This window comes from Filicampus tigris, chromosome 2 (genome assembly GCF_054856515.1).
Source record: "Filicampus tigris isolate MCC_2025a chromosome 2, RoL_Ftig_1.0, whole genome shotgun sequence".
NCBI lineage: Eukaryota > Metazoa > Chordata > Actinopteri > Syngnathiformes > Syngnathidae > Filicampus > Filicampus tigris.
The window spans coordinates 20495752-20639930 of record NC_141218.1 but is presented as its reverse complement, the minus strand read 5'-3'; the positions used below and the strand labels follow the sequence as shown (position 1 = coordinate 20639930).

The 144179-nt window shown below is 41.2% G+C and overlaps 2 protein-coding genes and 1 long non-coding RNA gene across 6 annotated transcripts; 2 read left to right on the top strand and 1 right to left on the bottom strand.

The window, feature by feature from the left end:
* The first annotated feature begins 4436 nt into the window (after positions 1-4436).
* On the top strand, positions 4437-5435 carry LOC147151725 (uncharacterized). The gene is made up of 2 exons (XM_086024669.1): positions 4437-4765; positions 4864-5435. The coding sequence occupies exons 1-2, from the start codon at positions 4437-4439 to the stop codon at positions 5279-5281; spliced, it is 747 nt and encodes a 248-aa protein (XP_085880795.1). The 3' UTR covers positions 5282-5435.
* Positions 5436-24452: 19017 nt separating this feature from the next.
* pcdh19 (protocadherin 19) lies at positions 24453-93591 on the top strand. Of its 3 annotated transcripts, none has more exons than XM_086024302.1 (5): positions 24453-27454; positions 29857-30184; positions 58731-58789; positions 62466-62638; positions 91052-93591. In XM_086024302.1, exons 1-5 carry the CDS (start codon positions 25323-25325, stop codon positions 91618-91620), a joined length of 3261 nt encoding a protein of 1086 aa, XP_085880428.1. In that variant the 5' UTR covers positions 24453-25322; the 3' UTR covers positions 91621-93591. The 3 variants fall into 3 exon arrangements, with proteins under 3 accessions (XP_085880428.1, XP_085880429.1, XP_085880427.1); XM_086024303.1 differs by having other exon boundaries at positions 29839-29971; XM_086024301.1 differs by having other exon boundaries at positions 29839-30184.
* A 31786-nt stretch (positions 93592-125377) lies between these two features.
* LOC147151723 (uncharacterized) lies at positions 125378-135686 on the bottom strand. 2 transcript variants are annotated; one of them, XR_015085825.1, is made up of 4 exons: positions 135671-135686; positions 134646-134700; positions 128946-129026; positions 125378-125623 (listed from the first exon to the last, which is right to left on the bottom strand). It is a non-coding gene; the product is annotated as an uncharacterized LOC147151723 (long non-coding RNA). The 2 variants fall into 2 exon arrangements; XR_015085826.1 differs by lacking the exon at positions 128946-129026.
* Positions 135687-144179: the final 8493 nt, after the last annotated feature.

The following is a 144179-nucleotide window of genomic DNA, read 5'->3' as shown; positions in this document are numbered from 1 at the left end:
ATATGGAAACCCTAACTGAAAACCCTAGCTGGAAACCCTAACCCTAGTTTGAAACCCTATATGGAAACCCTAACTGAAAACCCTAGCTGGAAACCCTAACCCTAGTTTGAAACCCTAACTGAAAACCCTAGCTGGAAACCCTAACCCTAGTTTGAAACCCTAACCCTAATTTTAAACCCTAGCTGGAAACCCTAACCCTAGTTTGAAACCCTATATGGAAACCCTAACCCTAGTTTGAAACCCTAGCTGGAAACCCTAACCCTAGTTTGAAACCCTAACTGAAAACCCTAGCTGGAAACCCTAACCCTAGTTTGAAACCCTAACTGAAAACCCTAGCTGGAAACCCTAACCCTAGTTTGAAACCCTAACTGAAAACCCTAGCTGGAAACCCTAACCCTAGTTTGAAACCCTAACTGAAAACCCTAGCTGGAAACCCTAACCCTAGTTTGAAACCCTATATGGAAACCCTAACCCTAGTTTGAAACCCTAACTGAAAACCCTAGCTGGAAACCCTAACCCTAGCTGGAAACCCTAACCCTAGTTTGAAACCCTAGCTGGAAACCCTAGCTGGAAACCCTAACCCTAGTTTGAAACCCTAACTGAAAACCCTAGCTGGAAACCCTAACCCTAGTTTGAAACCCTAACTGAAAACCCTAGCTGGAAACCCTAACCCTAGTTTGAAACCCTAACTGAAAACCCTAGCTGGAAACCCTAACCCTAGTTTGAAACCCTATATGGAAACCGTAACCCTAATTTTAAACCCTAGCTGGATACCCTAACCCTAGTTTGAAACCCTAACTGAAAACCCTAGCTGGAAACCCTAACCCTAGTTTGAAACCCTAACTGAAAACCCTAGCTAGAAACCCTAACCCTAGTTTGAAACCCTAACTGAAAACCCTAGCTGGAAACCCTAACCCTAGTTTGAAACCCTATATGGAAACCCTAACCCTAGTTTGAAACCCTAGCTGGAAACCCTAACTCTAGTTTGAAACCCTAACCCTAATTTTAAACCCTAGCTGGAAACCCTAACCCTAGTTTGAAACCCTAACTGAAAACCCTAGCTGGAAACCCTAACCCTAGTTTGAAACCCTAACTGAAAACCCTAGCTGGAAACCCTAACCCTAGTTTGAATCCCTATATGGAAACCCTAACTGAAAACCCTAGCTGGAAACCCTAACCCTAGTTTGAAACCCTAACTGAAAACCCTAGCTGGAAACCCTAACCCTAGTTTGAAACCCTAACTGAAAACCCTAGCTGGAAACCCTAACCCTAGTTTGAAACCCTAACTGAAAACCCTAGCTGGAAACCCTAACCCTAGTTTGAAACCCTAATTGAAAACCCTAGCTGGAAACCCTAACCCTAGTTTGAAACCCTATATGGAAACCCTAACCCTAGTTTGAAACCCTAACTGAAAACCCTAGCTGGAAACCCTAACCCTAGTTTGAAACCCTAACTGAAAACCATAGCTGGAAACCCTAACCCTAGTTTGAAACCCTAACTGAAAACCCTAGCTGGAAACCCTAACCCTAGTTTGAAACCCTATATGGAAACCCTAACCCTAGTTTGAAACCCTAACTGAAAACCCTAGCTGGAAACCCTAACCCTAGTTTGAAACCCTAACTGAAAACCCTAGCTGGAAACCCTAACCCTAGTTTGAAACCCTCTATGGAAACCCTAACCCTAGTTTGAAACCCTAACTGAAAACCCTAGCTGGAAACCCTAACCCTAGTTTGAATCCCTATATGGAAACCCTAACTGAAAACCCTAGCTGGAAACCCTAACCCTAGTTTGAAACCCTAACTGAAAACCCTAGCTGGAAACCCTAACCCTAGTTTGAAACCCTAACTGAAAACCCTAGCTGGAAACCCTAACCCTAGTTTGAAACCCTATATGGAAACCCTAACCCTAGTTTGAAACCCTAACTGAAAACCCTAGCTGGAAACCCTAACCCTAGTTTGAAACCCTAACTGAAAACCCTAGCTGGAAACCCTAACCCTAGTTTGAAACCCTAACTGAAAACCCTAGCTGGAAACCCTAACCCTAGTTTGAAACCCTAACTGAAAACCCTAGCTGGAAACCCTAACCCTAGTTTGAAACCCTATATGGAAACCCTAACTGAAAACCCTAGCTGGAAACCCTAACCCTAGTTTGAAACCCTATATGGAAACCCTAACTGAAAACCCTAGCTGGAAACCCTAACCCTAGTTTGAAACCCTAACTGAAAACCCTAGCTGGAAACCCTAACCCTAGTTTGAAACCCTAACCCTAATTTTAAACCCTAGCTGGAAACCCTAACCCTAGTTTGAAACCCTATATGGAAACCCTAACCCTAGTTTGAAACCCTAGCTGGAAACCCTAACCCTAGTTTGAAACCCTAACTGAAAACCCTAGCTGGAAACCCTAACCCTAGTTTGAAACCCTAACTGAAAACCCTAGCTGGAAACCCTAACCCTAGTTTGAAACCCTAACTGAAAACCCTAGCTGGAAACCCTAACCCTAGTTTGAAACCCTATATGGAAACCCTAGCTGGAAACCCTAACCCTAGTTTGAAACCCTAACTGAAAACCCTAGCTGGAAACCCTAACCCTAGTTTGAAACCCTAGCTGGAAACCCTAACCCTAGTTTGAAACCCTAACTGAAAACCCTAGCTGGAAACCCTAACCCTAGTTTGAAACCCTAACTGAAAACCCTAGCTGGAAACCCTAACCCTAGTTTGAAACCCTAACTGAAAACCCTAGCTGGAAACCCTAACCCTAGTTTGAAACCCTATATGGAAACCCTAACCCTAACTGAAAACCCTAGCTGGAAACCCTAACCCTAGTTTGAAACCCTAACTGAAAACCCTAGCTGGAAACCCTAACCCTAGTTTGAAACCCTAACTGAAAACCCTAGCTGGAAACCCTAACCCTAGTTTGAAACCCTAACTGAAAACCCTAGCTGGAAACCCTAACCCTAGTTTGAAACCCTATATGGAAACCCTAACCCTAGTTTGAAACCCTAACTGAAAACCCTAGCTGGAAACCCTAACCCTAGTTTGAAACCCTAACTGAAAACCCTAGCTGGAAACCCTAACCCTAGTTTGAAACCCTATATGGAAACCCTAACCCTAGTTTGAAACCCTAACTGAAAACCCTAGCTGGAAACCCTAACCCTAGTTTGAAACCCTAACTGGAAATGGAAATTTCCGGCGCGATGGAAATTTCCGGCGCGATGGAAATTTCCGGCGCCGCGCGAGTGGCAGCCCGCTACAGTAGCTCCGGCTCATCGGTGAGCCTTTTCGTGTGTTTTTGTTCTTTAATATTACTCTACCTCATACCTTTTTCGTATAATTGATTGTCGTAACTTGCGTAGCAATGGACACCCAAACTGCGGTATTCTTGCTGCTGCTGATTGCTATTTTTTGCGCGATCGTGTCCGGCGACTTGGCTCGGAGCCGAGCCCCCATTGTTTACAGCCGGAATCAGCTGTTAGCACTCCGTGCTAACCATGCGCCGGCTCCCGGGGCGAGACCCGATATCCCCCGTGAGCTGAGGAGGAAGAGACGGGGATCTCGTGCGGGGGTTAAACGCCGGGAAAGGAGGAGACGATACCATCCCGTCCTCCCGTCTGTTATCATGGGGAATGTTAGATCGCTCCCCAACAAGATGGACGAGCTAGCGGCGCTTACCCGGCACGAGAGGGACTTCCGGGAGGCTAGCCTGATGCTATTCACGGAGTCGTGGCTAACAACGCTAACGCCGAACGCGGTCGTAGAATTGGACGGCTTCCAAATCATACGCGCGGACAGGACGCTGGAGAGTGGAAAGAGGAAAGGAGGAGGGCTGGCTGTGTTTGTGAACGATAGATGGTGTAATCCTGGGCACATCACGATTAAGGAGCAGCTTTGCAGCAGGGATATTGAGCTGCTAGCTGTTGGCATGAGGCCATTCTACATCCCGCGAGAGTTTAGTCACGTGATCGCGGTGACCGTCTACGTCCCACCAGCTGCCAGCTGCGACACAGCCTGTGATGTCTTGACTGCAGCAGTGAGCAGGCTACAAACACAGCACCCAAATGCCCTGGTACTCATCTCTGGTGACTTCAATCATGCCTCCCCTTCCTCCTCTCTGCCTTCATTCACACAGTATGTCACCTGCCACACCAGAGACAATAAAACACTGGACCTTTTCTATGCCAACACCAAGGAGGCATACACATCACTGCCCCTCCCCCCGCTGGGCAAAGCTGATCACAACCTGGTGGCTCTCCAGTCTGTGTACAAACCTCTGGTCCGCAGGCAGCCAGCTGTGACCCGCACGGTTCAGAGATGGTCTGGAGAGGCCGAGGAGGCCTTAAAGGACTGCTTCAGCACAACTGTGTGGGAAGTATTCAGCGATGCTCACGGGGAAGACATTAGTAGTCTAACGGACACTGTTACAGACTATATAAATTTCTGCATGGAGAACACCATACCCACCAGGACAGTAAGGTGTTTCTCCAACAACAAACCCTGGATCACACCAGACATAAAAGCTCTCCTGAAGGAGAAGAGGAGGGCTTTTGCGTCAGGCAACATAGAGGAGCGGAGGACTGTGCAGCGCCAGCTGAGGAGGAGGATCAGAGAGGGGAAAAGGTCCTACAGGAAGAGGATGGAGGAGCAGCTGCTGCAGAATAACGCCAGGGGAGTCTGGAGGGGCCTGAAGACCATCTCAGGCCACGGACAACCCAAGACCCGGACTGAGGGGGACCTGCAGTGGGCAAATGAGCTGAATCTCTTTTTCAATAGGTTCGATCAGATGCCTGCCTCCACTCAGTCTCTCCTGCTGCAGTCTCCACCTACTCCTCCTGCTGGGCGTGTCACCCCCTCCCCTCTTTTCTCCACAGTCTCCAGCTCCCAGCTACACCAGATAGCCACCACTCCTTCCTGTCCAGCCTTGGCCTTCACAACATCTCAGGTGAGGAACCAGCTGAAGAAGATGAAGGCGAGGAAGGCAGCGGGTCCAGATGGCATCAGCCCCCAGCTCCTCAAATCCTGCGCAGACCAGCTGTGTGGAATTGTCCAGCACATGTTCAACCTGAGCCTGAAGCTGGGCAGGGTCCCCCAGCTATGGAAAACATCCTGCCTGGTTCCGGTGCCAAAGACCCCCCACCCGAAGGAGCTCAACAGCTTCAGACCGGTGGCGCTGACGTCTCACCTGATGAAGACCCTGGAGAGACTGGTCCTTGTCCACCTGCGCCCCCTGGTGAGCTCCTCAATGGACCCACTCCAGTTCGCATACCAGCCTGGCATCAGTGTGGATGATGCCATCATCTACCTCCTCCACACTTCACTCTCCCACCTGGAGAAGGCGGGGAGCACTGTGAGGATCATGTTCTTTGATTTCTCCAGTGCTTTCAACACCATCCAGCCCACCCTACTGGGAGACAAGCTGGAGCGGGCGGGGGTGGCGCACCACCTCACCACATGGATCCAGGACTACCTCACAAACCGGCCACAGTATGTGAGAACACAGGACTGTGTGTCTGACGTGCTCCTCTGCAGCACGGGGGCCCCACAGGGAACTGTCTTGGCTCCCTTCCTGTTCACCCTCTACACCTCGGACTTCAACTACAACACCCCTACCTGTCACCTGCAGAAGTTCTCTGACGACTCTGCGATTGTCGGCCTCATCACAGGCGGAGATGATCGGGAGTACAGAGAACTTACTCAGGGTTTTGTGGACTGGTGCCAGCAGAACCGCCTCCTGATCAATGCGGGGAAATCCAAAGAAATGGTGGTGGATTTCGGTAGGCGCCAGCACTCTTCACCTGCACCAGTGAATATCCGGGGAACAGATGTTGAGAGAGTCTCAACTTACAAGTACCTGGGTGTTCATCTGAACAATAAACTGGACTGGTGCGACAACACAGACGCCCTCTATAGGAAGAGTCAGAGCAGACTCTTCCTACTCAGGAGACTGAGGTCTTTTGGGGTTCAGGGGACACTCCTCAGGAACTTTTATGACTCGGTGGTTGCATCGGTCATCTTCCAGGGAGTGGTCACCTGGGCAGGCGGCGTCTCGGCCCGGGACAAGAAGCGGCTGGACAAACTGGTCAAGAGGGCCGGCTCTGTCCTGGGCTGCTCCCTGGACTCTGTGGACTCGGTGGGGGACAGGAGGATGTTGGCCAAGCTGTCATCAATGCTGGGCAACCCGGACCACCCCCTCCAGGGCACCCTAACAGCACTCCATAGCACCTTCAGTGACAGACTGTTACACCCTCGCTGTGCAAAGGAGAGATTCCGCCGTTCCTTCTTGCCTGCTGCTGTCAGACTCTTTAACAAGAACATTGTGTAGTCTCTACAAACTGGCGGTCATTAGTGCAATTGTGCAGTCCTGCACCTGAGCTCGTATCGTGCAATACCCAATATTCCCCACTACTGTAATACCGTGCAATACTCAACATTCCCCACTACTGTTAGTCTAGTTTTATTTTTATCCAATGCTGTTCCTTACATTTCACTACAGCACTGCAGCACTGTCACTTAGAGTATTTTTTCCTCTGTACTATGTACAGGCCGAAATGAGTGTTGCTCATATTTTTTATGTAGATGTAGGTTGGTGTGTATACACATGTGTATATACACATGTTACTGCGTATATCTACATAGGTTTGATTCTAAATGTTTGCCGTCAATGTTATACATTAATGGCGACATTATGCCGCCGCCCCTGTGTGACCTATATCTTTGCTACTGTAACAACGAAAATTTCCCCACTGTGGGATCAATAAAGGCATTCTTATCTTATCTTAACTGAAAACCCTAGCTGGAAACCCTAACCCTAGTTGGAAACCCTAACTGAAAACCCTAGCTGGAAACCCTAACCCTAGTTTGAAACCCTAACTGAAAACCCTAGCTGGAAACCCTAACCCTAGTTTGAAACCCTAACTGAAAACCCTAGCTGGAAACCCTAACCCTAGTTTGAAACCCTAACTGAAAACCCTAGCTGGAAACCCTAACCCTAGTTTGAAACCCTAACTGAAAACCCTAGCTGGAAACCCTAACCCTAGTTTGAAACCCTAACCCTAATTTTAAACCCTAGCTGGAAACCCTAACCCTAGTTTGAAACCCTAACCCTAATTTTAAACCCTAGCTGGAAACCCTAACCCTAGTTTGAAACCCTAACTGAAAACCCTAGCTAGAAACCCTAACCCTAGTTTGAAACCCTAACTGAAAACCCTAGCTGGAAACCCTAACCCTAGTTTGAAACCCTATATGGAAACCCTAACCCTAGTTTGAAACCCTATATGGAAACCCTAACCCTAGTTTGAAACCCTAACTGAAAACCCTAGCTGGAAACCCTAACCCTAGTTTGAAACCCTAACTGAAAACCCTAGCTGGAAACCCTAACCCTAGTTTGAAACCCTATATGGAAACCCTAGCAGGAAACCCTAACCCTAGTTTGAAACCCTATATGGAAACCCTAACCCTAGTTTGAAACCCTAACTGAAAACCCTAGCTTGAAACCCTAACCCTAGTTTGAAACCCTAACTGAAAACCCTAGCTGGAAACCCTAACCCTAGTTTGAAACCCTAACTGAAAACCCTAGCTGGAAACCCTAACCCTAGTTTGAAACCCTAACTGAAAACCCTAGCTGGAAACCCTAACCCTAGTTTGAAACCCTAACTGAAAACCCTAGCTGGAAACCCTAACCCTAGTTTGAAACCCTAACTGAAAACCCTAGCTGGAAACCCTTACCCTAGTTTGAAACCCTAACTGAAAACCCTAGCTGGAAACCCTAACCCTAGTTTGAAACCCTAACTGAAAACCCTAGCTGGAAACCCTAACCCTAGTTTGAAACCCTATATGGAAACCCTAACCCTAGTTTGAAACCCTAACTGAAAACCCTAGCTGGAAACCCTAACCCTAGTTGGAAACCCTAACTGAAAACCCTAGCTGGAAACCCTAACCCTAGTTTGAAACCCTAACTGAAAACCCTAGCTGGAAACCCTAACCCTAGTTTGAAACCCTAACTGAAAACCCTAGCTGGAAACCCTAACCCTAGTTTGAAACCCTAACTGAAAACCCTAGCTGGAAACCCTAACCCTAGTTTGAAACCCTATATGGAAACCCTAACCCTAGTTTGAAAACCTAACTGAAAACCCTAGCTGGAAACCCTAACCCTAGTTTGAAACCCTAACTGAAAACCCTAGCTGGAAACCCTAACCCTAGTTTGAAACCCTAACTGAAAACCCTAGCTGGAAACCCTAACCCTAGTTTGAAACCCTAACCCTAATTTTAAACCCTAGCTGGAAACCCTAACCCTAGTTTGAAACCCTAACTGAAAACCCTAGCTGGAAACCCTAACCCTAGTTGGAAACCCTAACTGAAAACCCTAGCTGGAAACCCTAACCCTAGTTTGAAACCCTAACTGAAAACCCTAGCTGGAAACCCTAACCCTAGTTTGAAACCCTAACTGAAAACCCTAGCTGGAAACCCTAACCCTAGTTTGAAACCCTAACTGAAAACCCTAGCTGGAAACCCTAACCCTAGTTTGAAACCCTAACTGAAAACCCTAGCTGGAAACCCTAACCCTAGTTTGAAACCCTATATGGAAACCCTAGCTGGAAACCCTAACCCTAGTTTGAAACCCTATATGGAAACCCTAACCCTAGTTTGAAACCCTAACTGAAAACCCTAGCTGGAAACCCTAACCCTAGTTTGAAACCCTAACTGAAAACCCTAGCTGGAAACCCTAACCCTAGTTTGAAACCCTAACCCTAATTTTAAACCCTAGCTGGAAACCCTAACCCTAGTTTGAAACCCTAACTGAAAACCCTAGCTGGAAACCCTAACCCTAGTTTGAAACCCTAACTGAAAACCCTAGCTGGAAACCCTAACCCTAGTTTGAAACCCTAACTGAAAACCCTAGCTGGAAACCCTAACCCTAGTTTGAAACCCTAATTTTAAACCCTAGCTGGAAACCCTAACCCTAGTTTGAAACCCTAACTGAAAACCCTAGCTGGAAACCCTAACCCTAGTTTGAAACCCTAACTGAAAACCCTAGCTGGAAACCCTAACCCTAGTTTGAAACCCTACATGGAAACCCTAACCCTAGTTTGAAACCCTAACTGAAAACCCTAGCTGGAAACCCTAACCCTAGTTTGAAACCCTAACCCTAATTTTAAACCCTAGCTGGAAACCCTAACCCTAGTTTGAAACCCTAACTGAAAACCCTAGCTGGAAACCCTAACCCTAGTTTGAAACCCTAACTGAAAACCCTAGCTGGAAACCCTAACCCTAATTTTAAACCCTAGCTGGAAACCCTAACCCTAGTTTGAAACCCTAACTGAAAACCCTAGCTGGAAACCCTAACCCTAGTTTGAAACCCTAACTGAAAACCCTAGCTGGAAACCCTTACCCTAGTTTGAAACCCTAACTGAAAACCCTAGCTGGAAACCCTAACCCTAGTTTGAAACCCTAACCCTAATTTTAAACCCTAGCTGGAAACCCTAACCCTAGTTTGAAACCCTATATGGAAACCCTAGCTGGAAACCCTAACCCTAGTTTGAAACCCTATATGGAAACCCTAACCCTAGTTTGAAACCCTAACTGAAAACCCTAGCTGGAAACCCTAACCCTAGTTTGAAACCCTAACTGAAAACCCTAGCTGGAAACCCTAACCCTAGTTTGAAACCCTAACCCTAATTTTAAACCCTAGCTGGAAACCCTAACCCTAGTTTGAAACCCTAACTGAAAACCCTAGCTGGAAACCCTAACCCTAGTTTGAAACCCTAACTGAAAACCCTAGCTGGAAACCCTAACCCTAGTTTGAAACCCTAACTGAAAACCCTAGCTGGAAACCCTAACCCTAGTTTGAAACCCTAATTTTAAACCCTAGCTGGAAACCCTAACCCTAGTTTGAAACCCTAACTGAAAACCCTAGCTGGAAACCCTAACCCTAGTTTGAAACCCTAACTGAAAACCCTAGCTGGAAACCCTAACCCTAGTTTGAAACCCTACATGGAAACCCTAACCCTAGTTTGAAACCCTAACTGAAAACCCTAGCTGGAAACCCTAACCCTAGTTTGAAACCCTATATGGAAACCCTAGCTGGAAACCCTAACCCTAGTTTGAAACCCTATATGGAAACCCTAACCCTAGTTTGAAACCCTAACTGAAAACCCTAGCTGGAAACCCTAACCCTAGTTTGAAACCCTAACTGAAAACCCTAGCTGGAAACCCTAACCCTAGTTTGAAACCCTAACCCTAATTTTAAACCCTAGCTGGAAACCCTAACCCTAGTTTGAAACCCTAACTGAAAACCCTAGCTGGAAACCCTAACCCTAGTTTGAAACCCTAACTGAAAACCCTAGCTGGAAACCCTAACCCTAGTTTGAAACCCTAACTGAAAACCCTAGCTGGAAACCCTAACCCTAGTTTGAAACCCTAATTTTAAACCCTAGCTGGAAACCCTAACCCTAGTTTGAAACCCTAACTGAAAACCCTAGCTGGAAACCCTAACCCTAGTTTGAAACCCTAACTGAAAACCCTAGCTGGAAACCCTAACCCTAGTTTGAAACCCTACATGGAAACCCTAACCCTAGTTTGAAACCCTAACTGAAAACCCTAGCTGGAAACCCTAACCCTAGTTTGAAACCCTAACCCTAATTTTAAACCCTAGCTGGAAACCCTAACCCTAGTTTGAAACCCTAACTGAAAACCCTAGCTGGAAACCCTAACCCTAGTTTGAAACCCTAACTGAAAACCCTAGCTGGAAACCCTAACCCTAATTTTAAACCCTAGCTGGAAACCCTAACCCTAGTTTGAAACCCTAACTGAAAACCCTAGCTGGAAACCCTAACCCTAGTTTGAAACCCTAACTGAAAACCCTAGCTGGAAACCCTTACCCTAGTTTGAAACCCTAACTGAAAACCCTAGCTGGAAACCCTAACCCTAGTTTGAAACCCTAACCCTAATTTTAAACCCTAGCTGGAAACCCTAACCCTAGTTTGAAACCCTATATGGAAACCCTAGCTGGAAACCCTAACCCTAGTTTGAAACCCTATATGGAAACCCTAACCCTAGTTTGAAACCCTAACTGAAAACCCTAGCTGGAAACCCTAACCCTAGTTTGAAACCCTAACTGAAAACCCTAGCTGGAAACCCTAACCCTAGTTTGAAACCCTAACCCTAATTTTAAACCCTAGCTGGAAACCCTAACCCTAGTTTGAAACCCTAACTGAAAACCCTAGCTGGAAACCCTAACCCTAGTTTGAAACCCTAACTGAAAACCCTAGCTGGAAACCCTAACCCTAGTTTGAAACCCTAACTGAAAACCCTAGCTGGAAACCCTAACCCTAGTTTGAAACCCTAATTTTAAACCCTAGCTGGAAACCCTAACCCTAGTTTGAAACCCTAACTGAAAACCCTAGCTGGAAACCCTAACCCTAGTTTGAAACCCTAACTGAAAACCCTAGCTGGAAACCCTAACCCTAGTTTGAAACCCTACATGGAAACCCTAACCCTAGTTTGAAACCCTAACTGAAAACCCTAGCTGGAAACCCTAACCCTAGTTTGAAACCCTAACCCTAATTTTAAACCCTAGCTGGAAACCCTAACCCTAGTTTGAAACCCTAACTGAAAACCCTAGCTGGAAACCCTAACCCTAGTTTGAAACCCTAACTGAAAACCCTAGCTGGAAACCCTAACCCTAATTTTAAACCCTAGCTGGAAACCCTAACCCTAGTTTGAAACCCTAACTGAAGACCCTAGCTGGAAACCCTAACCCTAGTTTGAAACCCTAACTGAAAACCCTAGCTGGAAACCCTTACCCTAGTTTGAAACCCTAACTGAAAACCCTAGCTGGAAACCCTAACCCTAGTTTGAAACCCTAACCCTAATTTTAAACCCTAGCTGGAAACCCTAACCCTAGTCTGAAACCCTAGCTGGAAACCCTAACCCTAGTTTGAAACCCTATCTGAAAACCCTAGCTGGAAACCCTAACCCTAGTTTGAAACCCTATTTGGAAACCCTAACCCTAGTTTGAAACCCTAACTGAAAACCCTAGCTGGAAACCCTAACCCTAGTTTGAAACCCTAACTGAAAACCCTAGCTGGAAACCCTAACCCTAGTTTGAAACCCTAACTGAAAACCCTAGCTGGAAACCCTAACCCTAGTTTGAAACCCTATATGGAAACCCTAACCCTAGTTTGAAACCCTAACTGAAAACCCTAGCTGGAAACCCTAACCCTAGTTTGAAACCCTAACTGAAAACCCTAGCTGGAAACCCTAACCCTAGTTTGAAACCCTAACTGAAAACCCTAGCTGGAAACCCTAACCCTAGTTTGAAACCCTATATGGAAACCCTAACCCTAGTTTGAAACCCTAACTGAAAACCCTAGCTGGAAACCCTAACCCTAGTTTGAAACCCTAACTGAAAACCCTAGCTGGAAACCCTAACCCTAGTTTGAAACCCTAACTGAAAACCCTAGCTGGAAACCCTAACCCTAGTTTGAAACCCTATATGGAAACCCTAACCCTATTTTGAAACCCTAGCTGGAAACCCTAACCCTAGTTTGAAACCCTAACCCTAATTTTAAACCCTAGCTGGAAACCCTAACCCTAGTTTGAAACCCTAACTGAAAACCCTAGCTGGAAACCCTAACCCTAGTTTGAAACCCTAACTGAAAACCCTAGCTGGAAACCCTAACCCTAGTTTGAAACCCTAACTGAAAACCCTAGCTGGAAACCCTAACCCTAGTTTGAAACCCTAACCCTAATTTTAAACCCTAGCTGGAAACCCTAACCCTAGTCTGAAACCCTAACTGAAAACCCTAGCTGGAAACCCTAACCCTAGTTTGAAACCCTATCTGAAAACCCTAGCTGGAAACCCTAACCCTAGTTTGAAACCCTATATGGAAACCCTAACCCTAGTTTGAAACCCTAACTGAAAACCCTAGCTGGAAACCCTAACCCTAGTTTGAAACCCTAACTGAAAACCCTAGCTGGAAACCCTAACCCTAGTTTGAAACCCTAACTGAAAACCCTAGCTGGAAACCCTAACCCTAGTTGGAAACCCTAGCTGGATACCCTAACCCTAGTTTGAAACCCTAACTGAAAACCCTAGCTGGAAACCCTAACCCTAGTTTGAAACCCTAACTGAAAACCCTAGCTGGAAACCCTAACCCTAGTTTGAAACCCTAACTGAAAACCCTAGCTGGAAACCCTAACCCTAGTTTGAAACCCTAACTGAAAACCCTAGCTGGAAACCCTAACCCTAGTTTGAAACCCTAACTGAAAACCCTAGCTGGAAACCCTAACCCTAGTTTGAAACCCTAACTGAAAACCCTAGCTGGAAACCCTAACCCTAGTTTGAAACCCTAACTGAAAACCCTAGCTGGAAACCCTAACCCTAGTTTGAAACCCTAACCCTAATTTTAAACCCTAGCTGGAAACCCTAACACTAGTTTGAAACCCTAACTGAAAACCCTAGCTGGAAACCCTAACCCTAGTTTGAAACCCTAACTGAAAACCCTAGCTGGAAACCCTAACCCTAGTTTGAAACCCTATATGGAAACCCTAACCCTAGTTTGAAACCCTAACTGAAAACCCTAGCTGGAAACCCTAACCCTAGTTTGAAACCCTAACTGAAAACCCTAGCTGGAAACCCTAACCCTAGTTTGAAACCCTAACTGAAAACCCTAGCTGGAAACCCTAACCCTAGTTTGAAACCCTAACTGAAAACCCTAGCTGGAAACCCTAACCCTAGTTTGAAACCCTATATGGAAACCCTAACCATAGTTTGAAACCCTAACTGAAAACCCTAGCTGGAAACCCTAACCCTAGTTTGAAACCCTAACTGAAAACCCTAGCTGGAAACCCTAACCCTAGTTTGAAACCCTAACTGAAAACCCTAGCTGGAAACCCTAACCCTAGTTTGAAACCCTAACTGAAAACCCTAGCTGGAAACCCTAACCCTAGTTTGAAACCCTAACTGAAAACCCTAGCTGGAAACCCTAACCCTAGTTTGAAACCCTAACTGAAAACCCTAGCTGGAAACCCTAACCCTAGTTTGAAACCCTAACTGAGAACCCTAGCTGGAAACCCTAACCCTAGTTTGAAACCCTATATGGAAACCCTAACCCTAGTTTGAAACCCTAACTGAAAACCCTAGCTGGAAACCCTAACCCTAGTTTGAAACCCTAACTGAAAACCCTAGCTGGAAACCCTAACCCTAGTTTGAAACCCTAACTGAAAACCCTAGCTGGAAACCCTACACATAACCATCCATCTTGTATTCACTCAAGCCCAGCAAAACTATCACAAAGTAAAAGAACCTGCGTTGAGTCATAGTGATATCGACTGAACAACACAAAGTTGAGCAAATATACTCAATTTATTTTCCAATGCAGCCAGTCCTATCAGGCTTGTGCTTTGGGGAGATTTGGATTAAAAACAGGACCAGATTAAAAGTGGCACATCAACAAGCACCAGCCCAATAATAATAAATAATTAAAAAGAAAGAAAGAAAAGATGCTGAAAAGCAGAAAAAAAAGAGGCCTATTTTGCTTGCAAGCCCTGAGGTGGTTGACACTGGAAATCCAAGTGGCTGTTATCGTTGATACTAACTGATGCATCATGGAAGGTGGTGGCATGGAATGGAGTGAAGGGCGTATCGTCATTGACGATTAAGCTTGTTGGTTCCCCTTTCCTTCATACGCCTCTGGCAAGATGCATGGGACGGATCCATTTTTGAGAAGTTGTACTGATAAGGATCTAAATAACAATGTCATCTCAGGTTAAAAGACGTGTGTCGCTGCCACTCGGTGGAGCGAAGACCTCAGACATCACTGCATATCCCAAAAAATGTCTGTCCAATTGTTTGATCAAATCGAATAATGATCTCGTCAATACAGTCCCACACCAACCTTGTAGAAGGCGATCATGCCCAATAGAAATGCTGTAACAGTCCAGACTAATTTTTTTCTTGCCTGAATTTGGGCCTGTTCAGGGGTGTCAAAGTCAAATGGACGGAGGGCCAAATAAAAATTTTTGCGTCAAGCCGAGGGCCGGACTGATAGAATGTTCATTGAAATTTTTTTAAAATGTCCAGATTGGATTGGATATTTCTGTAATATATTTCTTTGCCTCTATGTCACCCCCCTGGCTGTTGTGTTTTTATGTTCGGAGTTACTAAATAAAACATAAAATAAAGTACATTACTGTTACTTTTGCGAGGCAGCTCGTACATCACTTCCGCTTATGACCCGAAAAGAAGCCGCTGCCCGTCTTGTGAAACAAGATCAGTGGAATGTTTGCGTTTGTCCTGCCAAACTGGAAACAATTTTATAGTTGACTCGGGGTGCAAGATTGTATAAACTATACATAATGTGAAGTAAAACGGAGAGGATCATACGATTGGTATGATGTCTCCAGCTGACTCTATTTTAGAGTGGCAAGTGATGGCAATGGATGTGGGTACTCCTGTCAGAGAACACAGGCCCATGTTCCACTTGACACGTCTATTTATTGTGGTCTGCAATAACACAGACAAAGAATAACCTAGCAACATCATCTAATGCATATCCAATAGTTAACAATATGCCTAAACATTGCAATTCACTGTATTAAGCAATTAAACAGCCAAACAATACATACAATACACATTCACACGTTTCATCACAAGAATAGTAAGCATACTAGCCGAAATAACTAACTAGTGTTCATCAACGTGACATCACTCACGAGAACATATCCAGGCTATTATGTACAGCAGTTACCTGACACGAACTTCAATGATTAAACTCACCATTTAACATTTACACACAACAACAAATGTGGTGAAACACGGGAAATCTGCAACTACTGAGTTTGCTGGCACGAACAAACTACTAGCTAGCTGTGTCAAAAGAGGAGAAAGAAAAGAAACGAAGACCTCAGAAGCCCACAGTAGCCAGTTGGACTAATAAAATGTGATAATTAGACTACGTCTGTGTTCTTGGAAGACGCTAAAGTATATTTTACAGTGTGACATCATCAGCAGGCGCGAAGGACCCGATCACTTCTGCTACCCACAACGGCTTGCTGCGGGCCGGATCTAATAATAAAGCAATATCATCCCAGGGGCCGTAGAAAACCTTCTCGCGGGCCGGATGCGGGCCTTGACTTTGACATATGTGGGCTAGTTGCTTTTCCATATCAAACGTTTGTACTGCAATAAATTCATTACTCTGAATGAGACATGATAACTAACAACAACTGAGCAGAATGAAGATCACCTGGATTTACGTTGCTGTTTTGTACGATAGGAGACTGAGGGCAACAAGAAAACAAAGCTCTGCAGAAAAGTGGAGACTGAGATACCCCTCAACCTGACGTGTCCAGAGCTCAGCAAAGAGTAAATGGGCACAATTTTCCATTTAAGGTCCACATTTTATTTTCAAAACAGACAGATGGACCATTTTTGTTTTCAACCTGTCCTCACTAAAGTGGAAGTCAAGTCCAATTTTTCCTTCACAATAATATGTTTGATGTGGTCCCAAGAGTCTAAACGTGGTATTCTGATTAATATTGCATTATTGTGGATTCATGCATTATGAATTAAGCAGCAAAATCTACCTAGTTTTATCCATTTCGAGCGGCAGCCATTTTGCCACTTGCTGTCAACTGAAAATGACATCATAATGCCTAACATCACAAGATGAAACACAGAAAATAGGTGAGGCGTGATTGATTACCTGAGCCCTTAGGCATTGTGATGTTATTTTCAGTCAAGAGCAAGTGGCCAAATAGCCGCCCTCTGAGATGGATAAAAATGGGTGGAATTTGCTGCTAAATTCATATTCCAGAAATGCAATATTCATCAGATTGCCGTGTTTAGACTAATTGGGGTGCATCGAACAATATAGTGAAGAACATTTTGGACTTGTCTTTCTCTTTAAGGTAGAGGGTGAGTGTGTTCGATGCCCCTTGCCAAGGTGCCAAGTTCCATTGCCAGACGGGCCACACGGGTGATAACGCCAACATCTGTCACACAGGCTCAGCTATTCCATCCTGAGAAAGCTTTAGGGAAAAGACCACAGCTGTGTGTTCCATTCCTCGGCAGGAGAACAGACAAAAAATATGCGATATGAGATAAAATTCCGTGTGTACTTTCAGCTGCAACGGTTCAAGCTTTCTGCCACAAGTGCTTCAAATAGCTTCAAACACCATGCAAACTTGTGAAATTCCCATGGACTTCAATAGCCTTGCGGTGCCTGTTGCCTTCAAGTTAAAGAACAGACCTTGAAGTGCAAACAGCACCATGTAGAATGTGTGTCAGGAAATGCGCTTAATTTTTCACTTGCTGTTGTATCAGCCTGTGTTTTACTTGTACCCAGTCCACTGATGGACAATTTTGTGGATTTGTATTTTTCACTATAGGTCGCAATTCAACGCACATACCATGAATGCCACTTTTTCGATTATACCAAAAAAAGCGTCCGTGATTGTCGTCGCTGCGGGAGAGCTAACGGCAGAGGCTTTTTAAAGATCATTAGCTGGCTAATTTACTATTCGAACCCGCTGTGGACACGCTTCAAATGCGCCAGTAGTATTTACCCAACTGCGTGCTTCCTTGCATTGCGAGCCCCGGGGTTGAATTTGTTGTATTGTATAATTATTTGGGTCCAATAATTATAGAGAAGACTCCTAGAAGAAGTCGCAGAACTTATTTATTTTGCACACTTCCCCTCCTTTCCGGCCTTCAAAATAAAAGCATACCAGCAAACCACTATACACTGCAGGTTTGCCCAGCTCTGTAAATTTCATTGTCTAAAGTCAGAGAATATAATTTTTTTTTTAAATGTATGGATGAATATTCCCCATAGGAATATAATGAACATTGAACTGTGGCTACTGTAAAACATTTATTAACCCTCCAGGTAATGTAAAGGCACTTTTTTTCCAAACAACAACAGTATAACAAGAACATTAATGTTAAACTGAGTTTAGCACAAATGTTTATGGTGTGTGCCTGGAAGGCGAATCTCTTCACATAATGACAAAATGCATCCTACATTTCGGTGCACGTCACGTTCCTCTTTCCTCTTTGTGACTTACTCCCACTTCAGGTAGCAAGTGACATATCTATATTCTGGTAACCGCCATTAGAAATGCAATAATTGGGAGATAGTACTGTGAAAAGGAAAAGGGGCATACATGGATACCAACTGCCACACGCTACAAGCTTTTTAACCACAGTTCCTGCTGGATCTGGTTGTTCAGTTGTCCCCTTGGCCCCAATGCACACGGACTGTAACAGTGATGAAAAGTGAAAATAATGCCACAAATATTCATCTTAAACCAAAGTAATTGCTTCTTCTTCAGCTTGTGTGACACCCATCAACTTCGTCTTACTTTCTGATGTTTTTTCTGCTCTCCATCTTTTATTGTATAATTGACATGGCCATATGGCACCAAGCAGACTGGGCAGGCACTTCTGTAAAGCTTTCCCAGATGCCAGTAATGGTTCAATGGATGTTGCTGGCACACTCTTGTGGTGTGGTAGCATAATAATGTTTTTGGAATTTTGGAGGAAGCCTGAGTAACCAGGAGAAACCCCGCACCAGAACCAGGAGAACATCCAAACTCCACACAACTCAGAACTGTGAGGCAGATGCGCTAACTCCTCGTCCACTGTGCGTGGAATAGAAATGATTCATATGAATCATACAATATGGACATAAATTAGAAGATGAGCAAATGCTTTCAAGGATGGTATGGTGACTGAAAATCAAACGGTGGCGCTTGAGTCAGTGTGACACCACTCCCTCTCAGCATAACATTTCAGGACCTCAACTGTGCTCCAATCAATAAAGGCCACAAAAGGCACATCAACAGGAGGAACTATACCGAGCTAGATTGTAGCTCATAAATGAAATATGCCACTGCTCTCTCTGCGAGGGGAGAAACGTATTGTGGCTAAATTATTGCGCTAGTTTATGTTTGAGTCTGCCGCTCCGGGCAAGACTGCTGCCTTTTTTCTTTTTTTCTTTTTTCCAGACTGCACTCCACTGCGGGGGTAAATATATCTGCAACATTTTGATCCACCTCATGCATTGGAGCAGTTCAAATTGGGTAGAAACTTACAGACCACAGCTTGGCCCCGAGGGCAATGAACTCTCAGATATGTTGGTTAGCAACACTCAGCCTTTCACCCAGTCTTTGCCAGGAATGAAGTTCGGGCAAAACACCTTAGAAATATATTCGTACCATAGGGGAAAAAAACATCCCATGAGACGATGCAATGGCGTATAAGAAATTTGATTTTTACTTTTGAACTTAATGCGAATCTCAATGTTCTGTAGTTTGTATATTAAAACCAGATAAACAACTAGTGGAAACATGTTACATCCATCCATTTTCAATAGCTTTGATCCTCATCAGGGTCACTGGAGCCTATCTCAGCTGACTTTGGGAGAGAGACGGCGGGGTACACTCTGGACTGGTCATCAGCCAATCTCAGGGCATATTAACAAGTAACCATTCACACGCTCATATCACTGGCATTGGGCGGAAACCGTCTATCTCCAAAATCAGAAACCTATTTTCAACATTTAATATTGGCCAACAATTTGTAAAAAAAAAAAAAAAAAAAGCCAAGTGGGGGCTGACCAATAGTATTGATTTGTGAAAAAAATGTTAAATCGACCAAATTTGTACATGGGAGGTCCACCACCAGTGTTTATTCACACCTATGAACTTGGCTTTAGGAGCATTTTTTTAGTGAGCTACCATCAGTATTTCAGGCAGGCCCAGTCCGCCCAAATCGTCGATGACTGACTATTGAAAATGGAATTACTACGTAATGCTACGTGTGCTACGTCACACACGGCCCAGGTGCCGCACACCTGACACGGAGCCAAATACAGAAATAAATAAATAAATAAACCAGTGTTGTATACTTTTCAGTCCCACAGACCTCAGTGACATGTGTCCCATATTGTTGGTTTTTTTCACCAATGACTACGTGTGTGTGTGTGTGTGTGTGTGTGTGTGTGTTGTTTTTATTTTAATTGTTTTCTTTATTTGGCTGCGTGTTGGCTTACACGATGCCTTTGTGTGACGTGGAAATTACGGTCTCGACGCCCACGTGGATTGGCCTGAAATAAGGATGGAAACAATGACGGACTGACAAACCTTCCTGTCTTCTGATGAAATGCCCACCTCATGTTTTTGGATTGTTTGAGAAAGCTCTTGTACAACGAGAACATGCACACAAAGATTTGAAACCAGAGCTTCTCAACTGTAAGGCAGACATGCGATCCTTGTTACTTTAGTATTTACAGTATGTCAAAACATTTATTTCCACATGAGACAGAAATGATTGATGATGTTGAAATGAGAAGTCAATCCCCGCAACATTGTTTTAATCAACCAAGTAGCAACACCCTTGGATAATAAATGCACTGTTTCCAGCAGATGATTGAAAAATAAATGCAGAAGTAATCATTTTTAGTCAGACTGACGTATACACGTAAAAAACAATGCAACCGTTGCTTTCAGCCTTGAATTCTTACTTGACATATTGCTTCAATTTGTGAGGTGAATTGGTCACCCATCCATTCATCCATTGTTTATACCACTTGCGAAAGGCAGACTACACCCTCGACTGGTCGTCAGTCAATCGCAGGACACATGGAGAGACAAGCAAAGATTCACACCATCAGAGTGGGAACTGAACCCACGCTGCTCAGAATCGAGCGAGTGAATCCTTTGCCGCTAGAGATGAGATGTGATCATCTGAAATAATTACAGTTTGATAGTCAAAGACAAAGTCAGATCTTGGCCGCCATGCCACACCCACCATATGCGGTCAAAACTCACATGCTGTCAATTTGACATCATCCATCTGTGGATTATACACTGTCTGAATATGGAAGAGATCCCATACTCCCCCCACAAGAAGAGGAAGGTTAATATGTAACCCCGGTCAATTTTGGCAATTGGATGGACCTCTTGCGACAGGAACTTCATCATCCACAGATATTCTGGACATGATCGGGGCTTATGGTTGTGTTTTTCGAAGCGAGTCATCAAACTTGTAAGATACATGCTACACCCTAACTCTACGATGAAACTGTCGCGGTAAAGTGTCATCGATTTGTCTAGTGTACCCGGTTCAAATTTGACGGCAATTGGGTGAATTCCCTCAGATGAGCGCATTCATGTATGAACCCTGAAAATGGCCCCTGAAAAATGACAAATTTGGGGTTAATTGGATGCACCGATGGAGGGCCCAAATAATTCTTGTTAATGTTCGATCAATTTTCTCAAGGACCCTCATGTTCACAAAGTTATAGGTGATTTGTTAAAGTCTAAAGATTCCTCACACCTCCATGCTCAGTCTTTAAATATCAATCAAATTCTTTGATGTCCTTATACCTTACTAAGATTGAGCTTTCTGGTGTATAAGCTGTCTAATACCAATTGTTTGCTGTCTGTTTTTATGAAGCCCTAAAAGAAAACAAAATAATTTCTCATGGCATACAGGGCATGCTCAGTTTGTTTTTGACAGTTTAGACATGACGTTTGGAGGTTACTATTAGTTTGCGTAGGGGTGTAGGACAAATACAGTGTTGGGTGGCATGCAAAATTTCTGCCGTACTTATGTTTTTCATTTTTAGCTTTTATATATTCTGAGGTATGGAATTCAAACCTCGGTTCATAACCTCCTCTGCCATGTTTGCATATTCTCCCCATTCTTGCATTCCTACTCACTCCCACATTCCAAAAACATGGATGTTGAGTACGCGCAAAACTTTAAATTGATTGGACATTTTTACTGGACAGCACTTTGAGTTGCATTCTTTTTGTATGAAAAGTGCTATATAAATAAATTTGATTGATTGATTGTCCACAGGTGTGAATATGAATATGAAAGGTTATGTGACCTGTAGCAGGCTGGAGACCAGTCCAGGGTGTACCCTGCCTCTCATCAAAAAGCTGGGATAGGCTACAGGCTCCTCGACCCTAATGCGGCGAGGCATTATGGAAAATCGAGGAATGGATTTTTGACTTTACATAAGCAGTCCTCATAGAAGCGTAACTCCGTGGTCATCTCAGGCCTCCTGTAAATGGTTGTCATCAGATACCCACAATATTCACAGACAAAGGCAATATTATCACTAGTGCACGTTCTTACATGAATTAACTCAAAGCCACTAGGTCAGTGCCATAGATGGCCATCATCAACCATGCCACCGTGTTCAACACACATGAATTGCCCCCTAAAGAAACACTAACGTCCCCAACTGCCGCCTACGGTTGTTTAACTTGCTGACGTTAAGAATTTATGAGCTTCAAGATTCCTGCGGCATGCTCCCTTCTCTCTTGTGCGAAGGCAACACATCTCGAAAAGTGTTATGGAAAAGCAAACAAATTGCTTTTGATACCTGCTTGTTTGCTGAGGTGGCGCAAGAAATGAGACAAATACTGTATACAGCTGTGTGTTTTTTGGCAACAAGAGGATTTCAACAGTGTGTCTGCAGCACAGAGCCGGGCCATTCTTCATAAATCCTTCACATGAATTGTATTGTAAATAGGGCTACAACTAATGATTGTTTAATTAATTGATTGTTTGGTCATTTAATCAATGAATCAGATAAATAAACATGCATTAATTTCCATCCTTTTATTCCAGAATATGACATTATTTCAAATTGACAGTGCAGAAAATGCACAAACAGAAATTATGATTCAGTCACTGCTTTGGTCCGTAACATGTCAGAAAAAGGGCAAAAATGTTGATTATTGCTTTCCAAAGTAAAAGAAAATGTTTTATTTTGATTCAACACAAAGATAAATCAGTTGATTTTCATATTAGGGACTGCATAAATCATTTTTTTACTCTCTGAAATTCTGAGCATTTGGACAATTTTAAATTTAAAAAGGTATCGAAACGATTCATTGATAATTATTGATAATGCTTAACTTGATAATTAATTAATTATCAATTAATTATTGTACCACTAATGGTAAACATCATGCACTATTATCATTATATATTATATTATATTATACATCCCTTTTAAATATGTGTGTAAATCCACCACACTGAGGCTTAAGTTAAATAATAGCACATCTGTTTGCATTTTTACAATACCAGATTTCCTAGAACTTTTTTTCATTCTGTCACTACCATTTATGAACAATGATTGGCTGTGGCTCAGTCCTCGATCACCTCCTGGACAGCACATTAATTCTGCTCAAAATGTCCAATGCCATTTCAATATAAAGAGCAAATTGGTTGTGCTATTGTTATCTATTGGCTTAGAAGTCTCTCTCTCTCTCTCTCTCTCTCTCCCCCCTCTCTCTCTCACTCACTCACTATCTCTCTTTTACCTCTCCGCAGAGGGTGAAGTAGCAGTGCATGCAGCTGCGGACACTAGGTGTCACCCTTGTGACTTTGAAGATGGTCTGCCTCTGTATAGTGTGCGTGTGTGGCCTGAAGCGGAACTCCACATTAACCTCCTCAAAGTCAGACTGAAGACGAGACAGCGTTGGTATCGAAAGCACGTTAGTCTTTCTCTGAATTAGGATGTGTCATTTTTTACTTTGTAACATTTTACACACCTCAAAATTGCTAAAATCAAATTCATGACCAGAGACTTTATAACACAACACTGCTTTGTATTTTATATTTCACTATATCAGCCTATTGAATAGAAACTCAATGTTTTGAGTTTCTATTCAATATATATATATATATATATATATATATATATATATATATATATATATATATATATATATATATATATATATATATATATATATATATATACAGAAGAATTGAAATGTCGTTTCTCTCTCCCCCAATAAACACACATAGAAAATGGGATGTAGAAAATTAGACTGAGAAGGAATTAGTTTTATCTTATCTTTTTAGAGATAGAGTGGAGTACATGTTAAAAATATTTGTGTATACGTCCTAATACGTTGCTAAATAAGCACTTGAACAGCACGCGTATTGTTTTAGTTGCATGGTGCGGTGGTGCATCATACTGCAAACAGGAAACTCATTATTAAATATTGTAGTACATTAACGACTCCGTGTCAAAAACTGAGAATTATTAGACACTTTTGTTGTTGTTGTCTTTCATAACTCAGTGACTGCCATTGGACTGTGCAAGTGCACTTAATATTGTGTCCAGTGAGTGTTTACTTGACAAAGATTTTGTGTGTGCGCGTTTGTATGTATTCCACTTGGCTTTGTCTTGAGATAGACCCCCTTAGCTAGCTGTAAAGCTGTGCTGGAGCTGGCGTGTTGTAATTGCAAAGAGGAAAGGAGAGGTATAAGTATATCTGCTGGCCGTCGTGTGTGTGCGTGTGTTTGTGTGTGTTTTTGCCCCACCCACAAGCGATTCCAGCCCCGGCTGTGTAACCCCTGATTGGCTGAGGAGGGGAGTGGAAGAGAGAGGTGCGGGGTGGTGGTGGGGGTGGGGGAGACTGCGGGTCTGCACGCACTGAGCGGCCGGCTCTAGAGCAACCGCGCGTCTGCCAGTGTGCGTGGAGCGAGAGGAGCGCATGTTCGAGTCCGAGTTCTTTTCTTTTCGATGATAGGACCTGCTGGGTCCTCCAGTGTGCACTCGCTTCACATTTTAGGCGCTGTTTTTTTTTCTTTTTAATTTGTAACGGATTTCTGTAATGACGTGGATTTTTGGTGTTTTCACCCCCCACCCCCAAGCGCTTTGCAGGAGAAAGTGGCATCCGCAAGACTTAAGGAGGGGATGTAAGAGGGAAAAGATGTGCTGGAATTAAAACAGATCTTGGACTTTGCTGATGTGATGAGACATTCCAGGAGCAGGTGACCAAAATCGGACTTGAGCTGTCAATCTATTTTCAGATATTTGAGCAAGGACTTTGAATTGAAGTAGAATAGATGCAGGAATCTAGGGAGGACTTTTGAGCTTCATCACTTGGGAGATTTTTAACGTTTTTTTTTTTTTTTTTTTTTTTTTTAAATTTGGGAGGATTTGCCTCTCACTGGATCTTTCCTTCATTTTGGATCGATGATTCACTTTGCTTCTGTGAGACTGTTCTGCTCTGTAAGGACATACACAGCAGCACTTGGATGAAGACGTGCACGGTTAAATCACTGCAGCTTGCCCGGACACCGTGCGCGGTGCATATCCCCGCCGTCACCCTTCGCAGCGCTACACTGCAGGAAGGACTACTTCGATAAATGTCAAATGTTCATGCACACAAAAACATTTGTCTCAACACTTTTTTTTTTCTTTTTGTACGTGACATGTTTTTGGAGGTGCGTGAGTAATCCAGCTCTTTTATTAAGGTGAACTCAACAGGTCCAGGGAAAAAAATGGAATTAATACATTTAATTGTGCTGCTGCTCTTATTTTTGGTGGGCGCCGAGGCTGTCATTAACCTCAAATATGGAATAAACGAGGAGATGAAGCCCGGCTCTGTGATTGGGAACGTGACAAAGGACGCGCTCAAACAAGGATTCCAAATCGCGCCGCAGCCGCCCTACTTGCGAGTCATCTCCAATTCGGAGCCGCGCTGGGTGGAACTCAGCCCGGCCGGGATTCTTACCACGCAAATGAAGATCGACCGGGATGTAGTGTGCCGCCAGACCCCCAAGTGCATTATTTCTCTGGAGGTGATGTCCAACTCGATGGAGATCTGCGTCATCAAAGTTGAAATTGAGGATTTGAACGACAACGCGCCTAGGTTCCCGACGAGCCACATTGACATTGAGATTTCAGAAAACGCATCCCCCGGGACCAGGTTTCCCCTGGAGGGGGCAAGCGATCCAGACTCGGGTGTCTTCGGAGTGCAGTCCTACTCCATAACCCCCAACGAGCTTTTCGGACTGGAGATTAAAACAAGAGGGGACGGCTCCAAAATTGCAGAGCTTGTCGTGCAAAAATCATTAGACCGAGAGACCCAGTCCCACTACACTTACGAGATCAGCGCGGAGGATGGGGGAGACCCCCCCAAAATAGGCGCGGTTCAGTTAAACATCAAAGTCATCGATTCCAATGACAACAACCCTGTTTTTGACGAGCCTGTATACACAGTTAATGTCATGGAGAACTCCCCAGTCAACACTCTAGTCATAGATTTAAATGCAACAGATCCCGATGAGGGCACCAACGGAGAAGTGGTGTACTCCTTCAACAGTTACGTCAATGAGAAAACGAGGGATGCGTTCAAAATTGATCCCCGGACGGGTATCATCACCGTCAATGGTGTTCTGGATTATGAGACCGCCCAGATATACGAGATTGACGTGCAGGCCAAAGATTTGGGTCCCAACTCCATACCGGCGCACTGCAAAGTCACCGTGAACGTGATGGACACCAACGACAACCCGCCTGTCATTAACCTGCTTTCCCTCAACACGGAGATGGTGGAGGTGAGTGAGAACGCGCAGCGCGGGTACGTCATCGCCCTGGTGCGTGTCTCCGACAAGGATGCAGGGGCCAACGGCAAGGTTCAGTGCCGGCTCCAGGGCAACGTCCCCTTTCGGCTGCAGGAGTATGAGAGCTTCTCCACCATCCTGGTGGACGGTCGGCTGGACCGCGAGCAGAAGGACACGTATAACCTGACCATCCAGGCCGAAGACAGTGGCGTCCCTCCCCTGCGCGCCACAAAGTCACTGGTGGTCAAAGTGGCGGATGAGAACGACAACCCGCCGCACTTCCTCAAGCCACACTATCAGGAAATGGTCATGGAGAACAACCTGCCCGGCTCGTGCCTGCTGGCGGTTTCGGCAGAAGACCCTGATCTGGGCATGAACGGAACAGTGTCATATTCCATAGTCCCTGGTGAGATTAAGCACATGGACGTGAACACATATGTGAGCATAAACCCGTCGGGACGAATTTACTCCATGAGGTCCTTTGACCACGAGTACACGAGGACTTTTGACTTTAAAGTTCTCGCCAGAGACAACGGCAATCCGTCTTTGTCGAGCAACGCCACTGTACGAATCGTGGTGCTGGACGTCAACGACAACACGCCCGTCATGACCAACCCGCCTTTGGTGAACGGCTCCGCCGACGTGTCAATCCCCAGGAACGCCGGCGCTGGCTACATGGTGACCCAGGTCAAGGCGGACGACTACGATGAAGGCGAAAACGGCCGGCTTACCTACACCATCTCCGAGGGCGATCGTGCCTTCTTCGAGATCGACCAAGTGAACGGAGAGGTGCACTCCACCCGCATGTTCAGTGAGAACGCCAAGTCCACCTACGAGATCACTGTGGTGGCCCGGGATCACGGCAAGCCCTCGCTGTCTGCCTCGGCCTACATCACGGTGTACCTGTCGCCGGACTTGAATGCCCAAGAATCCATTGGACCTGTCAACCTGTCCCTCATCTTCATCATCGCCCTGGGCTCCATTGCCGCCATCCTCTTTGTCACAATGATCTTTGTGGCGGTTAAGTGCAAGAGGGACAACAAGGAAATCCGGACCTACAACTGCAGGTACTGACCCACTTGTGTGTGATGCGTGCGTGTGTGTGTGTATTGCAATCATTTGTGCAGCATCCTGGGCCTGCAGATTTTCCTTCTTTGTTTTAGTTTCAGGCTGCTTTTGAAATAGAATTAGTCCATCTGAGGAGCATTGCAGCTTGTGATTGACTGATTTAATCCTTCCTTTGTGACCAATTGGCTCATAAATACGAGTGTCATGTTCAATTTGTGGGCTTGCTGCCAGACAATTAACACGCCCTGCTGGTTTGATGACAGTCATTTCTTATATAACTGTGGCTGATTGCTGTTTATTAACTTTAATCTTCTATGATTATGGCGTTGGTCAGATTTAGCCCTCCTTTGATTTTGGTATCCATCTTTGACAGGTTGAACAAATCACAAATAGTTTCAAATGTGGTCTCGATGAGCTCAAATAAATAGCACTCAAGTCGCAATATTAATGAATTTCCTGGGAAGTGGCACATTATTAGTTTTTAGCACATCGAACGCTCTGTTTTTGTTCATCAATCTGCAATCAGCCCCGGTGCCACATTAACATTATACATTTACATATAGATTGGATTTGAGACTTCACCTGCAGCCGTAATCATATTTGACTAAATATTATTGGAAGTCAAGTTCGGATGTTTTTTCGAGCATCGGTCCCATCATCATTCTAAAAGAGTACATCACCAATTTTACTTGTTGCTGTGCATTAATTGTCTAGTTTAATATACTCACTGGACGCAACATGCACCATACGTTTACACAAATCTTGTAATGTATTGGCTGTCATTGGACTGTGCAAGTGTACCTTACGTGCACCTGTGGGGGTTTAATCACGCGAAGCATATTCAGATGTGTGTCTTTTCAAAGTTGATAATGCTCAGTTTTGATTGACACTGTCTAACAGATGTTTAGTGTTATCTATGCTGATGCATTGTAGATCACTAGATTGTATGTTGGAACTGCTGAGTGCATATAACCATCTCCCGAGAAGCTTTGAGGAGGTTAACATTAGACAAAGTGTTTTAAATTCAAGCCTGATTTACTGTAGATGATGGATGCATCTCTGGCAGAATCTAAATGGAAAGGGTTTTGCGGATTGAAATTGTCCCTTCTCCTGCTCATTTAGAAATCTTGCTCAAAGTTTAAACAATTACCAACTATAGATTCCAAAAGACAAGACCCATGAGCCCCCTCCCTCCCCATTCCTCACTGTGACTGGGTGCCATAGTCAGCAGTGATGGGATGTGTGCCCTTCTTACGGCTTTCCCCACCTTGACTATTAGGAGCAGTTATCTTCAATTGATTACTTATTTTCAGTCAGCCTGTCTGTCTCTACAAACCCCCCCACCACCCCGATTTGCATTTAGAAGCAACATAGAGCGGAAGGCAGCATGCTAAATGGTAAATGAAAACGATGTGGAGAATGTTCTGCTTTTTGTTTGCCAGCTGCCCATTTTCTTTCCTCTAAATCAACGGAGAGGGGGGGGCGGGGGACGGACGTAGAATGAGGGCGGTAGCTTTTTACGAGATGCAATCTGAGAGAAAAATCAAAGTGAGGGAAAAACAAGACTTCTTTTTAGCCTGCGCTATTGTACAAGTGTTGGAAGGATTGGAGCTGCGTTTTAGTGAAGATACAGAGGCCAGTGTCACATCAGAGGCTAGTATCACACAGATATTCCACATGCGACTGGAGAAGAATAACCGGCATTTGAACAATATAAACTACATGCTCCACACCGTGATGATAGAAATGTCTTAAAAGTAATGTATAGAAAAGAAAATATCACAAATTACTTGGAATAATTGTGTTGAGTGACATGTGGACATAACATCTGTTCTCCTGTGGAAATCCACAAGCCTGTGTGAAGAAGTTTCTATTTCCCACTCCCGGAGAGTCTTTGATGAAACATTTGCTTATTTGCTCTTATTTCTGTCAAAATTGCCTCACAGAGCCTGTGGAAAACACTGAGAGCAGAAAAACAAATTTCAATCTGCAGATCCCCCAACTCCATATTGCTTGTGTGCTTGCTTGATAGTCAAAAAATGTGGTTTCTGTACTTTGGGTATGATTGCATATACCGGTGGTGCTTTGTTGAACCAGTGTCGTTTGTATCTGTGGTTTTGGCATGTTTCCATACTGTTTGCCTGTTTGTGACATGTCCAATATTGAGCATGCAAATCCAAACATACAAAAAGAGGCCAGTTCCTTTGCTGTCTCAGGGTGGGGAGTCCCTTAAGTGGGTCACCCCTGCACACAAGGAATTAGCAATTGTTTGGCACTCATGGACTCAAACGTCATCCTAGCTGGCATGATGGTGGCAGCACGTTTTTGACTGTGTGCAAAGGAAAAAGCCAAGACAGAGCACTGCTTTATTGAGTCTGTTCAGTTTCTTCTACTTGCGCAGGGTGGCTGAGTACTCCTACGGCAATCAGAAGAAGTCGAGCAAGAAGAAGAAGCTGAGCAAGAACGACATCCGCCTGGTGCCGCGCGATGTCGAGGAGACTGACAAGATGAACGTGGTGAGTTGCTCATCACTCACCTCCTCGCTCAACTACTTCGACTACCACCAGCAGAGCCTGCCGCTGGGCTGCAGGCGCTCCGAGAGCACCTTCCTCAACGTGGAGAACCAGAATTCGCGCAATGCCGCACCCAACCACGGCTATCAGCACCCGTTCACCGGGCAGAGCCACCAACAGCCAGACCTCATCATCAACGGCATGCCACTGCCAGAGGTGAGAATCCGCGCATAGTAGCTCTGGACTATGTCGAGCGACGTAGTAGGAGGGCAAAGCTGATCGATGTGGGGTTAACGAACCCCAAAAGCGAAGTTGTTTTAGACTTCCGTCTTCACTCAAAATGTCTGAACGATCCATCTGATATCCGTTGATGGTCTGATTGGAATGGCAAGAAGCTATTTGACACATTTCAACACATCTCAAGTTGAGGTGATATTTAGCACTCCATCACAGCAAAGATGGTGCTGTCAGTGAAATGTCTGCTCGTCATTGATAGAAGGTTAAGCTATTTGAAATGGCATGTGTGACCAAATGTCAGTTTGTCTGAGTGAAATGTTCAAGGCATTTCAAGAGATATTGAAGTTGACCTGAGACTGAAAGCATTTTACCAGCACAACCTGGAGGCTGGATGAAAGGAAAGATTTGCCCTTCTTCTTACATCTTCTTTCTGTGCTTTAGTTGCTGCAAAAAGAGAACCTCTCTGAGCGATGATCTATCGATCCAGCTAATCAGCTCCATCACGTGTAATTTCAGGTGCTAGCGGAAAGAATAAACTTTGCCTAAATTGCCTGCCCACTGTCCATTTGGCAGAGCAAGCGTGCAGTGTGAGTGCATGGATGCTCTGTGCAGCCAGCCATTGAATTATCCTGACATACTATGCACGGCTCCAGCAGAGCAGAGAAGGTCTGACGAGAAAACCTATTTGAAATGACAGCGTATGCAGACCAGCTGATCTTTATTTCATACATTTTCCAATGTATGAATTGCTTCATTGGATTTCTTGTGCAACACACCTCCCTGTTGTCATGACCCACTTCTCCTGAATCCTGCGAGAGCAGGCAACTGTCCCGTGAGTGACTGCAAATAAACGTCTTTGCTTGGTCTGCGGACAACGTCGTGAGACGCTCACTCCTACAGGCAGCATCAGGAAAGGTTCTGCGTCCACACGCCCAACCAGACAGTCGTAATTGATGACTCCAATCTCTCTTCGACATTCATGGAGAGGAAGCTGTGGTGTTGGGCAACAAGAAACACAAGATGGATATTGATGTATTGAGCTGATAATCCAGAGATATTCAGGCACCAATGGATCCAGAGAGGTCAATGAGACCTACTTACAGGCATGGTGATTTACTCGGGCCTGTCTGAGTTGGTTCTGATGCGGGCCATGAATACAAATACGAAATGATGCATTGTGATGATTGGTTTACCCATTTACATTTGAAATAGTCGGTCTGATCCAGATTGGAAGATATCTGTGTTAGCTCTGTAAACAGGTTACATTTGTTAGATACCTACATTTCGCACATCAATGGTAGTGTGAGGCAGCTTGCAACTGATTCTAAGTTAGTATGCTGTTTTTCACAACACTGGTCAGTTTCCCATTTAAGGGTGCCTAAAACAATGTGATACAGATGAGTAACACCATTTTTAGGCAACATAAACTCTAAAAATGTTTACTGTATGGTACCTTATGATGAAACCGTTGCTTACGTAGTTATATGACAACTGCATATGTTGGGGCAAGATCAACAATGCTTCAGCAAAGCATTTCTCAAAAACGAATCAAGAAGGACAAATTATTCGACAGCTTTGCATTGGAAATGTAAACCCACTAACCATCACTTAATATATTTTGAGTGTGAACTTGGACATATGTGCACATGAAACTAAACCAACATTTTTGGTTCATGTTCGTCTTGGCTTGTAGCGACGGGTAACACGACGTGAGTGTTTTAGCAAGTGCAAGTACGTGAAGCAATGAGTGGAAATACTCTTAAAAATCAGTGTCATGTTTTCACCAACTCATTTAGCTATGTTGCAAGAGAACACGGATAGTGTCATAAATTAGTGATTCTTAATTACTGTGCCTTACGTGGTCAACTTAATTGGTCCGAAATGTTTTGTTTACCACAAATAATGCATCTACTTTGTTTATCTCTATTCATTTCTATTTATTTTTATCTCTCTCATTATGTTATTATACATAATTTACGTGACATTTTTGTTAGGCGTTTTGAAATAAAAAAAATATAAATAAAAGTAAAATATGTGCCTTGGCTGGATAAAAAAAACACTGTTATAAATGGCTGGCATCTGACTGTAACTCTAATCTTCATCCAAAAACAAAAACACATCAGCCAGGCTAGACATTTTGCACAAGCTCCTGAAGCATCCTTCCTCTGTGTCTTAATCATTCAATAAAAGCACATTTGCTAGCGGATTAGCCAAGCCTTGATTTGCCTGTGCTAATGAAAAAGTAAAGAGTTAGACAAATTAGGTTCGATTGATTCCGATAATCTTATATGCAAAGCTCTGAGCCGCCTTGATGGAGCTGTGCGAGGTCAAACAGAGACGAGCGAAAGAGTGAAGACTGGTGAATGAGCGCCAGTGCCAGGTGCCTGGGCCAATGTTGTCTTGGAGCCACTTGATTGGCTTGATGGAGGCCGAGCCTGCTTAGCACGCAGCCTCCATCGCCGGCCACTTCTCCTGAAATCGACAAGCATCTCTTTGAGCCAGCCAGCCCCCGTGTCTGGAGATGCCAGCGAGACCGCGCTTTAACCTCCCACCGCATTTACCTCGATGGCACAGTTCTGTTTTCTCTGCTTCCCGCCGTGACATCTGCCGTCGACAGAAGTCTTGCAGTACAAAACAAATGTCGCACTTAAATAAGAAATGCTGTAGGTCTAATTTTAGCGCCATTTGCAACGCTAGCAAACAGCATTCAAATGTATCAGAAATAATAATGAGACATCGTAACCTGAACACCACTTGAGTCGGCCTCTACCTTTGGGCACTCCTCCATGATTAGGATAGCTGCTTTCTGTAATGTTGATTCATTCACCCTGTGCTAAAGGCGCTTTAGTTTTGGCAACCATTCATTCAGTTACATCATAAAATGTTACTATTGAGCAACATTTGGAGACTACGGTAAATAACAGAATTCTTTTGAAATAATTTGAAAACTGGTAGCTGATTTTTTTGTTAACTAACATGTCGACATTTGACAACGTGTTAAGAAATTTTTTTGTGAACTGACTTGAAAACATTATGGAAACGTTTGGTGAATTAACTTAGAGAAGTATTTGGTTAATCAGAAAACATATGCATGAAGAACGGTAAATAAAAACATAATTATACGAACAAAGTCAACAGTGATTTCCAATAATTATGTTATTATTTTAATAAGAATGTTAAAGCAGTGGAAAAAATATTGTGAAGCATTGCGACCATTTTCATATTTTCCAATGTGTCTTTTTAATCACTTTTCACGTGGCTATGTGGTCCGATCTGTTTTTGCCAGTGGAGGCTAAAATCATTTGTTGCAACCTATGCTTGTGATCGTTGCACGTATACTCAAATGCTTCAAATGTTTGCTTATTTGAGCCGGTGAGCATCCTGCTCATAGTAGAGCAGCTGGTTACAAAGCTTTTCCTGCTTCAGACAAAAGGTTGCTGCATCACACAAATACACATCCTGTACTCAAACAACAGACCAGACCAAGATAGTGGCAGGTGACACTGACAGATCTCCCTGAAGGCCTCATATGTGCAGTTGTGTATATTGCAGTCTCCCTGGTGAGAACGTGAAGTGGTCTATACATCTCTTTACATCCCCTCTCGTCCATTGTTTTGAAGCATGTCATCTGTGAGATGTTTGTTTGAGGTGCCCATGTTGGATACAAATGCTCACAGGAACATAGAGCTGTCTTCCATGGCTTAATTATAGTTTATCACTTGCTCGGAGAGACAATTATACCGTAAAAGAATGGCCTTTGGCTACAATGTGTTTTTGAATATGTTATGAATAGGCTTCTTACACCTGTGATTCCAGATAATGAGCACGTAGTGGGAAGATAAGTTATTCTAACTGTATTGATTCATCTCAGCCAGGCGTTCTTCCCTCCTATTTTATACTGGTAATTAATGAGAGAGGGTGACAAATGAAGCAGAAAGTAGAACGCCTCTAGATGACTGATAATCAATGCAGGTCTCGCTCAATATGTACCATTTCATACTAGTTGCAATCCTTGCGTTGTCCATCAGCGGCCAGAGTAGCCATCTGTCATCCGTCAGTCCGTCATTTTTCTTGACGAATTCAATTGTAATTGTCAGTCCGTCAAAAGGCCTTTGGTCTGTAAGTCAGTTCCCTCCTAAAAATGTCGGCAAAATGGCCGTCCGTCAGTGATGAATAAAATAGTATATTATTATATAATTATATAGTACATATATAACTAAACATAATATATAAATGACTTTTGGTGAGCCGCAAGGTACGCTCTTCATTGGTGTCCAGACAGTCACAGGGCACATATTTAGAAAAACAACAATTCACAATCAAACTCACACCTGTGGGCAATTTGGTCTTCATTGAGCCTAACATGCATGTTTTGTAATATGGGAGGAAGCCAGAGAATTCAGACTAAAAAAAAAAACAAGCACAGAAATAACATGAAAACTGGAGCCTGGTTTCCAACGGCCAAACTCAAAATTAATGTATATAAAGCAAAGTCTATACAGGGATAGCGGTATTAATGAAAACACAAAGAGTATAGGTACAAGTACAGTCTATATTTCTATTGGTATCATTGCCTTTCTTCACTGATTGACTGTGATAAATCACAAGGTGATTACCTGCCTCATACTGTATATAGTGGCATTCATTATATGTTACCAAATCTGGTGAATAGATAACAATACCAGATTCTCAGCATCACACCAGGATGCATGGCTACAGCCAAACATGTCATCTCTCTGCCACGAGAGGCAGACGTGTTGCCGTCATTCACATCATTGCAGGTGGCCTTCTACAGTTGTGATGAATACGCATGCGTGCACACAAACAAATGCCATACACAAATCATCTCTCATGGATTGTCTCCTTTATTTGAAACATGAGCTGTGACATTATCATTTACATCCTAGAGGCTGACTCGGGAAGGAGAGGCATTGTCAATAATCAGACATCATAGTGATCTTGCATTTAGAGTGCCCTTTTAATGCTACTGTAGTTGTAATTTTGTGTTTAATATACGGTTAGCCATAAATGTTGCTGTTATCGCTGGGTTGTACAGTACTTTGGAGCAGTGTTATTGCGAATATATGGTTTATCTCAGCTGCAAATCACTTTAGGTATTATATTACTGTAAATTGAAATAAGGCCTATTTGCTAAATATTTTTGGCTTGAGTTTCAAAAAGCTAATGGCTTTGTTAGCTTGTTGAGATAATTCTTAGCCCATGAACATTACTGGATGGTTGTTTTAAAATGACAAAAGTTATCACATCAGATGTTTGTGATGCATTCTTTAAAGTCTCCTCCCACCTAAAGGATCATTTCATGCCCCGCACCCCTCAAAAAAAAGTCTGCCCTCCTGATTGAGTAGCGGATGATCCTGTTAATTATTTCAGTTAATTGTAAGGCAGAGAATTTAGAAAGGCAGCACTATTTTTCAAGTGTCAGTGTTTATAAGGCAAAGCCTCGGCCGTCAGTAATGAATGAACAGTGGGTGACAGCGATGCACTTAGTGCCCTTTCTAAATATGTTTGGCCGTGATTCCATACACACAAACTGAAACACACTCAGATGAGGAAGGCATCGTCCGGTCCATCGCCAGAGGTGCTCTGGCTTGTCCCAGCTGAGCGGGTACAGCCGTGCGGGGACGCGCGGCCTCGATGGAGGTCGCTCCGAAGCCAGTCGTATTCTAGTTTTGGGACCATTTTTGGTTACAATGATAACTACATTGATGTCCACTGATAGTGTAGTGGTACACACGCTTGAGTTGTGTGCGGGCAGCGTGGGATCGATTCCCGCTCAGTGACAGTGTCTGTGTGTGCCCTGCGACTGGCTGGCGACCAGTTCGGGGTGTAGTCTGCCTTCGCCCGTTGACGGCTGGGATAGGCTCCAGCAACTCCCCGCGACCCTGTATAGGATATGCGGTTTGGAAGATGACATGACATGATAACTACATTGGAAACATTTTTTTAACACATTTTTGTTAGTACATTTCTGTTAACACATTTTTCCTACGCACGCACACGCCCACACACCCCCCACACACACACCCATACACCCCCCCCCCCACACACACACGCACACACACACACGCACACACATACTTGCTGCTAATTTTGCTGTTGCGCCGCTTTGTCGCCCTTCATGTGTACTTTTTACTAACTTTTGGTAATTTGATAACTAATGTCTGGTAACATTTTGGTAACTGGTAACTAACTACAGTTAGCATTTTTGAAACTGTGGTAACATATCTATATCTATCTATCCGTCTATCTGTCCACCCATCAGTTAGTACTGATTCAGTTCATGACAGTTTGACCTTAGCAAAGGTCTGCACCCTGCTGAGTGCTTTTTATTTTCTTTCTATAAAACCTGGCCTTCAGATGAGGACACTTTTTTTATTACCCTACCATTTCCAACTACCATAATGGCAGAAAATGTCACATTTCTAATGTTAGAATGGATTATTTTGTACTTTGGAGATAAATATTACTTCACTGTATCCAACAACACAGATGGCGGCATTAAGCGAGGATAGTGGTTTAAGTGGATTTTACACTGTGTGTGACAATATACTTTATTCAGCGGACACAAAGTGGTGACCATAATCATCTACTTTTTATTCAGCTCAAAATCACCGAAAACTAGGAAATGTGGACATGTTTTGTATTATACTGTACATAATAAAAAAGGGATTTATTGCAAAGTCAAAGACACAGCAGCATAAATCTCTCTAAAGACTTTTAGTGGACGTGAACGCAGTAAGGCTACAGGAACTTTGGACCGAGGTTGATGGGTCCACATGTAAATTGGAGAAGGCTAAATGGAGTGAAGGAAAAGGACATCGTGATGATGTTTATCACTGGGGAACAGGACATCATTACGCACCTTGTTAAGCCCCGCAAGGAATGCTGCATGGACGTAATTACCCATTTAAATGAGTATCCAGTGGCGTTTTTTTTCACCCGCCCCACGCCCGCTTTTAATTTCTCAAATTAAACTCTCAGACATAAATATGCCACATTGTGTTTCCTTTCATGGAAATCATCGGACTGTCTCAAGTCCCATCAGAGCACATGAATATGCAAATGTTTACCATCAAGCGCATAATTATCAGCATTGTTTCCTGCAAAGGTTTATTAAGCTTCCAAGAAAACTTATGACTCGAGCAGGATATTACGGAAAAATAAATATATCATATTCATAATACCCCCAAGAATGGCCTACTTTTGTATAGAGGAGAAAAGGTCAGCTTGCATATTTTAAAACACAAATCCAAAGATTTGCTATAGCCAAGGGAGAAATGTGTTTGCAGTCCGTATAGAAGCTTTTTTGGGGGAGGTCTTTTTTTTTTTTTTTTTAATATGTGCACCAATTACATAATATTCTTTAATATTGCAGAATAAACTGGGTCTCCCTATAAAGGTTTTAAGAAACTCCAGACAAATACCCCCCAAAAAAGACGCACATAATATTAATAAATTACATCTTACAATTTTATATTACGTACATTACCATCCTAGATATTTATACAATCATCATAATCTAATGGTGATGCAGACAGTTTTTTTTTTTTTTTTAACATTGGTGGCTGAATTTTGGTAACTTTCTTGGGATCAGTGGTGAGTAAAATTTGCAATACTAACCATCTATGGTAACTAAGGTCTGTAAAAATATTTTTTAACTTTTGTGTGACTCATTGTGGTAATTTTTGGGCAATGAACACTTGAAAATGTTGGTCACATTTTTGTGAACCTTTGGTTAGAGATTTTTTTGGTTAGAGATTTGTGCAAATTGTGTTAACTAACAGCTAACTAACTGTGCTGATTTTTTTGATAACTTAAATGGAAGGCAGTGAATGAATTTGATTTGTCCTAGCCAATTAGCAGAAGGTTAATACAGAATGTAAAAAAACTACTGTATTTTCTGTACTATAAGCTGCACCTTTATATAAGACGCACCAACCATATTAAAAAAAATAAATAAATGAAAAAAAAACACATATAAGCCGCACCTATGTTGAAAAAAATAGATATTTACTGCATTTGCAGAATCATTTTTAACTGTAAATGTACATGTATGTACCTGAACAGATTCTTTCCCAACAGTGCCTTTCAACACGGCAGCAACTTTGCTGATTAAAACGGAACAGAACCAAGAGAAAATAAAGTACTTATCCTCATTTCACAGCCCTCTGCCACTCCAGTTAACGTCCACCTTTTATTGCTGTACTTCCACATACCACCTAATTGATAACCTAGTGCATAGCGCCCTCGCTTGTTGAACTCCTCCCCCTGCACACATCCTGTTAATGGCAATTTTATTGTATTGTATTGTAATTCCGGTTAGAGCGCCCCTAGTGGTGGAAGAAAAATCCACAGAATATCCACACCGTTACAAAAGCCGCATGGTTCAAAACCTAGGAAAAAAAGTAGTGGCTTACTGTCCGGAAAATACAGTGTTACATTATTGGCCAATGAAACGCTAGATATGCTATTGAAAACATAATGCAAGAGGTTGGATCATTAACATTTGTCGTTGTGTATGTCAAACATTTTAAGAAATTGACAGCTTGTGTTTTTCTGGCTACTTGGTTCATGTAGAATTACGACTGGTGTTACAATGGCAAAAAGTACCTGGCAAGTTAATGTTTTGTTTTTGCAATATTTTTTTTTTAAATGGTCGTATCACTTTTTTCCCACAAGGTAAAGGCACAGACACATTTATTTAATACTTGCTGTGAATGGAAAATTCCTCAAACAGCCAGCCCGACACCGGGGAAGAGTGACCTTTTTGCTGAGGCCTAAAACAAGGAGGTAGCGGGAAGACGTTAGTTAGCATTTCCCCCATCAGATTAAATGTCAACTTCTGCATGCATTATTGTAGAATAGTAAGTAGGAAGACTTGTCAAACAATTTGCCGGCACGGGTGGAAGAAACCCATCTGCATTGCAGCTCTGCCGATGCGCTTTGCCACGCCACTGCCACTGCATTTGGATGCGTGCTATAAAACTATTGTGGCTGGAAATAGCTTGAATTATTCTTGTGTCACATGCTTTTTAAAAGTGAGATGAAAGTATTAAAAGAGTGGCACTGAAGTAGTAAACAGGCAGACAAATGTTGCATTGTTATTTTGTTTTGCCCAGTGGTGCAGAGGCCTTTCTTTTCATTTGAGAAGATTCAAATGGTGTTTTTGTTTGAAGACATAAACCTGTGTTTGCATCAGGGACTAATATGTGGACGTTTCAACTACAGCAGTGGCAGAAATCAGCTGCTCCAGAGGCACAGGCCAACGTGGCCGTCAGAGCAGCGGGGTGGCGTAATTGTGCATTGTGCATCCACACAACAGAGGCAGAGCATGTAATGAGCTGCAGCACTTGCAGCCAGCCAGCCTAATGGGCTATGACCGAGTGTGGAGGCCTCACGTTCTCCCTGCCCTGTGTGGCTGCCATTTTTTCTCGCATGCTCACCCCTCGACGCCGCCACCCCTGTTATCCCTTTCCTTTATCACTTCTCCCTCAGCCGTTGTCGCCCCACCGCTCTGTGTGTTTAGCACCTATTCTCATTCATGATGTGTGCAAATCTCAGAGCAGTCGGTGAGATTGAGCCTGACATAAAGCAGAGGAGCTCTGAGATGACATTAAGAATTAAGCAGCACAATGAAGGCTTTGGGAGAGAATTTTGCTGATGTTTGGTGTCGGGGATTTGTTGTTTGAAAGTCCCACCTTTCCATTAAAGAGTGCTTTGCATTTTTGCATTCACACGCAGATATGCAGGTTTCTGCCCAGGCTAGTGTTCCTGGGATTATAGGTTTCCAGAAAAGGGCCTAGGCATATTATTTACACCCAATGGCGGCTTGAAGAGGGATGAAAATCCATTTCTTTGCTTGAGTAATACCAGGTCAAGTTGCTAAGACAGGAATGTGTGCCAGGAATAGATGATATCATCTTTTTCTGAGCTCAGGAAGATGCAGAGGATGAAAACACCACTAATGATAATAGTTATGACTGCCTTGCTTTGAAATTGATAATGACTCCACCTCCTCCTGCAGCTCGCTTTCGGCATTAGGAAATAATATTCAGGCAGTGGTGCACAATGGCCTGCCGCATTTTGCCTTTCCCCTCACGTCCGACGTTTGACATAGCACAGCCCAGACAGCCAACTTAATGAACGAAAAGCACTTGGCCTCACTAAGGTGGCTTTAAGTATCGTCTTTTTTCCACGCTAACTTCTTTAGTTCCACCTGAGAGCTGCTCCTTGCTCCAGTTAGAAAGGTAGAGCTGTGGTGCTCCTTAAAGAAAAAAAATTATAGGCTTTAATAATGTAGGCTGATGATTCCTTTGGCGACCAAACCAGGAAGGTCGCCACAGAGCTGTGTTCCAGAGCATTTTTCTGCATTTAAATGGTTAAAAGATATCCGTCAAAAAGTGTCACTTTTCGGTATGCATTCATTTTGGTACCAGCTGCAATCCAAATTCATTTAGTATGGTAATTTATTTAACTTCATTCATGAAGCCTGACCCTGTGACAATAGGAATGCTATGAATGCTATTCACATAGCAGACGGAAATGCAAGCTTAATTAGGTTTTACCCAACTGTGAACTAAACTGTACCACGTGTCAGAATCAGGGCTTTACAAGTGAACATTGCTTCATGAAAGGCAAGACTTAGCTCTAAGCTAACGTTAGGTGTCCCAAAATTGCTTAATTAATGTAACCATTTGAACTTAATAGACTGAAACTGTTGTGAAATGTTTGGCACGCCAGTTGTCCCACATTGTCAAAATCGCACGTTAAAATCTAATGTTTACTTCGTAATAGAGCCTTTTCAATTAATCATGTTCAACTAGCACTTGTGTTAGCATAGCATTATCCTGTTGAAGGTCATGGGTAATACAAATGCACAAATCCTCATTTTGCCTAATAAAGGAACCATATCAGAGCGAACCAAAATGAACTGAACAGATTATCTTGAAGCTAACATTAACTTCCCAAAATGTCTGACGGTCTTAAAAATATAAAAAAGGAAACATTCAACACATCAGTTGTATAGCATTGTCACATTTTCACAATGACACCTTAAAAACATATAGTTTGTAATATTAAGAAATTTCTTTCTGGAAGAACATTTGCTCTCATGATGCTAATATATCACAAGCGTTATATGATCATACATCTATTCTGTTTTTTTATACAGCTCCAGGGGAATTACAATGTGTCTGATGCATTTACACATAGTGTTGTCAAAAAAAAATCTCAACCGTGTATTATGGCAAACCAAATAAACTGTGTGGCTTTGTGAGAAAATCTTAGCTGCAAGCTGGCATTAGTTTCCCAAATTTGCTGAGTATATCCTTTAAAAGAAAGCAAAAACAAAGAAATAGTAAAACATTTAACAAATAAATAAATGTACTTCTGTTCTAGTTAGGTGCTGTGCTCTTCATAGCCTACTTTCGAACTGTTGGCACCGGTATTGGCCAGAAATCCCTATTAGAAGCGTGTGTTTTTGTCCAATATAAGGTAGAAATCCTAGTGTTGTCTAGTTGCCAACATCTGAATCTGTTATAATAAAAAAAATACCTCTTATTCATATTCATATGTGGTTGCCTACTTTGAGCGTACATAAAATGAATAACTAGAGCGATGGAGGAGAAATTACATGGTTGTGGTGTTGTTACTTTTGATTTGTACGCTATTCACTGATTATTATTTGAGCCTCTAAGCCGCAGATTTGGCCTTGTTTTTGCCATGGGAAGTCATGTCAATGGGGACAGGATGGCTCGGCTTGAGGATCTTGTGTGAGGCTAGGTTGGCAAAGAGAAACAGGTTTATACAGCATGCAACACATTTTGGGCATCGCTACTGATGGTCAGCTAAAGGGGCAGAATTTAAATATGGTGGCTGAACGAGAGCATTTTTCCAATTCTAGACCTCCATCAGTTGCCTTGTTAGCAGCACTGATAGGAAGCCAGTCACCCAGTTTGCATAAGCAACTGGGGGAAACGAGACTATTTTGGTTTAATTTGGGGGACTAGCTCTAATCCAGACTAAATCTCTCAAGGATGAAGCCCCCTCCCTCCTCCCACCACAGTCGGATTACGGGAGTGTCTTTAAAAGGATAAGGGCCTGCTTATCGGCGCTTCTCTCAACACTTGTTTGGGATTTAAAGAAGCGGGGGAAGGTGCTTCGGCGTCACCCGATGTGGCCGGGGTGGAGATGAGTCAGAGATTAGGCATCTGACAAATGAGATCAATGGTAATCACAATTTGCCGTTTTTATACCACCCCACCCACTCCTCGCAGCCCAACAGACACAAATGCATATGCTTCCACTCCCACCCACCCAAGTGGATTTCATTTAGTGATTTTTAACAGACTGGAAGAGGCTAAAATGAGATGTCCTGTTGAGCTTGGTGAATGCCTTTCACTCGTTTATTAACACCAAAGTGGAGTCTGTGGTGCAGAAAAACTGCAGAAATGATCAAAGCATGTGACAAACTAATCAGAGCTGCAATGAAAAGAACTGAACCAATTTGCTCACATTTAGCTTTGCACTCGATGAATTTACCATGGCCTGTATAAAAACTGGCCGTATTCTCGACTACATGACACTACTACTGTATACGGGGAAAAAAATGCATCAACTTGTTATGGTTAGTTTCTTGTCATGGGCAGCACATTGAATAGTGGTTGGCATGTATGCTTCAGACTCAGGGTTAGGCTTAGGGTTCAAGTCTGTTATTTTCATGGGTTTCCTCTGGTACTTCGGATTCCTCCCACATCCCTAAAACGTGTTTCTTTAGTTAACTGAAGATACACAGTTGTCCATAGGTATGATTGTGAGTGAATGGTTGTTTTGCCTATGTGCCCTGTGACTGACTGGTAACCAGTCCTCGCCCAAAGTCAGCTAAAATTGGCTGCAGCGACCAACTCTTTAGAAAATAGATGGATGGATGTCTTCAAATGCTCCTAATGAGATCTACTTTGTTGTTTTCTTCTGTAAGCTAACCTAATGGTCCCCTCACCAAAAACAGCGTTCATTTATCGTGCATCCCACCAAGGCAGCTAATGCAAATCCAGTGCTCCAAAGTTCAAAGACAAATTTCAAAGTTCATCTCGGTTGAACTTGGGTGCACTGAACCCAGCAGTGAGCACAGCATGAGCTCACATAGGGCTTTATTAGCACACAGTCGACACATTGATTGACACACATATAGACGACTGACTTACTGGATCCGTGTTACGTGGTCTCTGCTATACTGCCCCTGTCAGGAGATGACTGGCATGGACAGCAATTTATGGAAATCTGTTTAATGTTCAAAACTGATGCTTTTATGAACTGTGTAGGTGATATTTTCAGGTACACTTCAATAGTCTGAACTGTAAAAGTATAAAATTAAAATATACAAAATGTACTCCATGCCCTGTTCTATGGGCATCATTCTAATTTCCTGTTGGTGAATGAATTGCCATGTCGAAAAGGGTGACAAGTGCAACCGCCCCCCACCCCCCCAAAAAAAGAAAAAGACAAAGAAAAGAAGAAAACACACACACAAAATATTGGCAAATAACCTCATCTTATGATTATGCATCGGTGTTTGTCCCTGCATTCCTATGGTTTTATATATGTACACAATCTTCATTTTGAAATCAGCAGTCAGGGAAAGTAGTGATAACCAAATATCTAAGTACACACCTATTGAGTATTGTGGGAAAAAATGCTTTTCAGATCCATAATAAGTGAAGAAAAATTGCAAATTTAGCACACAATTTTCTGCCAAATCAGTAGGAAAGGAACCAATCCATTTAGCAATAAACATAACATAGCCGCATTTTCTTTTCTTTACTGGGCTACAAAAATTTGTAACTTGTAATATTTGCGGTTTGAAAACCTTAGTTTATGAGTTCAACTTAAGATTTTTCCAAAATACAACAGCAATTTGGCCTGGTGCTACTCAGTTTCATTTTGCATGGATGTTTTTGGGTCTAGCTTTATAATAATGTTCTCCATGTCCTCAAAGTTACATGGATTTACCAGCAGTAAGGTACAAAATCCATCCATTCTTCTTTTTCAATGGCGCTTGTCCTCATTAAGTTATTGGATGGGCCTATCACATCAGACAAGCAAATCGCAAGCACAGATACACAAATATTCACACGTAACTTTACATGCATGTTTTTGAAATGCGGGAGGAAGCTGGAGAAAATTCTAAATCAGTAAATAAAAATGTAGAAAAAAAAACATGTGATCGCACCACTTCAGGTGGTGTGCAAGAAATAGTTCACCCTCCCAGTTGCACTTGATGGTTACAAAAGTTGAGCATACCCCAATCTGGCACACATAAGCATATGTGTTGCTTGAGTGTAAGTGTGAAGCTGTTGCTTATTTTGTTGGGGGTGCGATGGTGACAAGGTGACTGAATTCCTTGCGGATCCCACACATAAAACCCTGAGCTCTTATCTCGGGAGGCAGCCTGGGAGTTAAGATGCTGCAAAAATCACATGGGGGAGAGTGAGGCTGGCGTCGAAATAGAAGCACCTCGGCGGAGGGACTTGTTTACCGCGGGTTCATCATTTTTGTCTCAGCTCATTAAGCCGTGCTCGCGGTTGGCGCAACAAACCTCCTCGCTTCTCCACAATTAATAATGGCACTTATAGGGTTAGCTCAAACACATTAGGCATCAGCTAATTAACAGATGCAACGACGAGGTGGGGGAGGGGGGGGGTCAGCGATCTCACCTCCAAAGGTACAAAGACACACCTTGTAGCTTTTGCGTCAAACGGAGTTCAGCGATGCACCGTGCAATTAAATCGATTTTAAAAGGAGCTCTTAAAGGTGTCAAAGAAGCAGAACGCCATCTTCTCCCTGCCCCTCACTCTCTTCCATTATCCATGCAGGCTGCATCCTCTCTAAATAGTTTTGCATGACCTTTGCTACAGTAGCTCTAATTATTAGCAGCACATAGGCCCTGTAAGGCACACGGCTAATTAGAGTGGATTTATCTGAGGGGACATTGGTGCAGTTCTTCATAGGCATGACTGGGCTGCCTTCAGATCAGGTGATATAAAGCCGCTACTAAGGTTAATCTGGGTAACACAGTAATAGTAATTAGAATCATAATCATGACAAACATAGGCTTGATAGCAGCACAGAGCAGATCAGTCACGGGGTTCATTGTTAACAAGCCGCCTTTATCGTCTCTATTGTTTTTTTTCTTCTTTCTACTCCTTTGACTGATGTTTGACTGTGCTTGTTGAAAGCTATATCTCCCTTTAAAAAAAGGCATTGCCCTTTAATATAGGACCTCTTGTCATTCAATCTCGTAAAGAGTTGTTACTGGAGAAAGCAGTATTTTTCAAAGCTTCGACATGAATGGAGAGGGGCAGCTGGAGCTATCTTTTGGCTGGCGGGCAACTTGTGTAATGAGCCTAAGAGGGTTCCAATTATTCCACTTGTGATCAAAAAGGAGATGGAGATTACTTCTCCTGCCTCTTTTTTCCCTCGCTCTCTCTCACTGACATTTTGCACGGTAACATCTTTTGATAGGGGCCGGGGGAGGGAAGGGAAAAAGATGATTACTAGAGAGCGTCTGATAGTCTTGAACAGGCAGTTCTGGCCTCTGCATTAAGACAAAATAAGATGTTATGACTCACATTTTCTTTTGTGCTTTCCTGTAGGGATGGACCATTGGAGACTACACCCAAAAAATGCGTTGAATGGTCTTTCTTTAACATCCATTTCCAATGGTGTGTGATCAGTGATGTACTGTACTGTAATTGCCTTGTTTAAAAGAGCAAATAGTGAAACAGAAAGGTCCTAGGGTTGGCGCTCAGGGCTAAAACTCTTTGCAGAACAAACCAACTAGCCAATTTGTGAACTCAGGAAGCGTGTTACATTTTGATGAATAGCAAATATGAAACATGCGCATACACCTAAAACGTGTTAACTTTGCCAGTGAATTCTTTAGTGTTTCCACAAGTGAATCAGAAAAATAACCCGAACCCATTTTTTTGGTTTTTCACACAATAACAACATGGAGGGAAAGTATAGTTGAGGATCAAAGCTACAGTAACAACTATAGTTAACTCAGTAATCCTCACTCCCTGTTACTTCTTGCAAAGTGTGTGCAAATAAACACCACTTATTGTAGACATCAATGTCTACTTTGGGGTAACTTTACTCTAACTTTGGGGCACTTTACTCAGTTTACGTATAGCCTCATTTATATAGTGTGATGAACGTGTGAATTTCGAAAATGTATTTAGCAAATGAACATAAAATGCCTTGAAAAAATAGCAAATCGGAAAGTCAGGAGGGTTGAAGCTTAACCAAAGATAATAAAAACCACAATAAAAAGCAGTATAATAGAGGCTCAGAGCTAAACCTCTTAGCATTCAAATGCACAATTGTAATCACTGTCTGTAATTCATACGACCTGTTACTTTTGCAGATATATTCACATGCTAACTTTACCAGCCTGTGGAACCTCAAATGGACTGCGAAATATACTAATTTATTTTTAGATTTTGTTTCTCCAGTAGCCCGCTTAGGCAAACCTCTTAGTTGACCCCGGATGATTTGTTTACGGCTGTTGTTGACTTCTGACACCTTGCATCATCCATTAAGGCCTCACTTTCTTTAGGCCGTGGCTATATTACCCCATTCCCTCATGGCCATGTTACGTGATGAAAAAATTGGAATTAATTGTTTGCTATGAACAGGACATTACTGCTAAGACTGCACACATTACAAAGGACGGCAGTCTTGGTCCTCGGGAGACTTTACAGCCGAGCCCTACACTATGTTTCTTTTAAAGCCGTCAGGAGGAAGGCGTGTTGTGTTTGTTGTGTACTTGCTCGCTGCAGCTGTTTCTCCTCCGCCTAATAGTGACAGCCATGCCTCCCCCTCACTGTATTACAAAAGGGAGTTGAAGCTTTCGATTGTGTACGGATTGTTTCCTCCCCCATTTGATTTATTAAATTCACAGATTACAAGTAAAAGTACATGAGACGCCTGGGGGTGACTAAAGGGATTTCTCTACCATCGACCATTAAACTATCGGGGTCTGGGAGAAATGGAATGATGAAAAACAAAAGATAATATTGTGTACTATGGCACTGGGACAAGGCGAACTCTTCCAATCAGCCCAGATAAACATCCAGCCCAGAGATATGTTCTTGCAAGATAACGGCTTAGCACACACGCTGACGTACAAACATGAGCGCACACGGAGCGGCGCTTTTGATAAGCACCGAAAATTACTACATGTTGTTTAGGGTGGCGGAACAAAAGGATTAAAAAGGACTTCATTTTAAGAAATCAAAGCTGTGGAAAGGTGGAAAGATGCATTTCAATGGGATAGATTACACTTCATAATGGAGACATAATTACAGGGAAACAAGATACATGTTTGTGTATGTGTGAGTGGTAATATAGCAGCACCTCGGCTTCCCCCTGTCGTTGCACCGCAGGGGGAAGGAGGCACAGATTCACCGTCTGTTGCTGTTTTCCGCAACCCCCGTAGATCCCCCCACGGTGAAAAACACTTTGCCCCCCAAAGTCGGGCAAAATACAAATTCAATTAAATGATGTCAGTTCAGATAATCCCCCCCCCCAACACACACATAAACACACACACGAACACGCACTTCCCCCACTAAGGGGTCAACCCCACTGCATCTGGCCCCTCTCTTTCTCTTCCAGCGGCCCCCTGCTTGCATGCTGCTAGGTTGTCGTTCCCTGATGGAGATGACTGCTCCAGTTTTCATTCCCACTGTGAGTGTGCGTGTGTGTGTGTGTGTGTGTGTGTGTGTGCGTGGGTCAACACATGTTTCACTGCAGATTCCTGTTGCGTTATTCCCCTCCTGACTCACCGGGAATGCACATTGTTTATCCTCTCCTCCTTTACTTGTTCTTTCACACACTGTAGTTTTTTCAATCGGTTATGGATTATAAACACAAGTATAGCACTGGATGTTATTCCCGTTAGAGAGTGCCTGATCCTGTTAAGAAGCCGGATTTACAGATGCAGTGATGATGAGCAAGCAGCTAATACTCTGCTGTCACTCTGACAGCTGCCTAGTAAAATCATCGCTGCAGATGACCAAACAGATGTGCATCTCATTGATTTAGTAACAAACAGGATCAAAATTATAACGCTGCACCCTTATCCTGATCACTGAGAGGCGTGGCCTTGTTTTGGTGTTATCTAAAACAGTGTAGATCTGCGAGCTGTAACTTGGGGCTCTGCAAAATAATTTGGAATGAACGATTATGTTGTGTCATTAAAAATACTGCATACACTGAAAAAAATGCATTATTTACTCAATTTTATTTTGTGAAGTGTTTGCACAAAAAAACCCCATCTGAGTCCAGTTAGGCTTTTTAAGGAGACTATACATGTACTTTGAAAATGTATCTGGATACAGATGCAAAATAAAATGGAGTAAATTCAACCATCATTTTTTGCAGTGTACAAATGAGGCAAAGGACGGCAACAAAATAAATACACGAAAGCAACTCATTCCTCCCATAACTTTGGGCTCTTTAAAAGCTCTGATGATTGGATGACAAAGCATTTCAAGCTCTCTCGTGCTCTTTTATCATGTAGATGTGTTTGCAAAAAAGAGACGGCTTGGAAGCACATTCCTAAGGTCAAAATGTTCCGACATGTTGATAAATTACTGCTTTTGCAACATGTATATGGAAACTGTGTCTTCGGCAATATTCAGAAAAAAAAATCCTGTTTTACGTCAAACAAAATAAAAATGATTCCATTTGTGTTGACTGCTTCTTAGCAGGAATTAAATATCGGTTTATTTAAAAAACAAAACAAAAAGACAGTCTTAAGAGTGGTCATAAAAATTGCCCAGTGTTCAAAACGCTAAGTTATCCACATTGACTGTGTCGTTGTTGATGAAAGCAGCGCTCGGCAGCTAGTGATGATATGAGGGGTTGAATTTCTCCCGTGCAATGAGTCCCATGACGCAAAAGGTTTGAGAACCTTTGATTTAAAGCATTGGTTTTAAAAAAAAAAAAATGCTGCGACACAAAGGTTGTTCCCAAATTTGATTTTTGATTTGTGAAACATGAACTGAGGTAAAGAGCTGGTACACACAGATATAGTAGCACATGCACCTGAACCACGTGCCCTTTAAAAGCTATGTCACCCCTTCACCCGAGCGCCATAATGTAAACACTATTTGTTTGCGAGAGTGGCCTGGGGTAGCGGGATTAATGAACACTGATGAAGTTCCACTTGTATCCCAGGCGGTGCCTCCCTATTTGCCGGAGTGGTTCGTGAAGCCGGAGTATGTCTAGAGGCGGTGACTAATTCCCTTTACCCAGTGTCAGATTAAGGCACGTCAATAAACAGACCAACTCAATCCATCTCTGAGCGACTGCATGTGCTGGCCGAGTCTTTGCTGTCTGTAATGAGCTGCTGCAAATCTCCATCGCACTGAAATGTCTGGAAAGATGCCTTGTCACAGTGCGTGAGGAGGGGCAATGTGAGGAGGGGCATTGCAGGGCAAAATGGGACAGCTGGCCGCCTTTAACACCAGATTCATACTATACATCTTTGACCGTTTTCTTTGTGATCTCAAGTGGCACAGTTGGGGTATGTGACTTCTAATCAGGCTTCTTCCTAATGGGGATAAAATCAGATATGAATCGGATATCTGTCAATGACACTGCAGCATAAACAAACAGATACATCTACCATGTCAATACAAACCTGTCATCGAAATATGTCAATCAGTGATGTAAACACAGAAGCAACTTCTCAAACAACCTGTATAATGTAGTCCAGTCATCAATCTGAAGAATAGTAAAAGTATAGACATGTCTAAATATGGTTTTGTACATGAGTCAAGGCAAGGCGGCTTTATTTATATAGCACATTTCAATAGATTTACGAATTAAAACTACAAGATTGAAAAGCTCTTACAAACAAAAAATAGAAAGACATTTAAAACAGTGCAGAAATAAAAGGTTGCTAACTAAAATTACTAAAAGAATGTACAATGCAAGAAAAATATTTTGGAAAAAATCTTTTAAAAAGACCACAATCATAGGTATGGGGGGGAAGGGCTAGTTAACCTGCATTTTAAAGCATTCACTCGTGGGGTTTTCTTCTTTTATTTCATCGTCGGAAACCAACTTCACTTAGCGACATGACATTTGGTCAGCGCGTCTTTCATGAGAAGACCCCACAAAAAGTCTCAATAACCCACATGCCCTAAAAGGCTTGCGACACTATGTTGATTTGAAAAAGGCATTCCTGGGTCATTTTTCCCATTTCCAGGGGTCTTCAAAGATGAACTTGTCCGAGAGATATTTAGCAGTTGCTCCCAAACGTGAACCTTGTATACTAGACAGACGGGTGATGAGGGAATCGCAAAATAAAATGAAGTTTTAGTCATTGCGGGTGGGCAGATCATGATAACTCCTCATAAAACTGATTAAATCAACTCTTCAAGTTAAGTCCAACCTTAATGTCCAGCCCTGAAGACATTCATATGGGCCCCATACAGGAAGAAATGTGTATACTCACATCTAGTCCTCTGAAGTCCTCTTGCCCACGTTAAAATTGAGTTGTGTCCCAGACGGACATGAGGGTCGTATTCATTGCTTAACGTCACTGTGTTTAGCGTATTGGGGGCAGCTGTATATGTGAGTGTTGTTCTGGTTATTGTTACGACCACAATACATACTATACTGTATACCTATATCAGTCATTTGACCTGTTCACTTCCGTATTGCTTGTTGACACCTGAATAGTTGCACATTGTGTTTTTTTTCAAGTGTTCCGTGAATGTCCCTAAATAGACTTCAGAACTGTGCACTTGTAAATTATACTACTAAGATACAACGAGAACATTTACAAAACGATGCGCCATCATGCGGGAAGGTTAATCAACTCTCATTTCGCTAATTTATCTCTTCCTGGTTTCCCGAGTTAATCAGACACAAATTTCTGTAGCGTTTCTGTAACCAAAAGTTACGCTGTTTATTTAATGTGTTTATGTAATGTACTCTCTTTCTGAATGTGTGTTTGTAAGGCCCGGCCCAAGGGAGGGAGGGTAAACCTTTGGGAATATCTCATGCTCTAAATTAGTGTGCCTCACTTCTCCCCACAACACTGTCTAATATAGGGCACAACTATAAGGAATCAACGCTATCTAGTAATTCTCACACCCAAAAATAAATAAGTGACTGTTAATTGTTTTATCTGTGTAGTGCTTGTTCCCAAGGGGTCATAAGCACAAATCCTTTCTGGAAAGGGCGCAAAACTCATCTTTTCCTTAATCCAAACCTCCCTCCGTCATGCCGATTTACACATTTTTTGGTAGGGATGAAATGACTGAAAATTTTTTGGCCCGAGATCCAAATGAAATGAAATCCCCAAAGGCTTGCCCTGAAGGGGGAGTTCTTAAGCTGATTTCTAATAGGAAACAGCGCAGATACATTTTTCCCCTACAACCTTCCCGCCTTATTATTATGTAAAACCATAGAACTTCTCACAGAGTCCTTTCTCACTCCGAGATGGATTGAGTCCATGGGCACGTGCGGCCATGAATGCTGAACAGGTGTTCAATGAGACCCGTACGCCGCTTTTAGAGTTTGATGACGCAATACCAAGATCGCTATTCAACTAACACCAACCAGCCTTGTCACTCGGGACAAAGGCAACACAAAACAACCACCGCAGGAAGTCACATGGCCACCAAAGTTTTTGAAAAAAATGTCAGAGGTGAGCGCCGACCCCCTCCCCAACCAGAAAGACAACAGACTTAAGCCGCTTCAGCGTCGCTCGACTACGTTGGAATGCAGATGTCTGCAGAGGGGGGCCTATTATTTAAGATCTTTTCATCACGCTGAAAGGGGGGGAAATGGCTCTAAAACACATGAATAATGAATGCCATTTCTATCAAAGTATGTATAATTAATCACATGTCTTCCAACTTGATGTCTATGGAGCCTCTAGGCCTGAGTGACATGGAGACAAGTCTGGACTATTGTCTGAGTCCGACAGTAAAAAGGACAGATATGCATCATAGACTTTTTTCTTACATAGATGGTACAGATCGGTGTAGTAACTGATTAATCAATTCAGTGATCGTAAAAATGTTGTTGATTGTGTGGAATTGAATTTTGATCTGTGGTGAAGCTGTAAAATGAAGTGCATAACTTGACTGTAAATAACGGGGGTGGTAATCTTAGGTCTGAAGGTGAATAACATCAAATTTGGGAAGTTGTGCTACTTGAAAACCGGCATGGAAACAGGAGTGCAGAACATTCACAGTTGATCTAGGAATTTCAGTTAAATACCCGTATCACAAGCCCCTTTCACGCTAGCCAGCTAAGGTACCAATGTGGTATGGATTCTGACAGTAACACAAGCTTAAATTGTGGGTAACCAACATAATGAGCGTTTGTGTCGAAAGCAATTGACACTTTCCCTGACGTTGCTGCGGCAACAGTTCGTGAATGAGCACTATGGACACCTCAATGTCCTTCTTCAAGTTCTGTCTGATAGACACGGGCGGATAAACGTCGCCTCTTGGTACAAGAATAAAATAAGGTTGACTTCTTCAGCCTTTCTTGTCCATTTTACGAGTTTCGCAATTGATTGTCTTTTTAGACAGTAGCGGGAAGTATTTGTTCTCCTTCACACGGGGAGGCTAAACGACAGAGACGGAAATGCAAGCAGGAAGTGGTGTTGTGTTTACGCGCCTGTGTCATTGTGTTTGAGAGGGGCCATTATTTGGCTTGCTCGGACAATACTCGACATGTACGGCACCATCAAGGACAAAGTGATGACCAGAGGTTTGTTTTTCTTTTTTGTTTCCAATTCGTCTTCAAAGCAAAGAAAAAGGGATGACTTTTAACACGTTCTCTCAGCCACAATAATTCACTTTGTGAGCGTGATTGATTCCTGGACGGGGCCGCTGGGTTTGGACTAAATTGACGGGTGATGGAGTGAAATGATGCGGAGAACGTGGCAGGTTGTTTGTCACATGTGTACCCCTCTGTCACAATTGATCGAATATAATTTGAGCGTGTAGGGGAGCCTGTTGATATTAAATGGTAATAACGCTCAGTATTCATCAGGGCCGACTCCCCGCAGCAAGCAGAAATAGAAAATGTAATCTCATCCGCAACTATGGCTATGGCCTAAAGCTCTCTTCCACGATTTTTCACCACTGATCCTCCCTGAGGGGTCCTGGCCTGTCTCAAGGAAGTGGGGAATCTATAATCCAGCAGATGGCGGAGGATCTATGGGAAATTCTGTTATCGGGAAGAAGGTGGAATAGTTGCCGGCGCCCGGGGCAGAGGGGCCAAGGGTTGCAGGGGGTTATGGTTGCTCAGCCGTATGGGGTAAACACAATATAAACCCTCTTCACTGAGTTGGAGGGGTCTTTGTCTTTCACGTCACCACAATGGGCCTCAGAGGCTCGGCGGAGGGCAGACCTACAGGTGAGCCGGGTGCCTCTTTAAATGCGCATTCCCGCCAAGTCGGGGGATTTTTGTACAAGAAAAGCTCAACAAGGGGGAGCGTCTGTGTGTGCAAAAATGTGCATTAAGACTCAAAAGTTAAGCTTGGTTGCAGTCACGGGGGAATGCAAACGTAGGCGTCTGCATCCTCATGTGAGCAGACTTAGGACAAAAACTTAGCCCAGGTTAACATTCCATTATTATATTGTGTTTTCAATTATTTAAAATAATCAAAAGCTATTCTATAGCTCATTTTGTTGGCAAATTCAGTATATGTTGATGTTACAGCTAAACAAAAACCAGTCTGCCAACATACAAACCCACAGCTACATTTTTTAAGGTGTTTCGATTGAATAAGTGTGGTTTGTCTTTTTTTATTTTTTATTTTTTTATGTGCGCCTTTTAGCTTGGAGGTTTTTTGTCCACCAAATTGATGACTAAATTGTTGCAGCTCTGAAAGTCATGAAAAACACTGGTGCCTGTAATTGATTTTTTTTACTTTTTCAAACACACGAACCCCAGCTCTATCTTATCCTTTACAAGAGAAGTAGAGCGTGTTGATACCCTCATTAAGGCTTTATAAATCGTTTATGCATAGGTTACTACAATATGTTTTTCTCAATAAGCCGTTAAATGAATTAGGTAAGAATTATTGAGAATAGAGTCGCCCCCTGATTTCCCAATTGTTTGGCATTTAGGCTGACCACTTTATGCCACATTTAAAATCTTAAGAACAACAATATCTTAGTTTAACACTTGCCAAATCGGGAGCCAATACTCACAGTTGGAAGGCATCTATGTTTCTTTGTCAAAGATTTACACTTGCCAAATAACGTAGGCATTTGTTTTATTCTGACAAGTGACAATGGGGAAATTGTGGAATATTCTATTATACTCGAGTCACTGATTGTTTGTATTAAAATGCTGTAAGCTATTTCATTGTCAACAACATATATTTTCTTGATTTCGTTTGTGGTTTTTAACAATGTTTGCATTCAATTCTTTATAAATAATTTGTTCACACAATACCCTTTTGGGGTATTTGCTGTTCTTCAGTTATGGAGAAATTACACTACACAGCAGACCCGCATTATTCGCAGGGGATGGGTACCGAGCTGGCCTAAAAATAGCAAAAATCCACATATAATTGACGGCCATTATAAATTCAAAAATTCACATATAATTGATGACCACTATGAATGCATTGATTTTTTTTTTAAGCTGGGTCCACATTGACATTTGCTAAATAGTGTGCAAGCCTGCTGTTGTATGGCAATTTGCCCTTATCTAAGGTATTTATGGTTCTTTATCAAAGAGACTCACCAAATAATGTGCAGATCTATGGTATTTGTTTTCATCCTGCAATAGGAACATTCTAGAAAAGTGCATAAATATAGGGTGATTTAGTGTTGTTTTTCATGAATACACTTGTAAGCTAGCGAGCCAATACTCCTCTTGTCAGGCATCACATTGATGTTTCAAATTATATGTGCCGAATAGTGAGCCATCATGTACAGTTGTTTATTGTTGTTCTTTAGTTTTCTTAAGGCTTCAGGTTTTAATAAAGCTTAGTAGTCTTCTCATAAACAACTGAGAGAGCCTTACGGATATAGTAGTCATACCTGTATTTTCAACAGGTACCCTTAATAGCAGTTTTATCTTAGCACAGGTTAATGGCGCTAATGTTATTTGAATGTTAGCATCCCATCCACGCAGAGATGCCATTTGCCAAATGATTGTTTATCAGCATCACAACGTCCCCTTTTATCGCCGCTTTATTTTTAAACTGTAAACTGTCACGGTCGGACAAAAGAGAACACGGCAGGAAAGTCTCTACCTATAAATTGAACAGATTGGCGGTGACACCTTTTATGCCTGCCTTTTTTTTTAGCAACTTATTAGTGCCTATTCCTCCATCTGCCAATGTTTGCTCCAACTTAAGCGCTGCAGTTTGCCACCACCGCTTTGGTAATTCATAGAGTGAAGCAGCTGTGACAAACTGTCATTTTTTTCTTTACTATCTTTTCGCAAAATCTGTCGGGTGATTACCGGTAGAAGAACTGGCACGGCCCACCCACCCTTACTCTTTTCCGACCGTGCGTCCAGCAAGGCAAGCCACATCTTAGAAGAGATTGCTTTTTCTCTCAACGGCAAAAGGCGAGTCCATTGTCCCGGTGACCCCACGTTTATTGAATAGAGAGATGCAAAGGCTAAAAAGTATTAAAAAAAAAAAAACAGGGAGGAGGTGGGGTGTAGAGGGTGAGGCTTCTGTGTCCCGCAGGTCAGCACTCACCCATTTCCTCCCTCCCTCGACTCCCTACTTGTCGTGACATAGTGATCAGTCACATTCCTCCCTGCAGTCCTCCAGATGAAACGGAACAATAATTATGGGAATAGAGTGGCTCTGGCCGCCAAACTGGGGCCGTTCAGATCACAACAACACATTGTCCAACCTGATTAAGGAGCCATTTGCGGCCTCCTCCTGCTCCTCGGCTGCTCTCGGCAGCAACTTGACCCTTCGCAGCAAGACGTATCGATACGCCTTCCAATTTGAGGTCGGTCACAGACATGGAAGGAGGCGTTGTGTTTCTGTGCTTAACACTTGTTGTTGCTCCTTCTTGTTTCGAGAAGAAGAAAAGTGTGGTCGTTTCCTGTTGAATTCTTTGATTCAACAAGCGTTGTTGCAAGTTTGCAGCAAGCGGGATGTTTTTAGTCGGGCAAATTAATGTGTAACCTGTGTAACAGACTTTTTTTAATTAGCGAGTGATTGAATAGGATGCACAATTACAGTAACTGTTCAAGTTGTGGAAAGTGAAAGTGAAAGTGCCATCATGCTGCAGTCTGGGTGATATCCACAAGATGTGTTCAGTCTGGCCTTTTAAATGATGTTTTGTCATGTCAGTCATGCTTTGTCTTTGTATTAGTCTCTAACTGGTATGCAGCCTTGTAAATTCGTATTGGTCTCCAACTTGCGTGCTTGCTTGTACATTGCAACATTAAGGAGAATAGAATATCTTTTATTGCCATGTGATGATATTCCACTATGAATAAATACATTCAATCTCATAGGAAATCATTTAAGTAAAATGTAACTTTTTATGTACTGAGCTTGAGTGAGGAATGCTGAACTGTTGCAGAATTTGCTTAAGATTTTTTTTTTTGTGTAACTCTTGTGGCATATTTTTCCTCGAAAATGTTAGTCTGCGTTGTACTGTCCATTTTCCTGTAATTTCCAAAGCAATTCAAGTCAATTCCTTGATGCTAGCTCATGAGCTCTAATGAAGAACACTAAAGTCTTGTAAGATTTGCGGAATTCACATACTATGTCACACATTATTGACCGCTATGGTTTTGCTTGTATTTTGATTCAAAGTCCTTTTTTAGTGTTCCACCTTAAAACCAGTAGTCAAACACAATCCGTGTTTATTCTTTGATGCACGCTGAATTGAGCTACAGAGTGGAACGCGGCACAACTGTGTTATCTATTGTTGCCCAAAGTTTTGTGTTACTTTCCAGGTAAACATATTTGGTTGCCAAATTGTGAGACCGTTCACCATACATTTACTTATAACTTGTAACACAATCTGAGTTAATAATTTGGTGCTATCTGACATGAGCTTGAGTGAGGAATGCTGGAGTCTCGCTGGATTTCTTTGGAGTCAAGCATGATCAACCTCCAAGTTTTTGTGTGACTTTTCAGGTTTATTTAATAGTTTACCCCCAAATTTAAGTTGTTTGCCTAATTGTACAGTATTTTGCATATCTCTTTGTTAAATGACACGTTGATTGCTTCTTTTATAGTGTGTCGATATCATGTGTTGTAATATATGCGGGAAAACAAATTGGGGGCAAACAATAAAACATTAATTCCCATTTTTTGTTTCTTCAAGGAATGACCTGCTCCTTATAGTGACGTGTTAAAGTTCAATTGGGGCTAAATAGCATAAAGGGAGTATGAATCATGATAACCTTCATAGCAAATGCTCTGATTCATAATGTAGTTCATGTCCTTGCATCCATCATTACAGTTTTTCCCTGCTAAAATAATCAAGATTAAAGGATGTGTTGAGGTTGTGTGAATGCCTGCATTGACTTGGCTTCATAGCGGTGATTCTTTTGTTTTGTTATTTCAACACAGCTTCAGTATCTGAACAGCTGCCTTCATACGGAAGTCACGGGGTCGACCCTCAGCGTCTTATCACCGCCTGCTATCTTCACTTTGGAATTTGAAGTGAAGCCTGTGCTTTCTCTCCCCGGAAAACACCTGCATCTGATCACACTTTGCGGGGAAGGGTCACATCCTGGCTTTTCACTGGACCGCCATGCTTTTTATGAGAAGCCTCCACTTTTTTAGTGGGAGTTGATACCACGCAAGGGAGCGGTGGGGGTTCACAGATCCTCACCAAATATAAACGCTGGGCGAAATATGAATGTGGCATGCCTTTGAACTTTACGCAGTAATGTGGGTCAGAGATCTATCGCATGCATATTCTGAAAAAGTCTTTTCATCTCCAATTGCGGCGTTAAGATTCCCCCCGGTACATTCTTAATTTCATCTCCTTCTCTCACTGTTATTTATTTAATTTTCTGCACATTAATGCGTAATCTTCTCAAATGTGTTAGAAGTGAGCCGTTCGCACGAGAGGAGGGAAGGGGAACATTTTCGGATGGGAGGGTGAACCTTTTCTACTTCCACCTCTCGCAAAAGAGAATGTCCATCCCTAATGATTCCGATTTAAAGATGTTGGGCTGACCAACAAAGGAGTGAATGAGGACCGGGGGTTGATGAAACTTGCTCCCCGCACCACTCAACTCCCAGTCAGCCTCAATGTGTTTGTGTGTGTATGTGCTTCAAAAGATGCAGAGGACGCTCTCCTTTGTGTAAAATAACATTCCTTCTGAAAACCAATTACTGCTAACATTGTTATAGTTTCTTCTCCTACTGAAAGTACCTCTCTCTCTGTTCCCCCCCTCCCCACACATATCCCCTACTCACCAACCCTCACCCCACCCCAACCCGCTTGTGTTACAGACGGAGAATTATTCAATTGACTCCAGTTACGTGAACAGCAGAGCCCACCTCATTAAAAGGTGTGTTTATTATTATTTTTGTTTCAAGCACCTTGTTACCATTGTTGTCTGTAATTGTTTTATCTAATGAGAGTGCTGGAATCGTTGCACTGGTTTGTATGAGTTTGTTTTGGAGCGGGGATAATAGGGATTGAAAGAGAACATGCATAAAAGAAGGGGGGGAAAAAGGAAAGCCTCTGAAGAAAGATGCATAGAGATTACTGAATTATACATCGCATCATAATCTACATTTATCTGATAGGAATCATCTTAAATTTCATACCTAAACAATACATAATGCAAAGCAGTTTTTAAGTGACAGAAAGTATTATTTTTGATCTCCCTATTGTTAGCAAGTATCATACAAGTCATAAGATAAAATGAATGATAGTTATCTTTTTAGCAAGATAACAGTGGTGCGACTCCTAGAAAAACATGCAAGGTGTCCAGGCAGGTCCACCAGATCATTGACCCTCCTAATAGTTGTGGAGTGTTACTCACTTTGGTACATTTGGTACAGTACAAGACATAACCTCTTAACATAAACTTATGAAAATCGTCTTATCACAATCTTTTTAGCAAACTGGTGTCAATGTAAGCACTAAAACGACATAGTAGGTGTCCAGGCAGGACTGACAAACTAAAGACACACTAGAGTTGGCGATGTAGGGATGCTATGGTAATGATATAGATTCTGTTATCCTCATTAGAATCTACTTTTACTTATGTGAATCATATGTTATATAATGCATGTGCAATATTTCATACAAATTCATTAAAGCGGAAGTCAACCCAAACATTTAACAACCCTTTAACGCAGAACTATTTCATATTTTCGTTGATGGTCTCTCCCTAGTTGTGAAGTCATTATTACTTGGGTTAATAAAAACCTCTACCATCAGGGTCTTGAAATCATGACATAGCAATCTATTTAGTAAGTAAGTAGGTAGGCTGATTCACCATAAGACCGACAGAAAAGGAGAGCCATTGTTGGTATGGTATTTAATTAACCACTGAAGCAACATAAAATGCAAATCAGATTATTTTTTTAAGAAGTGTATGTAATGTTTCCATCCTAGGCGTCCGCTCAAGTTATCAATCACCTTTGTAAATAAAAGCCATAAATCAAGCAACTATGCAATTTCTTGAAATCAGCATCATCATACAGTGATTTATTTAAGTAGCACTGATGCTAGCGCTAACACAACATGGTATTGTACAGGTAGGTCAGCAAAGTTAAATACCGTAAATAAAGTTAGATACAGAGTGGCTATGGCAATGATTTTACCTGGAATCTACATTTATCTGATAATTTCATTCTTACCATGTATGAAAATTATGTGAAAGAAAGCAAAAAAAGTATAAACAATTGCTTTAAAGACTATTGATCCTGTAAATACTACAGATAAGATTAATAATAGTTTTTGAATGTTGCAAAAACAGCCTAAAATCAAAATTTAAATCAAAATTTCAACATTATGTTTCTATAAGGTATTCACTTCTTGTTTAATACTGCATTTAACAACAGAATGTTCAATGACGTTGTTGTATATGGGTCATATCGTTTCAGTGACATATGAGCGCTGACTTTATTCACACTTTGAAAATGTTTTAGCATATTTATGTGCAAATATGAATATTATCTCTCCCTATACCACAGATTGGAGGTGTCAGAATATGTCAACCAGGCACTTGTTCATGCTTTTTTGAGACTTCTTGGTGGGGAAATAACAGCTGGCCAGTATTTTTTATGTGGAAGACTAGATATTTTTAAACTGTCATGCATGTGTGGACTCAAAAAGCAGAGATCTGTCTATTTACTTTTTCTAGCACTTTTCATTAGTGGGGTCACTTTGGGGTCACTTTCGGGGTCGCTAATCGATTGCAAGGCACTAAGGGACAAACAACTATTCACATTCGCACCCAGAGTACTTGTATACTATGTTGCATGGATGGGCAGCTGGCGGTCCATGAACCACACTCTGAGTGGCCTCTTGATTATTATTATTTGATATGTGAGTGTGTGTGTATATATATATATATATATATATATATATATATATATATATATATATATATATATATATATATATATATATATATATATATATATATATATATATATATATATATATATACATATATATATATAATTTTTTTTACACCTCCGCTCACACCCCCAAAAATATATTCCAAAAATGCTGATAAACATTGAATATATTTTTTCCATGAAAATGAAAAACGGAGGGGAAAGGTTGAAAAATCCTTCAAAAGAAAAATGGGAAAAATCCCAAAATGTATATATTTTTTTTAAATCTGACAATATGTGAATCCGAACTGCGAATATGCAGGGGTCAACCATAGCTTTAAGTTGTAATATCACCAATCACCATTAGATGGCAGACATGTCTTAGTTGCACTTACACTGGGTCTTATGTCCAATAGTACATACAACTTAAGTAGGCCTAATATTTTTTTGTGTAGGGAAGTTGCCCATCCCTGATCTATAGCTTGTATGCATGAATGTGGGAGGAAGCTGGAGTACCTGTAGGAAGCCCACTGAAGCACAGGAACAACTTGAAGCCTCCAGGCAGGAAGTACACCGAACATCTTTGAGCTGTGAGGCACATGCGCTACCTACAAGTCCACTACGCTGCCCTAAAAACGTGGGAAACAGGGTTAGGAAATTGGCATGGGGGTCAAAATAATTCCCTCCGGCTGTGGAATAGTTTTGCGGGGGAGGCTTCTTTTGATTCCACAATTGGCCTTTTGTTACCTGCAGTCTTGCAACAATGGAGGCTTTCTTTTGTTTGCCCCCAGATTTGCTCCCTCCCTCTAGTCCCATTATGACAATTTCCCCTCCAAAGATTTCCTGCATTTATGTAAACAAAGAACATTGAAGTGCAGATTCCCATAAAGCAAGCCCCTCAGGAGCCCAGTGAGCCCCCCTGGTCTGGTACAGGTGCAATTATAGTGATAGCATCAGAAGGTCAGCATTAGCCGCCAATGCAGCCCCGCAATGGGGAACATTCGGCCAGTGTTTAAGGATACAGCTACCTTGGAATGTCCTTTATTCCTACCTCACACTATCTCCCTGCTACTTCTTCCAAGAACACATGTTGATTTATTCCCCTGCTCTTTAGTGTTGTTTATAAAAGTGAATTTGTTCCAGTGGGATGGTACTCAAATGAGGGGAAATCACACTGTTACTGTGCAGCTGTTGATTGTTCCCCCATCCCCCCACCCATCCTGCTTTATTGACTGCGAGCCCCCAGTGCAAGGCAGATGCTCCGTTTGCATGCCTCCGGCGTTTCCGACATCCATCTTCCTCCCCGGAATTCCTGATTACTGCAGTATTTGTCTGATTGAAGTGAGCGAGCGCCTCCCTGTTTGTTCAAGATGCCCTTGAAGGCAACACGTCCATCCAAAATGCCGTCATCTGTCCCCCCCGGGAGATTCATACAACCCCTTTATATTAGGATTATTTCAAGTTGACTTTTTCGCTAAGATTTATTCTGAAGGAATTTTTTTATACATCCAGAATAGACAGAAACAGACCTCATATACAAAAAATGACAGGGGAAGAACACTTAAAAAATGTCCTAGCAGAGAAAAAGACGGACACCTCCAAGGCGAACATGTGAGCGAAGGTGATGTGACAGTTAATCAACATCTTTCTCGGTCCTCCCGTGTGTAGTACGTCGACATTCAAGGACCTGGAGGGGAACAGTCTGAAGGACAGCGGCCACGAGGAGAGCGACCAGACCGACAGCGAACACGACGTCCAGCGAGGACACTATGTTGACACGGCTGTCAATGACATGCTCAACATGACCGTGACTCCCAATGTTTGCCAGCTGCCAGACCAGGGTAAGACCACCTCTGTGTTGTTGTACTACAACATAACTGCCAATTTATCCTCAGTGCTTGAGTTCAGTTTAACTCGGAATGGGAAGTTCCGAACTGGCTTGTATTCCCACCATTGGGTGTGATGTAAAATAGTGTGACTTCATACGAGTTGGATCAGATTAAAATAGGGGGGAAATAAATCAACAACAATGACTACTGTGTTAACCAATCAATAGAACTCATTCTTTCGCATAGTGATTGGTGCCATAACATAAGAGGTACCTTAAAGTGTACTGATCAGTTTGGTACCATTCACAAATAAATAAACAGAAATTCTTTTGTGGCTTATCAAGTTGGTTTTGTTGAGTAAATGTGTGTTCATACAATAATGTGGAAGCAACAAAAATACCTCCAATCGATGTAAAATGACAGGGCTGTCATGTATGAAAAACCAAATTATTCAATAGTTCAATTCACCAAGTGAAACGTGAATAGTATAAAGATAAATGAAAAGAACAAAATATTTCATGATTTTATCCTTTTGATGATTAAAGCTAACAAAAACCCTCAATATACCAGCTCAAGAAATTAGACTATCATGTAAATACTATCAAAAAGATTTTTTTTCCCTCAAAATTGGCCTAGGAAGTATTTTCCTATATGTTTTTCAGTATAATGTATGAGTGTCGCTTTTTTTAATTGAACTATGCAAATAAATGAACGTTTCGTCCGAAACGATCGTACTGTATACAAACAAACACACAATTGCCATAGTGTGCTGTTTGTAAGCATTTCAGCAAAATGGTAGCTAGCCCAAGTAAAGAGACAGCTTGGTGTTATTGTCAGCCTGTTAGCTATTAGCCTTCCCTTTAGAATGACCTCCCGTTAAACATCAGGCAACCCCCCACTCTGTCCATCTTTAAAACGTGTCTTAAAACACATTTTTAAGCTTTGGCTTCCACCTCAGCTTGAGACTCGACATTGTTTTAATGTTTTATTTTGTTTACTGTTTTATGATAGTAATTTATTGTTTTAACTGCCTTTGTTTTTATATGTCCTATTTTTACTTCATGTAAAGCACTTTGTATGCAGCTGTGGTTGTTTTTAAAGTACTCTATAAATACATTTGTGTTGAGTTGAGCTGTAATTTACCTGTTGTGCGAAAGACAATGACAGAGTTTAGAGGTGTACCTAATATTGTGGCCAGGCATTGCAAATGTGGTCATCAATTTGTTGTGTGGCAGTTTTCAGAAACGGATCGGGACGGGTTGTCTTTTTTATGCTCATCAGGCTGGCCTCCTCTGCTTTAAATGACCCCAGGGGGCATGATAATGAAAGCTACTATTCTAGCCACTTACGTCTTACTAATTAATGATGTCAATCAGAAGCTGTTTAAATGGTTGCATGATGCTGTCGTTGTGCTAAAAATGAATTCTTGAGGTTAATTTAAGGTATAATTGTTGCTTCAAAGACTGGATGAAGAGAAGTCATTTGTGGATGTGAATGTATCTATTGGACATTGTAGCAATTCCCATCATTTATTCATCTGTGTTATTTTGGTACACTTAATCTACCCTCCCAACTTTTGAGAACTGGAAAGGAACAAAAACTGCATGGTACCCTTCTGACACAACCTCGGGCAACATGCATTGATTGACGGCAGCTATGTTTGCGTTTGAAGGCTTGTCGAATCCCCATGAGCTAGCGTGGCAGCAATTAGGCTCACAAAGGTGGACTTTTACATATCTCTACGAGCAATGATCCATTATTCAGAGGGATCATTTAGCCGGCGAGTTAATGCGGATGTTTCATATCTGACTGGAGCGTTTAAAAAGACATCCCGTCGTCTGGCAGGAGTCAGTTTAAAGGGTCATGTAGGTGCTTAACTGCTGCCACTCACACCGGTGAAGGAGGATGAAGAAATCTACAGTCGGCCCAGATGTTGCCGTGCAGCTGGGAGCTATTTTAGATTTGCAGGAAAACACCCCAGGTGCACAAAGCTTTGGGGAAAACTTTTAGGGTGACCCGCATTTCCCTTTTTTAGCTCGGCAAAATGGGTTTATTAATAGCTGTCTTCTCTCAGTGGTGTTATTTTAACTCCAACCATAATAAGCACCTCACTTTTTTTCTTCCCCTTGTTCACGTACAAAATCAATTTTTAATGAGCACGACAGAAGAAAAATACGCTTTTATGTCAAGGAATAATAAGGCTTCCTTAAAGTTGATGTAGCTGGGAGCAATTTTGGCTGAAGGTGTTGTGTAAGTGGGGAATAATAACATTAGGAGACACACTTAATGACAGCCATGCAAATGGACTCCGCCACCGACTCGCTGGCCGCTTGCCCGTCATTTGTAACAACTTGGCCGAGACATGCGCCTGACGTCAACGCTCAGTAGCATCACATGATATTCAACAATGAAAGCTAAATGTGCTGACTGTCCATTAATTTTTCAACTTACCACTCTAGCCTGATTTGATGTAATCATTGGACACAATTAGAGATGATGCACATAAGCAGTGTTTGAGTATTTGGAATGCATGGCCGCCTAAAAAGTGTCCTTTCATGTGTTGTTCGTCCTTTCAAGCAGAACAGAAAACTGCTAGTGAGGTAGCTGTTTTGAATTACAATCAGGTCATCTTGTTTTGGGATTTGTTTCCACATCGCTGCCCAAAAAATACAATATTTTGTCCTCACTCTTTGCCAATAAATGGTAGGAGTCACAAGAGAATTATGAGAAGTAGGATTATTAAATGGACGACAGTGGGGAACCACTGGTTTACATTGTAGTCTTAGCATTAGATCAGCTATTTCAGAAATGTTATAGTGACTGTATAAACATGTAGGCAAGCTTGTTGGTAGCCTTCCTGTAATGAAAGATTAAGCCCCAATGATCACTATATAGATCTAACTTGAAAATGACTAGTTGTCATTTTCTAAAATGCTTATTGACAAGCCTCCAAGCCGCAGGGAGAATATCCTTGCTACATCCAAAATCTCAAGCCCATGTAGGCTTTCCGGAGCAAAATGTGCTGCCCTATGTGAGAAAGATTGGTGTTAGGCACAGGTCATGGGTCGCTCAACAGGATAAAGACCCTCAAGTTAGTGCTAAAAGTCTGAAAAGTGCTAAAAGTACAACACCATACACATTTGAAGTGCCCTGGTCTAAATCCCATTGAACATCTGTGATCCTGCCTATTTCAAGTCATCAAAACAACCAAGCTGAGGATTAATTCTCTCCATACGCGTTTTATTGTCATGTTATCTTGTGTTGATGAGGGCCGTGAACAAAACAAGCAGGAAGGAGTGCAGGTTAAACTCCCGGGCTTTAACAAAGCAAATGTTTACCATTCCCAGTGCCTTGCAAAGGTGCTGTTTGCCCAGGAGACAAGACTTACCTTCACACAAAGACCCTGTGCAGCACCATAAAAATGCAGACTTTCTTTCATGAGGGAATTCCTTTGTGCTCAGTCAACCGCCACTGCTCTGCATCACAATGGACAATCATTCTCTCTCCATCACTTTTATTGTTTGGCACTACTGTTGCATATTTGTTCCCTTTTTGGAGGGTACAACTATGTTGATCCAGGCCACAATTGTCAAATCCAAGGCCCGGGGGGAAAATCCGGCTCGTCACATTATTTTATGTGGCCTGCGAGAGCAAATCCTGTGTGGGAACTTCCATGGCCTTTTTTCTCAAATCTGTATCAAAATTTTAAAATGTCACTTGCAATAAATAATAAAGTTGAGATTTTGCAAAATTTTGCAAACCTTTTTACAGTAACTTCAACAATAATTGAACAAGCTACTATCCTTGACTTCTGATTTTAAAACTCAACATCTATTAATTGTGTTGCCTATTATGTAATTATACGATGAGTTGATTAACCATTTATTGGTTTCATCGTCATAACGGCCATCTGAGGGAAGCCATAACTAGCGGCCTGAGTTGTCTTCATTTTTCTCCTTCTCTGTGGAGCTTCACGGTGGCTGGCAAGCTGACAGAGTGGTCTTCCTCTTCTTATCATCGTACATGAGTGTTGGTAATACGCATATGGTGCGCTGCTGCTCGGTGTGGGTTGTGGCAGAAAGGGGAACTACAGTACTGTATACATCATTCGCCCCTCGGGCCATGAGGTGTTCCGATAGTTTTACGTGAATTAGAAACGAGGAAAAGAAAAAAAGGAGAAAATCGTTTTTTCGTCCATACAAACAAAGCAAGAGATAATAGAAATGCATGAAATGAATATGACCGTCATTTTTATTCTTTACTCTATTCTTTGTTTTTACATTATGCACAACTCTCATTCATTGCACAATAATCTAATTGCAACATGTATTTATTAAATATTTTGATGCATCTTTATGCTTTATAAAACATTTATGTCTAAATATTGGGGGGCTTGGAACGTATTAGGGCATTTAATCACAAAACTTTCTACTTCCAGAACCAATTAATTTCACAAGTAGAGATACCACTGTGTGTATATATATATATATATATATATATATATATATATAGCTCCAGAAAACAGGTGAGCTGTGATTGGTCGTTACCTGAGCCCTGAACTATGATGTCATTTTCAGTCATTTATAAATGCTTTAACACTTATCCACACTGCCCCTTTCTATTGTCAATTTACACAAATATTTTGTGTATTTTTTATTTTTCATCAACTCAAAAAAACCTCAAAATATGTTGCGCTTTCCTAGTCTCATCCTTTCAAAGTAGAATGATTTTCCAACCAAAAGTCCAACATCAGATGCAGGTTATTATTTTAATTCATTTTTGACATGCTGTCAGTGTTCCACCAGCTGCGGATCAACGTTGTAGTGTGTCTTAATCGTTTGCTGAATCCCTGCCAAGAATCTTAAGAGGAGCTCTATATGAAAACCTCATTCTGGCCGATTAGGTTATTGAAGTATTTTCAGAACAAATCACATTAAATCTCTTAAAAATATATAAAGGAAGGGCTATCTTTAACACTGCAATATGAACGGATGATACAGCTAAAGCCGTAACCTCTGAACGTGGGACATATTAAATAAATTCTTTATTTTTCTAGTGAAATTGGAGGGATTTGGTTGAATGGAGCTTAAGCAGTGCCGAGCCATTACTGTCATGATAGAAGCCAGCTAACAGACAGCTAAATCTTTTTTTTTTTTTTTTTGGTCTTCTTCCTTTGATTGTCAGTGCTGTCACATAATTCCTGGCGGATGTGGTTGAGCCGCTATGTTTTTAGGGATTAACATCCATGTTTTGTCAAATTTCTCCATGTAGGAGTAAAGTGGGGAGTATGACGCTTGTTGGATTTTGTGGTTTTGCAGTTATTTCAAGTTCATTAGCGTGGAGGAATAAAAAAAAAAAAAAAATCAGTTTTACACACCGAGGAAAGTGAGACTGTGCAATTAGCTCGAGAAGGAACAGGTCTCTTTTATTTTTGACATATTCCTCACCCCCCTTCACCTCTGGAGATTTTCTCTCATCTATGTGCTTGTTCCCTGTGGGGGTGTGCCTGAAGCCCGGAGCCCAGGAATGGAAGTCCTCTCCGTGGGCCACAGATTTCTCCTTATTCCCATCTTCCATCAGTGGGATCCACTGGGTCTCACTGCTCCTAATTGAATCTAGCGTCTCCCCACTTCCTCTCTCATTGCAAATGTCTTTTTCTCTCTTCCCTTCAACTTTGTGCCACTCATGCACTTTCCTTTCCCTGTTGAATTTGAAGGGGGGAAAAAAGTAAAAGCACCTCATATGTTTCTGCTGCAAAACTTGCCCTAAATTCAACACGGGAACATTTCTAGTTTGCAGTTCTGTGATCTCCTAAGGAAAATGCTGACAGGTGTCAGAGTGTGCGCGGCGGCGGGGCCGTCCTGACAGCAGGGGGAGGAAGAGCAAGAGGAGGAGGAGGAGCAGGCAATGTGAGGCAGACAGAGATGGAGAGATGAGCAGAGAGTATAGTAAGCAGTCTTAGTGAGGGAAAATGAAAAAAAAGAAGAAACAATCAATCTGACAGGTAAGAGTGATTTTTTTCCCGGTGAATAAAACTTCGACAACATCGAATCAAGCGTGCCGACAACAACAAATCATGCATGATGATATTTTTATGATCACATCCACAATCCTAGCTCCATACAGGGACCATCCATTTTGATTTGCTTAATCTAATGTGGGAGCCATGGAGGTAAAATGGCCGACAGTGACAAAGAGCTGGAGGTGCAATACGAGTTAAGGAAGATGAAGTACACCACAGAGCGCGACTCCGACTTGAGGAAATTTGAAGGGGAATAAATTGGAATTTCAAGGTGTCCATCTGTGCTCCATTTTTCTCCATTGTAGGAAAAAACGAAGAGGAATAATTAGTGGAATTAAGATGATCATACACGATTTTTTAAAATTCCACACTGCATGCTTTAATCGCCAAGGTGACAGAAATTTCTCAAACTATAAATCCATGTCGGTGCTGTTCCACTCAAGTCCTGTAGAGGGCAGTAATGAAGGTTTCAATATGTTGTCAACCGCCAAAACAAATCGAGAAGAAGCCTTCATGTTAATGCTTAAAACAACATGTAACATGCCCCACTGTGAAGGACCCAACAAATTCCAAATTATCTGATGATTACTCGGGAGTTGCCAACTCACTCCTGATTTTAACGACCAATGACCCACTATGTGACTGAAATCAGGCCCAATTCCAAAGTGAGTCAGACGACTCGAAAATTGGCTTGAGAAAGCACATTTCGCACAGCATGTACCTATTTTACTTCTGCTAAGCGGGTAATGTTTGCGTCTGAGTGAAGGTTTGGCAAAATCTACTTGGCATCAAACCCACTGAATTTACTTTTGGATCATAGAAAAGGACAAACTTTTCTAGGCATTTTGAGTTTTTTTCTGAATTGGTTATCAAATAATTCACAAACCTTTTGACTGAATTTGAACCTTTGTATTCAGGCACATGCATTCTTGTTTGTTACTAAATACCTGAGGTGCACTTTCATACAGCCACTGCGTTTTCACACAACCGTTGCAGCTTAAACAGTTAAACTCTCATTTGGCACCGTTGCTCCTCTGATAGTCGACAAATTCACCAACTTAAACCCCGATCCCGCATGTATAGCAATTTTATTGGACAGAATTGCAAGAAACTGTGAACATAAGAATCCTGCTAATGCTAACAACACGAGGAGGTGTCTGAGCTACCTTTCTATCTATGTAAATAGTGTACTCCAACTCGTTGTTAAAAGAAAAGCTGACTGGCATTTATTTTACCCTGTGGAAAAGAGGCTGCCATCACTTTCTTTGTTTTTACACATCTGAATATGTTAAGCAAGCGTGTACACTGCTTTCATGTTTAAAAATAGCCACAGTCTCTTGATAGTAGTGTTTGTTTGCTGTACTTGCATAAGTAAATCAACAAATTCTTGAAAAAAAAAAAAATCCCTCTCCCACCCTTCCCTTTCCAGTTAGTTCTTTACTTAATTCCTAGCGGGAATAAATAGAGGATATGAGGACGGATTTAAACAAACTTGATGTGTTTTGATGCTGCGTTAAGTTTTACAAGCGTCTTTTGCTGCTGGGTTTTGCACACGGGGGCAACCAGAGTCTGTAGACTATCTCTCGGCCACAGAGTGTCGTAACACGGTGGGAGCATCACCTGATCCAAGCAAAGCTCCCCTGAATACAGCCGGTGTGTTTTAATCAGGTCAAGTACAAACTGCTTATTTCTATACACTTGTCATGGATAGCGTATTAAACATATCAGAGAGAGAAATGGGAATAGTTCATTATTTTCTAGGGCTCACAATGAGTCTGATGTATCTTATAGAGTGCCCTGTGCTGACAGCTCATTTTCCACACAATCCTGGTATTCAGCTCGCTGTGTGAGTGTGAGGAGGGAGCTAGAGAGAGGGAAAATAGGCTACCGGATCTCCATTGCTTATTCATGATGCGGTGGCATGCTAGGTGTGTTAATAATCCACACAGAAAGAGAGTGAATCACACTTGTTTGTCAAACACCTCATCAAGCCGGGCCCCGATGGACGGCAGGTGGGGAAACGAGTCTTGATCGGGGGATGCGAGGCGGATTAAAACAGGTAACGGGCTGGAGTTTGATGGGCAGGAGTGGATTGGATTAGGATCCGGGAGGGGAATGTTAAAATGGCCCGTGCACAAACACTGCCTGGAGTGTTGGGAGAGTCCGTTTTTAAAGGTTAATCAGACAAAGATAAGGAGATAGAGAAATGGTTGAGTAGTGGCAGCATTTCGAATGCGGCAAATGAATCACCTTTTGTGGGCCCGAACATGCCTGAAAACTCACCAATTCTTGTGTGTCCGCATGAACATGTGTTTTATTTTCTAATTAGCAACTTTTGGAAAAGTAGATAATAAAAAATAGTCCCATACACCAGTATCACCAATCGACGCCAACATGGGTATGCATCAATCATAAGACAAAAAAGTCTCAAGGATCCGATCGCAAAATCTAACCGGAAGTCCAGAATTAGTTAGCAGGCAAAGCTTAGGACTCACCCAAGGAACAAACTGGAGGTGCTAAATTACAAAGCTGAACATAAATCAAGTTCATGAACTAAAACATAAATGTTGAATTGAAATCATTATCTCTCCCTTTTGTAGATTCCCGTCAATCCCATGCAAAGTTTCCATGTTTAGTTTCCAGTTTTTGTGACTGTAGTAAGCTTTGGGGTTGATGTCAAGTTCTTCCACAACCCATCCGTCTGAGCATGCCTTATGGACCTAAGTGGACCCTATAAAGTAACAACCTTGCCATTTAAGATTTCCCCATTGTAGACATGCTCACAGTTACCCTCTCATCCGTGCGTGATGTGTCTTGTGCACATACAGTATGATTACATTAACCTGGGTCAATGCAGGAGCAGAGCAATGTTCGCCACTTCTGGGCAGTGATCTGCATGATCTGCGTGGTGCACATTCAGCATAAGGTTAAGATGACGGGCCGTGCCATGTTGCGCTTATTTACCAGCTTCCCGCCCACACACTTGTCACGGGGAGCTGTGAGCGCACTATTCAATTCTACCCTTTGTGGCACGGCTGTGGGCCCAAGCGCTTTGCAGACATAATGTTGTGACACTGACGTTAAAGTTACATTCCCAACAACGCTGCACACAATCATATCTAATATTTCTTAGATGAGACAGGAGTGTGGCCTCTGTTAGGGTAATGTCTCTGCGACTGACGAGCTGCTGTCAATCGTCATTTTCAGCTGGGCTATTTGTTTGCACACCACTCAAGTTGTCAAGAGCAGCAGTCCCCAACCACCAGGTCGCGGACTGGTACCAGTTGGACATGTGGCCACAATTGGAGACTGAAAAACAAGTAATTTATTTGAATATCAAGTGCACCCAACGGTAACTCTGTACACGTCAAAACGCTTGTCACATTATATGTTTGTTAAAACATAAACCCAAAACCAATGTTCCTTCTAAGCTAAACGCGTGAGGAATTGCACACTCACCCTCTCAACGCACTCTGGGACTCTGGCGAGCACCACGCGTACACATTACATTTCTACACTCATTCCTTCATTTCCACCCCAGTTTAATCAACAAAAAGGACACCACACCATTCCTACTTCCCTTAAACCCCTATCCCACTGACGGATGGGCATTTGCGAAATTCACGTCAGGGATCGTTCAAGGTCACAAATGTTTGCCAGACATTTGCCAACAGTTTAAGTGTTTTTTCTTGTAACAAGAATGCAAATGCTCGCAAATAGTGTGCAAGTAGTACGATCGTGGGTGCACATTCAGTGCTTCTGCTATAGCGGCCGTCCGTCAGCGAGTCCGACTAAACTTTCAATCGCACCACCACACCCGCTGGAGAATGTTTGAACAGAAATAGCAACTCACTGCTTGCTTTGAATGCCTGGTCCCTCACTCAAATCTGCCCCCCAAGCAACAACAACTCACTATTTTCCTCCCCGCGCTCGCCGTGACTATCGAAGCCTCGCTCCGACAAATAGACTAATGACGGATTGCTGACAAATGGCAAACTAAATAAAGGGGTCTCCGTCTATACTTAATCCGTCTATTTAAATTTTTTTCCCGTCATTCGTCAATCATCAGCAAAACGGTTGTCTGTCAGTGACGGATGGACGCACCGGTCCGTCACATAGATGGAATGCCCAGCTCTACTTATGATTACATACACACAACAAATTGACAGACAACTAGTTTTGAAATCAGAGGTAATGAATGACAGTTTGTCCTACTATTGTTCAAGTTACTGTAAAAAAGGGGTTTGTTAACAAAAACAAATTGCTTGCAATATCTAAATGTTATCATTCCATACGACAATTTGACATTTTGGTCCAGATTTTTGTAAGAATCATGGAAGTTGACTCACGATTTGCTTTCGTAGGCCACATAAAATTATGTGACGGGCTGGATCTGGCCCCTGGGTTTTGAGTTTGACACCTGTGAGAAAGAAGAAGAGTATACAACTTTCAGAAAGAAAGAATCATTTAAGAGATAAGATTGGCAGTCCTCCTTAAAATACAAATTTGTGTTACTGTAGGTGGTTCTGATGCATGAAATTATATCTAGTATGGCATCGCTTAACCCATAAGCGCATAACCGCATTTCTACCACTAAAGCCCGGACGGAGCGCTTTTGTGTGTTTCTCCCTTTAAAGCCATCTTTTTCTTTTTTTAATCCAATTCTTGGTCTTTTAACCAATGGAATGCATCAGAATATACATGTGACGGTGTCGTGAGTTGTTGGAGGATATCCGGAATTTTTTCGAGGATTAATGGCCGCACAGTCGATCGTGGGAGCTCTGATATAAGTCACGGCAGTGATATAGACGACACGCTTGCAGACTTTAAAGCTGAAAAACCATCCAAACGTGATGTATGGTTAAGATATATGTTCGTATATAATGATGATTTCAACGTCTCTGTAAGAGAATACAGCATGGTAATTACCACTCGATTTTTAAAAATTGAAATAGTGCTTCACTTGCATCTTCGATTGAAACAGTAAATACTATAAACTCGGGCCTGTGTGAAAGCCACATGTCTAAGCTCTCAAATTCTTTTAGAATTATGTTTCTATCTGTTACAGGGGCTGAGGTATTAATTATTTTGTAGGTTGTGAAAATGTCAGGTTTACAAGGGTGACTTCAAAGATGACCGTAGGTTTTAGAGCACACATGTCAAAGTCAAGGCCCGCGGGCCACATCCAGCCCGCCAGAAGGTTTTCTACGGCCCCTGGGATGATATTGCTTTATTTTTAGATCCGGCCCGCAGCCCGCAGCAAGCCGGTGTGGGTATTAGATATGATCGTGTCCTCTTCGCCTGCCGATGATGTCACACTTTAAAATATATTGTAGCGTCTTCCAAGAACACAGACGTAGTTTGATTATCATGTTTTTATGACTCCAACCGGCTACTGTGGACTGCAGCCGAAGCCAATACAGTACGACAACCGTTCAGTCAAAAAAGAGCAACGGCTCTCCTCTTCGTCCTCCGCTACTCTTGCTCGCATGCCCTCCCATCCAGCGAGCCACGCGATGCATTCATTAACCTCGGAAACAACACAACTTGGCAAGACACAAATTCCAGCACACACAGATAACCCAATTCGTTACACTATTTCTGTAATATATTTCTTTGCATCTATGTTTGCCACACCCTGGCTGTTGTTAGAACAAACATTACCGCTACTTTTGCGAGCATCGTCCTTCGGTCGTCTACGTACCGACTGAAGACTTCACGTCACTTTTCCTGGCTTCCAGAATCGGATTATGGTGAAAAGTTATTCGGAGTAAAAGCCGCTTTATTAAGAAATACTTCATGTTAGAAAATGTACAAGCTGCCTCGCAAAAGTAGCAGTAATGTACTTTCTTTCATTTTTTATTAGTAACTCCGAACATAAAAACACAACGGCCAGAGGGGTGACAAACATAGAGGCAAAGAAATATATTGCAGAAATATAAAACGTGACATCATCAGCAGGCGCGAAGGACCCGATCCAATCTGGACATTTTAAAAATTTCAATGAACATTCTAGCAGTCCAGCCCTCGGCTTGTCGCAAAAATTTTTATTTGGCCCTCCGTCCATTTGACTTTGACACCCCTGTTTTAGAGAGATATCTCACGAGGGGCTACGGGCTTAAATCGGTTAAAATATATAAAAAAGCACACAATACCGTACTTACATTTCCGATGTGATGCTAGATTTTCTGCAGAGATGGCAACCACAACAAAATTACAGAGTAGACAGGGCCTACAGTAACACACGACTGGTGTCATTGTCTTGCATTTGGGACCTCACTAATTGCAACTATTCAGCATAGTCGTGAGTTATATTTTTAATCCTTTGTTTATATGCTAAAATTTGCTTCACGTGAAACTGGTCCATGGCGCAAAAAAAGGTTAGGGATGGCTTTCCCCCCAAACACCTCCCCCGGGGACACACAATAGCAGTTAGTTTCACTTCGGAGCCAACTCTGGCTCTAAACAGAGTCACAATGGACTCGTGGCATCATTGTTACTGGCTGAGTAAACAAGCTGATATGAAGGCACACACATATACACACAGTCCAGAGGAGACCCGCGAGTGGGCAGGATAGCCTCCGAGAGACTGCCAAGCTGGGCTTGTATTACAGGGATCCCAAGATATGAGACACCGACCGGTCGGTCCACGCTCCCTCTAGGCAGCTGGCCCGCGGCCCAGCCGGCTATAATCAGCTCCATTACCTGTAGCACTGACTCACATTTAGGAGCTCTCATAGTGAAGTCGTGAGGCAGGGATGAAGCGGACACTATTAGAAACATGCGAGAAGCCAGTGCACATGCTTAGTTGCACTCTTCACGGGCACGTAAAAGACATGTGCTTTAGCTCCCAAGAATATAAATTAAACGCTATGTTGAAATCAGTGGGAATAATCAGCCGCGGACAAGTATAAGTACATTGTAGCTCACACTTTTCTGTCCAGAATACAAAGAGACAGTTATCATTGCAGCTGGGGTGATGAGGGAGGGGTAGAGGGTGATTGGGTGGGGTGGATCCTTAATGCATTTTTAACCCCTCTCACTTCCTTTCCTTTTCCGTGGGAAAAAGCTACACCCCTATCCTCATTAATCCATTTGACTTTTTTTCCATCTCATCTGTCCGTCACATTGATGCAGCGTAGCTTGACTGGAACATGGAGTAGCGAGTGCTGCGTTTTCTACTGTGCGTACTGTGTATTTGGGACGGAAAATGCAAAACATGCACCAGTCAAGACAGGCAACGGAGAATTTGTGTACTCTTCAGTATGGGGAGAAAAATGTTGTCTGAGAAGAGACACAGAGCAGCACTGCAGCAAAGTGGGCATTTTAGAGTATAAAATTGTGGCGCTAAGGCAAAAGGGCAAGATGACGACAAATCTGCACGACCATTGAGCAACCAACAGTTTACGTAACTCTAATATGGACTGCATGCTTGTACATCATCCGGCCAGTTAATTGAAATAGTTCCTTGTAGGCCCTGGTCAGTATTGATGAAGTATCACCCTACTCTAATGTATCAGTTTTTTACAGTAACGACTAATCTGACATGTTACTTTTCTCAGTTAAGTAATCCGACTATGGTTACTTTGAAAAATGTCAGATTGTCACTGTAAAGCAATTAATGACTGAAAGCAGTTCGAAATGATTGAAAGCTGACTATCACTTATCATTCATTCACTATATGGTTGTAGTGTTGTTAACTGCCTCTTTCGAAGCAGGAGTGAGAGACACACTTGAATAGGAATCACATATTTTTCAATCGTTTTCCCTCACGCGTGTATGTGGAACAAAACTGAGGAGGAGACCCTTCCAATTAAGCATTAACTAACTTTTAATCTAATGTTGTTACTTTTAAAAGTAATCAGGAATTTAAGTTACTTTTTCAAGGTAACTGTGGCGACATTCGTCCTGCTCATACCTTAATACCAAGTAGAGTGGCAAAAGTATGCTCTTCGAACATGCCGAAGGCCACCGGTAACCTACACTAATGCAATATGAAAATCATAGTTACAGTAAATATTTGCATGACAAAAACTAGCAGAGAACATATTATACACATGAAACAATCAAACAAAAAAATTGTAAGTGTGCCACATGACCAAATACAGTACTCTTATGCTAGTTTCTTTTGCGCTGTTCAGAACCTTGAAAAGATGTTGGGACCTGACTTGTTCCCTTCCTGTTTTTACAGTAATCCTTTTATTGCAATTTAGGCAACCTGATTTTCTCACTACCTAACTCTCCAAACTATTGAGCAGGGCCCTGCAGAGATAAACGGGAGGGTAAAGGCAATCCATACGATGCACGTCTACCATGACTATCTTTCATTCAGTGATCAGCGTCTGTGCTCTCTCCATGTCCCTCAAGTGACCTTGGCTAGCCGTGCTCTAATTCGACATTCGGTCTCAGCAGCAAGCGGCTCGGCGCGTGACTCGTGATATCAACTATTGATGAGGCTGGACCTTTTTTTCTTGGTCGAGACTCTTCAAGAAACCTTGAATGTTAACTCCAGTCACATACAGACACACACACTTTAGAAATGGCCCGTTTCACATTTTCCTCATAGGTGAACGACAAATTGCAGTTTACTCATAAAATTGTGGATGAAAAAGCCTTGAAACTCTCATGTTATAAAATAGCCAAACTTGAACATTTTACATGGGAATATCTATTTAAAAAATCTGACTTTAAACACATACTTTATTATTAGAAAATTAAATGTTGCTAAATTTCTTGAAACATTTCCTAGTTTTGCTGTTGAATTAGGGAACCTTACAAACGTGGATCATCATCACAATTTGATTGCTTCACTTTGGATTTTTGTGACTATTGCCTTAGTCACATTCTCTTCAACATGAATGTTGAATGAACATATTCCCTTCGTTCCACACCACACTCTTTCCACCTTGCATTTATGGACTTCACTTTACAATCAACCACTAACATGCAGGGGGAAAAAGCTCCCTACAGGCTGTAAGTAGCATAGGGGGGCAATATCAGTACAATCTGATTGGATGCTTAGTCTGTGCTGTGATCTTTTTTGCAATGCCATTTCATCCTTTTCTGTCGCGTTCCTGCAAAAAAAGTCCAATATCTTGAAAACAAATTGTATTTGGACTGATTTTGTTTCAGTCCATTGAAAAAGAACGTTGCTTTAATGTGTTGTTAGTGTTTTTGTTGGTGGTGTTGCAGCTTGCAAATGATACACATCTTAAGTGCAGCGTGCATGTTTGTAACACTGCCTGGATGAATACTACCAGTAGTTGCTGTGAAGTGTGTTATGCTATATGCTAGTTTCCGCTTGTTTTTCGCCTACTTGAGCGTGAAAAAAGGTCAGCAGCTGAGTGCGACGCATGGATGTTTTCTGCATCGTGGCCAGCGGTGGTGCATAAGCAAATTAAGTGAATTAATCAACATTAACGACATTATTCACAAAGAGCCATTTGTACAAAAAGGGATATTACCTTCAGGCAAATCTTTCTGGGCATTAGCATAATTATTGCATTAATGTAAAATCACGCAGATCAGTTGCTGGTTATTTACAGTCTTGGATTTAGAGTTAGTGTGGAGGGGGAGAGTGCACTGTAGTGGCTTTATTGTCCTTTCTTTCATATAACTAAGCCGGGGACTCAATCGATGGTGGCCAAATTTGACTTTTCAAAGCCCCTCTGTCCCCTGCCTCTTAAAGGGAAGGATAAAAGGTAATGGGAGAGGTCGGCTGTTAAGTTTAATGGCAGACAGGCAAGTCTCAGAGGGGCTCTATTTAATGATGTGCCTCTTCTCATGCTGAGCTCGTTAAAGACGAGGCCAAAATGCATGAAGAGGACAGGCCCACAGCTCTGCAACCCCCCCCCCCCCCCCAACCCACCCTACCCCCCGTCTAGGATCTGCGGGCTTTTGTGTGTTGTGTGCACCTACTCGGCTCACATTAGCATCAGGAAATAAATAAAGCAGGCATGACCTCTTCATTCCTCAACATAGGTTCAGCCACGTTGCATTTCGAACTGCACGCAAAGCCTCTTACGCAGCTTTACCACTGGGGGGGGAAGGACGGCGCTCAGCCGCCGTTTTCCGAGAGAAGGAAGCGAAGAAGCGGATGGTGGGAATTGGATCTTTGACACCTGCCACTTCCACTCTGCTGCACCTTGCTTCACCCATCACCTTCCCCCTCCTCCTAACCCACCCATCACCCATCGCCACGCATAAGGACGTTTACGTGTCACAGCTCAGCATGTTATCACGAGTGGGCGCATGCAGGGAAATCCAATTACTTCCACTGTGTCAGACCCCTGCCATCGTCCTTATGTATGTAACTCAAATTAAAAAAGATGTGCCTATTAGTTCCCCCATCTCCTACCGGCCACCACCCCCCTTCCTTCCCATGCACATGTGCAGATCTTCTTGCGGACTTGGACACTGTAGAGTGCAGCACTGGATGGCAGGTGGTAATGCTTCGGCTATTGATTCTGACTCATATTAAGTGGTATCGTGGAGCGGCTCTCGCTGTGGTGAATAATGTGGAGCCAGAAAGACATCAGCATGGCTGTTGCTGTTTGACAGGCAAAATGGTGAAGAATAGCCTTTTTGATGAAGAAATATTGCATATTGTACCCCAAAAAAGCTTATGCACTCGGGGTCTCGGATGTGTATGCTGTATATCTTTGATTCATGAAAAGCTCAAATGTGTTTACATGGCATTAAAGAAAAAGTGGAACATTATCAAATCTGAACAATGTTAGCTGGTCTTACAGAACACAGTCATAATAACAATAATAATAATACTGAGAGTTTATCTGTAATGCAATTTACATTTCAAACATATCTTGAAATGCACAATTGTACGGTTGAGTGCTTTTTTTTGCTACTTTGGGGCTTAAAAAGCTAGGTTCAAAATAAAGAATTAACTCAAAACTACAGAAAGCATGACATGACATCAACATCAACAATGAACCGACAAACGCCGAGAGAAACCAGGGAGCTAAATACAAGCAAAGGATGTGACAACGAGGTACACCTGGAAAAGACCCGAGTGGCTGGAGGGAGCTGATGGTTGAAACAAGAAACAGGGCTGACGGGAAGGTGGAGACAAAAACCTAATGAGTTGACACAAAATGAAAAAGGGCCACAGGGAAAACATGAAATAAAACTAAATTTAATCAAAACAAAGTCAAGAAAAGCACAGATCACGACAATTTACTGGAAAAAGGCTAGTACAGTTTGAGCCTTGAACGGAGTATTTCTAGTACCTGGATTTCCAATGGAAAACTTTTACTGTCTCATCCTTATCATTCATTCTGATGTTCAAGGTTCCACTGTAGACATGTTAGTCGGACTCAATGCATTTATTGCGGCATGTAAGAATCCAGTAGAATCCAGAAGACTGGAACAATGCAATTACTGCAGTTAAATGTCCAACCATGCATTGACCTCCTCAGAATCATTGAGAAAACAGCCTAAGTATTTCTTTCTGAGCCATAATGACTAACCCAGTGTGAACCACTCCACCTCATTGTGTGCCTTTCTGCTCACAGAGCTCAAGCTTCCCCTCATACTTCATACTGCCACTCACCGTATTACAATGTCCTACTTGCAGAGGTTGTTAAAATTACCTCGAAGAGACTTTTCAAGGGAAGGGGGAGGAAAGAAACGGCGGAAGGTAGAGAGGGAAATGAGGGAGCGGGTACCTCACCGGGGCTCGGTGACAAGATAAAATGGAATATTAAACACATAGGCCCGCCTGACACAAAGTGAATGTGACTGAATCAGAAGGCACATTCGATTAATTATGTAAGGCCGCTTTTTTGAGGCAAGTTGGAAGCAGAGACAGAAAGAGAGACAGAGAGCGATAGAAAGAGGAAGGATTCAGATTTTTACTGTGCTGTCCTCGTGTGAAGTCCAGACACGGTTAGTGGCAGAGGTTTTGTGTTTGTCTGTTCCACATGGCAAAATAAAGCTTTTTTTTTCATGACAATCTGAAAGGCTCAATTCCGATTTTTTCGAATGACCCGGGCTACTGACGTCATCTGGATCCCAAAATGCTCGCCGCGTGGGCGGAGGGAGAGTGCTGGCAGCGGGGAGATTGAATCTGCAAAATTGTTTTGAGTAAGTGTATTGACTTTATATTTGATTTTAATTTAATCCCACCTGAAACATGAAGCAAAAAGTGGACATTTAAGGTGAAAGTAGTGATTCAGCCACGTAGATTGATTCATTTTTTTTTGCACGGTTATGAGGTACCGTCATCTTTAGTGACGTCTCCATGAAATGAGATCGAAAAGCCTCGCCTCATCTTTACCCCCAAATACTGTATTTCTACCTCCTACCGAATCGCTCCACTGTAGAAATACCCCGAAGTGCTGGACCACATTTACATCCGTAAATACTACGTCGTGGGTGATATGTTGTCTCTTCTTATGCGCATGGTCACTTTGGCGACGCATATGTTCACACAGCAGACAGACCGAGGTCGCATAATGTAATATGAACACAAAAAAATTGGATTCTTTCCAAAAATCCAAAGTGAGCATTAAAACATAGAGCATAGTCTTGATCGATCACAGCACAATGCCCCTTCATTGACGGAGGGTGCCAACCACCCGCCTCCTTTTGTGTGACCCTTGTCATACCTGTCACACAATTTGACTTACCTTTCACCAAAAATACATAAACATATGTTTGGGAGACATGTTACAACCAACATACATTTCTGAAGCCACACATAAGCCAGGAAATGGCATACAAAAGACCTTTTAGGATAGGAACGTAGGATAGACCTAGGTTCCTAGATAGGAACCTAACCTAACCTAGGATAACCTAGATAGGAATTTCTTTTCAAAGGAACGTCACCAACCTCTGGCCCGGCATGCATATTGCAGTGTTCAAGCTATTTTGAAGTTGTCTGAATGTGAAACATTTTCACATTCATGTAGCCCATTTACCCACCGCCCTTTGGCTTTCATCTCCATCTCAATGCTGACCACTGATGTAATTTAAAATTCTGCTTCTGCCCGTCCTTCATATTTTCCCTCAGACTTAGGTGTTTAGGACCAAATTAGCTTGCGAGGTTGGTCAGGCTTAAACACTGAATCACTGCTTTCATTTAGGTTATATTTAAAGATGTCCTCTGCTAAAAGCTGTGCTGAGTTAAAATGAGTCAATCACATATGCGGGGGCAGGCGGTCCCCTCTGCTGTCATGGTGCGGTTGGCAGGTGCGCAGCTGGGATACCAGGCGCCCGCTGTTGGAGTTTTGGGGAGGGCGTTGTATTCTCGACATGGACCAGGAGTGCCAGAACACAGGTTAATTGCTAGGCTTACCTTTAGGAGGACAATTTGGAAACGCTGACAACTAGCAAGGGTAACATTTGTGTAGTTACAGTAGCAAACACTATACCGCATATTGCATTCCAAAAGCTGGAAAGTAATTACAGTAAATAGACAGCTTCTACTAAACACCTTGATGGATTTCTATAGTTTGTGAACTTGCCCTTAAAAAGCACAGAAAACGTTCATGTTCACAACCATTTTTTTGTTCGACCTCCAATGGAGTTTTCGTCTGAATGTGTCATTAAGGTCTACAAGACAGCCGGGCTGATAATAACAGAACTTGTCCGATAACAGAATTTGTAGGCTGAAGTCAGACTGTCATAAAAAGAACAAAAAGTCCATCTTTTGAAATATTTCAGCCTGAATGATGTTTCAGTCCAGGGTCAAATAGACTGTAAATTATAGTCTTATTTGGACTTGAAATCTCTCGTGGAATTATTTTGGATTTCTTTGCAGAATGCTGCATTAATGGTCTGCCTCGCACTTTTAAGGTTCTGGGTCCAAATCCGGACAGTCATCCTGTTTAGAGTTTGCAATTGTCCCTGTGCCTGTGTTGTTTTTCTCCTTGTACACCGGTTTACTTGAAGACACTCATTTGTTCGTAGTCGTCAATCGTTGTATAGCTACTTGCCCGGTGATTTGCTGGTGATCACTCCAGGGTGTACCACACCACTAGCCCAAAGTTAGCTGGGACAGACTCCATCTCACCTTTTGACCCTAATGAATACAAGCTGATTAAAAACTGAATGTACGGCCATAACTCAGCCTTCTTGTGCAGCTTGACATATTTACATACAATATATTTCAAAGCCACTCCGCAAAATTGTTTACTGTGCACCATTCGTAATCTTGAAATGTAATCTGTTGGGACTGACATAAACAAAGGACCCTCTTATATTGATTTATATTAGTTTCTTTTCTTAATTGGTTTGACACAGTTGGACATAAATGTTGCATTTTTAAGACATTTGAACAGCAAAGGAGGTGAAGTTGTATTTTGAAAGACAATTAAAATCGTATTTTGGGAAATTCAAACAACCTACACTGTTCTTTGGCTAATTATTAGCTCTACTGTACGTTGTTGATTATCACACTACAAGTCCAAAAAAGAACAAAAGCTCCTCCTGCCCTACGCCACAGATGGTACCGATAGGTACTGTACAATAATGTGGAAGATTCCCATCTTTGCCTGGACATTACTAAGCAACTGACCACGTATCATTACAAAAAATGGCTCATTTGCACTTTTCACAGCAGTTCAATGGCCAGCGGTCCTGCCTTTGAACCTAACAATAATATTATGATTTATTAACAGCACGTCCATTGTTGGGTGTTTGTTCCACCCACCCGTCGGTGTTACACAGCTGTTAAACAGCTGCTGTTTGTACCAATTTAGACGCGAGCGTATTGTTTGTTAACACGGGTTAGGTAATTCATTCCTCACGCCACAACCTGCTGGCTCGTGATCGCCAGCGGCCAAGGTCAAAACCTGGAGTAAGGTTTGACCCGTTTCTTTTTAAACAATCAGGCAAGTGCAGCTATACAATGGCATGTATGTTGTAGAATTAAGCTGATGTGACATTTTAATAGCCGTGGGGAGGGCACTGCCATGCGTGCGGCGAGTGACAAGCTGTCAGACATTCTGCTGCGTGATGGATTCAACGTTGAATCCGTTCTTCATAAATTGACTGGTGCTAACGTACAAATTGAGAAGCGCGTGAACCCCTGGATTCGCCACACGTATCAAGGAGCTAACAAGACCGCCCAGTGATTCCAATTTTTTTCACAATTAATATTTGACTGCCAGACTTGAAGTCATACTAGGCAGGAATGAGAAGAATTTTGGATGAGGGATATATTTAATTACAGCAATGTATGTCAGACAGCAGCGTTGATGAGATGAAAGGGGAGGACAGGAGGAGGAGACGTTTAAAGGATGGGCTATGGCAGGCCCTGCAAGGGATGAATCTAGAGGGGTGTTTTGGTGGTGGTGGTGGTGGTCGAAGCTTTTCATATGAAAGAAGCAGATGCTGTGGGAAGAATGAGAGGACTCGATGCTGTGTAGAGAGTGATGGCTTGCCCGACGCAGGAAGGGTGCTCCTCTACTGTTTGTAAAAACAAGACCATCACACTCCATCTTGCCGCTCCCGCTGGAGACGAGCCTGCGGGCTGATTTATGGCGCATACACTGAATTGGCTCGCTGGGGTGACAGCAAGGCTCGGACTCTCTCGGGTGAGTGGTGGATGAGGCTGTTTGTCCGAGACTAAGCTGGCTGGAGCACCCGTTCCACTGCTGTGGTTAGAACTGACTAGATGACAACATGTGGGCATGTGCTCGACTCCCAAAACTGGTTACCACTCTCTCTTGCCGCTGCACTGCCGGTGCCATTTTTCCCCCTGAATTCTTCCATATGATTCGTCAATCCGCTTCTGTTGCAACAGCTTCATCAAAGCCCTGTAGTAACAATTTGGATTTAATCAATCTTTACTGTGTGGCTGCCAGAATGGAAAATTAATACGGAGTGCAATTACAAAACAGCCATTTCACTGTCAAAGATACAATGCGGCGCGGTGATGAGAGCAGCGAGTGGATGCTGTCGAGCAGCAAATTTTAGCCCTTTCATGCAGACATGGCAGCGAGTGTCGGCTGCCATGTTCTCCTCATAACAACCACGAGCACCGCAAGACAAACACTTTCAAAAGACTTAGGGATTTGACACAGTTTCAAATAACAAGACAACAGGGTGAAGTCAGTCCCAGCGCATTCACTGATTTGGGAGGAAAATGTGTTTGAAATTGCAACTCGTCGAATGAAAAGTTCAGATACGGAATACAAACACCTGAAAAAGTACTTTGTGTGCCATGAAATGTGCCTTACTCAAAATTTTTAAGCTATGCACCCCTTCCACATCCCGATAGAGCTTGTGTACCTCTCACCAGCGCCTAGATACATTCCAAATCACACAGTAACATACCTAGCTTCTGAGACTTTATCAACATAATGTGAACAATGTAGCAATGCCCACGTTTTCAGTGTGTTTTGAATAATATCCATCTTATGCAATGATTGTGCTAGACCACCATTACACTTCTAATGAGGTACACCACAGTTTGGACATATAAACATATGAAGAGAGGCGGCATGGACTGATTTGTGCCTTGACTTCAACGACTGTGGCCTTCTTGTGTTGGATGCAATTTGAGTAGAAGTATTAGATCACTCAAGTTGAAAACTGAGACCAGTAAATGTAATTATCCCGTTCTAGCTGAGCGTTAACTGAGAAGTGTTGGCCAACTTGTGTCAACTATCATTCCGATCTAATGGACACAATCATCGCTGAGAGTTTAAGGGAAGTGGTTTGAAAGCTGAATGCGGTACAGTGTCCAGGAAAATATACCAAAACGGTTGTTAACCTCAGCGAGTTTATGTTTGGGATCAAAATCTAACTTGCCAATGCATAAACAAATGCTCAAAAGTTTAAAGAAAACAAGCTGGAAAGTGCATTCAGTAGACTGCAGACAGGAAACCACAATCAATGTGGCCAAATCTTACGTGATGGCTGGCCGCCTGGACCACCGTCAGTGCATGATGAGGTTGTTTGTCAAAAAGTGCTATTTAAATGCAGCCGATTTGCCATTAACTGTCGACAGAGTAGCTTTTTGTTCTCTCTGTCGAATAATTGTCTTTTCAAACACTCCGGTAGATTTGTCAAAGCAGTTTGATTTGATAGAGTTTAATTTCAAAGGCCGTGATGGCGGAAGAGAAAAGTGGCGTATCAAAGCAAAGTGTCGCTTCATTCTAGCCGCACGTATAACATATCAAGGTTTAAATTGCTCTTAATTATTCCCTTTCATAGCGCCGACATCACAGTGGCATCAATATGTCTACCTGTCAGTTGCAGAGTGTACTGCCGCACCGACAACAGAAGTGTCAGTGCAAAGTGGGGAATACAAAAAGGTAGTTTAGAGCCCAATGTGGCAGCCAGTCTCCCCCTAAAGTGATTTATCACACCACAGTGGTGTTTCAGGTTCCCCTTGGGGTCCATCAAGATGTGATAGCAGACTGACAAAAGTGTGTCGTCCTGCATCACCCACTTGCCTTGTGGATTCTTTTAAAATAAAGTTTTAGTATCACAACACGACCTTCAGAGTGACCAGCCGTCTCTCTCTCTGGTGTATTTCATGGGACGACATCACTGTTCAAGCTCTTCTAGCGTGTTTGCCGAAGTTGATGCAAAACAACTTGCAAAAGCTCTGGGAGTTTCTTTGACGAGCTCCTCCTGACAGTGAACGCATCCCCTCCCTGTTACCGTCAGGGGGGATTTTTAGTCTTTTCGCTGATTCGTTTTTTTTTTCTTCCTCTTCCCTCCATTAGCCACACACAAACATCACCTCCAGCTGTATGACAAGAGGGGATCATTATGCGACGGCAAATTTAGCGATGAGCATGTCGGTGCTGAGGGATTCCTCAGCCCTCAAATCTCTATGCCAGGAAGTTAAGACGTCTTCACCAGACAGAGGCTTTGAATTTAATGAGCATGGTGACAAACTACGAAGTAGAAATAGTTGGGAATGTTCGCGTTACATTTTTTGAATCGACCGTAAACAGTTATACACGGCCAGAACTACAATTACAATTGGCATTGAGGTATTTCTTACGGTGTCACTCAGCACAAAGTGCGAGTTTAATTCCCTGTAAGTGATGGTGTGACTGTGAGTGAATGGGCGTCTGTCCTAATGTGCCCTGTGACTGGCTAATGACCAGTTCGGTGCGAAGTCTGCCTTTCATCCAAATTAAACTGTGATAGGCTAGATGGGTGATATTTCTTACGTTTCAAAGTTCGATGCCTTACTTTAAATAAAGTTATGCAACCTACTACATGCGCTAGCATTTAGAGCGTTTAGTATTTACTAGCAATTAGACAACAATCCCTCTCCTCCCATCAGAGATCCCTGTGAAGTTTTTGCCGTTTCCAATGCTCTGTTCTGAGGCCCACGGTCAAATCTGTCCTTGAAACTGATTGGACATCTTATTTATCAAAAATCTTCTGAATGGCTTTGAATTACCGGTAGTTGGCTTTCAAAGTTGAGCGCCCCTCCATGAACCTTGAAATTCATCTCTGACAAGCACATTTGTTGGTGAGAATAGAAAAAGATTGTGCTTTGTCAGAGGTCACTTGTTTTATTTAAATTCTGCCTTTTCAAATTTGTCACAGCTCTTTAGGGCAACATCTGCGTTTTATGAAGCTCCATGCAGAGGCAGGATGTGTCAGTGTTAATGGCACTTGGCTTTCACAACAATGCCATTTACAGCCCCGGTTGCTCTCCCATAGACCCCAAAGGAACCGAGGGAGCGAGGGTTAAAAAACAAAACAAAAAAAACATTCATTGGAAATGCATGCACTGCTAAGTAGGGAGCATACAACTTGTGTGTTTCTCTTTGTGCCCCAAAGGCTTTTCATGCTTTGGAAATTCTTCAGGCTATAGAAAAATGCTGAAATAGTCAGAGGAAGCGACATTAATTACGAAGAAGCTTGCAAATCTTTTATCAGTTGAGAGATTTACTTTGTCAACCGTGTCACAGGAGACTTTTTCTAAAGACATTTCTTATAATTAAAGGTAGACCTTGAATTGGACTGAAAAATGAACCAGGTGATGTTAAGGTTACAGTGCCGGGGAAAGACTCGACAAATATTCCCACACGTGATTCTCACAACTTTGAATCACATTTACTTTTGTAGAAGACTCTCTAATTTGGCTATATCCAGAGCAGGGTATTCCGCCTATGCGACGGACCGGTCCGTCTATCCGCCTATGACGGACGCCCATGTTGTAGGCGATAAGCAAAAGACGGGAAACGGGAAAAAAATAACTGACTAATCTAGTGAGAAGCGCATTTCATCCATGTATGTAATCATCTATCGTCTATTTTCGCGGCGAAGTTTCCGTTTCCCAATGGCCGTGGCTTCTGGGTCCTAAAAGGAGATGCATTTAGTCCGGCAATGGTGAAGCTTCTATGCCGCGGTGAGTCTTTAGTTTCAAATATCGCTCTCTGGGGATGGAAAAGTGGGAGTCGGTCAAAGTTGGTAGATGGAAACGTTAAAAGGAAACCCATTTAAAATGCTAGGTGGGCCGGCCCATAGGCGATTACTATTTGGCAGAAAAGGTGGATGGACGGACGGAAGAAGGGTACCACGGCTGCAGGCTGAAGGCGATAAACGGACCGGGAAATTTTTGTAAAATGTCTAGCTCTGGCTATATCAGCATGTCATTTCCCATTCATGCCATCCACCCCTTACTATTTGTATGAGGTCAAAAACACAGCAGACATTGGATGGTAGTGGCTTTTAGTTTACTCAGTATTTCAGGTCATGCTGAACTTAAGACACGATCAAGAACCTTGTGTTGACGAAGACAACTATCCAGCAAATTTAGTATATTCACGTGCTGTACCAGCAACATCCGAAGAGCCTGGCAATATCCAGTTTACATTGGCGGATTGAGTCTACTTTTGCTCCCACTACGATATGTTTTACCTTTTAACACCTGCATTGTAGGTAACTGGACTTTCCCATCGACAAAGCGCTAACCGTCCAAGAAAACCTCCGTCCTAGGAGTAGTGCACCCTTTTTGAGTCAGGTAGCCAATAAAAGACTCTGAATGATCTACTGTTTTATGAATCAACCACTATTGTAACTCAAGCTACACTGGAGAGACTTTTGCCTGTGATTACGTTTTTATGTTCTGATTGGATCCCTCATCTCGAAACAACAACCCCAGCTTCGTGCCCTTAGTCTGCTTGATTGCCACCACTGCAGCGGCTCCAATCAGCATCCATGCAAATGTAAGAGTGCAAGTTGTGAAAAATAGATTTAATTTTCTTATTCCGCAATATTTTTTAGGTTGAAGTGAGTATGAAATCATACTTGTTTGTAAAATGTTATAGGCCTGCTGCATTCCTGACATAAAGATGACAGCATCTAAGTACTGTATGTCATCCTTTGGACAATGGTCACTCGTGATTATCTTTCATGGTGGTGGTAACTTAATCACTTCAAAAGTGACATTTCTACTGATATAGAATTTGCTTGCACATTCCCACGTTGTCAGTTTGATTGGACAGTAAGGTAAGCGGGAGGTCTCTCGCACACTGTCACAGCCACATCTCCAATTTTCAATTATCGATCCCCAGAGCCTCCGCTGAGGTGCAAGGAACGAACGAAGGAAGAAAAACAGATCATTAATGATTTTAATTAGGTGATCTGTCAGACTGCGGTTGCCAGATGTAAGCGTATGCATTTGGGTCGATTGCAAACAACCCCCCCTCTGAGATCCTGCCTTGTCACCTTGGGCCTCTTGAAATGGAGGTTGGCTCATGCTCAATGAGCAGATTGGAGCGCAAAAATGTGTCAGCGCATATCTGTGTGGCAGGACGGCCCACAGCAGCCCACTGGAGAGTATTGTCATCTATTATAGGGCTCAATCATCTTTAAAAGGCGTGCTGCGGCCAACGTTTTGTAATCAATCCTATGAGGTAATTTAGTCTGCAGACGGCGGGAGAGCATGACACCTTTGTGCTGAAGATCTTTTTTAAAGATAAACAGAATGAGAAAGTGTGTCTGTACAGACTGCAGACAAATCTCATATTCACTACAGAGTAAAACATCATTACATATTTATGAGTCGGTGCCAAATGACAGGCGCAGAGAAAGGGAGGAACCGGGGCGTCAACACCGGAACCTGTTTGGTGTCTCTGTGAGATATTTGATCGCACTTCTTCAAGGGCTCTCTGCTGGTCTAGTGTTGCCACCCCACAAAAAAAAAAAATGTACTAAAAAGGTACTAAAAGACGTTTGATTAACAGTATGCAAAATCCACTCGAAAGTGATGATGCATCTCAAGTTGGATATACTTTAAATTAAAACAAACAAAATTAATCAGCATTTGCAGCAGCAACTGATTCTGACATTGAGCCCTAAAGTCGGAATAGGTTATTTCTGACAAGAATTTATAATTATTATACTGCATTTTTTCCTCTGTGTTTTAAGATTAATGTCCATGTGCTTGAAAATAGTCTTGTTGTGAACATGATACTGAAGCACTGTTTTTGTTCATGTAGAGCTATTTCTGTGTGTGTGTTTTGAAAGATTATAGTGTCTGGTAGGAAAATATTGTAGTTTTCTGTCTTTTATGAAGCCCATCCATCCATCCATTATATGAGTTAGTGATAATGTAAAACCTTCTAAAAGATTATACTGAACTTGGATGGGTTCATTTTCACAAGAATGTAGTAGACTTGACACCAAAAAATGCACTGTATTTGAGAGAAACATGACTTGTTACTTGAAAAACTTTGAATTCATAGGAAAATAACAACCACTTTGAAATTGTGTGCCTTTTATGATATGTTTGTTGTGTGAGTTGGTATTTTCAAAGCATCATACATATTTTGTATCATTTCCTTCTAAATTGTTTGCGAGCATGTATTGAACCAGAACGTAGGAGTACAAATACTGTACTGAAATTACTAGAAACTTGACTTGTTACCGAAGGAAATTGAAGGACTCAAGGCTTCAGATACTTGAAAATAATTTGACTTAGCAAGTAAATTTTTTATAATCAAACCATTATTTGCTATAACAGCTGTGACATGGAGAATTATCACACTTGGAGGCAAATACTCAAAATATCCATTTCATATAGTGGGTTTTAGATTTTCCCAGAGTCAATACAGTATCCTGGACTATATACTGGACTGTCCAGATGCTAAATCCAGCCTCTGTATGTATATATATATATATATATATATATATATATATATATATATATATATATATATATATATATATATATATATATGCAAATGATATTGCTTTGAAATTGTAGAGAGGTATAGCGTTTGTTATATTCATGAAATGTGTTGGCATTCTAGAGAAAAGACTCTGTGATCATTTTGCCTGAAGACACAATATCATAGCTTTTTTTTTTCATAATTTCTTACTAAATTACAATATTTTTTTACAGTGATTTACATAAAGCGTTAGCAATTCTAACAATCAATTCTCCTGTGTATTTGCAGCTGGAGAGCCCGCTGAAGGCTTCCACTGCCAAGACGAGTGCCGCATCCTTGGACACTCCGACCGCTGTTGGATGCCTCGCGTCCCTCTGCCGGCACGCGTCAAGTCGCCCGAGCACGCCCGCAACGTCATCGCTCTGTCAATCGAGGCCACCACAGTGGATGTACCCCACTACGAGGACGGCACCACTAAGAGGACTTTTGCCACCTTCGGCAAGGACGGCGGGCCCGAGGACGTGGAGCGAGCTGACATAAAGGGAAAGCGGACTCACGAGTCTCAGGTGTGCAGCCCCAAGGCCAACGGCGGTGCCGTGCGCGAAGCCGGCAACGGGCGAGAGGCAGCCAGTCCCATCACTTCCCCCGTGCACCTGAAGAGCCCTCTGTCCAAGCCCTCGTCTGCCTACAACACACTGAAATGCCGCGACGCAGAGCGCATCGCCAACCACAGTCTGCTTCGGCAACCGGAGGGCAAAGACAGTGAGCCGTCGGTTCGGGAGTTCAACACGCTTCTGCACGACGGCCGTGACAAAGAGTCCCCCAGCAGCAAGCGCTTGAAGGACATTGTGCTTTAGCGAGCTTCTCTGCCACGCGCTTACAGCTCATGCAGCGTGAACGTCACGTACCATATATAAATATACAGTATATCCTGCAATAGCTGTGCATACACACACGAGTCCGGCCGTGGAACTTGACCAGGCACACCCATTTGCAGTATGCAATATTCAAGAGTGTGCTGCAGCTAGTTATGTGCTCATGCCAAGATAGTGGATGTGGCTTCGTGGTAGTCGCAGTACTTTCTCCTTGTTTGCTTTCTTATTATTCTGTTTTGTTTTTCCTATAAACAGTGAGTGGACAGGCAGGTTACTGTTGACTGCACGGACTTGGCTAGCGGAGCACTCCAGCTCTCACTCCAAAGCGGGACACATTGGACACCCGAGGTGCCGACACCCGAGTACAGTTATGCCTTTTCAACGACTTTTTGTATCACAATTCAATATTTGCCTTCTTTGGTTTTCGCAGTTTGTTTCAAACTGCCAAAATCTGCTCTTTGTTCCTTTGTATAGTGAGCTCCGTCAATGTAATACATAAGACACATAGGACTCATCTCAAAATGTACTTGTGCATTCGGGGGAGATGTAAAATGATGACCAATCTGACCCGTTTGCAGCCATCCCCACTACTCTGAGAAGCTTTTGCTGCATCTGCGAGGACACGCCGGCGGCACCAAACTGTGAGCTCTTTACAGTATTTATACTCTGTCACAGATGGAGCTAAGTGAACTGTGGCTATCTGCCCGAGCCACTCCGGGGGAAAAAAAACAAAAAACTGGAAGCGGAACAGACAGAGCCATGTGTTCACATCCGGTTTTATGACGTCACTTATGTGACGCCCAACCTTGATTGTAGCCAGCAGAGCACAAGTTAGGATCCTGTGCTCCGTGGAGTCTTGTACTTTTTTCTGACTTTTGACTATGGGGCTAGGATAGAAGGGATCGTCACTCTTGTCTTGCTATGTGGAACTCTGTATAGAGTTTACTATTATCATTTTTATTAACCTGTTGTTATGTGACAATCCCTTTAATGTTTTGTTTCAACAGATTAAAAAAATATAAATAAAAATAAACATTGGTGTTCAACTGAAATTACAGTAGCGTTTGTAACACAAACACAAAAATAGGGTGAAAAAAACATGCCAAAATATATTTTATAGATAATTTAAAAATGTATAATGAGAATATTTAATGCTGTGTAGTTATTCTATGAGTAAGTTATACTTGAAATTAACTTGCTTTTGTTTGTTTTTGTCTTTTGCTTTTATATTGAAACAGTTTTTTGTTTATAATTTTCAAAATGAAGTTGGATTATTATTTTTCTTTGACTGTGTTACCCCTGGCAACTGTTGACTTGCAGTCTACCTTGTTGTAAAGAGTTTCTTATTGGTCAGTTCTTGTGCCATCAAGTTTCTGTGTTGACAACTACAAACTGTAAAAAAAGGAAAAAAAAGAAAAAAAGACAAAAAAAAAGCGATTTCAGCACCAACATTAGTGTGTCCGTCCAATGAGCATTAGAGTGAGATAGCAAAAGAAACCAAAAGAATAACAATGCAAAAATAAGATGTGTAATCTTAAAGGCAAACTGATAACTGGGGTTCCATCTGGCATCATACTGGGCCAAAAAAAGTTTTATATGTTCAAATCTTTCACTGAGAGTTTGGGCTCACCCAGCACTTTTGTCACACATGTGTTGATCCGACACAAAGTTTTGATCAGAGTGGTTTAAACAGGACCCCCAGCCCCTACATGCGGCAGACTTGTGTCTGACATGACAAAGACCAGGGCACATCAGCAATGTGGTTTTATGTTGCTTTGCAGTAAAATATGTACAATGTGGATCGTGTGAATGAAAATGGACAGACTGCATACAAAAAAAATCTAGATCTTGTAACTGAATGTTTTGCTGGTCTCACCCTTGGCTTCTGGCAAAATGAACATCAGAATAATCACTGAATGTATACAGCAGCTTATAATTAAACTATTAAATGTGTTGTTGCCTGATCTTTCCTGGACACACAAGTCCAAAACTGAATTCGATCACGTGGAAACAATGTCTGAGTGTCAAGCCACTGAGTAAGGGTTTTTGAAATCACTTTTGATTTACATCAAGGGAGATGATCGTGGAAGCATCTTACAGTCAAATTTGGTGGTGTTACTAGAGAAATGCATTGATTCTGCGTCACCAACAAACTGTGATAAAAGGAACCCAAATGGTGAGGATGAAGGATGAAGGCTCAAGAATCTCACTTTGACAACTCTCTAAGTTTCTTTGTGTTATGGTTCAAGTATCGCAACAACGCTGGACCTACTGTAGGCCTACATTTTACTCACAACTAAATGTACACAAATATTCAACACAACTTGTCATTTAAGTTTACATCATGACAGCTTTGTAGTCCCTGCACCCCAAAAAAAAAAAAGATTGGGCCTTTTTTATTTGTGTCTGTTTTGTTTTCTATCTTCTTTTGGGGAATTACTGTAAGATCCATATGAAAGTAAGAACAGGGTTGTTTTTTATAAAGGCTTAGGTCTAAGATGTGTTGGGTCTACAGGGGCCACTCCAAGGCTAACACAATACATTTAGGTTTGTTTTTATACATGACACAGGGATGCATGAGCACATCAGCTTCACATTTCTGAAGGCAGGGATCCACATCCACCCATGATCAGTTCATCAGAAAGCTTCTCACAAGCCTGATAATGATCCTGATCATTTGAATCAGGTGTGTTGGAACAGGGTTACATATAAAAGAGGCTGGATAGGGGTTTACGACGACCGGATTTGGGGACCACTGCCCCAGTGAGTACAAGGGGGACGTACAAGGGGTACAGATAATTAATTAATGGATGGATGTATATAGACATGAGTGTCCCCATAGGAAATAATGGGAATGATATCCAGGATCACACAAAACAAATATATTTGCTAACTGTGCAGGTTGTTATTTGTAGTAAAATATAATAAAACACAATCAGGGCAAAATGATGAAAAAACAACAACAACAACAACAACAAAAACATCAACATGTGTGTTGTTCTGTAACAATTTGTCCTTATAAAACCTTTGTGTGGATAAGTAGTTCAGAAAATGGACAAATGTGTTGTGTGCCTTGAAAAAAGACAAACAGTTAATCACTCACTCTTGCACAAGATGATGATTGTGTATGCACCGATGCATTTCCTGTCGATGTAATGTGTGAACTCAAAGTGACATGAACTATACTAGCCTGGATCACGTTTTGAGGCTTTTCATACAATAAGACTCTTTTTTGGATGCACAAAATGTTAGTGGCAGCCAACGAAGATGTGTGTTGCTACAGAAATGGGAAGTGGCCGATAATCATGAGGAAAGTGTACATATATTGAAAGGCGAGGATCACTGCCATTCAATTGAATGGTCATACATTTTTATGACAAGTTACAATATTTTATCCCCTGGTAATTGTGAAGTTATAAATATGGTCACTTAAAGTTATAAAACACAATATATATGGGCATTTTACCGGTCCGTCCGTCCTCGCCCTTTAAAAGCTCTTCCCACCTTGCATTTTCGTCAGTCCCAGCACCACAAGGATTGTTTCAGAGGGCCCCAAAAAATAAAAGCTAAGCAAGACATTAATATCCATGTACAGTCCTACTTTTTGCATTTTTATTTTGAAGTTGACTCTTGCGGCGCATTGTGTAGTGTATGAACAACTACTATTCTTGTGGCTTGACCAGGCTAGCTCCTCTCGCTACACGACTACATTCGCCAGTGGGCAAATGCACCATAGAATAGACACTGGAGGGACGGTTGTCCATCAAAATATGTTGGGCACACACACATATATATATATATATATATATATATATATATATATATATATATATATATATGCTAATCAACCTTTCCATATTTTGTACGTTCAGGTTCCAACTAAACAAGTACTGAAATTGAACTCATATTATCCTGGCACAATTTATTGACAATTCGTAGCATGGTGTGAACGTATGCCACCTTGAAAATAGCGGTGAGATTGACCATTCTCTTTGTTATAATACAATTACCAGTTGGAGTAGGCACTAGCTCCACAACTCACCATTAATATTCACAGCACTCACTGTTGCCATTTCCCATTATTTCCTTAGCGAACCTTTGGGGGAAATTTCCAACAAGTGAGGCGTTTGCTTGCATGTGTCTATTTCTGGTGGGAAGTGTTCTTTTTATTTCCCAGAGTGGGTCACAAGGTGCCATTTCGGTGACAAAAACTACACAGCCTGTGTTGCGTTGAGTCTGATGCTCCTTCTCAGCCAGCAGTATGATGTCATTAATGACTCGTGTACACTATTGATTTATTTGTTGACTTTGAGTGGAAGGGTGGAGAAGTCTGCTACCTTTTCTATAATGCTCCCACTCAATAAATGCTCTGAGTTTCACCTCTCTCCCACACACACAGTTAGTGAGCGAGTGAGTTTATGAAGGATATATATGAAGAAGCAGATTCCAGTGCTTGGGAGTGGATGCAGGAGGAGAATGAGCAACAGGAAACGTGCAGCTGCCTTGTCTGATAAGAGGCTGTCTTCATTTCTATAATTAATTTGCCATTGCCTCTATAGCCTCTGGTGGAGCCAACATGAAAGCTGGTCTGAAAGCCCTCTTGCCATAACGTGGTCATTAAATCCATAAGCAGGATCTTGTTTCTCCCAGCTAAGTTGCAGGCAGCATTGGACCACACAGATGAATTACCACTGGAGGGCTTAGACTCCCAAGTAGACAGAGCAAACTAATATATAGCCCTGACTCCTGCTAAAGGGCAAAATGACCCCACCCCCCGCACCCCGCCCTCCCCCCCACCACCACCGACCACCCCCCCAACCCCCCGCGCCCCCAAAAAGTCATTATCATTGGCTGGATAAACGAACTTGCACACACAGACCCCCCCCCCCCCACCCACCCCCCATTAAGTTACTGTTAGTGCATAAGACAAGATTCTTCCACTGGAGAAGTCATCAACTTTGGGGGGAAAGGGACATCGCAGAGGGCAGTGGACATCCCCTAACAGTCATGATGAACTGTCACATCACAAGCCTCTGTCCATGAATGTGAGTGTGAATGATTGTCTCTATGGGCCCTACGATTAACCGGCAACCAGTCAAGGGTGTTCACAACCTCTCATCCAAGTCGGTTGGCTGGGATAGCATCCACTACCGATAGGGTTGCCAACTTTCTCACTCCTAAATAAGGGACAGGTGCATGGTGCCACGGTGGTGTGAGCATGATGTATGAATTTTGGAATTTTTTTCTAATTTTCACGTTAATGCTGAAACCACATTCACGATAAGAAAAAATAAGAAAAAAATGAAAAAAATTGGACAGTGTTTTTCACAGGACAGCGGTGATATGTCACCTCAAATGAAACCACAATTTGGCTCTTTTCATCATAAAACAGGTGTAATAAATCTGAAATGTAAAGGAGGAGTGTAACTCACCAAATGTATTTTTTCCATGGAAATTTCTGGCTGCTTTTGACTGACTCAAGTAGTCTTCTGCCATTTTGCGCAGCCAGAGAGAAGTCCTTACATGACAGGTGGAGTGATTGCCGCTTGTTCTGAGTTTGGCGCATTATCTGATCTAGGATCGGTCATGTGTAGTAACGAGAGTCTCCATTAGGAGCGCTGTAATGTGCTATCACTGTTTAAGAACCAGCAATGTATGTTCGAGCAAGTATACCGGTACAAGTACAAGACTTTGAGCTGCCAACCCATCTGTATCCATCGTTATATTGATAATCGATCGCCATACTAAGGTTTACTAAAAGCATCTTATATTACAGGATCGGTAGATTGCAGTTTTCTGTATTTGCAAGAGTTGATAGTCAATATACGGGACATTTAAGGTCCCGTATGGGACAAACCAAATCAGCCCAAAATAAGGGACGTCCCGGCTAATACGGGACAGTTGGCAACCCTAACTACCGATGACCTTAACGATGACTAGCGCTGTTAAAAAAATGGAGGGATAGGAAAAAGAAAAAAGGTATGGTACTTAACATATAGTAAACCACCAAATGATTGAAGCAATGTTAAAAAATCAAAGCTGGCTAGCTTTCAGTGTTCTATTACAGTCATTCAAACCAAATATTGCAACAGCAGCATGTAGCTTGTCGCATTAGCTTAGCTCGCTCTGCTTGGTAGAGACAAATGGTGACAAGGCCTCGATTAAGCAACTTAACCATAGCATTTTGGTTAGGAAGCTAACAACAGCATTTTTTTTTTTTTACAGTTACTGCAAAAGCATTGATTTATTTTTAACCTTGAAGCAGACCAAGGTATGCCTGTGGTGCCTAGGTATTGTTTTTGGAGAGCTTCACACCACATAAGTTTAGCCAGAGCCTGCTTTTATCTGGGATTAGTTTTGGGGTTTTCCTTCAAACACAATATTTATGCCCTACTTACTTTTAAATAAATGAAAATATTTTGAAAAACATTTAAAATGTAAAATGTATGATTGAAAAGAACATCTGTGCCACCCTGCAATTGGCCACTCTGTGCTTCAGGGAACTGGTTAGGCAACATTTGAAATTATTGTAGAAACAACAACAACAAAAAATGTACCGGTTGTGTGTATTATTCTTCCATCATTGTGCGCTCAATGGAAACTGCACCTGGCCTAGAATGCAAATGGTTCAATCCTATTGACAAACTAACACACTATCAAACAACTACACGTAATATTTGGGTGAGTCGACATATTTTTATACATTTCAACTCCCCTATACACTTGTCTGGGCATCTTATGTCTTAACTTTTATGAGAAAAAGTGAATGTGTTTTCAACTTGTGAGGAATCATTTGTGTCAACATGGTGGCCTATAAGTATCTTAAAAAAAAAAAACAGGGAACCCCACCCCCAAAAAAATGTACAAAACATAACAAAATTGACATTGTTAAAATACAAATTAACCTTTTACACACTAGAAAACAATGTACAAATGGAATTATGAAGCATAAAATAACTCATCTAATTGGCACTTGTTATATTAAAACAGTTTTCTTCTCAGACAATTGTGTTGTTGCCAATAGAAGGTGTGATCTAATGCTAAGTACTTTTATGAAGGAAAGTTGTGCCAATAGAAATTAGGTGTACTGAATTGAAACGTGGTGTCATAAAGAGTTTTTTAAATTTTATTTATTTTCATTTAATTATTTGCTGTGACACATTTATCATGACACTTTCTTTCCGTACCTTGTCGTCAACATTTGCAAATCTTTTTAGAAGTGGTAAAAAATTTTCACATTTTTAAAAATGTGTTTACATTTATATTTTTTAATTTTGTGGTTTTCTCTAAACACACCGCAATCTTCCCACCTTGGAGAAGTTCTGTGTTCATCTTATGAAGCCCCCGCAAAACGGTGCTTCTTTGAGCACCTTTAATCGCTTCGGATTCACAATGGTCATGGAGAATATTCCCCCCATTACGGCGAGATTTATATCAAAGGTTACCGGGACACACATCCTATTAACGTCCTATTAATGTTTCAATTATCACATGTTAAGAGGGGGAATCAGAGAACAATTAGGGTGATTTATTTACGACCAGGGCAAGCACAAGCGGGGCCTGCAGCAGCCTGGCATTCCTTCAATACATAATAGAATGAAAATTCTTTTGAATTAGACTCCACATACTAAAAACTCAACCAACCCCCCTTACTCAAATCACTGATCTCTGCCTCTTTGGTGACCTCATTCTTTCAAAGGACCTTGCAGCTGCTCCTTCCTCATAGAAAACAGCAACTTCTTTTCAATACTGGTGGCCGTTCCCTGCAGATTTAAGGAACAGCATGTTTGACACACGGTGCACTGCTTATTAACCATTGGTCAAAGAAAGCCATTGGTACGGTTAGTCAAAGAAAACTCAAATTCATGCATTTTACCATACTCAGTTTTGGATATCAAAAGTTTCTCCTCCCCAAACTCATCCAATTCCTTGTCCTTTCAGCCCATATCACAAAAAATACTGAAGAGTATTAATTAGTGGAGATTTACTGGCGAGCTCTAAATCCTGAGCGGATGTGAGATTCTTCCACTTTTAAGCACATCAACCATTTCTTTGAAGACTCTTTCAGCCCCGCACATTAAACGATTAACCAGCAACCCGACTCACCTCAGAAGTAGAGTCCGCCCGGCGACTTGAAAGAGATACCGCTGCCATCTTAGCACGATATGAAAAGGCTCAGAATTTAAGAGCCTTTGTAAAAACGAGTTTTCTTGTCCCTCATAAACCCGCTAAGGATTTACTATTAACTAATTCACTGCCAGTCAATTTCAGACCTTCTGTTATGCTATCATTTGAAAAAATGTAAAAAAAAAATTATAAATACGTTCCTGGGATTGAATGGCTGGACTGTGAAAAGACAAGTAAATTCGTCAATGGCAGTCAATGTGTTAAGAATAAATTAAAGGAAAATCTGAGCGCTTTTTCCATTTGGTTCATTATATTTGTTCAATTACCACTGATACAGTAAACAGATACAGTATAGCAGGACAATCACGGCTGACCTGTTTTCTGAATCTGAGATGTGATTGGTCATTGTGAGCAGTTGTGATGTCATTTTCAGTCGAAAGAAGACAAAATGGCCACCCCCAGAGCTGGCTAAAAACAAGTGCATTTTTCTGCTTAACTGAATATTCCACAAACGCAAAATTAATCAGAATGACGTGTTTCAATGAGTGGGCCTGCTGTGAACATATTCTTGAAAAAAATATGTTTGGGTTGACTTCCGCTTTAAAAACAAAGAAATTTAAAACCAAACGTTAGTTATTTTCTGGTGTGAAAAGAAAGATAGCAACAGCTATCATTCTGGGAATTAAAACAAATTCCCTACAAGACAACAAAATCACAAACCTATCAACACTAATATCCAATGGAGTAATAAAGCACTCAGCTAATTGTCTTGCTAGCTAAGAAAAACAAATACACACATAGCTATCTAGCTTGTAACCAGCAACCTACAGTATCTATCTACACTATCCAGTAACCTGACTGAGCTGATTTAACGTGGTACAATAGAGCATAAAACTATCTACCATAGCAAATTAACCAGCAACTTACACAGGCTTAATAGTTATAATGATATCTGCAATAGCTCAAAAGACACTGTAAATTAGTTTTCTTCAGCCCTCATATTTCCACACCTTTATGCGAAGCAATTATCATCCCTTCTGGATAGGAGTCAAAGCGTCTCCTGAGAGACATCCTGGCCTTGCATGAGTCCTCACACTCCAACTGCACAGATCCTACACTGAGACCCAGTCGAGTCTGAACCAGTAAGTGATTACAACACTTTAGCACTCCTCTAGCGTTGCTCCAGTCTGTGTGGTTGGAAAAGATGACTCAGGATGACTTATTAGGCGATGGAAGAGAAAGTTGGTAGAAATTATGAAGATTCTTGGGGATGGATTCTTCCTATCCGACAGGCAAGACTTTCCACACGAGAAGAATTGCCTTTTGTCTGAGCTTTGTTTTGTATTGAAAAGGTTAGTCTTTGTCACAATGAGAAGTGGCTTGCTCATTGCTATCAGTAAGAAGACTGATTACGCTCTCCATCTCCCAACCACAGCTACATATCTGCCTGTCCTGGTCACTGACCACTTCCTTTTGTGGCGACCACAAAGGATCTTTGATCACCAGTGAAATGAGTTACTCAGACAATAGTCTTCATTCACACTAGGCCGCCAAGGCCTCGCTGGAATGGGGGAGCAGCAGCAGCCTCCACCACCACATTCCCCCAGCAGTGCTTAATTAGACCTGATGCTGGACAGATCATATCATAATCATTAGTGATGCCCTGATAACACGGCACATAAAGCAGCTTTGTCTGAGATGGGTCAGACGAGCCTACTGGGACCCCTCGGGCCGCTAGCCTGACCTCAGCCACCTTGCTCGGACATCGGATGCCGGATATGGGGCGTTCCCCCCCCCCCCCCCCCCCCCCCACACACACACACCACTTTCGGGAGGATAAATTGGCTGATAGTAACAAGAAATAAGGGAGTGTGGCCTTTGAAATCTTGTTTTTGTCAACAGAAGCCCTGGATCTCACCACAGCTCCCTATGGGCGTATATTATGGGACTGGTGATGATTGGACCCACCGTTGATTTATTTCACCCTGATGCAGGTACATGCTCTTTGCTCCCTTTCTTCTAGAAAAACAGTGAAGCATTGCACTTGAAAAATGTCGATATCACAGTGTATCATTTTGTTGTCTGTTAGGATACAGTAGTCATTGGCAACTGGTGGAATCTTTGTTAAGGTTGGGGTGGCGGTGCACTATTAAAAAAAAAAAATAAATAAATAAAAAGACAGTACCTGAAACAAAGAGCCTTGGCAGTGCACTATTTAACTTTTTTTTTTTTTTAAAGACAGTGCCTGAAACAAACAGCCTTGATTCGCTGTGGCGACCATTGAAGGGAAAAGCCGAAAGGAAAAAAAGAAGTGAGACGCAAAGAAAAACATATAGTGCATTGCAAAAGCAAATTCCAAACGGATTTAAATGTGCGTGTATCTTTGACAAAGCAAACATTTGAAGATTAGATCAGTGGTGTCAAACTTATTTTTGTCCCGGGCCACATTGTCGTTATAGTTTCTCTCAGACGGCCATTATGAATGTGAACCCACATACAGAAAATGTCAAGATCACCTCATATTATCACATATACACAACAAATTGATGAATAACTAATTTTGAAATCAAAAGCTAGTAAAAAAAGGTTTCTTTGGTTATTTTTCAGTTTATTTTAAAAGGGGGACTGTTGACGAAAAAATGCTTATTGAAAGATTTATTCTTAAATTATTGAAAGCGAAGTCAATGCACATGATTTGCCTTCGCGGGCCACTTAAAGTGAAGCAGTGGGACGGATCTTATCACCGGGCTTTGTGTTTGACATTTGTGGTTTTGATGGTTGGTTTGGGTCCTACACTATAGGCTTCTCAACTGGTCTCGTCCTGGCACTAACATTTTCACATTGTTAGCATGTCACGATAATAGCTTTTCAAAATAAAACCTGGAGAAGTCTGTCCACGATTTTTAGTACAATTTTGGTAATAAGGAAGGAAGAATGTCATCTTGGAAGCCTGTTTTTGATGAAATTGTACATTTCCCTCCCAAAATTGTGTTTTTTCTCAGCACATGCCCTCTGTGCAGGCTGCTCACTATAATATGACTTACTCAACAAGTCAACAATAAAAATAAGAATGGAATGTAAACAAAACATTTCCTCTTTAGTTTTCCCTCCAAAGAAGTGGGCGAGTACACATATAATTGTTACAAAGTCTTTTTATGGAGTTAAAATATTTTTCCCACTTACATGACAGTTAATGGTATGATACTTTGGTACTATGATACTAAAGCTTTATGATCAAGGGAGTTTGCTTGGGTAACATTATTTCAATGTAATTCGAAATTGACTTGACTTAAATTGCAAAATTAGTTTGAGTTTGGAGGTTTCAATATATTGTGAATATATTAATGTGGATGATAACTTCACTGACATAGTCACATTAATACAAAAAAATGTTGCTCTTGCAATCTGAGCCTGTCTATAAAAGCTTAAAATAAACAAGCTCGAAGCCAGCAGCAGACAAGATAAAATATTTAAATATCCCAAATGTTGAAAAAGAAAAACAAAAAAAAAACATCGAACTTGGAGCATGAATAATTTATTGCACAAATTATTGCATGAATCAATCTAACGGTTCATATTTTTCATTGCCATGCAAATTATTCCATTCACTATTGTGTCGGAGTTAAAAAAAAAAAAAAAAAGCTTCTGCTAAGCCAGTAAAGCTCCACACAGTGGCACGTAGCTAATATAGTGAATGATGATGAGCTCAAGGTCATCACAAGGCAAGTTCTTTTTTTTTTGTATGACAGCGTTGGCTGTAGCTGGCCCTCATCAGCAGTCGTCCTGCCTATTCAATGTGTTCAATTGAATTTCTTGTGGAGAGAGTCAATGAGAGAGCTGTGCAGTCGCCTGTTCAACCAAGCAAATCAGTGAATACAAATTCAGGGCGACTTCGCCCTTATTTTGCTTCTTGTCGAAGAGAAAAAGAGCACTGGTGGATATGCACTCGAACAGAACATTCAGTACACCTCCATAATCTTCGAAGATGATCTTTATAGTTCAGGGTCCTTCCTTATCAAACAGTCCACAGGATTTTAACTAAAAGTGTACGTATGTACTAATGTCAAAAATGGCACGTGGCCAAAAATATGCATGCTTATTAAACCGTGTGTATGCATGCACTTAGGCAATCTAACCTTGATAAACGGATAGGAAATTCTGTGTATAATCGAAGCCCATTAAATGCATTGGAAAAAACGAATTCTTTATAAAACATTGATAACACTCAATAAGCGTTTTCCATGAAGATAGGGGAGAAAAAAACTCCCAAATATCCATCCACCCATTATCGACACCGCTTATCCTCACAAGGGTTGCGGGGCGTGCTGGAGCCTATCCCAGTAGGCGGGGGACACCCTGAATTGGTTGCCAGCCAATCGCAGGGCACACAGAGACAAACATCCGCACTTACAATCACACCTAGGGGCAATTTAGAGAGTCCAATCAACTAACCATGCATGTTTTTGGAATGTTGGAGGAAACCGGAGTACCCGGAGAAAACCCACGCAGGCACGGGGAGAACATGCAACATGCAAACTCCACACAGGGAGGCCGGAGCCGGGATCGATCTCTGAACTGTGAGGCGGACGTGCTAACCAGTCGACCACCGTGCCGTCCACTCCCAAATATACAAAACAAAAATATTTAAAAGTATTGAAAAAACACAAGCGTCTATCCTACTGAAAATTCTATAGAACAATCGTGAATTTGGGGTTTTACTTAAAGTGGAAGTCAACCCAAAAATGTTCTGATTGTGTCCTTGGTTTCCAGTTGAAGCTTTATTTTTCTTCCCATATCATCATCGTGTCTGTGCAATTGACAAACCTTTTTTTTTTTTCTGTTCCAAGCATCTATCCCGGTCTACGGGCACCAGTTTGTGCTTGCCTCATAGCAGAAAGAAAAGCACCCCTACGGTGGTTAATAAATAACAAATTGTATTTTCCAGCTGACAGAGGAAACAAAGCGATACAGACAGTTGCAAGATGAAAGGAAGACAGTAAAAAATAAATTAAAAAAAATATTGAATAAGGAAGACCAATGTCACTGTCATGAATATCAGCTTATTATTTTGCCTGTGATTTTCCATTTCCGTTATACAACATGAGAGCTTTTTGGGAACAAAACATCCGATGCGTATTTAGTAGGCGTCACGACTTATCTTGACAAGAGTGAGAGAGACCAATATCTGCTTCACATCCTTAATTTAAATTCATCATTATTTGAGCAGCAGAAGTAGAAGAATATGATTTCAACCACCACAAACCTCATTTGTGATCACATATTTAAAACAAGCAGGGTTCTCAGTAAGATTTAAAAACTGTGAAAAATGGTTACTATTATGATACTGATGCTGCATTGCATCTTATCTCACTCGGATCTTATCGCACAAAATCCACAAAAATGCATGCACAAAAATGCATTTCACTCAATCTATCTTGAGCATCTTTCTTGCTTTAAAGCAGAGAGATATTTGGAAATTTTGAGAAACATGGACATAAAATTGTACCAGTTTTATCTCACTAACTTTGGCCATTTGGGGTAAAATAGCATTTAAAATGTGTAGGATTGACACTGCAGTGAATGCAATGAGATGTATAGCTAGTAATGACTTGACCACTGACCTAAGCCCCCCTCCGTAGCATTTGTTATCGGATGTTGATTAACAAAACTGTTTTCAGGACACATTTGCCACTGAAAAATGGACAAAGAAATTGTTGCTCATTAAAATGTATCTTCAAGTCTGACTATCATACGCTATTACAACAAACACTGCACTAGGCAGAGTTTAAATGATCACATGTAAAGATAGCATTCTCTTGAGTGAAGTAATGAAAAACACTAAATGCAAACAGCAACGTATTTACATGTAAAATCAAACCATACAACAGTTCTGTAAATAACTGCTATTGTAGTCTTTAAAAGAGGCTGTGACAAAGAGAAAGAGCGTTGAATGGGTTTCACTCCTCTGCATAGAAGAATAAGAGATTAGGATATGCAGAAACTAGAGCAGTGTGTGTGTTGAAAGTGTGCAACTTATTGTTCTCTATGTTATTTAAATCGCTGAACAAAAGTGAATGGATTGCCCGGAGCTTTGCTTCAACTACAGGTGTTTGTGTATGTGTATGTGTTTGTGTGTGTGTGTGTGTGTGTGTGTGTGTGTGTATGCTTCGAGTGCAGCTGGTGGAAGAAATTGGACATGCTTGTTGTTTCGCCTTAGTTGTCCAAATTGTACAAAACAGGGTTTTTTTCCATGACACAAAAGGGAAATCATGGAATTGTGTTGTAAGGGAACAACTTCACTCCGGCCACGGTGGCTTAAAGCTGCATCAGCACAAATTCATCTTCACTAGCTCACTTGTAGGCTGTTTATGTAATTTGGTACAAGACAAGACACGGTATTGCATCTGGATCCTCCTGCTGAGAACTGTGTCATTTAAACATTTTAGTCTGTTTTTCAGATGAAGTTGGGGGCGGCAGCAGCTCAGTCTGTGAGGGAGTATTGAAGGTTTGAATTCTGCTCCCTTTCCATTATTCCAAACGACGACGACTAAGATACTCTGCTGTGATACGATTTACTCCAATTACAATGCAACATGATTTACTCCATTTAAAATGTAATCCAATCTGTCATAATGCAGAACACATATGGTGAGTATTGAAGCACAATTTTTCACATTTTCTCACAATTTTAAACAGGTGCCTTAATATAATGTATTTGATGTACTTTGATCAAAATAATCTAAGAGTCAACAATTACAGTACACTCATCAGCTTCTCTAAACAGCCCTGTTCAGAGCAGCAATTTTTTGGGGCGCTGTCTTGGCTCATGCCAAAGAGCCATTGCTCACCCCAACTCGCAATGGCGGTCATGCCAATGCGATTTGCCTTGCCATGACAACTAATGAACATGAGTAGGAGAAAGAAGGCTGACAAAGAGAGTAGGCCTTTAGTAGGCCTTTCCTGGCATTATTCTTGCTTTGTAGCAGAAGCATGACTGTTTTAAATACCATTGTAGCTATTTCGAACTGTTCATAATTCTTTCCAGCTTGTCTGAGACTGCACTTCCAGCTGAACAAAATCATCCCTAAAAAATGATGCTGCCGCCACTATGCTTAACTGTAGGCATGGTGGTCTTTAAATGTTACACAAAACATACTTTAGGGAATTTGGGCCAAAACGTTCAACCCAGGTTTCATTGGAGAATAACAAATGTTCTCACATGTGTCCGAGAGATTTTGTTATGGTCCAAGGCCGAAAGATTTCAGAAGACAAGTTGGTGAGTAATATCACCAACTCTTGGCTTTGTGTGCATGCTTCACTGCGTTTTTTTTCTTTTAATCTGAGTAGACAGGAACTGTTTTGACAATGACATCTATATCTGAAACTTTTTTAAAGCAAAAAAAACAAAAACAAAATTCCCATTTTAAGTTTTTATCATGTGGACGCACTGTAATTCCAGATGGCAATGGTTCTCAGCATTTCTCTTTACTACTATAAAATTAAATTTCTAAAGTAATAAATACTGTGCATACTGTGGCAGTACATACTGCATGTTCATCCATCCATCCATGCTGCCCTCAATTCTCTGTGGCAAAAATGTATTACATGTGCAAGTCGCAGGAGTCGAACTCAAACCACGGGAAAAAAAAATATAACACATGTTATGGGCACTCTTGTGTTTTCCTTGTTTTAAAAACGAGTTACTTATCGATTTATGATTTAAAAAACAAACAAAAAAAAACACATCAAACTGGCACTTCTGGAGTTAACAAGTTGCGATAGAGGACCCCCGACATCCCGTGCACCCCCCATACCCCCCACACCCCCACCCCCCGCACACACACACACACTTGCAGTGCTTTTGAAAAGTTGCATTCTCACTTGCCTTCCCACTGCAGCCCAGCCCCACCATACAATTCTTTGAGGAGTCCAAGAAAGACCTTGGGGAATACATGTGGTGACCTCATGAAGAATAAGTAGCCCGATGTGAGGTTGTGCCCCTGAAAACCTCAACAATAGAAGGCATTAGTAATGGCGCCAACAATAGGGGACGGTGGGGAGGATGTAAGTCAACGAGAACCTCGCTCTCGCGACTCACTGGGGAGCCTCTGAAATTCAACAGGATGGCTTGTAATAAAGCTACTGCTTGCAACATTTCCAAAGCCAAGGCGCATATTTATGGAGCTTTATGCCACCATAACGAGAAGGTCCTCACGGGATTTAGTGATGCACAAGTTTCAATGGTGCACTTCATAACAACCCTCCACTGGCACACTAGCAGAGCATCAGCAGCATGTTGTCATCTGTGGAGGAGGAGGAGGAGGTTATGGTCTTGTAGTTGTTGCACTGTAATGCTATATGTCGTTCTTTTACCCTGCCCTTACCTGTCACACGGTTGGACACAGATTACAACAGAATTTTGGGGGATTATTTTACAATACTGTCACGTAATGGTTTGGCCCCAAAAGCACGACACAGGGAGAACTGTAAAAAGCCTGGTGCTTCAGCCTATTCCTTTTTTTTCGGTTGTCAATTGATATTTGAATGGTATGTAGACGCAGGAGATCGGCGTGCACAAAGTACACTTAAAAGGAATTGCAAAATCTCCACTTGCGGATGATGTCAAGTTGGCCACTGTGGATAGGCACTTGGAGAACGTCTTCCGCTCCCGATCGTGTGTGCTGCGCCGACATTGCGTGCTATTAAAAATGATGATTATTAATATAAAATTATTATATTGATGATATTGATCATTTCTAAAATGAATTGAGTTGAGACCAAAGGTCAGGAATTCTAGCACACGTTTCACCCTCTTATTGGGGCCTCAGTGAAAATGCCATTTTTTTGAGGGGGCGGTCCTACCTCAGGCTCTCTCTGCCCCCTCTTCTGCTGGGCCAACGGTATTCATTACCAGGAGCGGAGCTTCCTTTTGAGTCCTAAAAGCAGTATTGCTACCGAATCACACTTTTCATTTAGGGTAGCAGGTCCATGTACACCAAACAAATAACGTCTTCAAATGTAACACTTGTGGATTTACGTGCATAAAAAAAGGATAAAATAACGTATGGCTTGACTTAACACATTGTTTTTAGTGATACTCTGAGCATAGACATGAATAAGATAAGACTGCGACTGAAAATATGGAGAGGCCTTACAGGATAAATACTGCAAACAGTTCATGCGATACAAACAAGCAATTTAAAAAGCCACACTGCTGACTGCTTTTGAATGACAGCATGATCCGACTAACTATTGTTTCAGAGCATTAAGAGACAGGATATTAGCCTGAGAGACAAATATTACCACTTAAAAAAATGTCAGACCCCATTAAGTCAATCAGCATGACATCGCTGACAGTCTTCAGAAAAATCTAAGCAACAAATCAACAAACGCTCCAAACATAAATGGGTGGTGGGGAAAAAGCTCATTGTTTTTGTCACACGACACAGAATGGGGGCAGGGAATATATTATTCAGGAGATAAAAGCTCAGGCACAATTTGCTACATAAAAAGATGCAAATCAAAATTCCCCCACAATGCTCTCTTTTCCAAGCAGTATTTGAGCCTTAATAGGGGCACTTTATTTCCGACTGCACATCAGTGGATTATGCTGAGCAATGGAGAGCAAGACCCCCTCGCTACTGCATAATGCTGCCATCGAAATATATTTATTCTAATGATTAAAAATTAAGGGGACCAGTGCTGCAGGCGGTTACATCATTATTGAAACTGCGTGGAGGAAAAATAAAATAGGAAATATATACTGTAGTATATCTGGTAGCCATCAGGGTTTTGTATTTTATGTCTCTTAGGATGAGCGATAATGAGGGACGCATTTTGGAAAAATTGCTAAATTGCAATAACCAAGTGTCAAATGGTTGCATATGATATGACTTTCACCACATTTACCTTACAGCAAAATCTCACATCTAGATCAAACACAATGCTGTTTTAACACCAATTTGTTTAAATTTAGACTAGTGCAGGGGTCACCAAGTCCGGTCCTCAAGGGCACCTATCTTGCATGTTTTCCATCTCTCCCTGCTTCAACACACCTGTTTAAAATGATGGAAAACATGCAGGATAGGTGCCCTTGAGGACCGGACTTGGTGACCCCTGGTCTCGTGCTTTCCCATCTCACTCATTAAGGTTACTATTTTACTCTTTGCCATTACATCACATCATGCACCACATTCATGACCCTTATTTAATACGGACACCCAATTTCGTGAACTTTTTCAGTAAGATTTTGCTAATCGCCGTCCATATGCATCCCCAGACTTAAGGATTTGTATGCCATTCTGTCCGATATGGATGCCCCTTCATATGGTTTGATGCTCCTTCATAAATTATTATCTCGTTTATTGCCCAGCAAAAAACACTTTGCTTTGCTGCCTATTGACATTTTTCTGTCATTAGGGGGCTGGTTGGTCGGCTAAGGGTGGAAGCAGTTGTCCCACCTAGGTGGATTCCCCGTGAGCCCCCACCTTTGCATGCCATGGCATGAGATAGGACCTCCCCCTCAAAACGGGTTAAATTCAGCAAGGCCAGAGAAAAAAAAAGCTCTTGATCCTTGATGTATTTTGATGAAATGATGTGACAAACATGTTATTAAAATACCTGGGGAACTGGGAACTGACAAAAAAAGGATGTTTCAAGTGTCTACCAAAAGTGTCTATTGATTAAAAGGTTCTCAAAGAAGGTTGGACATGGTTGTGTCCGTGATTCCTAGCAAGAATGCTACAAACAATTCCAAGATGCTCGGACCCTAAAAAGCACTGGCTGCTGTAGACAGACAGCTCTCAGAAATACATAGTTGAAATCAGAGCAGTTTTATGTGCAACAGTAAGCAAGTTCATTTGAACACCCCAAAGACAGAATCGTTCCCAGTTTGCTCATAAAGGTGGCATAGGGGCAACAGGGGGCCTGGTTCCTAAAGTTATGTAGAGACATAGGTGAAAGTTGTTGTGTTATTTGTGCTGATCTGTTATCATGAGCGACTTATTTATCTTTATTTCTCTCCCAAGCACAAATGTGCTTTCCAAGCAACAACGCATTGGCACCATGAAACTACATTCTGGGGGGTTTAATCATTATCATTCTCGAACTCACACGCTCATTCTGCAGTACTGCAGCCTGGTAAAAGGGTGGTACTACTACGCTGATGCAGACATTCATTAAAACCGGTATTTGGCATGATTAATGATTGTTACAATTTGGGGCGAAAATGTACGACCTCTGTTGGGGTTTGGGGAGGATAATTGGACTGAGTTGTGAAAAGAGGTAGGTGGTCTCCCTCGCTATAGTGCCCAACTTGCCCTGTCATGTTGTGTTGTGCTATAATGTCTCTTTGGGACTAACTCTATGGAACTTGCTGACTTCATTTCATGCAATGCACTGCAATGTTTCATCTTACTTTTATCCCCTTTTTTTTTTTTTTTTTGGCCCAGTCCTTACATCCTTATTTTGCATTCGTTTCATCAGGGATAATTTAGTTCCGTCTGATTTAATGAAGCGATAATTCCACGATAATTAATATAATCCTGCACCAAAGCAAATTTGCCTCATGACAGTTGTTTTGATAGTGGGGAGTCAGTGCACGGTGGAAGTGTGCATGCTGCAGGAAAAGTTGTCAGGAGAAAGAGAAAGAAGAGTTGGGAGCCGAGACATTTGAATTTGACTAGCCAACCTCATGATGTACCAAAACCTAATTGCAAAGAAGCAAACAGAAGGTACTGGAGAGCCATCTCAGGTCTTTTATTATGCTTTTATATGATTTTAACTCTCACAAAAATTATGATTTGAAAATATAAACATATTTAATAGGTCCAGGACTTATGCTTTCAGAAAAACTAAGCCTGATTATCAAATAGCTGCTCAAATTTTGATCCACAGATTTTAAGTGAGCTCTTTCCATTTACAAACATATATTTTTTCTTCTTTCATTAATGCAATTAGTAATTTGTGATGTTCAAGAGATGATGTGGCAAGTTTTGCTTTACTTTTTTAAGTCAATTAAGGTTCACTAGCAAGTTGCATGTTGTTCAATACAATGCTGCTTCACAATATGTATTGTGCATTTTGATAGTATAGGATCAAGACATGATTTGAAAGACGTATATTGACATACTAAATTATTTAAATGAGGACAACACAGCAATCCATGGTTATTACAGATCTTTTTACATATCTTACACCCAGATATAAGCAAGTATTAAGTTGAGTTTTAAAGGTCACAACTCGAAATTGATACTCAAACACAACAATGTGCACATTGTGTTTTGGGCTGGTCGTCAGGTATTTGCATCCCCCCCATCACCCCCCCCCCACACACACACACGCACACACCCACACGCACCCCCGCACACACACATGCACACATTCCTCCACCCCAAAATTGTGGCAATTTTGCTATTATGTTATTACCTCCGCACCAAGGAGTTCACAAATAGCATTCGGCTCACTATGGCTTGCCGCTCGTTCGCGAGCGTTTCATCTGGACAAATGATCAGGCGGAATAACAGTGTGGTGTCAGACTAATTTGATTTATTGTTGATGACATCACGCGGATTTCAAGTGGGAACAATCGCCACATTCTGTGCTTCACTTTTCCATGACAAACTATTTAATAAAACAGCAGTGGAATGCACTGAAGTCATTAGACGTTTATTTAGTCCAGCAAAACTCTAGATTAGAGCACTGAGATTGTTGGGAATTCTCTTATTAATAATTTATCAATTTCTCTGTTTACTTAAAAACGGATTAAAATTGCTCATTTTCTTTCCCACACATTAGCTTGCTTGAATTTTATTGTAACATTTCTACTATGTGCAGAAAAAAAAATATGAACCAGTCAACCAATTCAGCATATTAGCAGTGATGATTCCTAAATGATGAATTTTTCGCAAGAATATCAGAGGCTAAGTCATAGCTAGAAAAGATGATGTCATGGCAATACCTAAGTGTCCAATCATATTGCTGTAATGTCATCCCTATACTGATCAAAACTCCAAAAGGGCATATTTACATGGAATCTGAGGATCGCTATTACATGTTGTGCTATATTGATGGATGTCAATTTAGTCACACCGTGTCTTAAAGTCAGATCTCATTGTTCTTCGAGTGTGCGGTATTTGACAGGATGACAAGCACCGCACACCTCTCACTTTCCATCATCAATCAAAAGTATCATCCACCAACCCAGAAGCCTTGTAATCTAATGTAGTACCCATACTGACCTGTGAGAAGCAGCAATGTTCCGCAGGGAAGACGGAAAATAAAGAGGTTCTTTGAAAGCACTTCCGTCCTTACATTCCATCAGTCCACCCCTGCTCCTCCACCCAAAAAAAAAAAAAAAAAAAAAAGGGTCCGTGTACTCATAATCATTATTTAAAGCTCATTAGCTGGCTAATTTCCTATGTACATCTTCTTAGCGGCTGGCAATATTGTGAGTGGACTTAACTGTTTCACCAAGATAGCATTTATCTGCCAACACAACACGTCGGTCACTAGAGCGTAGCCCACCAGGGGACATCACAAGAATATTTAAGATTGGCAATAAAACGCAATAGCAAAGCAAACTTTTGTGTTCTAACACAATAAGTTTTCAGTTTTTACTGCATTATTTCGCAATAAAATAATTATTGCAAAATAACGCAAGGTTATTTAAGAGGAAATGAAAGACTTCCACTTTCGGGTCATTGACGCTGACAGAGATATTTACGCTGTAGAGATGTCCCAGACAAGGACATACTTTGCATGCAAAGGGATACGGTATGTACTTAAATGTTAACAGTCAACTAAATTGCTACCCACATTTTTCCTACGTCCAATACATACCTTATACCGGATTGCATACATAAGACTGGCTGTGTTTCCGTCAGTCAGTGAAATGTCCTGTGGCGTAATCCATGGTATTACATGTGTTGAACCACTAGAGGGAAGACTATGCCTGAATGTTACTGCAGGGAACGCCCGAGTGTTATGCAGGCAGTTATTAAAGGTGGCTCCGTGATGTCGCAGAAGAGAACAGTGGTCTTTCTTTTTAAAAGAATCCAACACAACACGTAAATTGTAACAAATAGTTACACTGTTCCGTCCTAGGACGGAATGCCCTTCACTGCAGTTTACAAGCTGGGACAACAGCAGTATGCTGGTCTTGCTGGTGACACAAGAAAGAGCAACATGAAGACACAACAAAACCATAGTGAGCACCTACTGTACACTGGTATATGATGTTTTTTTTTTGTTTTTTTTTCCCAAGCAGAGTCGAATTTTTCATGTTGGCTTGGAAATCATATTGAATTGTGGGTTTTCTCACTGGACTCTAATTTCCTCCCACATTTCAAAAACATTTAACCCAGGTTAGGTTCGATGAATACTCAAACAGTTTTATAAGTGTGAATGTGATCATAAATGCTTGTATGTATGTGCCCACAATTGACATCTGGGGGAAATGCATTTTCTTATTGGATTCAATTGATGGACTTCACATCCAGTTCCAAAATAATTTGGGAGAGTTTGTTTGAAAAAAAAAAATAAATAAAAAAATTATGAGATGATCTGATAGTCCAAAAAGGAAACTTATTACAGTGCAGCTTGTCTAATTGACTGGGAAATTCTATTGAAAAGGTCCTTCTGATGTTAGTCCAGCTGTGACTAGTTGTGCTCACGGAATATTGGACAGCCAGGGTGGTCGCTCATTAAAAAGATCCACTGTGCCTGGAGAAGTATGACAATGAAGCTACAAGGCTGCTGCTGCAGTCGTGAGGGTCTGCACACCCTTTACACAGCGGTCAGTGTGTTTGTGCATAGCCACACTAATTAGAGGAGCTGGCCGCCTTTCTTTCTTCAAATAATTTAACCATCAGGGGTCAGATCTCATTAAACAGCTGAACCTCGGGTCTACCATGTGTGTTCATGATGCTACAAATGGAAATGAAAGCTTAAAGGGGGAAAAGAAGAGATAGAGCAACACAGCACGATGCATTTACTGCGGAGTCACATGTATCCTCTTTTTAAAAATTTGTTTTGGGCGATGAAAGGACATTGGTGCTGAAACAATGGCCGTGTGGTATTCATGGGCTGCTGAGGTGGGAGTGGAATAAATTGGCTCTGCTGATTCTCAACTGCTTTAGAATAGATTAGATAGGTAAGCCTTTGATTGAGCGTAAGATGGACCCCCAATGGTTTAGTGAAGTTTGATTATTGGTGTTGAAATTCAACCGGAAAAAGAAGCGAGCATGGCTGCAGGGCAAGTGTGCGGAACCTTCAAGAAGGCAGTCTTTTTAAACCAATTATAGGTAATTTCCCTGCGTCTTTATCCTTGCAACCCATTTTATTTGACCTTCAACGTCCCTCTGCAGTTATCCGCATTGAGGATATGTAGCTCCCTGTTGAGAACTCTATGTATTCTATAATTCATAATTAATCAGCCCGGTGCCAAACAGACAGTAGGTGGGTGGAAGCACTGACAAGTAGTAAGCTGCCGTCTCCTTCCTCAACATTGATGAAATACTCATAGCTGCTTAAATTATAACAGTGCAATCACCAACATCATTGCTGACCATTGTGCCATAATCATAAAGACCTTTTCAGAAAGTATTTTGCATCTCCATTGATCAAAAATAATGACATACTAATTGCTTTAATCATCCAAATTTATGATCAATTGGGATCATATCGCTTTGTTGTCGGTGAGTGATTAGCTAGGCGTGGCGTTAAATGCTAGATCCCAGACTGCCATCCCCCCCCTTCCCCAACATCATCAGCTAACACACACGCACATCGTTTAGTACAATATTGGACACTGACAAGTGTGTAGGGTGGTGAAGAACAATTAAATAAACAAAGCAGGTCCTGTTAACAGTGGGGTTTTAAAAATGCATCCTAATTAATCTGGTCACCCACAGGAGTTGCTCTTTGTAAGCGGGCAGACATGCTACATGTATGTCAATACGGGTCAACAGTGAGCGTTTGTGAATAGATCTCATTTTGACACGACCATGTGGCTGAATGCATAACTTTTATCTGGGTTTTGGGGGGTTTTTTTGTAACAAAAAAAATATGTTAAACATGCCTGGAAAAGTACGTGTCAATCGTTTAATCATACATAATCTGGTGTAACAGCATAAATAATCCTATTTTTAGTAACATTCTTACGCAAACATGAGTATATCTTCCGGTAAACACAATCACTACTATGATCTCTGTGCCATTTAGTGCACACCTGTGACAATTATTAAGTTGTACAGTCATTTATGAAGCCCAAGACACTCTGACCTCTGTCCCCCACACGCCCCCAAAAGCAGAATATGTTCAGATGGTAGAAAGACACTATCCGGGGACTCCTCCAGATGATGTCTGAGTGATGAGATGACAACAAGTTCTCGCAAGTGTCTTGGGTGCATTAACGTCGCTGCTAAGAGCACCCAGGACGTGCATCACTGAACAGCTGAGCAGGACAAAAGTGAGGCTTAGAGGTGCTGGTTAGCATGCTCACGGGGGAGTGCTAGCTTAGGTTTACCATCTTGTGGCTGTTGATTTATCCTAAGAGGAGATAAATTATCATAGAACTGATCCTGTCTTGCAAAACAAAGGCTATATTCCTTCCCTGAAGCAGTCTTACCTACCTTTTGTTTCACAAAAAAATGCTTTTGCTTGATTCGGATGCTTTTTGGAATTTGAAGATTTTCAATAGGAATGATGGAAATGGAATCATTTGCTCAGCACAACTACAACCCTTGTGAGGTTCAGCTGTTCAGATAATGGATGGATGGGTGTATGTCTCCAGGCTCAAATTGACACACGGCGAGCAAAGGCCACCTGAACGAGAATTGTTTCTGAACATCCACAAGTTATTTCTTTGCTTCTGGTCTTTATTTCAGTCAGAGAAACCTGAGATGCTGAATGTTTGCAATTTTACAGGACTTGACATGCCTGCTTAACGATGTGACTGGTGTCAAGGAAATTAGAAGCGGGCTGTGGCAGCTGTCATAAATGTGACCCTTGTGGTTACAGAAGCTATTTACAATCGTTCCAGAGATCAAGGTTGAATGCGTAGAGCTGCTCCACCTGCCCTTGCCCATGCTGTTTTGTCACTTTGGTTGGAAAGGGTTCATAAATTACAGACACGCACACCTATGTGAAGTGTTTAGGTAGTGAGCATATAGATGGGGGGCCACCTGGTCAACTGGTTAGCACGTCCGCCTCATAGTTCAGAGGGTTCGATCCCGGCTCCGGCCTCCCAGTGTGGAGTTCGCATGTTCTCCCCGTGCCTGCGTGGGTTTTCTGCGGGTACTCCGGTTTCCTCCCACATTCCAAAAACATGCTTGGTAGGTCGATTGGACACTCTGAATTGCCCCTAGGTGTGATTGTGAGTGCGGATGTTTGTTTGTCTCTGTGTGTCCTGTAATTGGCTGGCAACCAATTCAGGGTGTCCCCCGCCTACTGCCCGAAGACTGCTGGGATAGGCTCCAGCACGCCCGCGACCCTTGTGAGGACATGTGGTATAGATAATGGATGGATGGCATATAGATTGCATCTACACTTTGAATCTTGGATTTTTTTTCCTCTTTGCATGTGCCACAATCCTATGTAGACGGGTAAATAAGGTGTCAACAGCACTTTACCCGTTATGGGAGTGCATGTATTTCTGCTGGAATGGATTCCTGTGAATAGACCCCATTAAGCTCACTCAAGAATCAGTTGCAGCACCTTCAAGACTGACGACCTCGTTCTGCCGCTGCAGCGTCTCTTCTGAATGACATCAATATTCATTTTCTTGGTTTTAACGAAGCAGGCAACAGGCACGGGGTGCTCCGGGAGCTGCGCGTTTAGCATCGTTGGAGATACAGTCAAACAAGCAAACACTGAGGAAAGAAGTTGGATGTCCCCTTCCTCTGGGCTCCATATTAATGAGACAATGCCACACTTCAGCCAATTACGGACACTCCCAGACAGATGCCTTTGGTCCTAGACACCCTCCCACCATAGACCCCCCCCCCCCTCCATCCAGTTACCATGCCTTTGCATGAGCAACACATACATCATCTCCCATGGACAAATGATATGTAGGGTTGCTTTATACAGTAGTGTATGGCTTTGCAAATAATGCAACATTGGACTTTAAAGGGATAACACTCCACAACCCCATTTCCTCATATACAGACTTTGCATAATCAGGCAGTGAGGGTTTAAGATTTAAGACACACTCTTGCTCAAAAATATCACATAAATATTCTCCACCTCATCAAGCAACAAAAACAATCAGTCAGGCATGTAGGGATTGTTGTCCTGTTAAAACATGATTTATCTAAAAGAACAGCAAATCCAACATGGTAAAGTCAGCTGGTAAAGGTGAGAAGTTTACCGAGACAAAATTGGTACGTTTGTCATTTTTCCATAATTTCCTATCACAGTTGTTTGCCACTGTTTGCTCCTGAATGATTTAAGCAAGATTTACTTTAATACTGTATATATATTCCCAGATACAGTTCTTCTTGTGGCCACCTTAAACGGTCTATTATGGTTCACTAAAACACAACATTTCAAGAGTCAATAGTTTGGGTCACTGCAGCAAATAAAGACATCATGATACGCTAATTATAAACATATTACACTTTATACTCTAGGTGGCCAGTGTGGCATGACAAAATACTCAGAATGCGAGTACTCATCTCAAAAGCCTTGTCTAACTCGCGTGAGATGCCTCATTAATTGTGCATTACGGAGCTGAGGAAGTAGAAACAAGCGCCACCTGCCTGACATCATAGCAGCCGCCGCAGCTCTTTGAATAGGCAGCCTTAGCAGCATCACTGTACTCATTAGAATTGAAGTCAGTGGCTGCTGTTTTACCAATGAACTATAAATGGAGTCTATAAGCTTCCATTGGAGAAGGACCCGAGGACCAGTGGAATACATACAAGTACAAATAAATACTGCTATTAAACAGTAGTTTTATTGGAATGTGTTCATGTGACCATTTCTTTTGATGTGCTTCTCTATTTGTAATGTCGACAAAACAATACATTGAGACCGGTTCTTGGTTCTTTGGTAGTGCGTTGGGATTAGTTCCCGCTCAGTGACTGTAGGTCACTGCCGGTGGGAATGGCTGTTTGTCTATAAGCTTCCATTAGACAGAAATTTACATTTCTGTTGGGGAAAAAAGTCACATTTTGGGGACCATTTGTGTGTGACATCGTCTAGAGAAAATCTGGTAAAAAAAACAAACAAACAAAAACAACACCTTCAACACTTCAACTTCATTATTTCTCAACATATCTCCTCAACCGTTTGTTACATCTGCTATTTGGGGAACCCATTCTCCGATTGACTGACAAATTTCAGTTAAAAATATCCGGCAATAAGATTATACGGCCTGAAATTCCGAGTAGTTTTTCAAGTTGATGCATCAAAATTACCATGACGCTTCAAACTCCGTCACGTGCCCTAAAAAACAACATAAATCACGTAAATGAAACATAGAGTACTGGATTTATGGCACAAATCTTACACTTGCAGGAAAAAAATGCATCGGTTAAATATAACGCTGGATGAAAGATGAGGAAATTGTGGTAAACAGAGGCTCAAAGTACAATAGAAAGAAGAAAGGATTTGTGTTTGCATGTGAAAAGATGAGCCTACTTGAAGGGTGGAGGCAGTAGAGACAACAGATAGCAAAAGGAGCCTGGGGACCTAAGAAATCATTGAGCTTGCCTGGTATTCAGGGTGAATCTGGCCCGTAGTACAACGCAGTGGGCCTGATACAATTCCGGGGAAGGGCAAGAGTGGCATGACTGGAATATATTCTGTGTGACTTGAGCAATTGCCAAGGTTATTGAAGAGAATCAAACACTCAATATCACAGGAAGTAGCAGTATTTACAGGCACAGTATCCTTGGTCACAGCTCATACCAAGGAGATGCTAATGATAGGTTTTTCAACCATCTCTTTGAAAAATACAGAGAGACTCTCCCATGGGGAACAGCTCTCTCTCCTGTGTTTGGTGCACATTTAAAAAGCAGGCCCCTCTCATGTAATGAAAGGGTTTTGTGGGTATAGTGCAGAGAAATAATGGCGAATGCAAGGCAAAGCCTTATGCATAAAAAAAACTTAAAGACTTCTCTTTGTAAAACCGAGCATAAATGCCACAGAAATGACAGCCATCACTCATTTTACAAAACAGGTCAATTCTGTTTTGTATATATATATATGTATATAATATCTAATGTGTGACCAAGCAGCTCTGTTGATGGCATAAACTATTGTTTTTCATTCATACCAACATTGTAGCGGATAACTTCTGATTTCCACTTCACTGATAGTGGTGCTTTAGGGCTGCTGATGTTTTAGTGGTGCATTGCTATCACTGACTATGTTTACATGCAGTCAATGTTCGGGTTAAGGTCAAAATTATGATTTCTGAGTCATTCAGAATAACCTGTTTACAGCGGACAGAGTTACACATTTAAATATAACCCGATTGAAACGGCGATGCACAGACGTCAGGAGGCAATTTACGTCATCTCCTCTTGTCATTTGCTTCCGTCAATAAAACACATTATAGTCATGTCACTCACCGCATGAATGAAGCAGATGGTTTCCTCCTGACTTTAAAAGTGTGGTGTCGTACTTACTCTAGCTTTCGCCATGTTTTGTTTATCAGTAAATGTGTATTTCCGGTGCGTTGCACGCCAAACACTGTGCATACAAGCACTTCCTGTACTACAAAGACCAAGATTCCTTGCGGTTGAGCATGCACAGACTATCTCGTGCATTCAGGATATTCCGATTGCTTTATACATGCACGCATATTGGATGGGTTGGAAAGGGAGTAAGACAGGCATGATATTCTGAATTTTAAAAACCCGAATAAGGGCATATTCAGGTTATTGCACGCGTTTACATTGCTTTTAAAAACCTGAATACTGCCAATATTCTGGTTTTAAACACTTTTTTGGCTGCATGTAAACATAGCCATTGTCTCTGTAATCTAAATGCCAAGGCCAGGGGTGGGCAACCCGCGGCTATGGAGCTGGCTCTTTCATTCTTACGTTGCGGCTCTTGGGAATATAAATTATAAGGGTTCCATTGAAGTGTATGTTATTTGTCTCAAAAATGTGTACCATGTCTTCTTATTAAGTCAGTTTTTAACTTCTTTCTTCAGACCTGGGGCAATTTCGGTGATTAGCATTCGCCTTTCTCCAGAGACGTTTGACAGCACTTGACGTGTCAGGAGGCATGCACGGCTGCTTGCGACACACCTGCTGCGAGCGACACCAAAACTGCACATTAACTTAACAAAGTATTTTATTTGTGTTTGTTTGTTTGGTTGTAGTTTCAAATTATATGATTATTGTGATCTCGAAATACTAAAGTAAAATTACATATCGTCACTGTCGGCCGAAAACCTCAGAAGTCCAAATTTGGTCGAATTATTTTTTTTCACAAATCAATTATAATGGTCCATCCCTACTTTGTCTCTATTTTTTATGCAAGCGTAGCCAATTTAAAGCAGTGAAAATAGCAAATACTCAAATAAAGCATGATTTCACGGCCGGAGGTGTGTGCGACACAATGCGGAATGCGGAAGCTGTGTGGTGTAATCTACGCCCCTATTTACTATTGTCTAGTAGTGTTTTGTTTTCCTTTTTTTTTTTTTTTTTTTTTTTTACAATAACGAGTGAAAATAGTAAGGTTCGCTGGATAACGTGGGCTTGTTTAACATGGATCGATTGAGAGATACTTTGTTGCAAAAAGACCCCCATCAATTGTGTGTCATGAGGTAAGTCCGTTTCATTTTAATATGCTCTTTATAGATGCGGTTAGTGATGAATAGGCTAATATCTTCATTTCAGAAGTCAAAAGGTTTGCGGCCCCAGTGTTTTCTTTTCCTTGGAAGCCAGGTCGAAATGGCTCTTTGAGTGTTAAAAGTTGCCGACCCCTGGTCAAGGATATGAGACCATTATAATTTAATTATTGTTGGCAATTCAAGCTAAAAGGCTCTCCAAAGAAAAGACGATTGTATATACCGTATATTCCACACTATAAGCCGCTACTTTTTTCCTAACATTTGAACCATGCAGTTTATATAAAGGTGCGGCTATTCTGTGGATTTTTCTTCCACCACTAGGGGCGCTCTAAGCGGGATTAAAATTAAAACTGAGAAAAAAAGCTAAGAAAAAAAGAAGAATACAGTACGCTATTTTTATTTAGCAGATAGAAAACGGTTGACAAATTACAAAGTTATTTTCAAACCCTCGCCCCTTCATCATGAAACCCACACGAAGTTCGTATGATGCAAGTTTTAATTTGAAGGCCACCGATCTTGCTATCCAGGAATTAAACCGCGCTGCTGCTCGCAAGCTCAGCGTCAATGAATCTATGATGAGACATTGGAGACGGCAGCGGGAAGTGGAATGAAGATAAGTACTGGTTATTTTCTCTTGGTTCTGTTCCGTTTTAATCAGCAAAGTTGCTGCTGTGTTAAAAGGCGCTGTTAGGAAAGTTTAGGTACATACGTTTACAGTTCAAAATTGTTCTGTAAATGCAGTAAATATCCAATTTTTCAACAAAGATAAGTGTGGCTTATAACCCGGTGCAGTTTATATATTGTTGTTTCATTACTTTTTAAAAAATAGAGTGGATGGGGCTTATATAAAGATGCGGTACTTTAGTGTTGAGTGGTTATCGAGGTAGGATTCCTGTTTAGCTTGATTGTGCTTCTTGCATACCTAACTGACCATCCATTCATCTCTTCGAGATGTTGCTTTCATAACCTGCCATTAGTATTATCAGTGCCACCTGGTGTGCACAGAAGTTGGTCTGATTACTCTTGAAATCCTTTTGCCTTTGTTGTTGCTCTATAAATGAAGTAGTGCTTAAATACAATAGTAGAGGGTTGCGACAGTCATTGAGATATGAAGGAGCATTAAAATAGCTGTACCGATGGATGTGAGACCTTAGTGACATTTGAAGCATAATGTCGCCATTCATGTTTGTAGTCTCGATAAAGCAATGCAATTGATATTCCAGTGTGTGGAACTGTTTAATACTGAGAGATGCTTGTATTGCTTTGGTTAGCTTGTTTTGCTACAAGAGGGTCAAGTCCAGTGAATAGCAGAGCTGGGCATCGCCTAACCGCCACCGAGTTCCCGTCTGCATATTTAAATGTCCCACATGGTCCCAGTCCCTAGTCGGCAACAACCAATCTGCATTGAAAACGTAATCTACACATCACACGCAGGCACCGCACATGCAGACACAACTGCCAAACAAAGAAAAAATATCAAACGAAAATAACAGACACACACACACACACACATTGTGGTGATCGGTGAAATAAAAACAATATGGGGCACGTCATTGCGTCTGTGGGACCGCAAGGTACACAACACTGTGTTTTGTATTTTTCCCCTTACTTGGCTGCGTGTCAGGAGTTCAGCACCTGCATGTGACATGGTACAGGTTAAGTCCGTTCTTTATGCCATTTAGCTGACTCGGTCCGACTGGTACCACCTGGGTCATTTAAATATGCAGACAGGAACTTGGTGGCGGTTAGGCGATGCCCAGCTCTGGTGAATAGTACTGTTGCGTCATTCTGAAAAGGTTTCAGGTTTACTCTTTAGCCTTCCTTAGCCCTTTTCTTATCGTTTGGACACCCTACTGCAGTCAATAACCATCTTCTAGGTCAAGAGGGTAAAAAAAAAAAAGTGGTTTAAATATATTCTTGACATTTTGGGGTAAATTGTCTGCAGGTGGCGGTCTGGCAGGAGGAAAATGGGTTACAAGAGAAACATTATTGAGGTTGAACGATTGTGAATTTCATCATATTTTGTTTTCTCCTTGTAACACCAGTGCAAATAGAGATTTGTATTAGTTTTTCCTCAAGCTGGCATTCACAAAACAAACAGAGGATATATACATCTGTTGGTCACAAAGCGTTCCAAGTTGTAGCCTTTGAAGAAGACATTCTCTGTAGTTTGCTAGTGAGAAATGGAGATTGGACTGTCATCTTGCGATATCTTGTCAGGTTTCTTTGAGCTGGATGAGCCCTTCGCCAACACAGCCTCCTCAAAAACATCAGTGTTCTTCGGAGAAACAGTGTTTTTTCTGTCAATATTGTTCCTGTTTCACTAATCAAAATCCATCCTTTGCACATAACAGCGACAAGTTTTACAGTGGTGACGCAGGAGTAAATACACATTTCACATGAATTATGCATCCTTTGTGTACTATATTGATTAGTTTTAGTACATTGTGATGACAGTTTGATTGAAAAGGTGAACATAATGTCTCTGCACTGTTGTTGCATAGCTAGAAAGGACATAACAAATCTGGAAGCCATTATGGCTCAGAAAAGGTAGTGCTATACATTAATGTGATAGTTTCACTTCGAAAGTCTGGATTAGGAAAATGGTGGTACACAAAAATTACTCCAGGCAACCAGACTCTGCTTGGTTGTAGACATTTACCTCTAACTTAATTAAAATGCTTCTTCATTTTAAACCAGATAGAGTTCCCCTATTTATGTCTGTCCCGAATGTAGGTGTGTAGGAAATTTGTGTGTTTTGTTTTTCTAATAACATAATTCGAAAATAATAAAGAATTAAATAATGTAAGAAATGATGTGAGGCACCATTTTCCTTTGGACTTAGTTACCATGAAAACTTATCAGTATATTATAAGTGCATATTTATATGATTGCTTCCATTCTTATGGTGACACAGTGCATGATATATAATCATAATAATAATAATAATAAATCACATTGACGTCGTGCTTAGACAACACATATTCAGTTAACCATGCAATTGTCAAGCAAAATATACAGTTAGAATGTAATCAATTATTATAGTTAAAAAAAAATCATTTTACGTTACGAATATTAGCTAAATCAACGTATTAATGATAAGTAGGATTCGTACGTGGTTTAGTAATAATTCCAGTACTGAGTTTTTGTTACCTATACTGAGCAACAAATGTTAAGTGTAAGTTCTAAGGGGCAACAGTACCACAGAATAAAAAAGAAATAAATATATTTTGCTCTCCTTCATGGTCTCTGTCTCTTAAAGGGCAAGTCAAGCCTAACATATTTTTTTCAAGAATATGCTCTATGCAGGCCCACAGCTCACCTGTTTTCTGAAGCTGAGCTATGATTGGTCGTTATCTGAGCCCTGAGGGTGTGTGATGTCATTTTCAGTCGACAGACGTGACAACATGGCTGCCCCCGGAGATGGCTAAAAACGGGTGGATTAACTCTTATTCCACAAACACAATATTAATCTGAATGCTCTGTTTCAACTAGAGGGCCTGCATAGAACATATTCTTAAAAAAATATATGTTTGGGTTGACCTCTGCTTTAATCATCCAACAAAGTGAGGAAAATGGCAGTTACCCAATAGCATAGTTAACTTGACTTCACAGAAAAGCTTCATTTTGAAGAAGAGCGCACTCGCAGTCCAGATTCAGATGGTTTGTATACAAACAAAAGAATAAAAACATCCAGGCACAATTATCTTCTTTACTTTGTTCAGAATTCAGAATGACAACACCAATCGTGATGTCTAAGAGCAATGAATGAAATACTGAAACTGTATGAGTGGATGATATAGTCTCTAGTGTAGGGCGGCAAACAGCAATATGTTCAAAGTAGAATATTTCTACAAGAGGGTGACACTGAAGATAAGGTCTCAAAGGTCATTGTCTCAGTACCGCTGCTTTCACTGCGTAGAAACAGAAGGCAGGAGGTCAGATTTACCCCCACCTGGATCAGTCAGTCTTTGTTCCACAGAGATTCGCGGCTTTTCCCACTGGTGCTGCTGGTTCATTATCCTCGGAGCCTCAACGGTTCATGGGCTTTAGGGGTGAAAAGGACAAGAGGGGTGTCATACAGCTTCCCAGAGACGTACAGTATGTTTACATGTGACATGTGTTCAAAGTCACCAGCAGCAAGCAATTGTTGCGCCACTTTGACTATGCAGGGACACAAAAGTATTTTTTTAGGAAAGGACATTGCAAAGCCACATAGGTGGTTACTGCTGCATTCCAGATGGCTGAGGACCACAAAATATCATTTGGAACTTCGTACGTTCTGTGTCCTGAGGCAGTGTTCTAAGGCAATGGTCTCAATGTATGACTCACACTAAACACTGAATCTGGTGCCAAGCAGTCATGGTTATGGTTGTAGCTGAGTAGATGCAGTGTGTTGGCAAAACAAGATGTTGGTCATGTCTGCAGTCTGCTGAAAAGCTATCCATCCATCCATTTTCAATACCGGTACACAGATAACAACTCTCAAACATCTGTCCATCTTTTCTACCGTTTATCCTTACTCGGGTCACGGGTGTACTTGAACCTATACACTCACCCACTTATGCTCACATTCACACCTAAGGACAGTTTTGAGTCTCCAATTAACCTAATCCACACAAGAAACTGGAGCCCGGAACCACAGAACTTTGGGGTTAATGTGCTAACCACCCAATCGCCATGCCACCAATGCCCAAACAACACAAACACACAATGATTTTAATATAGCAACATTTTCACATATTTTTTTCCTACCTTTTTTCTGGAAAAAAAACAACCTCTAGTTTTATTTTCTGTCTTTAAGAAACAAATAATTGTGTTTTTCAAAAATGCTTTTGTGCCAGATATAGAGTGATCAGATCCAAACTCACCAGATGTGGAGCAGGGAGTATGCTTGTGGGGGACTATGTGGGACGCAGCTAACGCTCGCGACGGACACCAAAATGCATATGACACAGCTTGTCAACTTTTCAGTAATATATAATATAATAAACTGTGAAAAAATAACAATTATAGATCTACAAATAAAAACACAAAACACAGAATTGCAGTTGAAATTATCTGCAGTTACAAAAATACAACACAAACTGCTAGTAAAAAGGTCAATCTCTGAGACATTAATATCAATAGGACAAGGGTGTAGCCAGAACGTGGCTAATGGGTGGGCCTGAAGAAATCAGGGTGGGCCTGATTATTTCTCTCATTGAGCACAATCCTCCTATCCCGACACATCGTATATTCAAATAAAATGACGAATAATATGAAGTTCATATCCTCCTTAGATAACCACATTTATGCCATTCTTAATATTAAAAAAAAAAAAAAAAAACACAACGAAACACAAATTCAAAAATAATTTCATAATAATTTACAAAAAATGTAAAAGTTTTTTTTTTTTCTAATGAATCTCACTGGGTGGGCAGTCTGTCAATCTGGGTGGGCCTGTTCGCAAACAGGCTCACCCATAGCTCTGCCCTTGCAATAGGAGCTCACAATAAAGGCTGAAATTATCATCATATCTTGAGGTAGATACACTTAAACAATAGTCACAAACACAATAAAACCTTGTCAAATCTCAAGTCAACATGTAGAGCATGAAGCGCAGTAACAATTTACTACAGTGACAATCCAAACAAAGACGGCCTACTACAACTACTGCAATTCACATTATTTTCAAATTAAACAGCCTCAGCATAAAACGAAAATAAAACAAGAAGTATATCAAAAATAGTCAGGAGATAACAATACTGTAACTACAATAAATTCTGTTGTAAACAAACGTCTCCACAATAGCAGCACTATGTACTTCCAGAACCAAGGAAAGCACTGATGAAACACTTTAGGTTATGTCCATCACAACTAAAGTTTTCTCCACAACAGCAACAGCAGCCACAAAGTTCACAGAAAGCTTTATCTGACTTTATCTGGCTTCACCTACGGACAATGAGTTCCCAGACCTTGTTGTAACTGCATTTCATTTTCTTTGCAGTCTACTTACTTTCCTTAGAGTCCTCCATTTTCATTAATTCATCGTATGGAACGCGTCGCTAAAATGCTTGTTTTTGGTAGGCGTATCTTTAAAAACAACTATTTCCTGCGCCCGGCTGTTTGACTGCCTCTCACAGTCTCGCACAGTCTCGCACACGACTCCCACCCAACCCCCCACCCCCCACTCCCACACACTCACAGCCCGAGACCCGCCCCCATAATAGCCTCGACTATGTGTGTTGTATGCTCTCAGCGCGCAGGCGTTTAATAAAAAACAAAATTTTAGACGCATGTTTAAAAATTGGTGCCTGCCGATCAGACATGCGGGACAGCGAGTCAATTTGCGGGACGCATCAAAAATCATTCAAATGCGGGACAGTCCCGCGCAAATCGGGACATAAGGCCAGATAATGTTAATTAATTATAACCAAGTTGTCCAGAAAAAAAACCCAAATGACGAGATTTTTTTGTCAAAGAGATATCAAACGTAATTGCTAAATATAATTGCTACCATTCATTGTAATGTTTGAGGAGACTCTTTTTGGCAGACTACCACCATATGGAGGATGCTTACTCCCAACACCCTAGGTGCCGTTGCTGGTTTAACATCTTAGAGACTGGATAAATAATGACAATAATCCTGGAGTTGTCAGTGTGAAAAACTCATTGCGTTTAGTTGTTTATTCTTCACCACTGCCCAAATGAAGCATTGATAGGCAACTGTTCCTCTCCTACACTGTAATAAAAACAAAACTCATCTACTTTCAAGCTCCTTTCTTTGTTGCAAAAAATAAATGACACTATTTGTATTGCCTGCAATGACAGCTAGATGGAAATGGCTTTGTGGTAAAAAGCCACTCGAAGCTTTTAAACTCACGTGGCATGTTATTTTCTTTGTGCAACTCAGTTTGTGTGCATTTGTGTGGGGATAAGTACACAGCAAAGATTTGGTTTTGATATCAGATAAACTAAAGCGTCAACATTTTTTTTAAACAATAAAAACATTTTTTTGCCGAATGAGTGTACTGTGATCTATACTACGCAGCCCCTTTAACATCAGAGTTGGTACTATTTTATGACAAAGTTACACAAAAGTAGTAGTGGAAATTTGCTCCTGTGATTTTATGTCATAGAATAAGGCATGTTGGTTAAGTAATTAACACCTAAATTGGAACCAAACTAGCAATTGGTACTTGTGTTTTCATTTTGCGATACAGCCGAACTCGAGTGTGGCTACAAAAACTTTGTGTGTGGTCATGTGAATGCTTGGCTCGATTTGATTGGTGAAATGGAGTGAAACATCACCAGTGGTATTATTGCATTAAAACGAATCTGATAAATACAATTTGTGCCAAAAGTTAATTCAGTAAATGTAACATACCCAACTCTGCCTGTGATTTACTGGCGACCAGTCGAGGGTGCAGTCCACATTTTGCCCAGTCAGTTGGGACAGGCTCCAGCTCTGAACAGGATAAGTAATATAGAAAATGAATGGATGGATAGTGTGACATACCTGTAACCAAGCTGACTGTAAATGATTAAATCTAGATATGATGGTCTTTAAAGTGTTGGAAGATTCATGCATAAGAAGAGGCAAATGGCAGGCAACATATTTCAATGAAATGGGGCCTTTTGTGCTGAACATCCACACTCCTTGAGGTTCAAGGTGAGTGCTTAGTCATTACAGCCATCACGCATTTTCACATGTTTGCACTCGGGGGTCAAGTCTTTTTCGTCTGCATGCTACAGCCTGTACCACAAATCACAAATTTGCCTCCAGGCGCCTTTACAAGAGGAACAGTTTTAAAACCAACCAAACAAACCTTGATTCCATTAAAGCAAAATTGCTACATAAACTATAACAATAACCATATGATCTTGTATTATAAAATCTTCCCTCAGTTACCATGAAGCACCCATGCATTGGTTCGCCTTTGATTCAGTTCCACCTCAATAAAGAAAACATCCATCCGTTTTCCGAACTGCTTAATATGACAAAAACAAGTCACTCATCATTGAAGTGCTATTCATAGCCACTAGCCAGTCCTGTCTGTTTCTATTAGGAGTTCCACTTGTAATGGTAGTTTGTACAAATGCTTTAGAGAGGGTTAACACCAAGGTTCACACCGGTGCTTTCTTTTAGTTTGGGTATAAAAAAAGATTCTATTTTTTTTTTTTTTTTGGAGCGGGGGCAATTTTGATGACTAAGCATTCCACTTTCTTCCAGATGCAATTAAAAAACTATGATAGCAAAGTGTCTCCACAAAACACACCACAAATGACTGTCATTAGACAGATTCAGGAAATGTAATCTGTCATTGTTTCATGTTTGAAGTGTTTAATTGTCTAAAATGTTCGTATCTGAATGACTTGTGTAATTCTGTAAAGGTTTCTCCTGTAATATAATGATAGCAAAATAGACCTACATAAAGCGAGACAGATGTTTTACATTGTAAACTTGCACAGCTCATAGTTCACATGATAATTTGGTTTGACTTGCAAGCATGTAAAGACTGTGTCCACTGGAAATATCCATCAGTGATCTGGTCTTGATCCCGTGAGTGGACTCCAGTCCAAGCACGCATACATTTTGCTCCTGAATGTTGACTTGAGAATTCATTTTACCTTGCACAGATTCAAGGCATACAGCCCGGAACATAACAGTCTCCTCCATGTAGGTGCAGTGTTCTGGCCCTCAAATATAAAGTTAAGGGTATAAAATTATTATATGAATACAATTTGGAGCAGGACAGTTTCATTAGTTCGTTTTTCACAGTAATTCTGATGGATTACAATTTAAAAGCTTGCCAAGTTTTTAAAGCGGAAGTCAACCTAAACATATTTTTTTTCAAGAATATGTTCGCAGGAGGCCTGTTAATTGAAACACGGCATGCTGATTAATTTTGTGTTTGTGGAATATAAGTTAAGCAGCAAAATGCACTTGTTTTTAGACATCTCTGGGGGCGGCCATTTTGTCTTCTGTTGACTGAAGATGACATCACAACTGCTCACAATGACCAATCACGGCTGACCTGTTTTCTGAATCTGAGCCGTGATTGGTCGTTGTGAGCAGTTGTGATGTCATCTTCAGTCGACAGAAGACAAAATGGCCGCCCCCAGAGATGGCTAAAAATTAGTGGACTAACACGTATTCCACAAACGCAATATTTATCAGAATGCCCTGTTTCAACTAGTGGGCTTGCATAGAACATATTCTTGACAAAAATATGTTTGCGTTGACATCCCCTTTAAGTAGTTAATTTTCAGTATCTTTTTAATGTATTATTACATTTGACAGTTACAAGTTATTTCAGTGTTTCAGCTTTCTCAATGGAAGGGGTACCAATGCTTGTCATGGTTTGTGTTTTTGTTGACATTTTCGATGAAATAAATTTAGTTTTGTTTCATGTGTTGCGATGTTTTCCATGTGTCCCTTTTTTTCTTGTCACATCTACTCATTTGGTTTTTGTTTCTGTATTTTCTCATCAGCAGTTCCGTTTGTCTACCAATCAGCTCCCTCCCTCCAGCCAGTCGTTTCTTGCCAGGTGTGCCTTGTTGTCTCGTCAGTTTGTTTGTATTTAATTCCCTCGTTGGTTTCTTTCAACAGTATTTATTGGTTTATTGTTGCTGCCGTTAGTCATGTAAATATCGTTATGTTATGTTTCCTGTTGTTGTAAGTTTATTTCCTGGGTTTCTTTGTATCTTGCTTTTCTTGGAGTGTTTATTTAGTGTTATCAGTGCATGCACACGGTTAAAAATTTGAAACCTTTATAAAGTGAAGATATTTTACAAGGTTTTTATCATTGACCTCTAAGGAAAATGCACGACCATACTGCTGGCTTTGACAAAGGACAACAGCTGAGCTATCTTCTATTTCTAACCACTCTATCTTTCTATTAATTGGCTGTTTTGTCCAAGTTGGTGCACACAGCAGCAGCAGAGAAGGTCTCGCAAAAAACCTACAGTCGCTCATTGAGTATGAAACATTAACAACATAAAATAACTGGCAGGTGATTTTGAGCCGCTGCATGGCTACATTTTACAATCAGGACGTCAAGTGATGAAATCAGCCTTCACATCGCTAGAAAGTCAACCTTGTAGCAAGTTAGCACCGAGGGTGGCAGGGAGATGTGTGTCTCACTTTAACAGCTACTAGGAACTTTTTGTAAGGTGATTAAGAAAACAGCAGCCATGCATCATTACTTTTTTCTCACATGAAGCACCACAATAAAAGGATTAATCTTTTCTGAGATGATGGCGTCTACTAAATTACACATTGCTTCTAATCGCTCGAGACTAATACATGCAGCATAATCAAATATCTATGATTGTATGTTATTCAATGAGGAGAATAAATCAAAGTGCAACACCAGCACAACAATTGCAATGGCTGTTTTAATGAGAGTCTAATTTTTACATTGGATGATTGCCAAAGAAAGGCAATGTTTTACTTTACTCACTTGATCATTGGAATGAATGTCCCCAATGACACGATAAACAACAATTAAAGACAATTATTAAAGAATTTGGAAAAATGCAATGCTTTGCTTTCACAGTTTGTTTGAATGCACTTCAAAGGTGATTGTTTTTTAATTCACTTGAAATTTAAAGGGATGGTGGGGCCGGATGGCCATGTTTTCACCAACAAGTTCATTTGATATATTTTTTGATAGTTTTTCTATTTCATTAATAAATTTGGGAGAAATTAGGAAATAATTAACTCCATTAATAACGCCCATTGATAATGAGGACAATGGCCACGCCCCCTACCGTTCTATCCATGTTCGGTCGGAGTCACGGGAGGAATCGATTCCAAACTCTCAATTGGAAATCATTGTACTTTCATTGCTTATAACGTCCAAAAACGATGCTCAATTGGCACCAAAATTTATGTGGACATCCTTACTAATACCCACTTCAACATATCAAAAGGATTAACCTCTCCGTGGCTGATTTATATGAGAATGAGGAAATAAGCAGAGCTACATATATTTAGGCTGGGACGAGCGCACACTGCTTCTTTGCTTAAAAAAAACAAAACAAACAAACACTGCTTCTTTGCTGATCACGGTTAGGACGGGCGAGGCATTAAACACCAGTCAGGATATTTACAGAGACTGAAGTGGGAATGAGTAGACGTGCACATTTATTTGGATGAGGAATGGCCCCAATTTTTTCAACCGACAACACGCCATCCAATTTGGAATGTAAACAGCCGAAATGGTACGTTCCAATGTGGCCACACTCGGCTGTGCAGTCAGCCTAGCTGGAACTTTTTGTTCGCTGAACATTGACACTTGTTCAATAAGGGCTTACCTCACTCTCTGGCGGATGCAAGTGGTGTCGGACAATGCACACGACTGCTTGGATGGCAACCCAGCGACATGAAGATCGACGCAGGCTGGACACAGACTAAGGAGCTAATGTTGTTGCGCTAACACCTTTTGTTTTAACGACCTGAAGCTAGTTGTTGCTATTAGCCGTCCCATTATCCTACCTTTAGCCGGTGAGGGAAGAGGGGGGCGTAAAGCTCCAATCTGCCTTCTGCTGCTGCAAGCCACCATCTCCCTCCTGAGAGGTAAATGTCCGAAATATAACCACCGGGGTTCGTGTGTGCATTCATGCTCTTGTTCGCTTCAGCTTATGTAAGTGGAGGAGCAATCGCCACTGTATTTTTGATTTTTTTTTTTTTGGAGGTGACCATGATTAGATCACGTTTTATGTCAATAAATTCAAACTATTGTGCAGAACACTTTTATACTTTCAGAAGTTGAAGTGGACAAGAGTAGTAATGTTCATTTGCATTTTGGTGGCGATCGGTCGCCGTTTTAGACAACAGAACTGTCAAAGCGAGCAATATTACCACGCTTGCCTTCCTCCCTTGATGTAGACTGCTGAGACCGAAAACACAACATAAGCCACGCCCCCTGTGTGTGTGTGTGTGTGTGTGTGTGTGTGTGTGTGTGCGTGTGGGGGTGTGCGTGTGTGTGTGTGTATATATATATGTGTGTATATATGTGTGTATATATGTGTGTATATATGTGTGTGTATATATATATATGTATGTGTATGTGTATATGTATATATATATCTATATATCCATACACTTTGACTGCAATGGAAATAGTATTGTGTGGTATTATGCATCATCGGACAACCACGTCACGGATTTGCAGTGGCTCATTGAACGCGCCAGAACTATTGACACCAAAATGCTATTAAGTGGTGAACTCAAATCACCCGACTGACTGCAGCCCCAGCAAAGTGATTGCTCACTGTCTGAGCTCAGAAACTGCAGAGTGCATAATAGCAAACAATAACACGGCTGTTTTCAGCTGGGCCCCCAAATTGGCATTGGTTGCTACGTTCTCTCAGTGACAGTTGGTGTAGAAAAAACAACTGTCAGTGATTAATTCTCTTATAAAACATTTTTTCCTACAATTGACAGATGTGTTCTCGCTGTTGCAGGAATGTAATTACACTTTTTCAAGTGCTGATATTACAAATGAGTTAGTTGTATTTTATTTTGTGCTACTTAAACAACTACTGTGTATATATGTGACCGGCCATTCCTGTGTGTGGCAATTTGCAGCCCCACGTCGCTGTCGCTTCAACACACCATGGACATTCAGGTGGATTTTGGATGGTTTCTTTATTGCAACACTGCAACACAGTATGGTGGGAGCAATGATGAAGTCACATTCAGTCTGATAGTCATCACTGTGCACTCCTCGTAGGTCTGATTAATGCTACAAACAAATTATATTTGATATTATAAAACAAAATTAAATAAAATCCTTATCATAACAGTGTGATCTTATAGTGTTTTAACTAGAACAGTCTGTTACAAACAACAACCTTCCTGGGAATACAACGCTACAATTATTCACAGCAAAATAGAAAAAGTACACATTCACTCTCATTCACAGTGTCCCTGAATGTATCACACGTAGCAGAACGTGACTGTGTAATAACTGAAATGGCGGCAGCGCTGAACTGTGGGCTCGCGCATGTACATTCAAACCAATGAACACGACATTAAAAACAAGATACAGTAAAACTGAAAATAGATGCACATTACCTGCAACACAGTATGGTGGGAGCAATGATGAAGTCGCATTCAGTCTGGTAGTCACCTGCGCAACACACAAGCATTTGCCAATCAATTTAACATAGAAAATGTTTCATTCGACAAAATGTCACTAACAACAATACAGAAAACAATGTGGGCTCATAACGATTAATTGGACTATTTGAGCGCACCACAGCAGTATAAAAGAATCAAATGAAAGTATATTGTCCATTTATTGGGACTATCAACGAGATGCGAGTCACCACTGAGCACTCCTCGTAGGTCTGACTGACGCTACGGCATATATATATATACACAGTGATCCCTCGCTACTACGCGCTTCGACTTTCGCGTCCTCAGTGCATCGCAGATTTTTCAGTAGCACTCATAACAAATTAAAAATGAAACAACACAGCCATATCGGCAGCTATATTGCAGAAAGACGCATTGTTTTAGAGATATGAGTTGACTCGGAAGCTTTGTACATACTCATAAAAGGCGCGTGATTGGTTCCCAGTGCTAGATCGACCAATGAGAGCACAAGTGGATTTGTCCCGTGAGCTGACTAGGTGTGCATCATCGCAGTCTCTCGCTAGTCTTGTCCACGCTAATAAACTAACAGTACTTTTGAACAACATTCTGTTCGGAAACTCATAACGTTATTCAAATGCGCCGCTCGTCAGCTGTGTTTACGAGTTGTGAGCAGAGCGCATTCAGCCCCCCGGCAAGCACAAACGTGTTCAGCACGACAATGACGACAAAACAAACACGTTATGTTCGGAAACTCATAACGTTATTCCAATGTGCCGTTCATTTAGTCAGAGCCGGATAAGAGGATAGTACAGTACAACAGCTGTGTTTACAAGTTGTGAGCAGAGTGCGCTCTGCCTCCCGGCAAGGACGACGAGACATCGGCAAATAAAGTGTTAAAGTGTTTGTCTTAAAACAGCCTACCTTACCTAGAATCCCGTGTTGCATTTTTTCAAGGACTTTGTTGGTGTTATTGTGCAAAGAGAAAGTTAAGGCATGATTACCTCCGGCGACCGTGCTTCTTCTTCGTTTTTAAAAGAAGTAGAAAGGCAACAAAGAAGGAGTCAATGAGGGAGAAGGAATCAACAAAGAAAAAGAAATCGCGGCAGCTACAGAAGCAGTTTCACTTTCGCTTCGCACAACGACAACAACAAGCGCGGCGAAAAGTGCAGGATTGTACCTTTTGGATAAAATGCACTATGGCATTCTAGTTAAGGTAAGTCACTTATATGATAAAAATGAGTAGTTGTTAGCGAATGTTCTGTCGTAATCGTCCACTGCCACGGTTGAAGCTCACGTTCTTCTCACAGCCTGCAGCTTGGTATTTATTCTTCATTTTGCATTTCCATCCATCCATTATCGATACCGCTTCTCCTCACAAGGGTCGCGGGTTCATTTTGCATTTCTAACGTTAAATTTATTGTATAACAAGTGTTTAGAAGGGTGGGAACCATGTATGGGGTTCGCAACAGCGTAACAGAGGCGTAAATCCCCCCAAAATAAAACTTTACAATAAATATAAAATAAACAAAAAATTAATAATAATAATAATAATAATAAGTCAACCTCTACATTGCGGTTTTTCACCTATCACGAATGGTTCTGGTCCCCATTAACCGCAATAAACCAGGGATTACTAACCTATCGCCTTGTCATTTACGTTGTTGTGGGACACATTATACAAACACTCCATTTCGGTTTCTTCCAGAGTACCATGAGTACTGTTTTGCTTCATGGCACAATCACTGAGTCTGTGGCTCAGCGGAACATTTTACTTTGGCATCATAAATATTAAACAGATTTAACAATCACGATTGTTGGGCCATAACATTTTCCAAGCAGATCATGGAGGGGAAAAAATACTCCTAACACACACCACGGGTTATTCTGAATGACTCAGAAATCAGAATCTTAACATTAATATTGACTGCATATAAACGTAGTCATTGTCTGATCTGATTCAGAACCAAAACAGACTGCAGAATCAAAACAGATTGTACACCCTGTGGTCAAGCAAAGGCAGAAGGGCAAAATAAAAATATGAAGAAGTGGAATGGTGAAATTGTTTGTTACATTACATCTGCCTGGGAATTTACCTTGGAAGGAAGGAAGCCAAACATATGGTTCTTGTCAGTCTGGAAAAAAAGAATACTTTTGTTTTCTAAAAAAATGAGTAGCAAAAGTATGTGGACCTACAGCATAAGTGATTATCGTTAGATTTCTGTTAACTTTCCATCCATCCATCCATCCATATGTTCCCTTTACCGCTTAATGCAATGAAATGTTTCGGAATACTATAAATACTTACAAATAATTATTCGCGAAAAGGATCAACCAAAAGTCCTAATCAATCCATCTCTTAGGATAGCCACTGTGGACAAGGTTCGTTCTGATTCTCCTTTGACCTTGTCACTGCTCTCAGGTGGGCTTGACATTTTCTGTGTAGGGACGAAGCGGGAAATAATCAATAAAACCAGGTGACATTTAAGTTGAATGAAATGTAATATAGTGTGTGACAGTACGGGAACATAACAAGGTAATGGCTAAGAAGAAAATGTAATTTTGTATTTATAATGATATTTTAGTCCAACTTACAAAAAACAATAATTCACCTTTAAACTGTGTTGTTTACCCAAACTGGATAATGTCAAATTGCGCCTGCATGCATACGCCTACGAGCCTATGACGACTCCAATCAAATGTGTCAATCAAGTAGGAGAACAGATTGAAAAAAACCAACAACAATTAACAATCGAGCCTCACAAGTTTAAAAACCTATGAAATATCCAAGAACTCCAACTGTTCTTGTTCTATTCATTCCGTGAAAATTATTAACCCTTGCTCATTAATGGTGGAAATTATGAGTTAAAACCAACAAAATGTAAATTAGACAATTGAAAACACAGAACTCTGCTGTAAAGTCTTTAGGTAACATTTTTTTATTTTAAAGCATATTTATTTTCTACTTATTTATCTTTTTTCTTTCTTTTTTATTTTTTAGGAAAGCTTAAAGCAGATCATTTTCCTCTTCTATATTTTATTGTATTATAGCAATGCTTTTAGAGCTAATTGTCATGTCATGTCATCTTCCAAACCGCTTATCCTATATAGGGTCGCGGGGAGTTGCTGGAGCCTATCCCAGCCGTCAATGGGCGAAGGCAGACTACACCCCGAACTGGTCGCCAGCCAGTCGCAGGGCAAGCTAATTGTCTTATGTGAACTTTTTTTTATTATTTAACTATTTATTTAATTTTGACTTATTTCCTTTAAACACTTGTAAGACAATATATTTATTGTTTTACTTTAGATTTGAACCTGATTGGTTTTGTAAGATGGGAATTCTAATTGAATAATAATTATAATAATAATTATCATAATTCATTTGGAATTACTTTTATTTTTACTATGCTTTATTTTACAGTTTATTTTAATGTTGTTTTTCCAGTGCAGATGCTGTACTGTATTTATATTTATGTCTGACTTTAAAATGTCAAAATTGTTGAATTGAAATTTGTTTACTGACTTATTTGAATATGTAAAACTATTATTCAAATTTTGCCTCAATATTTCAATTATTGTGTGAGCTAGTTTTTTCTACTTTTTTTATTTACAGCAACACAGTTAAATTTATCACAAGCACAACGTTGTGTATTTCAACTCTACTGTAAGAGTTCCCGATAAATTCAAAAGGAAAAAAGTTACAACAAAATCCCTTTTATATTGATTTGGCACTATGCAACAAACATATTAAGGCTAATACATTAAGTGTAGTTTCTTCGGTGTGATCAATTACATCATTACCATTGCAATGACTTGGCTACCAGCTCCTATTTCCACATAGTTATCTTGTTACCCCTGATGTCCTGTACTTCCACGGGCGCCACTTTGTCTGGGTTCATCCCTCGAGGCGGCAGCCATGAGGGATGGGGCCCGGACGACCAGACCTAAAGCACCTGTTGAGTTTAGGGACCCACTGTGCGCTTCAGAAATTAAAATGTTGGACTTCTTCTTTCCAGTGGAGTGAAGAAAGGTGAGATAATTATACGGATGTTGCTATGATGGCATATACTGTACTAACAGCGGAGAAGGGACGGAAGTTCATCTCTAGTGATTATCAACTGTTTATTTCTTTCTAAGATATGAATGAAATTAAACCAAATCTATACTTTTCTCAGTTTCCTTAAAACCTCGAATTACTGTCATATATAGCTTGCCTTTTTAGCTTAGCTGGGTACACGTGCAAGTGAGGCCTTGCATCAGGATCATAAAATTGGAATTTTAAATATGTGAACGATAACAGGGCATTATTGTATGCATAACACAAGTTCCAAGTAGTGTAAAAGCATCTAAGAACCTGTTGATGTTTTGTGTGATGTTTAATCAACTGTCAACCATAGTTCTTCATCCTTAAAGGAAAAACAGTGTGTCACTGAGCACATCATTTGACAGGAAATCACTTTTAAAAGAGCAAACCAGCAATGATCATTTAAATAAAAAATTTGAAGTTGAATTCAATGCAGCACAGCCAGGAAAGTGCCCAACATCTGTTTTGAGATTTGCTGTGTTGTGATTGACCAATTTGCTGTTCAGGGGCATGCCTCAGCTAATGGTAAATTGGTTCAAATGCATTTTAAAACGGAGTTTAATGGGAACTGTATCGAGAACTAGAAGAGCTGGTCTCAAACGTATTGTTATTTTTTTTATCCAGTCCAAATGTAGCTAACATGGAAGTCGGCCTAATACTCAAAAAGACACAACCAATATTAATAACTAGAATAAATGACAGGTTAGCAGTTATTATTATCTTCACACTTATTATTACCATCATTGCAAAGCAGGCCTACAAAAAAGTTGCAAAATAAAAACCAGAAAGTAAAAACCCTGCCACAGTTTACCTTAAGGCACAGGTGCTTCGACTCAACCGAGCTCGTTTACCTGCCGGTATTTTCTGGACCTGGATTTTCCATCTTTGCCCCGATAACTAGGTCTAAAGTTAAGAGCTACAACAACATTATTTTACAGGTAATAATAGTGAATTGCTTAATTTGGACCAGATCTGATGTGGAGCTGATGATGTGGTGATGATTTTTGATGGACTGACATTATCATTAACCTTGGTTTGGAGTTTTGTAAACTAAGTAAAAAATATTGCAATTGTTTAAATGTATCATGTATCTATTTAAATTTACTTCTCTAGAAGCCTCTTCCAACCTCAAGATTCAAGAAGAGTTAGATCTGAGCAAATGGAAAACCACATTAGACAACAGCGGATTATGGATTAGCAAACTCGGGAAATCAGTTGAAAACTGTCAGAGCAGTCAGTGACCTTTGACACCAGTTTAATGCATCTCAACTCTCCCGTCGTTCAAGATCAATATGAGAAATAATCCCTGGAAATTTGAGGAGGAAATTGAGAATAACCTGCGACATGTTACCTTTGTGCTGCCTCACCCATCTTGATTTAGTCTTAATATTTTTCTTTAGCTGCAGAAAAAAAAATACATAAAGCCTATCACAATTAAAAGTAATGATTGGCATTTAAAGCCAACAATGGCACAACTGTTACACACGCATAAATATAGTGATCATTCATTTCCTGTATGAAACAATCTCTAGTAAAGACAGGTGGTGATCTTAAATATGAGTGATGACAGATTGCGACCTAAACACATCAAATTGAACAGCTTGTGAGTTCACACAGACTAACATACCCGCCATCTTTACCCTTAAATGCGATAAAAAGCTTCCAGCTGCTATAATTTACTCAATGCGGGCATTACCATTGATTTGGATTCATGTTTCTGTCCTCACAATGACTTAAAACTGAATGCTTGGTTTTTTTTGTGTATAATTTAGCCTCTTAGCCTCAATTATCTCCCAAGAGAAGTGCTATCATTCTGAAGTTTGGACAGAGTTGTTTTGGACTGTGAGCCCTGTTGAGCTGTGTCATCATAGACCATCATTTCCACCGAGCTACGATGGTAACATTTAGCTAACATTCACACATCTATCATACAAGAAAGTTACTGTAAGATAACTTTAAACTCACCAAAATGGTTGTAGATCAATTAAATCAGCATTTTATTTATCCCCGACCATGTAGAATGTTTCCAAGTCTCCAAAAGTATGTATGTATTCCATCGTAATTATGTCTTCGTCTCCTCTGCGCTCGGCTTACGTGTGTGGCTGCATGATGCAATACCCCAGCCAGAGGCAGGCAACTGCCTGTTTGTGGTTCATTCTTGTTCAACCATCGTCTGTAAGTAACTTAGACAATTGAGTGTAATGATCATGTAACATTTAGCTGAATGTGTGGATGATTGTGTTGTTGACCGAATATATAATATATATTATATATATATATATATATATATATATATATATATATATATATATATATATATATATATATATATATAATATATTATATTTATATATATATATATATATATATATATATATATATATATATATATATATATATAATATATTATATTTATATATATATATATATATATATATATATATATATATATATATAATATATATATATATGTTATATATATATGTTATATATATAATATATATATATTATATATATATATATATGTTATATATATAGCCAATGTGTTCAGTGTACGAATTACCAAATATGGGGGTATCTATGGAAAAAATAGGTACACATTCCTGTATCAAAGGAAACTAGTAAGGAAACCAGTCCACGGTGTATGCCGCCTCTTCCTCAAAGTCAGCTAGGATAGGCTCCAGCTCTTTGCAGCACTGTCCAATGTGTACGTTTCATGCTGATGCCTATCCTGATGGTCAGCTTCAGTCAGGAAATAGGCTGTTTCTAATCCTAATGAGGACTCTCCCATTATTTGGACTGGACTGATAAGGCACTGACACTCCATTTTCAGGAGCGAAACCTTATCAAGGAACTATCAAGTGATAGGATAGCTGCAGGACCATTAAGTGCATGTTTAATTAACTGATTTTAAAAGACATTTTGGAGCTGGCTATCAAACAGGCTCCTCCAGGCATCACTGCGTCCATCTGACCTGATTTGATTGTGCAGCCGTATTAATGAGCTCAGCCATGGCCCACATTCAAGCCAACAGAGGATGGGCAGTTGTGAATATTGTACAATAACAGAATGACAGTAACAAACATTTAGAACTAATTCTGCGGCCAAACCTTCTTCTTCTGATGATGTTAAGGTGTTTTGGTCATATCATATTACTGATAACAAATTGCACGACTTAATTTTTATGAAGGATATTCATGAACTTGTTATGAAGCCACTACATCACTACAAGCCATTATTATTTAAGAATCTCTCATTTATGGAATAACATTTTTGGGGGTCCATTTTAAATATATCATTAAATGAATTTTTTGAGTTTTGCGTTTTGCGTTTTGTACCCAAACAGTACCAAACTGGACTGTTCTTAAATGCAGGGTGCATACCACTGTAAACCGACTGTATGTATCCCATTAAAAAATGAAAGAAAGAAAGAAATAACTGGGTCAGTTCAAAGAATAAGGTTCCAATAAGGTCAGTTCAAAGAACTTTGCAATATTTGGAGATTTATTTTTATTTTTTTGGTCCATGTTCATATCCCAAGTATATTCTATATACTTGGGATATGAACATTCTATATATATGTTACAAACAACATCCATTTAAGGTGTTTGCTAGAAAGCCTTTTGAGTTTTGCTGGCATCTGAATTTTCAAAAATACTTATGGTATAATCTGTTGTTGTTAGGGTTAAATTGTGATATTTCACAGCACTTACCAGCCGTGTGACATTTAAGCAGAACACTGTATAAACAAAACCAGACTGTCTTTCATAATGGTATCTAGCAATGGAGCAATCTGAGATATTCATGCATGATTTGTATCACACACATTAAGCTACTTTGCATGACCCTCTTAAATTTTGCATTTGAACATGTAACACAGGTAAACAAAGCCAGTTTGGAGTGTCATAAACTGAATTACCCAGTATCATGTCAGTCTTGTTATCCATGCTTGTTTACTCAGACCCACCTTGTGAATGAGTTGCTTGTTTGACACATGCATTAGTACGGGGTGTGTGACCCAGAAAGAAAGTGAAGGTCACCTCGGGGGAGAATTAAATGAAGCATCTTGAGGTGAGATTCACACGGGATTATGGTCATCGTGTGCACAAATTCGGGGGGCTTTAACTTCACTTTATCCATCTGCTGTTCTCTCGGAATCACCTCCACTGGCTGATGTCAGAGTGGTTCACTGCACTGCCCCTTTCCTGTATGGGAACATCTATGAATATAAATAGATGAGCTCCTCCAGGTATTACTTCTCATCCAGGCCTGACAGCGAGTTGAGAATGTCAATACCTGCATAATACACAAGAATGGTTACTTCCTACATTTTCCAAAGGTTATAATGGAGCAAGTTAGTTGCTATATTTTTAACTGTGCTGCCAATTGAAATTGACACTGTAGGGGATTGGATATCAATTGAATAGTTTAGTTGAGTTTATATCTGTCAATGTTTGTGAAATGGCTCTGATTGATTTTCCAGTATCTCTTAGCTTCATAATTGCTTTTTTGTCACCCATAGACAGGTCTCTGGCTTTCATGTTGGTTACACCAACCAGTATAATAAACTTTGGCAACATAAACTCATCGAATTAAAATGTTTTCAGTCTAAAAATACAGGAATTGGCCTTACTGTCCCAATGCTTACAGCGTAAATGTGTTTTCATGGGCAGTGTTGTATAAGAAAATATTTTGCAGAACAAAATAAAGTATTTTCTCTATAATATCATCTCTTGCACATGTGATGTTGTGTTCATTTTCTGTCATTTGGATTTCAATTCAGGGCAAATGCTGCCTTCCTTTGGAACAGGAATTGGCCTTACTGTCCCAACGCTTACAGCGTAAATGCTTTTTCATGGGCAGTGTTGTATAAAAAATATTTCGTAGAACAAAATTAAGTTTTTTCTATATAATATCATCTCTTGCACATGTCATGTTGTGTTCATTTTCTGTCATTTGGATTTCAATTCAGGGCAAATGCTGCCTTCCTTTGGGGTCGTGCACTCATAATCAAATCAACAGCCTGAAATAGGAAATATCCTTCTTGGTTTGAGTCTGTTTGAACAGTTCATCCTTGTATGTTCGCTTATAAATACACAGGATTGCAGCTTAGTGTAGGGTTTACTTGGCAAAAAGCACTATTAGATTCCTGGGTCTTATAAAAGTAAATTCTGCAAGAGGAGGACCACCGCCATACCTGGCTTGCATCGGCAAAGCAAATACCCCAAACGAACACAAAGAGCATTATCAGGCTGGAGACAAATCCAGAGACAAATAGGGAATGACAGCGATATGGTTTTAGCAGAGAAAACCATTAAAATTCAATTTGAATCATAGTGGTGTGTCGGCGAAAAAATGCACAAAGCCGGGCAGAGACTGATGCTGGGGTCTGTGTGACTCACTCCTCCCATGAATTTGAAAATGTTACT

Excerpts from the sequence above, each read along its gene's own strand:
- LOC147151725 (XM_086024669.1), top strand. The coding sequence starts at position 4,437 with ATGGAGAACACCATACCCACCAGGACAGTAAGGTGTTTCTCCAACAAC. Across the intron at positions 4,766-4,863 it reads CTGAATCTCTTTTTCAATAG|TCTCCAGCTCCCAGCTACAC; the intron begins GTTCGATCAGAT and ends TTTTCTCCACAG.
- pcdh19 (XM_086024301.1), top strand. The coding sequence starts at position 25,323 with ATGGAATTAATACATTTAATTGTGCTGCTGCTCTTATTTTTGGTGGGC. Across the intron at positions 27,455-29,838 it reads ATCCGGACCTACAACTGCAG|TTTCTTCTACTTGCGCAGGG; the intron begins GTACTGACCCAC and ends GAGTCTGTTCAG. Across the intron at positions 30,185-58,730 it reads ACGGCATGCCACTGCCAGAG|ACGGAGAATTATTCAATTGA; the intron begins GTGAGAATCCGC and ends CTTGTGTTACAG.